Source organism: Dendrobates tinctorius, unplaced genomic scaffold (genome assembly GCF_039654945.1).
Source record: "Dendrobates tinctorius isolate UK_male_01 unplaced genomic scaffold, ASM3965494v1 ptg000250l, whole genome shotgun sequence".
In the NCBI taxonomy this organism is placed as follows: Eukaryota; Metazoa; Chordata; class Amphibia; order Anura; family Dendrobatidae; genus Dendrobates; species Dendrobates tinctorius.
In genome coordinates this window covers 46,237,229-46,381,407 of record NW_027361917.1, presented here as the reverse complement: position 1 = coordinate 46,381,407, position 144,179 = coordinate 46,237,229, and the positions used below count along the sequence as shown (strand labels likewise).

General features: G+C 46.1%; 1 protein-coding gene across 1 annotated transcript; it reads right to left on the bottom strand.

Moving 5' to 3' along the window:
* Positions 1-65,310: 65,310 nt before the first annotated feature.
* Positions 65,311-129,654, bottom strand: LOC141063552 (sulfotransferase 6B1-like). The gene is made up of 7 exons (XM_073557667.1): positions 129,350-129,654; positions 125,660-125,769; positions 124,264-124,353; positions 110,490-110,616; positions 106,876-106,970; positions 68,750-68,906; positions 65,311-65,481 (listed from the first exon to the last, which is right to left on the bottom strand). Exons 1-7 carry the CDS (start codon positions 129,546-129,548, stop codon positions 65,351-65,353), a joined length of 909 nt encoding a protein of 302 aa, XP_073413768.1. The 5' UTR covers positions 129,549-129,654; the 3' UTR covers positions 65,311-65,350.
* Positions 129,655-144,179: the final 14,525 nt, after the last annotated feature.

Here is a 144,179-nt window from a genome sequence, read left to right as displayed (position 1 = left end):
ATATTGGGCAAAAAAAACAAAAGTGTTACCATTTTAAAAACTTCACCCATCAACAAATTCCAAACTGCTGTCAGGTAGTTTATTAACCCGTCAGGGGCTTAACAGAAATTAATGCAAAGTGGCATGACAGGAAAAGAAAAATGTTATTTTTACCACCTAAATGCCGCTAACTTCTGAACAGGTCAATACAGCCGGCAGACTCTAAGGCCGTTATTTGGCTGTGAATTGCCATGTCAAACATCAGGACCACAGATTCCTAATCTCAGAGTGGTGATGGGGTTAAAGAGGAGACCCCACAGTCTGTTAAAAATCTAGATGTTATAATCACTATTGACAGCGGCATCTAAGGTGTTAAGCGGCCATTGTCGGTGCCAACACTGAGTGACTGATACAGCAGGGTGTCAGCCATAGTCTACAGTTGACACCTGAGGCATTTTTACCCATCAGGGAATGCTGTTAACTAGAGTTGAGCGACTTTTGGTTTTTTAGGGTCGAGTTTCGTTTCGTGAAACCCGACTTTTCCAAAAGTCGGGTCGAGCAAGATCGTCCGATTATAGGGAAAAGTCTGGGTCGTCCCGAAACACGAAACCCAATGTAAGTCAATGGGGAATAAAAGTCGGCAGTGAGAGGAGGACAGGAAACACACCTACAGTGCCCATTTGAATGTCAAAAGCATCAATTCTTCTTACTTAAGCTTGTCAACCTTAATTAACTTCATAATACAAGTTACGCACTGAAAAATGGGGGTTATTTGGCTAAAGTTGTGGGGGGGAGGGCTGGCTGCAGGTTTTCATGTGCCCTGGGCGAAAGAGCGCCCCTTTAACACATACCACAACTCATCATGCTCCGATACGGCAGAGAAATAGCGGTATAGTACAATGAAAAATACTTCACTTTTTACATCTCATGACGAGGCCCATCTATTTTTCCATACAGAATCATTGGTCCCATATAATGTTTGAAACAGTATATGATGAGCTCCATATAATGCTACAGTATATGTTGGTCCCCATGGATGAAGCTCCACTGTCTTATGGGCCCAAATAATGCTCCAAACATAATGGGCCCCATTTCTAATGCTCTAGTGTATAATGGGCCCTGTAAATGCTGCTCCAGTGTCTGATGTCCACCTTTGGAATGTTCCAGTGTATGGTGGGCCCCATCTATCATTCTCCAGAGTATAGTGCTCCCCAAAAATTGCTGTCCCAACGTTGAAAACAATCAAATAAGTCTCCTCGCTAGGGAATCCCTGTACTTGTCTGGACTCCTCGTCTTCCCCATCTTCCATCTCACTGCACAGTATTTCAACTTTGCAAGTGCTGTGATCCTGAGAAAGCGGGGGGGCCCACTCGTTGGCGACGGCACTGGCACAGGGCCCCTGATAGTACGGTGGTGTGTCTGATGGCGGGTGGGCCGAACCTGCACTTTCATCTGCAGCTTCCTCTTTGTCACCGTGTAAGATGGAACTGTATATGGGAAGGGTAACCTGAGTTTCATCAGGGTCAGATTCAGGTCGTGTAGCGTGCGAGGGGAATGTAGTGGTCTGGGTCAATGTACCAGCAGATTCATCGAGCAGTGGCTGGGCATCAGTGCACTTGTGTTGCCCCCAGGAGTACGGTCGCCACAGTGGCATTACCTTCTTCCTAGGGAGTGTGATGTCATGCTTGGGAGCAACGAACGATCTCTCTAGCAGGTTAACTGATTGGGCGGCGTTATTCCCACGAGTCATGACCCTCCAAACAGCGTTCATGAAGGCAAAGTGTTTGTTTTACGTGGGCAGTATGGTTGCAAAGCTGAACCTTAAAGGAATGTCCAGAAGGGCACCACCAGGAGTGGAGCCTACGGTTAAATTCGACTCCACCTGGGAAACCTCAACCATGCCAGCTACAGAACAGATGCACACATTGCAAGCTTAATTCCGTTAACGAACGAGACTCCGTCATGCCCCGCAGTCCGAGTCCGGCTTACTAGAGGGACACGTGAGGCTCTGGCACATGATTGGCCAATAACTGGTGTGTCATGCCCTTACATGTCCGTGGCTGCATGTGCGCTACACTGAAAAGGCCAGCGTTTGTCGCTTACAGGTGCAGATAACCCGCTGAACAACGTTAGTGATGGGGATCACTGATTACAATTATTACCCGCGAACAATGATTTCCCAGTAAGTGCAGGTCAACCGCAGTTCTGGAATTAAGCCTAACCGTCATTCCTGAAAAAATGAAAAACATACGCGTGCAAACCACAGGTGCTGTAGCTTGCTTAACAGCTCGCCAGCCGTTCTCACGCCCAGTATGGATTACACGTGATTGCACAAAGGTGAGAAAGGGTACCGTATCCCCAGATAACATGTATGGATAGCGTACACATTCAAAATATATGTCTATACATCAGGAGGCAGGCTCAGACGGTGTTAGGCCCAGTATGGATTGCACGTGATTGCACAAAGGTTAGAAAGGGTACCGTATCCCCAGATAACATGTATGGATAGCGTACACATTCAAAATATATGTCTATACATCAGGAGGCAGGCTCAGACGGTGTTAGGCCCAGTATGGATTGCACGTGATTGCATAAAGGTTAGAAAGGGTACCGTATCCCCGGATAACATGTATGGATAGCGTACACATTCAAAATATATGTCTATACATCAGGAGGCAGGCTCAGACGGTGTTAGGCCCAGTATGGATTGCACGTGATTGCACAAAGGTTAGAAAGGGTACCGTTTCCCCGGATAACATGTATGGATAGCGTACACATTCAAAATATATGTCTATACATCAGGAGGCAGGCTCAGACGGTGTTAGGCCCAGTATGGATTGCACGTGATTGCACAAAGGTTAGAAAGGGTACCGTATCACCAGATAACATGTATGGATAGCGTACACATTCAAAATATATGTCTATACATCAGGAGGCAGGCTCAGACGGTGTTAGGCCCAGTATGGATTGCACGTGATTGCACAAAGGTTAGAAAGGGTACCGTTTCCCCGGATAACATGTATGGATAGCGTACACATTCAAAATATATGTCTATACATCAGGAGGCAGGCTCAGACGGTGTTAGGCCCAGTATGGATTGCACGTGATTGCACAAAGGTTAGAAAGGGTACCGTATCCCCAGATAACATGTATGGATAGCGTACACATTCAAAATATATGTCTATACATCAGGAGGCAGGCTCAGACGGTGTTAGGCCCAGTATGGATTGCACGTGATTGCACAAAGGTTAGAAAGGGTACCGTATCCCCGGATAACATGTATGGATAGCGTACACATTCAAAATATATGTCTATACATCAGGAGGCAGGCTCAGACGGTGTTAGGCCCAGTATGGATTGCACGTGATTGCACAAAGGTTAGAAAGGGTACCGTATCCCCGGATAACATGTATGGATAGCGTGCACATTCAAAATATATGTCTATACATCAGGAGGCAGGCTCAGACGGTGTTAGGCCCAGTATGGATTGCACGTGATTGCACAAAGGTTAGAAAGGGTACCGTATCGCCGGATAACATGTATGGATAGCGTACACATTCAAAATATATGTCTATACATCAGGAGGCAGGCTCAGACGGTGTTAGGCCCAGTATGGATTGCACGTGATTGCACAAAGGTTAGAAAGGGTACCGTATCCCCGGATAACATGTATGGATAGCGTACACATTCAAAATATATGTCTATACATCAGGAGGCAGGCTCAGACGGTGTTAGGCCCAGTATGGATTGCACGTGATTGCACAAAGGTTAGAAAGGGTGCCGTATCCCCGGATAACATGTATGGATAGCGTACACATTCAAAATATATGTCTATACATCAGGAGGCAGGCTCAGACGGTGTTAGGCCCAGTATGGATTGCACGTGATTGCACAAAGGTTAGAAAGGGTACCGTTTCCCCGGATAACATGTATGGATAGCGTACACATTCAAAATATATGTCTATACATCAGGAGGCAGGCTCAGACGGTGTTAGGCCCAGTATGGATTGCACGTGATTGCACAAAGGTTAGAAAGGGTACCGTATCGCCAGATAACATGTATGGATAGCGTACACATTCAAAATATATGTCTATACATCAGGAGGCAGGCTCAGACGGTGTTAGGCCCAGTATGGATTGCACGTGATTGCACAAAGGTTAGAAAGGGTACCGTTTCCCCGGATAACATGTATGGATAGCGTACACATTCAAAATATATGTCTATACATCAGGAGGCAGGCTCAGACGGTGTTAGGCCCAGTATGGATTGCACGTGATTGCACAAAGGTTAGAAAGGGTACCGTATCCCCAGATAACATGTATGGATAGCGTACACATTCAAAATATATGTCTATACATCAGGAGGCAGGCTCAGACGGTGTTAGGCCCAGTATGGATTGCACGTGATTGCACAAAGGTTAGAAAGGGTACCGTATCCCCGGATAACATGTATGGATAGCGTACACATTCAAAATATATGTCTATACATCAGGAGGCAGGCTCAGACGGTGTTAGGCCCAGTATGGATTGCACGTGATTGCACAAAGGTTAGAAAGGGTACCGTATCCCCGGATAACATGTATGGATAGCGTGCACATTCAAAATATATGTCTATACATCAGGAGGCAGGCTCAGACGGTGTTAGGCCCAGTATGGATTGCACGTGATTGCACAAAGGTTAGAAAGGGTACCGTATCGCCGGATAACATGTATGGATAGCGTACACATTCAAAATATATGTCTATACATCAGGAGGCAGGCTCAGACGGTGTTAGGCCCAGTATGGATTGCACGTGATTGCACAAAGGTTAGAAAGGGTACCGTATCCCCGGATAACATGTATGGATAGCGTACACATTCAAAATATATGTCTATACATCAGGAGGCAGGCTCAGACGGTGTCAGGCACAGTATGGATTTGACGGCCCAGACTACACAGCGGAGGAGCAAGGAAGAGGTAAAGATTGCAAATGCTGGGGCCCTGCCCAAGCAAGGGGGGCCCACTCGTGGGCGTCGGTACTGGCACTGGGCCCCTCATAGTACGGCGGTGTGTCTGACGGCGGGTGTGCACCACCACCGTCAGAGACACTTGATTGCACTATGAAGGACCCTGTGCCAGTGCCGGCGCCCAAGAGTCGGCCTACCCACCTGTCCAGGGCAACGGCACTCGCACGGTGTCGTGCGCTTGGTGGTGACCCCGGCCATGGGGGGGGAGGCAGCACAGTTAGGGAGTTTTAGAAAGTGGCATATGTTGATGTTGGACTTTCAGCTGATGCAAAAGGTGAAATAGGTCAAGTCCCAGGAAGAGGTGGACCAAAGCAAGCCATTTTTCTGTCACCCTATGTGTCATCAGGGGAAGGTGGGACAAAATCCTTGGAAACCCATGCGTGGTTCATTTTAATGAAGGTTAGATCATCCACATTTTGGGTTGACAGACGGGTCCTTTTTTCTGTCAGGATTGATCCAGCTGCACTGAAGACTCTTTCCGATAGCACACTTGCAGCTGGGCAAGCGAGCTCCTGTAAGGCATATTGTGCCAATTCAGGCCAGGTGTCCAGTTTAGCGGCCCAATAGTCAAAGGGGAATGACCTGTGTGGGAGAACATCGATATGGGAGGAAAAGTAGTTTGTAACCATAGTTGACAACTGCTGTCTCCTGTCACTTTCCATCGATGCAGTATTACCAGTTGTGTGAGCGGTACTTGAAAAATCAGTCCACAACATTGTCATGAAACCCCTGTCTCCAACGCCACTTCTGCTGTGTGCACCACGAACACCTCTGCCAAGCTGCCCCCGGCCCGTGTGAGAACCATCACCGCTGCTGTGTGCTGGGAATGCCTCAAGCAACCGATTTACCAGAGTTGCTTGTTTATTAGCCAATATTAGGTCAAGGTTCTCCTGTGGCATGATGTTTTGTAATTTGCCTTTATGGTGTGGATCCAGGATGCTGGCCAACCAGTAGTCATCAACGTTCATCATTTTGGCAATGCGGGGGTCCCTTTTTAGGATCTGCAAGGCATAATCTGACATGTGGGCCAATGTTCCCGGTGTCAATGATGCACTGCGAGTGCTGGTTGGAGGAGCACTTTCTGGCAAATCCACATCCCTCCAGTCACGCACAAACCCTGTACCAGACCTTGCCACGCCAACATTTTCACTTGCCCCACGAGATGCATCCTCCTCCCCTAAGTAATCATCCCCATCATCCTCCTCCTCCTCCTCTTCTTCCTCCACCTCGTCCAGGAGAGGTCCCTGAGCAGACAATGGCTGAATGTCATCAAGGATTCCCTCCTCCTCTTCCTCCTCATCAACATTGGCTGCAGAAGCCTGCTCCTTAAGGTGCATCAAAGTTTGCATGAGCAGACGCATGAGTGGGATGCTCATGCTTAGGATGGCGTCGTCTGCACTTACCAGCCGTGTGCATTCCTCAAAACACTGAAGGACTTTACAGAGGTCTTTCAGCTTCGACCACTGCACACCGGTCAACTCCATGTCTGCTCTCAAAGTGCCTGGCCGTGTATCCTCCCACAAATGCTTTATGGCCTGCCTCTGCTCGCACAGCCGCTCCACCATGTGCAGGGTGGAGTTCCACCTTGTTGCAATGTCGATAATGAGGCGGTGGTTGGGAAGGTGGAGCAATCGCTGCAGCTTCTGCATACGAACGGAGTGTACAGGCGACCGGCGGATGTGCGCGCACAGTCTTCGCACCTTCTGGAGCAGGGCTGTTAACTCTGGATAATTTTTGAGGAAGCACTGCACCACCAGGTTCAAGGTGTGAGCCAAGCAAGGTATGTGGCTGAGTTTTGAAAGGGCTATGGCTGCCACAAAATTACGCCCGTTATCACTAACTACCTTGCCTGCCTCAAGATGTACACTGCCCAGCCATGACTCAGTTTGTCGCTGAAAGTACTCGGCCAGCACCTCGGCGGTGTGTCTGTCGCCCAAACACATCATCTGCAACACTGCCTGCTGACGCTTTCCACTAGCTGCTCGATAGGGGGACACCTCGTGTGCAACAGTGGCAGCTGCAGATGGAGTGCTCGTACGACTGCGCTCTGTGGACAAGCTTTCGCTTCTGGAGGAGGAGGAGGAGGGTCGAACGCCTACAGCCAACTGTTTCCTATACCGGGGGCTAGGCAGCACTGTCCCACCACCGCTGTCCCCTGTGGACCCTGCATCCACCACATTAACCCAGTGCGCAGTGATGGACACGCAACGGCCCTGGCCATGCCGACTGGACCATGCATCAGTTGTGAGGTGCATCTTTCCGCTCACTGACTGCTTGAGTGCATGGACAATGCGGTCTTTCACATGATGGTGGAGGGCTGGGATGGCTTTGCGAGAGAAGTGGCGACTGGGTAGGTCATAGCGTGGTACTGCATAGGCCATGAGTTCGCGGAAAGCTGCGCTTTCTACCAACCGAAAGGGCATCATCTCAAACGAGATTAGTTTGGCAATGTGGGCGTTCAAACCCAGTGTACGCGGATGAGAGACTGAGTACTTTCTTGACCTACTCATAGTGTCTGGGAGGGTGAGCTGGACTTGAGAGCTGCATATGGTGGAAGTAGCGGTGGACAGGGCGGACTGAGAGAGGGTTGATGATGGTGATGGAGTTGGTGTTCTTTCTGATGGCCTAGAATCAGTCTTTCGTTGATATAACAGTGGGATTCCCTGACTGCTGTGGCCTTGCAACGACACCTCAACATTTGCTGCTGTGCTAACCGGTGGGCTTACAGTGGGGGAAACAATGTAGCGTTGCTGACTACCTTCGTTGTGATCAGTTGCACATGTGGCACTTGAGGTTTGGTGTTGTGTCCATGCTTGCAAGTGCATGCTGGTTAAATGTCTAAGCATGCAACTGGTATTCAAATTTTTCAGATTTTTCCCTCGGCTAAAGGTCTTTGCGCACTTCTTACAGATAACCTTGGCCTGATCATGAGGATTTTGTTCAAAAAAGTGCCACACTGCACTCTTCCTACTTTGGCAGACATTTTGCGGCCTAGCACACTGTGATCTTTTGACCCTCTGGACAAGCTGTCCAGCAACTCTTTTGATGTTTGGAACCTGTCTTTGGAGTGCTCCGGGCCTGCCAGATAACAGCTGTTGCGATGTCGATGACTGCTGTGGATGCTCCTCATCTGAGCTATTGGAAGCAGCACCCTCTTCCCCCAATGGATGCCAATCTGGGTCAACAACTGGGTCATCCATCACCTCCTCTTCTATGTCATGTGCACCTTCCTCTGTGTCACCGTGTATGGTGGTATAGTGTGCGGGAAGGGGCACCTGAGTCTCATCAGGGTCAGAATCTGGCTCTGTACACTGCGAGGACAATGTAGTGCTCTGAGTGAATGTACCAGCAGAATCATCCATCAGCGGCTGTGCGTCAGTGCACTCCATATCAGGTTCATCTTGGCCTGGGTAATTCACCATTTCACTTGATAATCCAGGCATGGTATGTGAAAACAGCTCCATGGAGTAATCAGTAGTATGGCCTGCGTCATCCTTCAATCTTGGTTGGGGTGAAGGACACAAGGAAAGGTGTGGTTCATGAACATGAGCCTCCAATGACGACTCAGTGCTTTTACTTTTTACAACTGAAGAAGAGGAGGCGATAGAGCTGGAGGCTGAGTCAGCAATGTAAGACAAAACTTTTTCCTGATGCTCTGGCTTTAAAAGCGGTTTGCCAACTCCTAGAAAACTAAGCGTTCGAGGCCTTATGTAGCCAGACGATGACACAGGCTCAACACCTCCTGCATTCGGTCCTATTTTGCTCTTGCCACTACCATCAGATCCACCACCAACACCATCATTACCAGCTGCCAACCCCCGCCCAATTCCACGGCCTCTTCCACCAGCCTTCCTTATTTTTGGTAGAAATGTAGACAAAATCCAACAAACTATATAGTAATGTAAAACAAGGTACAAGGTGTCTATAGGACAGGGGAAATTTTGAATTTCTGCAGACACTTGTGGACACTGGACACTTTTGGATTGTGTGAGGCCCACTGAATATCTGAGCGCTCTGTCACAGGCTCGATGGCACAGCTGTGACCAAAGTGACTAGAGGATAAGGGAGATTTTGAATTTCTGCACACACTTGTGGACACTGGACACTTTTGGATTGTGTGAGGCCCACTGAATATCTGAGCGCTCTGTCACAGGCTCGATGGCACAGCTGTGACCAAAGTGACTAGAGGATAAGGGAGATTTTGAATTTCTGCACACACTTGTGGACACTGGGCACTTATGGATTGTGTGAGGCCCACTGAATATCACAGCGCTATGTCACAGGCAGAAATTGGCTAGTGTATCACAAACTACAAGGTGTATGTAGAATTGGGCAGAATAGGAATCTCCGTAGAGTGCAGGTCTGTAAGAACGGAACATGTCCTCGTTTTATTCTCACAGAGTGACACACTGATAGCTTCACTGTGGCTGTGATAACAGCCATTACACGGTACTGTGTGAGGAGCGTACACCGCTGTATGGTGTGAAAAAATGCACGCTCAGTACCTCAGCAGGACAAAAAAAAAATTGGGATTGCTTTTAAAAAAGCAGTTTGCGGAGCAGTGGGTAAACAGCAATGCAGGAATGTCAGGAAGCCTTAGAAGGCAGCCCAACAACCAACACCACTGATACTCCACTATATAGCCTCCCCTTGCACTGCACACACAGTGACTGGTGTGTTGTACAGGCAAAATCGCTAGCAGCAGAAGCAGTTTTTTTTTCTTCTCAGCAGGACAAAAAAAAAAATTGGGATTGCTTTTAAAAAAGCAGTTTGCGGAGCAGTGGGTAAACAGCAATGCAGGAATGTCAGGAAGCCTTAGAAGGCAGCCCAACAACCAACACCACTGATACACCACTATATAGCCTCCCCTTGCACTGCACACACAGTGACTGGTGTGTTGTACAGGCAAAATCGCTAGCAGCAGAAGCAGTTTTTGGTGTCTTCTTCCCTGCCTAACGCTCTCCCTACAAAATCAGCAGCAGCAGCAGCTCTCCCTATTCTGAGATCAGCATGAGTAACAAGGCGGTCGGCGTGCACGCCCTTTTATACCCCCTGTGATGCCCCCCAAAGCAAGCCAATCACTTGCATGCCCTTCTGAAAGATGGTGGTGACCCGTGCCTATGTCATCACGTTGCCCACAGTGTCCGTGGATCCTGATTGGCTGAAAAAGAGCGCAAAACAAACTTTTGAAACGCGACTTTGGCGCGTAAGTCGCTGACCTCGTGGCCGACCTCATCCTAGGGTCGGGTTTCGTTTCATGAAACCCGACTTTGCCAAAAGTCGGCGACTTTTGAAATTTTTCGACCCGTTTCGCTCAACTCTACTGTTAACTTATATCTCAAGTCAATTTTAAGTCATATTGGTGGTCACTCTGTGGATAAGGGTACGTCCACATGTGATGAGTCTACTGTTGTGCTGGTTTACCACTGACTGAATCCTCAGTGAATTACCTCAGTATGTATTTGTGGCGCCCCTGAGGCTCAGTCGCCACAGAGGTACTGCACCTTCTCCTAAGGTGTGGTGCCCCACCATCCAGGTAAGGTGGGAACTCCTTTCCACACTCCAACACTCGCACCCCACACAACAGGGTAGTTCTGCACAACCACATTGCGGCTCTTTGCTCAGAGGCTAGCAGAGCACCTTTGGTGGTTCCCTGCTTGGAACACTGGATGTGCTTGGAGGTGTGTGGAGTTAAGATACATAAAAGAGTGGGAAAGTGTAGGATGTGAGGTTCAGTCTGACAGAAGGTCGGGCAGGTAGGAAGTCACTCAGACAGGAGTGAGGATCCCTGGAAGAAGGGATGGGGGAAGGAGTGCTGCAGCTGCCTCAGTGATCTGAGCCAGCTGGCACAGGAAAGGAACAGAAGGAGAAAGACGTAGAACTGAAACCTAAGCTTCCATAAGAAAGAGAGACAAGTACGGAACAAAGGAGTAGAGAGAACAGAGAGGACGAGGGTTAGAAGAGGAACCCTGCCTATAGGTTTGCAGCGCAAGGCCGGTGCCTGGTTCCCGAGGTTGTATGGACACTTATGGTTCTGCAGCAGACACCGGTGGAGTAGTTGGCTGTAAATGCACTACTTCCATCTAAGACTTGGGGCACAACAGCAATTGTATAGGGAGCTGGGACTCAGGAGAAGGGAGTCCCCAAAGCAGGCTACAGCTGTCTGTTGTACAAGTAGATTCTTGGGAACATCTGACAGGAGGAACTCCAGCATACCACGGTACTAGAGATCTTCACACTTAAAGGCGCTATAGAGGAGACGTTCAGGAAAGGCACATAAGTTGGCGGAGTGTTGGAGGGGAGCTTTCCATCTTGCCTGGAGGTTGACTGGGTCCCTGACCCGGAGGACACGGCACAGAAGCGGGCACTACTGACTGTGAGTAAAGCATTGGAACTACATGCCCTGGTGTCCTCCATTCCTTCCTGCGTCCGTCTGCCTGACACTGCTACATCCCCTGCGCCGGACACTACACCATCCAAGTGTATCCACATCTACACTGCCCTGGAACAACAGCCCTGCCTGTGGAGGGCTATACCATCATTGCTGCATCACACCATCTGTCCCGGAGGATCTGTTTGCAGTGTCGGCTTAACACCTCTCTTGCCGAACACCACAGGTGGCGTCACGAACTATTCCATTCCATTAACTACATTCCCCCATTACTTGGGCGCCCAGAGCCATGGACCGGGTCACCACTGCTGTGACACATCCCCCCTGACACTGGCCCGGTACCGAGTACCCCACGGCCCTGGGAGGGAGACCCAATTTGGCGTCACAAACAGGATGACGAGACCCGATGCCATCGGGTTCTGTGTGCCTGAGATTTGTTGGACTTTGAACTTTTGAAAATGTGCAGAAGACCCAATTTAATAGACTGTGACATGACAACTGAAAATGGCTGCTGGCGTGGAGAAGGGCGTGAAGAGATGGGAGGTCCTAGGAAAAGACCGCGAAGAGTCTTGGGCCTCCCCTGCCTGAATTACTATGTGACAGCAACATGGCCCACCCCCCCGAGGGGTCCGTATACTGGCTTGGTATGGAGGCGCTGGAAGAAGACACCGCCCCCGGAAGGGGCAGAAGAAGCCAATGGCGGGAAAGGGGCCGAGGCGGGGAGAACGCCAGAATGCCATGATGAAAAGAGAGAAGTCAGAACAGGGGGAGGAGAGGCCACTCACTCCCAGGCCACCCCTGCGGAGACTGCGACCGCTGATACATCCTCTGCAGCGGCCGCCACCACCTTACAACCGATATTGCCATTGGGTGAGTCCCGTCCGAAGGAGATATATGAGGGCTCTGGAGCAGAATGGAGGGCCGGGACCGCGTCTCAATCTGGACCGGGCACTGTTACACCGGCCTCCACCGACAACCCCGGCCGAGACCGGCCTGGCCCCGGCACGGATCCAACTGCGGTCCATTCCATAAGTCACTCCGGGAGTTGCGGCTGCTGCCATCTACCTCCAGGAACCGGAGCCAGAACCGCGGCTGGAAACGCCAGGTATGATTACTGCCCCAGGGTTGACCCTAGCTTTGGGAGCGGAACCCATGGATAGGAATGGCCCAGTTGACCTCCGCCGACGATCCCCGACTGTGGTACCACTGACTGAAGTCCCAATGGACACTGAGGAATCAGATCCCGAGGAATTAGTGACGGCGCCGGCTGAATCACCAACGGCAGCAGCGGTGCTGTCAGCGGATGCGCCATCCCCGCAGGCAATTGATGTTTCAATGGCCCTTTCCATTACCCCGACCAGTCCCTATCTCACCCTGTGGGAGGCAGAATACATGCGTTTAGCAAGAAACCAGAATCAAGATGAAGATACCACATCTGGTAGCAGTTCCCAATTAGCTTCCAGAACCCCAGGAGGGGACCAGCACTAAAAGTTACCTGTTCCAGTAACTCTTGTGACCCAGGAGGGTTTGTTTGCACCAGTTGTGCTTTTTGTTTCATTTTTGACCATCAATGTTGGTTTTGTTTTCCCAGTGTTGCCCTATGTTGTTGGCAGCCTTTCCAATTTGAACTAGCGATCATGAACTTGGAGTGATCCAAAAACTCTTACTTGTAAATAGTTGCACCTCTTTAGGTGCCCTCTCTTGGTTTTACATAAGGACACTTTGCGAAGATGATGTCTACCTCAATGGACACTGCAAGAAATCCTGGCTGGGAGCGGTGTCCAGCACTTAATAATTGTTGAAAGTTTTAATGTGAAGTATTTCATAATGTGTCTTATGATAGCTTTTATATAGAATGAGAAATGTATTGATACAGGAATGAGAGATTTGAATAAAGAGTAGAAAATGTGAATGGTGAACCAGGTATCACAGATGTCACTTGAAAGAAAGTAGAAAATGTGCACTAGAAAGAGAAGAAGAAATGTGTACTAGAGAAAGAAAGATGAAGAATACTGAAGTGATAGCGAGTCACAGATAATATCACTTAGAATTATGTAAAGTAAGAAAAATTGCAGTTTTTGACTTAGAATTGTAGGTAGTTAATTGATAACTGTTTGCAAAGTTCAAGGATGAGTGCCTCTCATATTGGGAAGTATAGTATAAGAAATGTTTATTCAGCATTGCAAAATTTTATATGTTCCTGTACTGTCAACTTTGTTTACCTTGCAGCCCGCGGATGTGCTGTGTTTAAGGGGGGGGTATGTGGCGCCCCTGAGGCTCAGTCGCCACAGAGGTGCTGCACCTTCTCCTAAGGTGTGGTGCCCTACCATCCAGGTAAGGTGGGAACTCCTTTCCACACTCCAACACTCGCACCCCACACAACAGCATAATGATGGGGCTCTTTAGTAAAGAAAAATAAGACTTTTTTGTTTTTCTAGTCCAGGGACAATCCCTTTAAAGAAGCACTCCCATGAAGAGTCAGTGTATTAATATACTCACCTATCACAGTCTGCTCCAGGATCCAGTGCCGTTCTGCTCCTCTTCTCAGTGATGTCACCGTTCTTCAGACTATCGGCTCATTCTATGCTCTATGTGTCTGACGCTCGTTCAGTCGCTCCGTAGGCTTACGTTGTAAAAAACACTTTCAGGTCACACAGAACGCAGTGTGACCCTGAGAGTCTGCAGAGCGGCGACATCATTGAGATGAGGAGCAGAATAGCGCTGGGCACCGGAAAGAGCGGCGGTAGGTGATTGTATTAACCCACACTACATTACATACACATATACACATGTTTAATCAACGAAAACTTCATGGGATGGCTTCTTTAAGTTCTAATGATGGAATGTTAAAAAAGGAGTTTCATTTCATCTGGTCACCCACTAGTAAATTGATTCTGTTAATATAATTACATTTAATTAGGATCTTCGAAAAATAACAGACTATTTATGTTAATCCATTATCTGACTTATTTCTGAAAGACACAGGTTACCTTGATTCATATTAAGCTGTTTCAGCATATAAACCAGAGTGACCTGATGTTAATAAGTTACCAAACTGCTTACATTTCAATGCTCAAAGTTGCCAAACACAATCACAGTGACTACAAGATAAAAAGCAAACACTCTATCAGCTGATATGAATGTAAGTTGTAAAACACATTATTCAATAACTAAGTAATTCATTTAAAATATTTAAAGGTACTGTCACACTAAGGGTACCTTTACAACTAGCGACTCCCCAGCGATCCCAACTAGCGATATGACGCGGTCAGGATCGCTGGTGAATCGCTAGGTGGTCGCTAGTGAGCTGCTACTCAGGCAGATCTCACCAGCGACATCGCTAGGGACGGGGATCGCTACTTACCTGTCAGACGCGGCGATCCTGCGTCCTCCCGCCCGGCTCCACGCGTCGCTCGTCGGCGCCACAGGAAGCCCAGCAGGAAGTGGCCGACGAGGAATGCAAAATTCACACATCTATTTTTACTTTCGTTTTTACTATCTATGTGTCATCCATTTTTTATGTTAAAAAAAGTTTCTATCAACTACACAGCAAAGAAAAGAATATCACTCAGAGGACACATGATGGTCGCAAGAGCTATTTTTTCATCAATGCAATGGCTTACTGCAAATTGGATAACAATAGGGTGTGGCCCAGTTTGTATTTTATTTTTTATAAAATATTAAACTTCTCAATACACATTACAGATGTTGTCTTTTCCTGCAAAGTTCCCTAATTCATACACTAGTCCTTGTTTACTATCTTACTGTGTTGATAATATAGTGCAGAGGTCTCAAAACACGTGGCCCCCGGGCCACATGCAGCCCCTGAGGCAGGAATCTGCGGCCGCGGTGCACCACATGTCTCACTCCCTGAGGCAGGGGGAAGGAGCGCATTCAGGAGCGTGCGATCCGCGATGGCTGTTATGTGTGCACACTCTGCACAGGACCTGGGATGAGGTCACAGGAGGGGGGAGGAGTCAGGGGGTCACATGATCAGGGGCCTCCATGTATGCAAGACTCTGCTGTCTGTGCTGGTTGTCATGGTGCTGGATGAAGTAAAGTTTCTGTGTGGGGTCAGGAGGGGTTTACAGGGTGGATGTAGCAGAGCTGTGTGTGTACGGAGCGGAGCTGTGTGTGGAGCCATGTGTGTATGGAGCAGAGCCGTGTGTACAAGGTGTATGGAGCAGAGCTGTGTGTGTACGAGGTGTGCGGAGCGGAGCCGTGTGTGTACGAGGTGTGCGGAGCGGAACCGTGTGTGTACGAGGTGTGCGGAGCGGAACCGTGTGTGTACGAGGTGTGCGGAGCGGAACCGTGTGTGTACGAGGTGTACGCAGCAGAGCTGTGTGTACAAGGTGTACAGAGCGGAGCCGTGTGTGTACAGAATGGAGCAGAGCCGTGTGTGTACGAGGTGTACGGAGTGAAGTCGTGTGTACGAGGTGTAAGGAGCAGAGCCACATGTGAACAAAGTGTGTGGAGCAGAGCCGCATGTGTACGAGGTGTGCGGAGTGGAACCGTATGTGCACTAGGTGTACAGAGCAGAGCCGCATGTGTACGAGGTGTGTGGAGCAGAGCCGTGTCTGTACGAGGTGTATGGAGCGGAGCCGTGTGTGTACGAGGTGTACGGAGCGGAGCCGTGTGTGTACGAGGTGTACAGAGCGGAGCTGTGTGTGTACGAGGTGTACAGAGCGGAGCTGTGTGTGTACGAGTTGTATTAAGTTTGAAAGGAATGCGGCCCCCCCAGCTAAAATTTTTTTTTTTATGTGCGGCCCATTTACTCTGCCGAGTTTGAGACCCCTGATATAGTGATTAAGTGACTGCGGAAACCAATTAATGTCACTTTGACATCATGTATTGATAGACAAATCACAACGCTCAGGAATGATCAAGAACTATCATGGGAAAAAGATGGTAGCACAAGGAATGGTTGAAAATTGATAATATTGAGTATGGTGAGAAGAACTTGGGACGAAAGAAAGCTAATATTTCCCATAAACTTTTTAACCTCTGTATAAACCTCATAGTAGCTTTGTAATTAGTTTGTTTTACTTATTATGCTCTGATTTTAAATTGCTTACTATTCTCAGAACTCTTCAGTTTTCCTGATAACTAAGGGCAGTATATTTTGGGAGATTGATACAAGATGGCCTCCATACTAGATGTCTTAGGGCAGGGGTGGGGAACCTTTCCACCAGCCACCAAGCAGATTCTAGAGGCTCTTGTCAGCTGCCACCTAGTTAATTCATCCTTACACTGAAAGCATGGTTTAAGCCCTAAAATAAACAGATAGAGCAAGTGAAATAACCATGGTACACTAAAGAATCTATTTTGCATCTTTGATAAATTGCACAAAACTATAATCAAGTGGTAGAAAATAATTAAATAAATATAGCACCTAGATGGGAAAATGGCTGAATATAATCATCAGAATTAGAAACAAGCAGCATATCCAGCAAACTCATTCATATATACTGCAGACTCAAACAACCACATATGATTTTCACATATCCTAGAATGGGAAGAAGCATGCACTCTATAACAATATTCCAGTAAATGCCTATAACCTAGTGCTTACTATACTGGTGGTTAGCATATGCCATCTCTAGGCAGTATTCGATACTGAAGCATTGATTGCACAAGGTCTCAATAATAGTGTGGAGAGCAGTTTGGGACAATCTTCTACCTTTGCATTTTGGAAACAATCGGTTTCCTTCTTCAGGGATTGTCAAATTGTCCATCCCTGCCTTAAAGATACTACCTTTCACATCGGGCCTGCATTTCTGTATCAACCAGTACCTATTGCTCACGAGGAACACACGCATGAACTTTTCGAGCCTGAATCAGATGTGGCAATCCGGCCTCCGGTTTCCACACTTAACTCAATAATAGTCAAAAGTCACCTAGGTTCAAAATGCTTCCTCAGGCAAAACATGTTGTCAATCATTGTGTTGTTGTATCATTATCTCCAGCACAAAACTTATACCCAGACTCTAGAGTCTGTGTGAAATCACAGATACGTCCCTAAAAATAGTCTGTTCAAAAAAACTGGACCCATTTGTAGGTGCTCATGGACTGTTGACAGTTGGAGCACACATTTCAAATGCAATATAGAGGAAAAAATCCGGCACTCCCAAATGTGAGAAAATTGATCTGTTTTTATTCACAAGGTCCACAAGGTTTACATTCAATTATTTGTTGTAACATTTCGGTCACTATCTGGACATTCTTCAGACAATGTAAACACTTAGAATGATTCTGTGAATCACTCAAATGCGTAGGCTAGAGAACGATCAAAAGGCAGTACTGCATAATCAGCAGTGAATCCCGTGCTGGGTGAAAGTAGAGTGCAACAAGAAGTATGATGGTAGGCTGTGGATAAAGGCACCTATCCAAGTGTTTAAATTTGTCTGAAGAAGGTCCAGACAGTGACCGAAACGTTACAACAAATAATTGAATGTAAACCTTGTGAACTATTTATTGTGAATAAAAACAGATCAATTTTTTCGCATTTGGGAGTGCCGGATTTTTTTCTCTACATTGAATCTGGACAGGTATCCTTTTCTGTGTACCACGCACCATCGTTACGGAGTGACGTGTCTTTCTGTTTTGGTTATACATTTCGAATGCAAAGCTTGAAATTAACGAGTGTTTCCAATCATAGTCCCCCAAGATAATGTTGCTTCCCTGCTGGTAGAGTATTATTATGCACAGGTTAAGCATCAAGGACTCTTGATAACTGATGGGGCCCTACAGACAGCAGGATTCTGGGTAATAGGAGCTAAGCAACTCGTAAGTAGAGTCATTATGAAATCTATTGTTTACCGGAAACTCCGTGGTACATGTCAATTCCAAAAATGGCTAACCTTCCAGCAGACCATTTGACTACTGAACTCCCCTCGATGTGTTTGGTCTCTGGTCTGTTACCGAAGGACATACTAGGACAAGCGCTGGGCTCTATTATTCACTTGTTAAAGTATTAGAGCTGTAGACATAGAAGTCGTCGAGCCAATGGACACATCCAGCTTCATAAATACCCTTAGACAATTAATTTCTCTCATAGGACATGTAAAGCATTGCTCGCAGAATTCTCTATTACATCTTTCTGCAACTAGGTCCTTTTAGACCCTATAAATGCTAGAACACTGGCTCCCATATCCAATGATCCTGAAGACACATCTCTGCTTACTCCTTCAATTCTCCTCACACAGAAATTTTATGTAACTATTGCGACTCCCATTGAGTTTGCTACTAAGGACTTGTACAAATCCCAGTGGAGGAAAGTCCAAGTGATGGTGGACCTTTACTGGACCAAATGGAGAAAACAATATCTTTCCACATTACAGACAAGAGACAAATGGCAAGCTAATAGGCTCAACATGGAACCAGGAAATGTTGTACCAGTATAAGAGAAATTAGTAGCCTCTGTGATTAATGACCAAAGTCTTCCCATGCCAATATGGAAAGGTTCAGGAATTTGGAGATCAAGATCCCCAAGCAAAGCGGAAAGCTGTCTCTTACATCTGTTTCTAAACTTGTAACATCATTGAATTTAGTGTCTTGCCAGAGGTGTATCTAGGCTTTCTGGCATCTGGAGCAAGAATTCAGTTTGGCACCCCCCCCAGTACATATGCGATTTCCACACTTAGTCATGTACCGTCGAGCTGCTCTCCCTAATGCTCTCAATGTTCAGTGAAAAAGTGAGAGAAGCAAGAAGAGAAGCTTGTTGTCACAGGACCATAAGTATGAAAATCACATATGAGTGAAGTGTCCATGTGATGACTACTGGAACCTGCAGAGCTGAATCCTGACATTGCAGCTTCTGAAGTCTCACAACGAATGCACTGCACACTTTTAGGATTCTCCCTTACCAGTGGCAAGAGTACACGGTCTTGTCAGCACAAGCATGTGATTTATATACTTCTGGCCACATTCCAACTAGACATGCCCGGCCTCACTCCGTTCATCTTCATTGAGTGAGGCCACACATGTCTAGTCAGCATGTGACCGCATGTATGTAGATTACAGGCACGAGAGAATCCTAACAGTGTTCAGTGAGCACTGTGAGAATTCAGAAGTCTGCAGTCACATAATGACTGCAGACTCAGCACAAACCTGGACAACCCCTTTAATGCTCCTAACATAAATAAAAACATGAAAATAAGTCAGTTTCACAAATAATATTTACATCCAGGTACCTAATAGATGATGTTGTCTCTGGAGTAGTTCTCCTTCTTTTCTTCTTCTTGTCCAGACCCCAGGATGAGTTTTCTCATCCACATCTCGTCTCTGCAGATTGCCATCTTCTCCGGTCTTCCACCGCAAATCTCCACACGATGCCCTTAAAGATTGAAGTGTCATTATAATGCTTCTGAATAAAAATATCTACAGTACACTGAGCCCCTGAATAAATAATTGCCCCTCACTATATTGTCTGCACAAAATTTGACCCCACACTGTGCCTCTTTTGGTACATGCTCTTCGCACTGACCTCTCCTTTCCAGACTGGGATACCTTTTCACACTGCCCTTTTACACTGTGTCCTCCCTATAGGGCTCAGTCTCTATACTGTACTTTTATCACACTCCCCCTCCTTGGTATACTGTCCCATCCTTGCTGTACCCTAACACTGTCCCCCCATGCTACACCCCCACTACTCAGTCTCTATTCTGTGCCCACTCACTTTTCTATCCTTATACTGTCGCCTCACAGTATTCCCCTCCCTCATACTGTCTCCTCTAAAATCCCCCATGTTCACCATACTGTCTCCTCATATATTTACCCCCTCACTCTCTATACTGTCTGCTCACACATACCCCTGACTCTCCATACTGTGTCTGCACACATCCCATCACCCGCACTCCCCATACTGTGTCCACATACATTTTTCCCATTGCTACTCATACTGTGTCCACATACATTTACCCGTTCGCTCCCATACTGTCTGCACCCATCCCCTCACTCGCCATACTGTGTCTGCACCCATCCCCCATACTGTTTCCTCATACATGCCCTCATACATACTCTTCATTTTGTGTCCTCAAATCTCCCCACACACATTAAATCTCCCCATCCACACTCCAAATCCCCCCACAGACATTAAATCCCCCCATCCCCATGCCAAATCCACCCACACGTTAAGTACCTCATCCCCGTGTCAATTCCCCCCACACATTAAGTACACCTCATCCCCACTCCAAATCTCCCCACACTTTAAATAACTCCCATCCCTACTCCAAATCTCCCCCCACACTAAATAACCCCCATCCCTACTCCAAATCTTCCCCAACATTAAATAACCCCCATCCCTACTCCAAATCCCTCACACACATTAAATAACCCCCATCCCCACTCCAAATCTCCCCACACATTAAATAACCCCCATCCCTACTCCAAATCTCCCCACCCACATTAAATATCCCCCATCCCTATGTTAAATCCCTTCCACACATTAAATAACCCCCATCCCCACTACAAATTCCCCCCACATATTAGGTACCCCCATCCCCACTCCAAATCTCTCCACAAATTAAATAACCCCCATCCCCACTCCAAATCCACACACATATTAAATAACCCCCATCCCCACTCCAAATCTCCCCACATATTAAATAACCCCCCATCCCCACTCCAAATCCCCCCACACATTAAATAACTCCCCTATCCCCACTCAATATTCCCACACATTATGTACCCCCCACATCCCCACTCCAAATCTCCCTTCCCCCTCCCTCAATCTTTGGTGGTTTCTTCAGATCCAGAGTGGAGCACACTTACCACCGATGCTCTTCCCTTCTGGGCACCGGCGAGTGACATCAGCAGTGTGATCACATGACCTGATCACGCTGCTGGCATCGCTCTGACCCGGTGATCAGAGCTTTATTTGTACTGGCGTCTATACAGACGCCAGTACGATTGATCCCTGGGAGCCGGTGCATGGCAGCCTATAAAGAGAACGGCCAACTCCCATTCTGGGGGGGCGGCAGAATGCAGGTGCCAGGGGAGACACTGCAGACCGCCGCATTAAGCGGCCCAACTGCGCCCCCTTGCCGGCTGCGCCCGGGGAACATGCCCCGGCTGCCCCCCCAGATACGCCTCTGTGTCTTGCGATTGTGTTACCAACAGCTTCGTCTGTTGACATGATTTCTCATTGCAGTCTGTTTATTTCTGCCTCATTTGCTTCCTGTGCAGACTGAAGTTTGCTCCTTAGGCCTCTGTAGTTTCCCATCAGCCTCTTCACTAGCCTCACCCCTTCCTTTTTGCAGCAGCCATCATGGCACCTTGGAAGCTGATACGCAAAATGTATCTCTAGATTTTCAGCCCGTCTGGTTGTTTACTTCAACATAGCACAGTTGGTGAGTTATTATGTTTCCATTTTCACGCTCATGACATTGTCTGTTGCAGCTGCTCTGTTCTTCGCGATGTTTCACTGAGTAGTCGCTTCTGCCTTTATAGCTATCTCCGTCATTTGCCATATTATGTAATTACATTGTGTGTGCCCTGTACCATTCGTAATGCTATGTACCTCAGATATGCTGTATGCTTTGTACTGAGTATTTTCATTTGTTTTTGTAGTTTTACACTGATCTTATCAATAAAAGTTGTAAAGGACCCCTTGCATCTATCTCAATGCATTGATAGGAAAGAGTTTAACTGTCAACAAATTCATTCTGAACATAGTGAGAGTGTCAGAACAGAGGTGGCACGGGAGGAAGAGCAGCAGGAGGAACAGGAACCATTCACACTTTTATCAGGCCTGTCGTCCATACATGGCTCAGAGGTTTCAGTACCAACAGCGGCCAGGTACACATCTATCTAGCCAGGGTGTCATGATCTCAGTGCGGGTTTGACTCGCACACGTGGGGTTAATGTATGGAAGCAGTACTGATGACTGGCATTTCTGGGGTTAAAGGTTGTGATCCCAGTGCAGGCTTACCTGCACACCTGGGGCTATGATTGTGGCCTCTCCCTGGTTCTGGGGGAGGCTTCTTATAGCCTCAGGACGCTCCCATCCCTGTCAGTTATACTTTCGCCCTTGGCATTGTGTGGTGACCCCTGAGTGTGTTTGTGCTGTGTTCTGGTTACTTGATTCTCTGTGTATGACTCGGTCTGTTTCCTGGATATCGCTTTAGATTCTGCCTGGTACCTCCTATGTCTGTTTGGTTTTGATCTCTGCTTGGCCCTGATTATCCGCTCTGTCTCATCCCTGGTACTGTACTGTGATCCTGTGTATGACCTTTGGCTTTGTCTGACCTCCCGTCTGTTTATCCCTCCTGTACCTCGTTTAGCACTGCTTCTGTACTCAGGACACGCGCACTGGCTCTATGAGCAAGTGTAGTGCGGTGTCTATGACACAGGGGACAGTTTTGGAGAAGGAGGAGTAGGAAGAATTGTGTTCACAGCAGCACTCAATGCAGCTCATGGCATCACTGGAGTGTGGCTGTGGAGATACCCGGGACTCAGACCATATACTTCCCACCAAGGGCAGCTTGTCGTTGCCTTTGTGCAGACTGGCACACATGAGCAATGACCGACAAGTTGCCCGGATTGTTACCAGCACTGATTACTGGGTGGCCACCCTGCTCAATCGCTGTTACAAGGACAATTTACCATTATTACTTCCATCACTTCGGCAGGACCACAAAATGTGTGAATACAAGCAATCGATGATAGAGGCACTACTGACTGTGTCCCACATGACAGCGGGGACTCAATGCAGAAGAGAAGGAAGTCATCAACACAGCTGGGGAACCACCACCACCTCGGAAGGCAGGGTTAGAATGGCCAAAATGTGGAAAATTTGATACGGCCAGCATTACCAGGAGGCAGCATTATAACAACACAGTGGAAGAGTATAAAGTATGTCCAGGAGTCTCCACATACTAACTAATGGGTGTGCCTCTTTTAACCTTTGGGTCTCCAAATTGGACACATGGCATCAGCTTGCCCTTTTTGCCTTGGAGATGCTGGCCCTGCATCAAGTGTACTGTTGGAAAATTTGTTTAGCACGGCAGGGGGTGTGATCCCAGACAGGTGGGTCGCCCTCCCAGGGCTGGTGGGGTACTCGGAGCCGGGCCCGTTGGTTTTAATGGGAGATGTCACGGCAGCTGTGACCTGGTCCGTGGCCCTAGGCGCCCATTGTAACAGGGGAATGTCGAGCTTGTGGTTGATGACTAAAGTTTGTGAATAAATGAGTCATGACGGCACCTGTGGTGTTCGGCAAGGAAGATGTTAAGCCGACACTACAGACAGATCCTCTGGGACAGATGGTGTGTTGCAGCAATGATGATGTGGCCCTCCACAGGTAGGGCAGTAGTCCCAGGGCAGTGTAGATGAAGAGATAGGGGAGAGACTTGAATGGTGCAGTGTTAGGCACAAAGATGTAGCAGAGCTGAGTGTGTTGGCGCAGGAATTAGTGGAGGACACCAGGGCATGTAGTTCCAAAGCTTTACTAACAGTCTGTTGTGCACACAGGTGCCCACATCCGTGCCATGTCCTCCAGGTCAGGAGCTCAGCCAACTTCCAGGCAAGATGAAGTACTCCTTTCCAACCCTCCACCAACATATGCCTTTTCTGAACGTCTCCCTTTTGCACCTATAGTGAAGTACTCACAGTACTGAGTTACACTGGAGTTCCTCCTGTCAGATGTTCCTATGAACTCTACTTGTATGGCAGACAGCTGTAGCCTGCTTTGGGGACTCCTTGTTACCTAGTCCCGGCTCACTCACATTGCTGTTGTGCCCTCAAATCTTGTGTGGGAATAAAGTGGTGACAACTTCTATTCCTCTGGCATCTGCTGCAGGACCATTAGTATCCATGCAACCTCGGGGACCAGACCCCGGCCTTGCGCTGTGAACTTGGGAAGGGTTCTGCTCTAACCCTAATCCTTAGTCCTCCTCTCCTTACTTTCTGTACTAATCCTTCTTTCTTATGGAGAGAGTCAGGCTTTCCATCAATGTCCCTTTCCTGTGCCAGCGGACCCAGGTCACTGAGGTCGGCTGCAGCACTTCCTTCATCCATCCCACTCAGGGGATCTTCTCTCCTTCACTGACTCTGTCAGACTGACTAAATCCTAAACTTTTCCCGCTCTTTTGGTGCTAACTAAACTCCACCCACCTCCCAGCACGCTTCGTGTTCCAAGCAGGGAGCCACCAAAGGGTGCTTTGCTACACTACTGTGTTGTGTGGGATGTAGGTGTTGGAGCATGGTCAGGTGTCTCCACCTTACCTGGATGGTGGGGTACCACACCTCAGTAGGAGGTGCAGTACCTCTGTGGCGACTGAACCCTCCGGGGCACCACATTCCCCCCTGTTAAACACAGCACGTCCGCGGGCTGCAAGTGAATCAAAGTTAGACAAAACATAAGGAACATACAAAAATTTTTGAATGCTTAATAAACAATTCTTATCTAAACTTCCCAATATGGGAGGCAGTCACTCTTGAACATTGCAAACAATTTAACTATCTATGTTGAAATATAATACCTAATTTAAAGTGCTATTGGCAGTAAACTCACTACCAGTTCAAGTATTATCATTAACACATTTCTTTCACCTTTTTACTGTTACTTCTAGACCCTAGGTGACAACCGCTGATGCCTGGTTCATCACCTGCAATTTCAAATCTTTATCCAAATTTTTCATCTTTATTCAAACATTAGCATGAGTCTAAACTCTGTAAAACATTCACTATTATTCCGATTCCTAGATCTCACTACCAACTATATCCAATATAAAATCTGTTCTATTACCATTAATGTCTTTATTGAACACTATCATTATTTACTTTTTCTATCAAAATGCTAAACATTATTATTTAAGTGCAATGAGGTAAAGTAGACACTGATCCAGCCAAGATGTCTTGAAATGTCTCTATTAAAGCAGGTCTATGTAAAACCAAGAGAAAGCACCTTAAGAGGTGCAACTATTTACAGGTCAGTTCTGGATCATTCATTGTCCATGATCTCCACAGTTCAAATGTAAATGCTGCCAACGCAACTGGGCAAAACTGGGATCAAAAAGAAAAACAACATGATGAACACAATAAAAAAAAAAAAGAAAAATGAAAAAGGCATAACAGTGCCTATACACTCCTGGGTAACAGTTAGTTCCAAAATAATGTTACTGTTTAGTGATGGTCCCCTCCTGGGGTGGTGGAAGCGGGTCGCTTGGGCTGCTTCCAGGGGAGAACTGAAGGACATCCTCTTCTTGCTGATGGTCCACAAATTGCAGGTATTCCTTCTCCCAAGGAGTGAGGTTGGTGGCTGCCTGTGTAGATGGAATGGCAGCGGGAGTAACTGCTGCCTGTGAGGATAGCATTCCAGCTGCTGCTGGTGGTATCTCTGCTGCCAGTGATTCTGCAGGAGTTGCAGCTGGTACCAATGGATGTTGTTCCCCAGTTTCAGGTGGTACCACAGTTAGCAGTGCTGCTGCCGGTTGCTGCTGGCAAGGTGCAATTTGGGTGCTGCTACTCGATATCCGAGCAATTACGGGCCCATTTCTGTCCATGGGAGAAGTCCCTAATACCAGGATCATGGCAGGGGCAGTGATCCTACCTGGTGATTCCCTGTGATGTTTGGGCTCCTGCGCGGGTACAGGAGGGGGAATGATGGCAGCCGCAACCTCCGGGGCTGCCTGATGAGCGGCTGGCAGCTGTGTCAAAGCTGTTGCCGGATCGGCGCCTGCCAAAGCCTCCGGGGTGGACCTACGCGGCTGCGCCAGGTCCAAGTAAGGCCTCAGCCCCTGCTCTACGGCTTGCTCCGGGACTCTCATGTACCTCCTCCTGGCAGGCCGCATCCAGTGACAGTATCGTCTTGGAGGTGGAGGTGCGCGCTGTAGATGGTATCGCAGCGGCCGTATGCTCCGCAGGGGCTGCCTGGGAGCAAGTAGTTTCTCTCCATTGCGTTCTCCTGGACTCCGTCCTTCTTTCATCAGGGCGATCTGGCGTTCTCCCTCCTTCCTGGCCTCTCTTCCCGCCACCGGCTCTCGCTCCTCCTTCTGTGGGTGGCGTCTTCTTCCTACTCCTCCATACCAAGCCAGTATCCGAAGCCCTCGGGGGTGGGCCATGTTGCAGTTGCATAGAAGTTCAGGCAGGGGAGGCCCAGGACAGTTTGCGGCCTTTTCTTAGGACCACCCAAGTTGTCACGCCATTCTTCACCGTGCCTGCCGCCATTTTGAGAGTCCATTTTACAGTCTATTAATTTGGTTATTCTGCACATTCTCAGAAATATTTAAGTCCAATAAATCTCAGGCACACAGGACCCGGTGGCACCGGGCTTCGTCATCCTGTTTGCGACGCCAAGTTGGGTCGCCCTCCCAGGGCTGGTGGGGTACTCTGAGCCAGGCCTGTTGGTTTCAATGGGATATGTCACGGCAGCTGTAACCCGGTCCGTGGCCCTGGGTGCCCATTGTAACAGGGGAATGTCGAGCTTGTGGTTGATGACTAAAGTTTGTGAATAAATGAGTCCTGACGGCACCTGTGGTGTTCGGCAAGGAAGATGTTAAGCTGACGCTGCAGGCAGATCCTCTGGGACAGATGGTGTGTTGCAGCAATGATGGTGTGGCCCTCCACAGGTAGGGCAGTAGTCCCAGGGCAGTGTAGATGAAGAGATAGGGGAGAGACGTGAATGGTGCAGTGTTAGGCACAAAGATGTAGCAGGGCTGAGTGTGTTGGCGCAGGAATAAGCGGAGGACACCAGGGCATGTAGTTCCAAAGCTTTACTCACAGTCTGTTGTGCACACAGGTGCCCACATCCGTGCCATGTCCTCCAGGTCAGGAGCTCAGCCAACTTCCAGGCAAGATGAAGTACTCCTTTCCAACCCTCTGCCAACATATGCCTTTTCTGAACGTCTCCCTTTTGCTCCTATAGTGAAGTACTCACAGTACTGAGTTACACTGGAGTTCCTCCTGTCAGATGTTCCTATGAACTCTACTTGTATGGCAGACAGCTGTAGCCTGCTTCGGGGACTCCTTGCTACCTAGTCCCGGCTCACTCACATTGCTGTTGTGCCCCCAAGTCTTGTGTGGGAATAAAGTGGTGACAACTTCTATTCCTCCGGTGTCTACTGCAGGACCATTAGTATTCATACAACCTCGGGGACCGGACCCCGGCCTTGCGCTGTGAACTTGGGAAGGGTTCTGCTCTAACCCTAATCCTTAGTCCTCCTCTCCTTACGTTCTGTACTAATCCTTCTTTCTTATGGAGAGATCAGGCTTTCCATCAATGTCCCTTTCCTGTGCCAGCGGACCCAGGTCACTGAGGTCGGCTGCAGCACTTCCTTCATCCATCCCACTCAGGGGATCTTCTCTCCTCCACTGGCTCTGTCAGACTGACTAAATCCTAAACTCTTCCCACTCTTTTGGTGCTAACTAAACTCCACCCGCCTCCCAGCACGCTTCGTGTTCCAAGCTGGGAGCCACCAAAGGGTGCTTTGCTACACTACTGTGTTGTGTGGGATGCAGGTGTTGGAGCGTGGTCAGGTGTCTCCACCTTACCTGGGTGGTGGGGTACCACACCTCAGGAGAAGGTGCAGTACCTCTGTGGCGACTGAACCCTCCGGGGCGCCACATAGGCGCATCCAACTGTTCACAACCAACATGGGAAAGCTAATATTCATTAAAATTAACCAGGCATGGATCCCACAGGACTTATCCATATCTGTGGTTGACTAGGCAACTATACCAGCCGCACCCAGTCATTGTTTTATTTTATTTGCCATTTGTTTAATTTTGGAGTCTCCCGAAATGAAAAAACAAAAACAAAAAAACACACAAAAGCAGTGTTGGCTACCTCCTCCTCCACCATGTCCATCTCCTCTAACTATTCCACCTCCTTCTTCACTAGGTTGTCTGTCTCCTGGCTCTACATTGTTTGTTTTTTTTCATTCTGTATTCTTTTAAGTCAGTTCCCTGAAAAAAACAAAATGATTAAAAAAAACACAAAAATGGTGTTGGATACCTCCTCCCCTGACTTTGCTACCTTCACAGTCACAACAATCTCTGCCTCTTCCACCACGTCCTCCACTTGAACCTCTGCCTCCTGGCTCAAGATGACAATTTTTTTGGTGCTAAAAACAGAATTGACAACACCTCCAAAAACCATACATTGATCTAATGCCTCTAGGCAAAAATGTATATATATAACTGAACATGAGGTTCTTAGTTTCACATTCTGATTAGACTATATGAAGCTCACTGCCATGTCACGGTGAATCTCTCAGTGGTTCATAACTTTTATTGCCTTAAAGGAGCGGCGTCATATGCTAACCTTCTGCAGCAGTCTGATACTCCATATATGCTGCTGTTTGTGTGGAATGGACATGAGATTACCTAGCTAGAGCTCAATCCAGAAGATGCCTTCCCGGGGCGCAGTCCAAGTACTTGGGTCCAAGAGCACCAACACTGACTTCAGACAATGAGGTGTCAGGTAGAGCAGATGTTTTGAGAGGTGGAACAACCTGGCCAGCCCCAACAATGAGCGAACAGCTCCAGCCTGGAGACTGTGTGCTAGTGTAGGCTAAGTGGCCAAAGAATAAGCTTGATCACCGCTGGGAAGCAGAGCACTACCGAGTAGTAAGGAAGAGTCACCTGGGTAATCCAATCTTTGAGATCTGGCCTAAGGGCAAAGAGGGAGCCCCACCTCGAGTGTTACACTGGAATATGCTCCGACCTTGTTCTTCTTAAGCAGAGGGGTCTACCGAAATGAGGTCCCTGGGAGAACTGTCTGATACCACCCAAAAAGATGCCCTCGTTGATGAGGATTACTGGATCACTGTGCCTTTGAGATCACTGGAATTGCCAATACCGCTCTTGAAGGGGACAGAGAATGAACCAGTGGATGCACTACAGTCCCTGGTGACTAGACCGCTGAATGCTACAGAAGCACTTCCACAAGAGGAACTCTGAGGGATTGAACATGCTAACAATGGCATTTTCCACAACCAATACGCCCAGGATGAATTAGTTTGTAAACAGATACAGCAGAAAACCCAGGAGTGTGCTCATCTGTTGGCTGAAATTGGGCTACCCTTGGAAAGACTTCAGAACCCCAGAAATCGCACTCGCCCGAGGACTGGCAAGTAGTGATGAGCAAGTATACTTGTTGCTCTGGTTTCCCCGAGCATGTTCGGGTGGTCTCCTATTATTTGGAAGTGCTCGGAGATTTAGTTTCTGTCGCCGCAGGTGCATGATTTGCAGCTACTTGACTGCATGAATACATGTGGGGATTGTCTGTTTGTTAGGGAATTCCCACATGTATTCAGGCTGTCAAGTAGCCACAAATCATGCAACAGAAGCTAAATCTCCAAGCACTTCCAAATACTTGGAGATCACACGAGAATGCTCGGGAAAGCCCAAGCAGCGAGCATGCTCTCTCATCACTACAGGTGAGCTAAAAGAGAGGAGGAATGTAAGAGGAGGTAACAGTACTCCTGAAGAATGCCGGCACTATGTACCTTTGGTGTGGGAAGGCTGCCATCTACTGTCCAGAACGGACCATGCAAATTTAACTAGAACAGGTAGAGTTGCGGGGGGGACAAGTTCAATTATGAGACTCAGTCAGATGCCATCGATGACAAAGTTCCCGAATATAATAGGTCTGCGCCAAAACTGAAGTGAGTTTTGGAGTCGAGAGAGAGAGGTGCAGACATGTACAAGAGAAGACGCTGCAGCCGGAGTGACAGGTCTTGCATACTGGACCCAGACAGCATCAAGTCAGTTCCAGAGCCCTGACTACAACAGCTAACACCAGAGGAACCAATGTACGCTGATTAAGACCAAGAGCCCAGACTGTCAGTCAAGGTCCTAATCCCAAACATCTTCCAGTCAAAATCCAGAGCCCAGCTCTTCTCCCCAGACCTGAAAGACACCCACCAAGGGTCCAGCACAGAAGATCTGCCCGTAAGAGGACACCTACGGTGGTGGAAGAAGACACGAATGAGCCGGGCCGTCGCTTCCAGCACTGACGTGTGGTACAATGGTTGGCCTGGGCTATGACAACAGATAGCGTTGAGGTCAGTTGGAACGAAGGAGGCTTAACGAGCTTTGATAGGCTTTGTCAGGACTTGCGGCTGATATAGAAGAGTTAATGGTTTGCTTTTATATCCCTTTAATTGCCTTTAAGACTTCAATTGCCTTTTGCCTATTATTGCTAGAATTATTCTTATGTAGACCATTAGTCTCTGTTTTGAAGGAAACTATACTTGTTATCATATTTGGTCTCAATAGTCAGTAACAACATGTTCTGGGTACATTGTAAACATGTTGTAACCCTGATGGTGATGGTGGGGGCCACATGAGCTCCATCGAATTATATATTGTTGTAAATGGTATAAAAGATTGCCTTGTATTTCATTACGTCAGATAAAGAGATTTGACCACGGCTCGTGTGTGTTGAGTCTCTTTGTCTCCAAGCGCTTGTGAATTAAGGGCGAAAACTCCTAATCCGGCCTCACTGGTGATCTGGCATATCTGACGCTTGGTCAGAACAAAAAGCAGCTACAACAGTTTTTGATGCCCAACGGGGACTGTGGAAACCAGCCTATTCGGAATTCGTATGTGGGAGTTTCCTGGGAGGTTGAATATTCAAAATCCAGGCTGCAGCAGGTGAGAACATTTATTCTTACACTGATTTTGCGTTTGCAACCTCTCTAAGGATGTCTACATATCTCTGGGTAAGGCTGTACAACACGGTTCAAAAGAACCCACATAACCAGTGAGCGGTGAGTATGTCCGTATTAGAGTTGAATAATAGAGTAATAAGATAATAATTGTCATCTGTATTATCTGTCAATCTGTTCTGGCAATATACTAATACACTAACTGGTGTACTATGTAGCACAGAGCCTGGGATAGACTCTGTGCAGTGTGATTTTGGATTGGCAGTAAATCATATGAGGCTGTATTTTGTATAAGGCTGGGGTTTTTATTTGTTTTTGTCTTTGTTGATTCTTGTTGTTTAAGAAGTTGGCTTTGGTGTTTTCAGAGTGTCAGTGGACACTGCTGTAGGTTAAGGAGTCAAATCCAAAGTGCAAGATAGGCAGGCTGTGTGAATCCTTGTATGTATGTCTATGAGAACCTCTGAATGAGATGAGAGAGCAGTAATTGAGTATAAGGGATTTTTGCTATCTTCTCTTTGTAAAATCAAATGACCACTGAAAAGTGAAAGAAGGAAAAAAAAAAATCCCTGAATGAGCACATATGAATGAATCATCACACATCATTTTTGTGTCAAGAGATTGTTACCTTTCATTATACAATTATCTGCTCTTACAGTGAAATCCTGTGATTTTGAGGGTTTTTGTAGAAATTGATTTTGATTAAGTCTAAAGAGCTACGACATTCTGTTACTTTATGAAGGACACTACATTCTGATGGGAGGGGGAATGATGCCGCTGCGCGGTTTCCTCTCGTCTTATGTCTGCTGCGCTCAAGATTCTCTGTGGTTCTGAAATGCTCGCTATTAGATTTGTGCATTTTAAAGCAACAGTACTTAATTGAAGTGGAATGAAATTTTGTAAGTTGAAGTTGAAAGTAAAATATGGTGCCTAATTTAGAAGGAAATTGTAAGTGATTGTTTGGTCATGAATGTGTTTGAACCGGCTTCTAGTTGTGTGATTGATTTGTATAGCAAATTGTGGATCAACAAAGGAGGTAGCCGACTGTATGGCTGATAAAGTAGGTTAGAGACCTATCACACCTGGGCCTTCTTACTTTAGTCAGAGGGTTTTTTGTTGTGGGTGAGAGGCGAAGGCAAGGAGCCTTCTTGATACACCTTGGCAGGCTCACTCTGACTTGCTATGTGTGGGCTGTAAGACAGAGGTCCAGATACACAGAAGGGCATTTCAGAAGAAAGATGAGCTGTCTAAGTTGAAGCAGCCTTCCCACAATCCATGGAGCTGGGCTGGAAGGAAAAAGGCCTATTATTATTCTAGCCAGCTGATCTAACTGGTGAGAGGCAGAGAGCCTTCTCGTTACATCCTGTAGGTCTACCGGGTGAGAGGCAAGGAGTCTTCCCGCTACACCTTGGCAGGCTCACTCTGACTTGCAATGTGTGGGCTGTAAGACAGAGGTCCAGACACACAGAAGGGCATTTTCAGAAGAAAGATGAGCTGTCGGCAGAGGAAGGTTGAAGCCATGGGCAACTTTTTTCTGTGTACAGTCGGTGCCCCCAATGGGATCCGAGACAGCTATGCAAATTGAAAAAGACAGAAGAAAGGAAGCAGTAAAACAAGTGGGACCAATACTGAAAAAGGCAAAAATACCAGAGTGTGAATGTTTGGATGTACAAAAAGGCACAGACAAGGGAAGAAAATAGCAAGTGAATAAATGATGTCTGAGAATGTGCAGCAGTATGGAAGGTGTATTATGAATGTTTTGACAAAATTTAACCAGAGACCCAGACAAAACAGATGGACTTGTAAACACTGTGATCAGACTCAGACAAACCCAAACTGAATAGCTACTTGTGTGACCTGTGCTACTGACCTAAGCGAGTTGCACCAAATCCTGTCCAGACAAGATCATATGTAGTGACATAATAGTGTGGTTAGTGGGTAGTTGGGACATTGACCTTTGAGGAGTAAGCTGACAGTAGACATCAGACGACCAACCACATCAGGACCTAGAAGGGCGACTAGAATAATAAAGATGCAGGTGTATTATCCCTGGAGCCCCTCTGACCAGCTGGCTTTGTTGAAGCAGTTGCCTGACCCTGAAGACCAACCATTCCCGTTTTACAGACACATAAAGGAAGTACAGCAGACATATAAGTGTACCTGGGCAGACCTAGAGAGGTTGATGCGTTTAAAGGCAGGTGACGCACTAGGACATATAATTAAGACACAAACAGATGTGGCAAAGAATCAGGCTTGGGGCATGGATGATAAATCTGCACGATCTGGGGAGACGTACTGTGAGTCACTAAAACAGTGGGCTACTATGGAACAATCAGAGCAGTCTGTACTCCTGACTAACGTGACACAGCAAAGAGGAGAGAGTGTAGAGATGCACTTTGGACGGTTACAGCTGAAATGGGCAGACATGGGGTACTTTGGCATAAACCCACTTGATGTTAGAATACTGGTGAATGCATTCATTGACAGTATGAACAAAGACTTACGAGACGCAGTACAGCCAGCCAGACCTGAATGGAGATATGAAGATCCGAAAGACCTCCTTAAGGTCGCTAAAGTAGTTCAGCAAACAAGGATGATAAGACAACCTGTCATGTATGCTGGAACACAAGGAAAACAGGAGACGTAATAAGGGACCAAGGGACCTAGAAACAGTGAGGTGCTGGAATTGTGGTACTTACAAAACTTATTGTTAGTGACAATACCCCTATGAATTTACTGTCATGATTAAATTGAAGAGGAAAAAATAAATAAAAAATAAAAGGAACCACTCCTCCTTGTTTAAAGCAATACCCCTTGAGCCTAGCCAAATCAATGGCCCCAAGCAGAGATATTAAAGAGTATGTTAAGGCAGGGGTTCTAGTGCAAAGATCTTCCCCCTGCAACACCCCTTTGTATCCCATTAGGGAAAAAGGACTCAAGGGTTTGCTGACACTTACAGAAAGGTTCATGACTTAAGGGCTATTAATGATGTTACAGAAAGTGTGATCTCAATCGTCCCTAATCCACACATGTAGGGAAGGTGACCTGACGGACGGACTTGTTAGTAGGAAGAAAGGACGCGTTGCACACTTTTGACGGATGTCAGTTATGACAGAAGGGAGACAGCTAGAAAAGTGTAGATGGAATGCAGTACCTTGGGTTGACCACAAAATGGCAGGGGAGAGTGTAAGTTCAGGACTTGACAGCAGCTTAGGGCTTTAGAAACCTTTGGTCATGGGGGGAGGAGTTACAGGGAATTGGGAAAGTTATAAATTTGACAGGAGGGTTCCAGAAAGTTCAAGTCCCCGGGAGGAGCTCAAGAGAAGAGGAGCCTGTGGCAAAGTGGGTGTTGTGAGGAAAGCTTAACCAGGGGACAGAGGAGAGAGAAAGTCAGGGGGGTGGTCCTGACACGAAGTACTGCAGTACAGATGAGGCCCCGGAGGAAAACATACCAAAATAACGACGACCTCTGATCAGTAAAACTGCTGTTGGTGTACAGGCCTAAGGCGGCAACAATGACCGAGCTGGCGGGAACGTCACTGAGTTAAAAAGAAGAACGGTGTGTGTATCAACGTCTCAAGTGAAAAGTACGGTGTGTGTACCGGGGCCTGGAAACGGAGAGCCGGGGAAGAATTGCGGTGTATTGCTGGGGCCGTCAGACAGACGGCTAGAAATAAACTTGGACCTGTTGCACCCGAAACCTGCCTCCACTTTGTGTCTGTGACGTCTTTGCACGATAAGAGAGGGACCACCCCCCCAGTCCGGCCCTCAACCCTACACACACAAAACTGTCACAGATCCCAGTGATGTCAAAATGTTTTACAGTCATTGATTTAGCAAGTGCATTTTTCTCTGTACCCCTGCACCCTGACTGTCAGTATCTTTTTCCTTACTCATAAAGGTAAACAATATTGTTGGACAGTCCTCCCGCAAAGGGGGAAATAAATCCCCTGCCATCTATTCAACAGGGATGGCAGGGATCCTTGAGTAGTGGCAATCACCTCATCCACTGATTGTACTATTACAGTACGTGGATGACATTTTGCTGTTCTGCCTGGACCAGAGGTCCTGCAGGGAAGCCACAGGTTCCTTGCTATGTTTTTTTTAGCAGAAAAGGGTTGCAAGGTCTCACGTGACAAATTACAGTATTGCAAACAAAAGGTGACATTTTTGGGACATTGTATTGCTGAAGGTACCAGACACCTGACTGAAGACAGGAAACAGGCAATTCAAAATCTCCCTCTACACAGGTCACATCAGCATCTACGCACTTTCCTAGGCTTAGTGACCTACTGTAGGCCTTGGATAAGGCCTGCTTCACAAATGTTGCAACCACTTTATGACTGTTTGTCATCAGACCCCTATGATCTCACTCCTTTGACAATTTATTCCCCACATGACATCCATTCCATACTCGTACAAGTTCAACCAAAACATCTGTCTATGGCTCCGACTTGCATGTGCTCTACTAATTCCTGAGTATGTCACCCTCAAAAGATGTAACATTCTGAATCCAGCCACCCTCCTGCCTGTGGATTCAGAAAAGGGGGAATTGGTGACCATATTAGCAAGTGAGGAAGAATACTTTGACATGACGCATGAACATGACTGCATAGAACTGTTCCTAATGCAGATTTTGAGTTTTTGTTTGTAGATGGCTCCAGATACCACCAGGATGGACGATTCTACACTGGATATGCAGTAGTATCCTCACATGAGGTAATCCGAGCTGAACCACTCCCTCCTCAAATGTCGGCACAGGAGGCAGAGTTGAAGGCACTCACTGAGGCATGTAGAGCCGCTACAGGTAAAGTCGCTAATATTTACACAAATTCGTAGCCCATTAAAAATGAAGAGCTGGTGAAACAATTAATGGAGGCATTGATGTTACCAGTCCAGGTTGGCATTGTCAGGGTAAAAGCACACGAAAAAAAAAAAGGTGACTCCGTGGAGGTAGAGGGCAACAGAAGGGTGGACAAGGCTGCTAACGTAGCAGCAAGGCGGCCTAGAGAGCAGTGGACAGTGACGGGGAGTCAGCGTATTCCAGCCAGACTGAGCCTAGATGTCCTGAAATCTCTCCAGCAACAGGCTGCCCAAACAGAGAAGGTACACCGGGGGAGACTGGGAGCTGAGCTCAAACGGAGTATGGGAGAATAAGGATAAGTTGTGCCTACCGAAGTCCTTGTTCCCAATCATGGCACAAGCAACACGTGGCCCCACTCACACCTCAAAAAGTGACATATGTGCCATGGTGGATGCCTTCTGGATCGCTCCTGGTTTCAGTTACGCAGCCGCGAAACTTGTACAATCATGCCTCATCTGTGCACAGCACAACCCAGGTAAAACAGTAAAAGTCCCTAAGAAAGCGACACCTAGGCCTCTCTACCCATTTCAGAGACTGCAGATTGACGACATACAGCTACCAAGGTAGGAGTGTATGCAAATATCCTAATATGTGTAGATCTCTTCTCTGGTTGGCCGGAAGCCTATCCGGTAAAATGTGCAAATGATAAAACAACTGCAGACAACCTGATGAAAGAACTGATCTGCAGGTATGGTGTCCCTAGAAACCATAAGAAAGTGATAGGGGCACACACTTCATGGGAGAAATAATGAGAGAAGCCATGCAGGCCCTGGGTGTACAGCAAGCATTTCATACACCATATAGGCCACAAAGTAGTGGGAAGGTGGAAAGACTAAATGGGACACTTAAACTGAAAATTCAAAAGGCCATAGCAGACACAGGAAAGAGCTGGGTAGAGTGCTTGCCTCTTGCACTCTTTCCAGTCAGACACATTCCAAATAGAAAGACAGGCTTGTCTCCCTTTGAAGTCCTGTTTGGTAGTGCACCAAAGACTGGTCTGTACTTCCCACAGGTGCTACAAAGGCAACACGGTTCTATGACAGCCTACGTCCAGGCCTTGCAGGAAAGACTTAATGTGGTGCATAAACGTGTTTTCTTCCATTCCAGATCCTAATGCCAGTGCAGATGTGCATCAGCTGAATCCAGGTGATTGGGTGGTTTTACGCAGACACGTGAGAAGGAGCCTGGACCCACGATTTGACGGCCCCTTCCAAGTCCAGCTGACCACATCCACCTCAGTAAAACTTGAGGGAAAGCCCACCTGGATCCACGCCAGTCACTGCAAGAAGGTCCTGTCAACAGTAGAATGACTGTACTCCTCATCACCTTGCTGGTAGTGACAGGGTTACTGCACTCTACAGAGACACAGGACAAACTCTTAAATGCTGACTGGGACAACAAACTTATTCGGCATCATGCTCTTCTATTAAAGGACATGGAAGGACAGAAACCGAAAGACTGTTGGATCTGTACACACAGCCCAGTATCTGCGAGGACTATGCCGTACTTAGCCTTACCTCTGGAGCCATGGGAGGTATTAACCCCACACTGCATACATAATGAGACTTTGACTCAATCTAGGTTTTGGGGAAAAAGATGTGCCCCGTGATATATCTGCCTCGTTGGCTATAATCGGATGGGCTGCTAATCCCTGGTTTCAGTTTAATATAACGCGGCCTAAGGTACAAGTGTGGTGGCGGGAATATGATTCAGATGTCGGAAATATGGTCGCCAGGAGAAGGACCGAAATCCCTCACTCAGACCCCATTCCCAATGATGGACTGTGGTTCAGTCTTCAACACACTGGAGCAAATATCTGTGGTGAGGACAATAATTGCTTCCGTATGTACACTCATGATCAAACACAGGTTAATGAGACTGTGTACCAGGATGGTGTTGAAGGCTGTAAAGCATCTATGGGTAAAATAATAAGGAAAGAAAGGGGTAAATGCACATCTGGTATAAGTGGAAAACAAATGAATAATACTTGTGCCCATAAGCCTATGTCAGGACTTTTGAGTTTATACCAATGTATACAGACCCCTGTGTTATGAATGGGTCACCGGGGAGAAAAAAAGCAGAACAAGCTAAGTCACAGAAAACCAGAGAGGGTGGTAACTATGCAGATTGCAGATCCCTGATCTTACCACAACAACTAGCAGTAGCCGTGGAACGTGCCTACGATGTTCCTAGACGCCTCGTCACGGCCGGATAACTAAATAAGCCTAAAGCAAGAAAAGGGAAAACTAACTGCCCCAGAGCAGACCCCAAAGGAATAGATAGCCCCCACACATGTATTGACGGTGAAACAAGATGAAGGCACAAACACAGGCAGGAAAATAGGCTGAGCAAATGACGGGGCCCAAACTAACTAGACAGGAAAGGAAAAGAAAGACAATGTCTGCAACCTGCAAAAAACCCTACAAAAATCATGTCCAACACTTATGATAGCAAAATTAACCCTGAAGTCACTAGACTTCTCCCACTATATCAGCACTCTGAAATATTCTGAGACAGAGCAAAAAGAGACCGAACTAGTAAGGGACAAAAAGCCAATTGGCAAGATACTGATAAATAAGAAATTCAGCACAGCCCCCAGCAGGGGCTGGCTGAACACACCAAAAAACTGAATAGACCAACAAAAGCAAGTGTGAACATTAGCAGAAAAACTTAGCTTTCGATGACTGGAAAAGAGCTGAAAACCAAGAGCTGACAAGCCAGAAGGAATCACCAGCAACTGAATAGGGCGTCGGCTGTCTTAAATCCAATCTGAGACTCCTGAGATCCAATCGTCATCCTAATTCTCAGGTGGCAGATCTCCACCGATCAAATCAGCCTCTCTACCTCCTATTACCACCAGAGGGAGTCTGGAAGGAGAACTCACAACTGTGAACCAGAGAATGAACTCACAACAGTACCCCCCCTTGAGGAGGGGTCACCGAACCCTCATCCACGCCACCAGGCCGATCAGGATGGGCCCGGTGAAAAGCACGAACCAATCTATTGGCATGAATATCGGAAGCACAGACCCAAGAATTATCCTCCTGACTAGAGTTGAGCGACTTTTGGTTTTTTAGGGTCGAGTTTCGTTTCGTGAAACCCGACTTTTCCAAAAGTCGGGTCGAGCAAGATCGTCCGATTATAGGGAAAAGTCGGGGTCGTCCCGAAACACGAAACCCAATGTAAGTCAATGGGGAAAAAAAGTCGGCAGTGAGAGGAGGACAGGAAACACACCTACAGTGCCCATTTGAATGCCAAAAGCATCAATTCTTCTTACTTAAGCTTGTCAACCTTAATTAACTTCATAATACAAGTTACGCACTGAAAAATGGGGGTTATTTGGCTAAAGTTGTGGGGGGGAGGGCTGGCTGCAGGTTTTCATGTGCCCTGGGCGAAAGAGCGCCCCTTTAACACATACCACAACTCATCATGCTCCGATACGGCAGAGAAATAGCGGTATAGTACAATGAAAAATACCTCACTTTTTACATCTCATGACGAGGCCCATCTATTTCTCCATACAGAATCATTGGTCCCATATAATGTTTGAAACAGTATATGATGAGCTCCACATAATGCTACAGTATATGTTGGTCCCCATGGATGAAGCTCCACTGTCTTATGGGCCCAAATAATGCTCCAAACATAATGGGCCCCATTTCTAATGCTCTAGTGTATAATGGGCCCTGTAAATGCTGCTCCGGTGTCTGATGTCCACCTTTGGAATGTTCCAGTGTATGGTGGGCCCCATCTATCATTCTCCAGAGTATAGTGCTCCCCAAAAATTGCTGTCCCAACATTGAAAACAATCAAATAAGTCTCCTCGCTAGGGAATCCCTGTACTTGTCTGGACTCCTCGTCGTCCCCATCTTCCATCTCACTGCACAGTATTTCAACTTTGCAAGTGCTGTGATCCTGAGCAAGCAGGGGGGGGCCCACTCGTTGGCGACGGCACTGGCACAGGGCCCCTGATAGTATGGTGGTGTGTCTGATGGCGGGTGGGCCGAACCTGCACTTTCATCTGCAGCTTCCTCTTTGTCACCGTGTAAGATGGAACTGTATATGGGAAGGGTAAACTGAGTTTCATCAGGGTCAGATTCAGGTCGTGTAGCGTGCGAGGGGAATGTAGTGGTCTGGATCAATGTACCAGCAGATTCATCGAGCAGTGGCTGGGCATCAGTGCACTTGTGTCGCCCCCAGGAGTACGGTCGCCACAGTGGCATTACCTTCTTCCTAGGGAGTGTGATGTCATGCTTGGGAGCAACGAACGATCTCTCTAGCAGGTTAACTGATTGGGCGGCGTTATTCCCACGAGTCATGACCCTCCAAACAGCGTTCATGAAGGCAAAGTGTTTGTTTTACGTGGGCAGTATGGTTGCAAAGCTGAACCTTAAAGGAATGTCCAGAAGGGCACCACCAGGAGTGGAGCCTACGGTTAAATTCGACTCCACCTGGGAAACCTCAACCATGCCAGCTACAGAACAGATGCACACATTGCAAGCTTAATTCCGTTAATGAACGAGACTCCGTCATGCCCCGCGGTCCGAGTCCGGCTTACTAGAGGGACACGTGAGGCTCTGGCACATGAGATTGGTCAATAACTGGTGTGTCATGCCCTTACATGTCCGTGGCTGCATGTGCGCTACACTGAAAAGGCCAGCGTTTGTCGCTTACAGGTGCAGATAACCAGCTGAACAACGTTAGTGACGGGGATCACTGATTACAATTATTACCCGCGAACAATGATTTCCCAGTAAGTGCAGGTCAACCGCAGTTCCGGAATTAGGCCTAACCGTCATTCCTGAAAAAATGAAAAACTTACGTGTGCAAACCACAGGTGCTGTAGCTTGCTTAACAGCTCGCCAGACGTTCTCACGCCCAGTATGGATTACACGTGATTGCACAAAGGTGAGAAAGGGTACCGTATCCCCAGATAACATGTATGGATAGCGTACACATTCAAAATATATGTCTATACATCAGGAGGCAGGCTCAGATGGTGTTAGGCACAGTATGGATTGCACGTGATTGCACAAAGGTTAGAAAGGGTACCGTATCCCCGGATAACATGTATGGATAGCGTACACATTCAAAATATATGTCTATACATCAGGAGGCAGGCTCAGACGGTGTTAGGCCCAGTATGGATTGCACGTCATTGCACAAAGGTTAGAAAGGGTACCGTATCCCCGGATAACATGTATGGATAGCGTACACATTCAAAATATATGTCTATACATCAAGAGGCAGACTCAGACGGTGTTAGGCCCAGTATGGATTGCACAAAGGTTAGAAAGGGTACCGTATCCCCGGATAACATGTATGGATAGCGTACACATTCAAAATATATGTCTATACATCAGGAGGCAGGCTCAGACTGTGTTAGGCCCAGTATGGATTGCACGTGATTGCACAAAGGTTAGAAAGGGTACCGTATCCCTGGATAACATGTATGGATAGCGTACACATTCAAAATATATGTCTATACATCAGGAGGCAGGCTCAGACGGTGTTAGGCCCAGTATGGATTGCACGTGATTGCACAAAGGTTAGAAAGGGTACCGTATCCCCGGATAACATGTATGGATAGCGTACACATTCAAAATATATGTCTATACATCAGGAGGCAGGCTCAGACGGTGTCAGGCACAGTATGGATTTGACAGCCCAGACTACACAGCGGAGGAGCAGGGAGAGGTAAAGATTGCAAATGCTGGGGCCCTGCCCAAGAAAGGGGGGCCCACTCGTGGGCGTCGGTACTGGCACTGGGCCCCTCATAGTACGGCGGTGTGTCTGACAGCGGGTGTGCACCACCACCGTCAGAGACACTTGATTGCACTATGAAGGACCCTGTGCCAGTGCCCGCGCCCAAGAGTCGGCCTACCCACCTGTCCAGGGCAACGGCACTCGCACGGTGTCGTGCGCTAGGTGGTGACCCCGGCCATGGGGGGGGAGGCAGCACAGTTAGGGAGTTTTAGAAAGTGGCATATGTTGATGTTGGACATTCAGCTGATGCAAAAGGTGAAATAGGTCAAGTCCCAGGAAGAGGTGGACCAAAGCAAGCCATTTTTCTGTCACCCTATGTGTCATCAGGGGAAGGTGGGACAAAATCCTTGGAAACCCATGCGTGGTTCATTTTAATGAAGGTTAGATCATCCACATTTTGGGTTGACAGACGGGTCCTTTTTTCTGTCAGGATTGATCCAGCTGCACTGAAGACTCTTTCCGATAGCACACTTGCAGCTGGGCAAGCGAGCTCCTGTAAGGCATATTGTGCCAATTCAGGCCAGGTGTCCAGTTTAGCGGCCCAATAGTCAAAGGGGAATGACCTGTGTGGGAGAACATCGATATGGGAGGAAAAGTAGTTTGTAACCATAGTTGACAACTGCTGTCTCCTGTCACTTTCCATCGATGCAGTATTACCAGTTGTGTGAGCGGTACTTGAAAAATCAGTCCACAACATTGTCATGAAACCCCTGTCTCCAACGCCACTTCTGCTGTGTGCACCACGAACACCTCTGCCAAGCTGCCCCCGGCCCGTACGGCTCGTGTGAGAACCATCACCGCTGCTGTGTGCTGGGAATGCCTCAAGCAACCGATTTACCAGAGTTGCTTTTTTATTAGCCAATATTAGGTCAAGGTTCTCCTGTGGCATGATGTTTTGTAACTTGCCTTTATAGCGTGGATCCAGGATGCTGGCCAACCAGTAGTCGTCATCGTTCATCATTTTGGCAATGCGGGGGTCCCTTTTTAGGATCTGCAAGGCATAATCTGACATGTGGGCCAATGTTCCCGGTGTCAATGATGCACTGCGAGTGCTGGTTGGAGGAGCACTTTCTGGCAAATCCACATCCCTCCAGTCACGCACAAACCCTGTACCAGACCTTGCCACGCCAACATTTTCACTTGCCCCACGAGATGCATCCTCCTCCCCTAAGTAATCATCCCCATCATCCTCCTCCTCCTCCTCCTCTTCTTCCTCCACCTCGTCCAGGAGAGGTCCCTGAGCAGACAATGGCTGAATGTCATCAAGGATTCCCTCCTCCTCTTCCTCCTCATCAACATTGGCTGCAGAAGCCTGCTCCTTAAGGTGCGTCAAAGTTTGCATGAGCAGACGCATAAGTGGGATGCTCATGCTTAGGATGGCGTCGTCTGCACTTACCAGCCGTGTGCATTCCTCAAAACACTGAAGGACTTTACAGAGGTCTTTCAGCTTCGACCACTGCACACCGGTCAACTCCATGTCTGCTCTCAAAGTGCCTGGCCGTGTATCCTCCCACAAATGCATTATGGCCTGCCTCTGCTCGCACAGCCGCTCCACCATGTGCAGGGTGGAGTTCCACCTTGTTGCAATGTCGATAATGAGGCGGTGGTTGGGAAGGTGGAGCAATCGCTGCAGCTTCTGCATACGAACGGAGTGTACAGGCGACCGGCGGATGTGCGCGCACAGTCTTCGCACCTTCTGGAGCAGGGCTGTTAACTCTGGATAATTTTTGAGGAAGCACTGCACCACCAGGTTCAAGGTGTGAGCCAAGCAAGGTATGTGGCTGAGTTTTGAAAGGGCTATGGCTGCCACAAAATTACGCCCGTTATCACTAACTACCTTGCCTGCCTCAAGATGTACACTGCCCAGCCATGACTCAGTTTGTCGCTGAAAGTACTCGGCCAGCACCTCGGCGGTGTGTCTGTCGCCCAAACACATCATCTGCAACACTGCCTGCTGACGCTTTCCACTAGCTGCTCGATAGGGGGACACCTCGTGTGTAACAGTGGCAGCTGCAGATGGAGTGCTCGTACGACTGCGCTCTGTGGACGAGCTTTCGCTTCTGGAGGAGGAGGAGGAGGAGGGTCGAACGCCTACAGCCAACTGTTTCCTATACCGTGGGCTAGGCAGCACTGTCCCACCACCGCTGTCCCCTGTGTACCCTGCATCCACCACATTAACCCAGTGCGCAGTGATGGAAACGTAACGGCCCTGGCCATGCCGACTGGACCATGCATCAGTTGTGAGGTGCACCTTTCCGCTCACTGACTGCTTGAGTGCATGGACAATGCGGTCTTTCACATGATGGTGGAGGGCTGGGATGGCTTTGCGAGAGAAGAAGTGGCGACTGGGTAGGTCATAGCGTGGTAGTGCATAGGCCATGAGTTCGTGGAAAGCTGCGCTTTCCACCAACCGAAAGGGCATCATCTCAAACGAGATTAGTTTCGCAATGTGGGCGTTCAAACCCAGTGTACGCGGATGAGAGACTGAGTACTTTCTTGACCTACTCAGTGTCTGGGAGGGTGAGCTGGACTTGAGAGCTGCATATGGTGGAAGTAGCGGTGGACAGGGCGGACTGAGAGAGGGTTGATGATGGTGATGGAGTTGGTGTTCTTTCTGATAGCCTAGAATCAGTCTTTCGTTGATATAACAGTGGTATTCCCTGACTGCTGTGGCCTTGCAACGACACCTCAACATTTGCTGCTGTGCTAACCGGTGGGCTTACAGTGGGGGAAACAATGTAGCGTTGCTGACTACCTTCTTTGTGATCAGTTGCACATGTGGTACTTGAGGTTTGGTGTTGTGTCCACGCTTGCAAGTGCATGCTGGTTAAATGTCTAAGCATGCAACTGGTATTCAAATTTTTCAGATTTTTCCCTCGGCTAAAGGTCTTTGCGCACTTCTTACAGATAACCTTGGCCTGATCATGAGGATTTTGTTCAAAAAAGTGCCACACTGCACTCTTCCTACTTTGGCAGACATTTTGCGGCCTAGCACGCTGTGATCTTTTGACCCTCTGGACAAGCTGTCCAGCAACTCTTTTGATGTTTGGAACCTGTCTTTGGAGTGCTCCGGGCCTGCCAGATAACAGCTGTTGCGATGTCGATGTCTGCTGTGGATGCTCCTCATCTGAGCTATTGGAAGCAGCACCCTCTTCCCCCAATGGATGCCAATCTGGGTCAACAACTGGGTCATCCATCACCTCCTCTTCTATGTCATGTGCACCTTCCTCTGTGTCACCGTGTATGGTGGTATAGTGTGCGGGAAGGGGCACCTGAGTCTCATCAGGGTCAGAATCTGGCTCTGTACACTGCGAGGACAATGTAGTGCTCTGAGTGAATGTACCAGCAGAATCATCCATCAGCGGCTGTGCATCAGTGCACTCCATGTCAGATTCATCTTGGCCTGGGTAATTCACCATTTCACTTGATAATCCAGGCATGGTATGTGAAAACAGCTCCATGGAGTAATCAGTAGTATGGCCTGCGTCATCCTTCAATCTTGGTTGGGGTGAAGGACACAAGGAAAGGTGTGGTTCATGAACATGAGCCTCCAATGACGACTCAGTGCTTTTACTTTTTACAACTGAAGAAGAGGAGGCGATAGAGCTGGAGGCTGAGTCAGCAATGTAAGACAAAACTTTTTCCTGATGCTCTGCCTTTAAAAGCGGTTTGCCAACTCCTAGAAAACTAAGCGTTCGAGGCCTTATGTAGCCAGACGATGATGCAGGCTCAACACCTCCTGCATTCGGTCCTATTTTGCTCTTGCCACTACCATCAGATCCACCACCAACACCATCATTACCAGCTGCCAACCCCCGCCCAATTCCACGGCCTCTTCCACCAGCCTTCCTCATTTTTGGTAGAAATGTAGACAAAATCCAACAAACTATATAGTAATGTAAAACAAGGTACAAGGTGTCTATAGGACAGGGGATATTTTGCATTTCTGCAGACACTTGTGGACACTGGACACTTTTGGATTGTGTGAGGCCCACTGAATATCTGAGCGCTCTGTCACAGGCTCGATGGCACAGCTGTGACCAAAGTGACTAGAGGATAAGGGAGATTTTGAATTTCTGCACACACTTGTGGACACTGGACACTTTTGGATTGTGTGAGGCCCACTGCATATCTGAGCGCTCTGTCACAGGCTCGATGGCACAGCTGTGACCAAAGTGACTAGAGGATAAGGGAGATTTTGAATTTCTGCACACACTTGTGGACACTGGACACTTTTGGATTGTGTGAGGCCCACTGCATATCTGAGCGCTCTGTCACAGGCTCGATGGCACAGCTGTGACCAAAGTGACTAGAGGATAAGGGAGATTTTGAATTTCTGCACACACTTGTGGACACTGGACACTTATGGATTGTGTGTGGCCCACTGAATATCACAGCGCTATGTCACAGGCAGAAATTGGCTAGTGTATCACAAACTACAAGGTGTATGTAGAATTGGGCAGAATAGGAATCTCCCTAGAGTGCAGGTCTGTAAGAACGGAACATGTCCTCGTTTTATTCTCACAGAGTGACACACTGATAGCTTCACTGTGGCTGTGATAACAGCCATTACACGGTACTGTGTGAGGAGCGTACACCGCTGTATGGTGTGAAAAAATGCACGCTCAGTACCTCAGCAGGACAAAAAAAAAAAATTGGGATTGCTTTTAAAAAAGCAGTTTGCGGAGCAGTGGGTAAACAGCAATGCAGGAATGTCAGGAAGCCTTAGAAGGCAGCCCAACAACCAACACCACTGATACACCACTATATTACCTCCCCTTGCACTGCACACACAGTGACTGGTGTGTTGTACAGGCAAAATCGCTAGCAGCAGAAGCAGTTTTTTTTTCTTCTCAGCAGGACAAAAAAAAAAAAAAATTGGGATTGCTTTTAAAAAAGCAGTTTGCGGAGCAGTGGGTAAACAGCAATGCAGGAATGTCAGGAAGCCTTAGAAGGCAGCCCAACAACCAACACCACTGATACACCACTATATAGCCTCCCCTTGCACTGCACACACAGTGACTGATGTGTTGTACAGGCAAAATCGCTAGCAGCAGAAGCAGTTTTTTTTTCTTCTCAGCAGGGCAAAAAAAAAAAAATTGGGATTGCTTTTAAAAAAGCAGTTTGCGGAGCAGTGGGTAAACAGCAATGCAGGAATGTCAGGAAGCCTTAGAAGGCAGCCCAACAACCAACACCACTGATACACCACTATATAGCCTCCCCTTGCACTGCACACACAGTGACTGATGTGTTGTACAGGCAAAATCGCTAGCAGCAGAAGCAGTTTTTTTTTCTTCTCAGCAGGACAAAAAAAAAAATTGGGATTGCTTTTAAAAAAGCAGTTTGCGGAGCAGTGGGTAAACAGCAATGCAGGAATGTCAGGAAGCCTTAGAAGGCAGCCCAACAACCAACACCACTGATACACCACTATATAGTCTCCCCTTGCACTGCACACACAGTGACTGATGTGTTGTACAGGCAAAATCGCTAGCAGCAGAAGCAGTTTTTTTTTCTTCTCAGCAGGACAAAAAAAAAAAATTGGGATTGCTTTTAAAAAAGCAGTTTGCGGAGCAGTGGGTAAACAGCAATGCAGGAATGTCAGGAAGCCTTAGAAGGCAGCCCAACAACCAACACCACTGATACACCACTATATAGCCTCCCCTTGCACTGCACACACAGTGACTGGTGTGTTGTATAGGCAAAATCGCTAGCAGCAGAAGCAGTTTTTTTTTCTTCTCAGCAGGACAAAAAAAAAAAAAAATTGGGATTGCTTTTAAAAAAGCAGTTTGCGGAGCAGTGGGTAAACAGCAATGCAGGAATGTCAGGAAGCCTTAGAAGGCAGCCCAACAACCAACAACACTGATACACCACTATATAGCCTTCCCTTGCACTGCACACACAGTGACTGGTGTGTTGTACAGGCAAAATCGCTAGCAGCAGAAGCAGTTTTTGGTGTCTTCTTCCCTGCCTAACGCTCTCCCTACAAAATCAGCAGCAGCAGCAGCTCTCCCTATTCTGAGATCAGCATGAGTAACATGGCGGTCGGCGTGCGCGCCCTTTTATACCCCCTGTGACGCCCCCCAAAGCAAGCCAATCACTTGCATGCCCTTCTGAAAGATGGTGGTGACCCGTGCCTATGTCATCACGTTGCCCACAGTGTCCGTGGATCCTGATTGGCTGAAAAAGAGCGCAAAACAAACTTTTGAAACGCGACTTTGGCGCATAAGTCGCCGACCTCGTGGCCGACCTCATCCTAGGGTCGGGTTTCGTTTCATGAAACCCGATTTTGCCAAAAGTCGGTGACTTTTGAAATTTTTCGACCCGTTTCGCTCAGCTCTACTCCTGACCATAACCCTTCCATTTGACCAAATACTGGAGTCTCCGTCTAACCAAACGAGAATCCAATATTTTCTCTACCTGATATTCCACATTGCCTTCAACAAACACAGGGTCAGGAGGTGCTGCCATAGGAACCACTGGCTCAACAAACCTCTTCAACAGAGATTTGTGAAATACGTTATGGATCTTGAACGTAACTGGAAGAGCCAATCGAAACGAAACAGGATTAAGAATTTCCAAAATCTTATAAGGACCAATAAATCTTGGCTTAAATTTAGGAGATACAACCTTCATAGGAATATTCTTAGACGACAACCAAACCATATCACCCACTTTAAACCGGGGACCAATGGTCCTTTGCCGGTTGGAAAAAAATCGCTTGGCCTTTTCCTGAGAGAGTGACAACTTATCCACCACTTGGTCCCATATGTGCTGCACTCTCTTAACCATAGTGTCCACACCTGGGCAGGATGAAGATTCCACTTGCCCTGAAGAGAATCGAGGGTGAAACCCAAAGTTACAGAAAAAGGGTGACATCAAAGTGGCAGAACTAGCTCTATTGTTCAGTGCGAATTCAGCCAAGGGCAAAAATGAGACCCAATCATCCTGATCAGCAGATATAAAACATCTCAAATAAGACTCCAAGGTCTGGTTTGTTCTCTCAGTCTGTCCATTGGTCTGGGGATGAAACGCGGAGGAGAAGGATAACTGAATTCCCAGATTGGAACAAAAGGCTTTCCAGAATCTGGAAACAAATTGGACTCCTCTGTTGTACACAATGTTCTCAGGAATCCCATGTAACCGAACCACCTGTTGTAAAAACAAGGGCACCAACTCAGCGGAAGATGGCAACTTTGGGAGTGGTACAAGATGGACCATCTTTGAAAATCTATCACAAATCACCCAGATAACAGTCATTCTCTGAGAGACAGGAAGATCAGAAATAAAATCCATTGAGATATGGGTCCATGGCCTCTTGGGCACCGGCAAGGGCATCAGCAACCCACTAGAACGAGAACAGGGTTTAGACCGAGAACAAGTCCCACAGGACTGTACAAAATTCCTTACGTCACGAGATAAGGCAGGCCACCAAAAGGACTGACTCACCAAATCTCTGGTACCAAAAATACCTGGATGACCAGCCAATGTGGAGCAATGAATTTCAGACATCACTCTCTTTCTCCACTGGTCAGGAACATACAATTTTCCCATAGGGCAACGCTCAGGTTTATCCTCCTGAAATTCCTCCAGGGCGCATCTCAAATCGGGCGAAATTCCAGAGAGAACTCCCCCCTCACCTAGGATGGTAGTAGCCTCGGTCACACTAAGAGAATCGGTGAACAAACTCCTAGAAAGGGCATCTGCCTTAACATTCTTAGTTCCCGGAAGAAAAGAGACCACAAAATTAAAACGCGTGAATAACAATGCCCATCTAGCCTGTCTAGGATTCAAGCGTTTGGCTGACTCCAGATAAATCAAATTCTTGTGATCGGTGAGGACCACAACTTGATGTCTAGCTCCCTCCAACCAATGTCTCCACTCCTCAAATGCCCACTTCATGGCCAGCAATTCCCGATTCCCCACGTCATAGTTGCGTTCAGATGGGGACAACTTTCGAGAAAAGAAGGCACAGGGATTCATCTTAGAAGTCACAGGGTCTTTTTGGGAGAAAACAGCTCCTGCACCAATCTCAGAAGCATCAACCTCCACCTGAAATGGAAGTGAGACATCAGGTTGCCGTAAAACTGGAGCTGAAGTAAATTTCTGCTTAAGCTCCTGAAATGCTGAGATAGCTTCAGGAGACCAATTCAGCACATCAGTGCCCTTCTTGGTCAGATCAGTCATTGGTTTGACAATACCAGAAAAAATAGGTATTAGACCTACCGGTAATGATGTTTCCAGGAGTCCTTCCTGACAGCACCATGGAGGACGTCCTCCTCCTCCTTACAGGGACAGGAAAGCACACGAGAGGTTAAAAGGCCATGTACCACCCCCTTTCCCTCAGTGATTTGACAAGTACCACAAGGTGGATGATGCTAGAAACAGTTTAATGAAACAATCATATTACAGCATATGACATAACATAATACAACATAGTATAACATAACAGGGAGGGAACTACCCGTGCTGTCAGGAAGGACTCCTGGAAACATCATTACCGGTAGGTCTAATACCTATTTTCCAGGACGTCCACCTGACAGCACCATGGAGAGTACCAAAGCACCTCCTCAGGGTGGGATTACTGCCTGGAGAACTTTTCTCCCAAATGCGGTTTGTTGGCCAGCTAACACATCTAGTTTGTAGTGTTTGCAGAATGTATTAAGACTAGCCCAGGTTGCCGCTCGACAAATTTGATCAACTGACGCCCCCGCCCGTTCGGCCCATGAGGGCGATACCGCCCTCGTAGAGTGGGCTTTTAAGGAATCAGGCGGGCTGGCGCCTTCAGCCTGGTAGGCATCCGAGATTACTGAGGTAATCCAACGCGCGATGGACGCCTTAGAGGTCTTCTTCCCTTTATTCCTACCTCCAAAGAGAACGAACAGGTTCGGGTCGACACGCCAACTATTGGTGGCCTCTAGGTATTCTATAACTGCGCGCCTCACGTCTAGCGAGTGGAGCCGCCGCTCCTTCTCATTTCGGGGATTATCGCAGAAAGAGGGTAACACTACCTCCTGGTTCAGATTTCTTGTAGAGGCTACCTTCGGGGTAAATGCCGGGTCTAACCTTAGGATTATACTGTCCTCTCTTATCTGGAGGTATGGATCCTTAGTGGATAGGGCCTGGATCTCCCCTATTCTTTTGGCCGTGGTAATGGCTACTAGAAAGGCCGTTTTACGAGTGAGAGCAGGGATGGCTATCTTCTCACTAAGGGCGAACGTGTCCGAGCAGAGGAACCGAAGCACCAGGCCCAGGTCCCAAGGCGGGGTGAGCTGCCTAATCGTGGGGCGCAGGTGCTATGTGGCTTTTATAAACCTTATCACCCAGGGATGTGCAGCTAACTGATAATCGAAGAAGGCGCTCAAAGCTGAAACCTGGACTTTTAGAGTGCTGGGCTTGAGGCCTTTATTAAAACCTGCCTGCAGGAACCCTAGTATGTTAGGGAGATCAGGGGTGCCTGCCACGAGCTCGGACCTGCCACCCTCCAGACAGAATCTTTTCCATATCTTCCGATAAATTGCCGACGTCACCGGCTTCCTGCTGGCCTGTAGGGTGGATATGACCTGCTCCGACAATCCTTTTGCCTTCAGGATGTCCCTCTCAGGATCCAAGCCGATAAATGGAGTCTTGCTGGGTCCGGGTGGTGGATCGGGCCCTGGTGGATGATGTTCTCCCACAGGGGCAGTTCGACTGGATCTTCTACTGCCATGGCTCCCAGAAGGGAAAACCAGCTTCTCCTCGGCCAGTATGGCACTATCAATATCACTCTTGCGTGGTCCTCGCGTATCTTCCTGAGCACTGCCGGTATGAGGGCCAGTGGTGGGAACGCATAAGAGAGGGATTCTCCCCAAGTCTGACTCAGGGCGTCTACGCCTTCTGGATGGTCCATCGGATTTAGGGAGTAGAATCTGGGAACCTTCGAGTTCTTCCGGCTTGCGAAGAGATCTATACTGGGGGTCCCCCAGCGCTGACAAAGCTGGTCGAAGATTTCTACGTTCAATTCCCACTCTGTCGGGTGGACCTGTTGTCTGCTCAGGTAGTCTGCCACTTCGTTTTGGGAACCCTCTAGATGTACCGCGGTCACGGATCGAACTGTACGTTCTGCCCACGTGAATATCTTTTCCGCCAGTGCCTGTAGTGGTTGATGTCTGGTTCCTCCCTGGTGTTTCAGGAATGCCACTGTTGTTGTATTGTCGGATAAAATGCGGACATGACGACTCTTTAGTACCGACCGGTTTCTCCGCAACGCTTCCCAGACCGCGAAGAGTTCCTTGAAATTGGAGGATCTGGCCTTGATGCTTGCTGGCCACTTCCCCTGGAAGATCTTCCCTTCTATGTGGGCTCCCCATCCCCACGCACTTGCGTCTGTGGTGACTACCACGTATGGAGAGGTTGTCCAATGCACGCCCACCTGAAGGTTCCTGGACTGTAACCACCAGCGAAGGGACTCCTTTACTCGTCCTGAGAGCCTTAGGGGTTTGTCTAGCGACGCCTGACTCCTGTCCCACCTCGCGAGAATTTCTCTTTGTAACAACCGCGAGTGGAATTGGGCCCAACGGACGCACTGGATGCAGGCCGTCATGAGGCCCAGGACCTCCATTGCTTCCCTTATGGAGCATTGACGCTTCAACAGGCCTCTGGTTCTGGCCTGAATGGACTTCTGCTTCTGCTCGGGTAGCCAGGATATTCTGTCGGCTGAGTCTAGGAGGACTCCCAGGAATACCTTTCTGGTGTCTGGTGTGAGGTCCGACTTCTCCCAGTTGATCACCCAGCCCAGGAACTCCATCACAGTAGTTGTTCGGATCCTGTCTCGGATGAGCGCTTCTTTGGATCTTGCCACCAGTAAGAAGTCGTCCAGGTACGGAACAATCACAATACCCTGATCTCTCAGGTAGGCCACCACCTCTACCACCAGTTTCGTAAAGATCCTGGGAGCTGAGGCCAACCCGAATGGAAGACCCTGGAACTGGAAATGGCAGGTCCGGGCTGGTGAGCTGATCGCGAACCTTAGTAGGCCTTGGGATGAGGGATGGATAGGAACCTGATAGTATGCCTTTTTTAGGTCTAGGGTGCACATAACTGCGTCCCTGTCTATTAGAGGAATTGCGGATCGGATTGATTCCATCCGGAACCTCCTGTATCTGACCCAAGTATTTAGTGGCTTCAGGTTTATGATGGTGCGGGCCTCGCCGGATTTCTTTGTGATTGCAAACAGGGAAGAGTAGTGCCCTTTCCCTCTTTCTGACGGTGAAACTGGTATTATGACCCCTGAGTCTAACATGTCCTGAAGATCCGACCACATTGCGGAGTCCTCCCGGACGACAGTGGGGGCAATATATCTGTCGGGGGGAGGAGAATAGAGCTCTATCCTGTAACCTTCCTTGATGGTTCTGAGGACCCACTGATTGTTGGTGACTCGTGACCAGTTTGCTGCAAAGTGGCGAAGTCTCCCCCCAATGCCTATGGCGTCATTGTCTCCTCGATCTAGATGTCGATGCAAAGGGGGGACCTCTGTTCCTCCCACTTTGGCTGAAGGAGCTTTTGTAGGAGCTTCTATTAGACCTCGCCCGACCCCTAAACTCCGACTGTCCTCTGAAGAAGGAGCCTCTCCGAAAGGACTGGGGCCGCCTGGGCTTTTCTTCCGGGAATCCCTTATTCTTATCGGACACCAGCTCAAGGATATTATCAAGGGCTGGACCAAACACCCTCAGGCCCGAGAAAGGGATGGCACATAGCTTTGCTTTAGAAGGGTTATTCCCCGACCAGGATCTAAGCCAGACTGCTCTCCGGGCCGCATTACAGAGGGAGCTGTTTCTGGCCGCAAACCTTACTGATTCCGCCGACGTATCCGACAGGAACGCCGTGGCTGATTTCAAGAGAGGAAGAGATGCTAGTATCTCTGACCTCGGGGTCTTGTTGGTTAGGTGTTCCTCCAACTGCCCCAACCACAGGAACATAGACCTGGCCACCGAGGTGGCTGCTATGTTGGCTCTAATCAGGGCCGCCGACGTCTCCCATGCTCTTTTTAACAAGACGTCCGCCTTTCTATCCATCGGGTCTCGAAGACCGGATGAGTCCTCGGATGGGATAGCCGTCTTCTTAGTAACCTTGGCGACTGGGACGTCGATTTTAGGGACTTCTTCCCACGCCCGAGTTTCCTCGGGATCGAAGGGCAGTCTATTTTTAAAGTCTCGGGAGAGTGTCAACCGACGCTCTGCTTCCTTCCACTCCTCCAGGATCATTGCTTTGATGTGCTCGCTTACAGGGAACACCACCTGTTAGCGGGACACCAGTCCTCCAAACATTAAGTCCTGTCTGGACTGTGGCTTAGGGACTTCTTCCATCTGCATGGTATTTCTGACCGTGTGTACCAGCTCGTCCGTATCCTCCAGTCTGAATAGGTACTTCCTGCTCTGATCCTGACTATCCCCCAGGATCTCGCCTTCTTCCTCCTGGTCTGAGTCCCGGAAATCGGATTCCTCGCTAGGGCTCGCTTCTGATACTGGGACTGGTTCCCACCTTGGACGCTTGCGACTTGGCCCAGGGCTGGGGGATCGACGCCGGGTTGTAGAGGCCTGAATCTCTTCCCTTATCAGCGACCTCATTTCGGAAAGTAGAGATGGCTGTTCCTCGCCTATGACCCTGGAGGTACAGGGACCGCAAAGGGTCTTGCTGTAGGTGTCTGGCAGCTTTACTCTGCACACCGGACATCTGACTGATTTGGAGGTGGCTTTTGCCGGGTCCTTCCCCGAGGGGGACTCTGCCGGGGTTCCCTTTTCCTAATAACATAAGGAGCACCTATTCAGATCTGGGCTGTGGGGATGGGTGGGGAGGGTGGTCTGCGCTATGCGCACTTACCCCTCCACCAGCTGCAGCGTCGCCTTCCATCCTGCTCCTGGCGACCAATGCAGTCACACAGCCTGGCACGACCTGTGATGACTCTGGAGAGCGCTGTGGTCCAGGAGCGCGCGCGCCCTGGATTTGAAACCGGCGTCTGACGTCACCGGATGTGACGCTGGTAAGCCGCGCCTCCACTTCCTGCCGGGCTTCTGCGCGCGACCGCGCTCGGTTCCCCGGTCCCGCCACCTGCAGGGAGCCGCCTCCCCGCCTGCTATGGCGTTCCGGCCTCCAGTGCTTCCAGCCGGCGGCGCCGTCCTGTGGGTACTCGGCCCGCCGCGGGGCCCGGCCCGCCTGGCCTGCAGCCCCGATGGCGCCCACTTCTGTCGGTGCCCGCTCGGCCAGCCGCCTGCGGGGAGCCGACCCGTCCTGGAGCCGAGAGCCCCCCCACCGGGAGGAATGGCTCCCTCCAGGAGCGTCGTCCTGCTCCTGGCCTTTGGAGCCGAGGGACTCCCCACCGGGGAGTTTCGGCCCCGGGACCTCTTGACAGGGGAAGGATTGGACTGGCCGCACGATCCCCTGAGCCCCTCCGGTAAGCTCTCGCGTGTCCCTCCGTGCAGGGACAGGAAAACACTGAGGGAAAGGGGGTGGTACATGGCCTTTTAACCTCTCGTGTGCTTTCCTGTCCCTGTAAGGAGGAGGAGGACGTCCTCCATGGTGCTGTCAGGTGGACGTCCTGGAAATTACCTATAAATTTACGATAGAAATTAGCAAAACCCAAAAACCTCTCGAGGGCCTTCAAAGAAGTAGGCTGAACCCAATCATAAATGGCCTGTACCTTTGCCGGGTCCATTTCAATAGTCGATGGAGATAAGATAAATCCCAAAAATGAAATCCTCTGTACACCAAAGAGGCATTTCGATCCCTTAACAAACAGGGAATTCTCCCTCAAAATCCGGAACACAGTCCGGATGTGTTCCACATGAGAATCCCAATCACTAGAAAAGATCAAAATATCATCCAGATAGATGATCAAAAACTTATCCACAAGGTCACGGAAAATATCATTCATAAAGGACTGGAAGACAGAAGGGGCATTAGTGAGCCCAAAAGGCATCACCAGGTACTCAAAATGTCCCTCCGGAGTATTAAACGCCGTCTTCCATTCATCCCCGTGCTTGATGCAAATAAGATTATACGCCCCCCTGAGGTCAAGCTTAGTAAACCAGCTGGCACTCTTAACTCTGGAGAATAAATCAGACATCAGAGGTAATGGGTACTGATATTTAACCGTCATCTTGTTAAGGGAACGATAATCAATACACGGTCTTAATGAACCATCTTTTTTGGCCACAAAATAAAGAAAACAGCACCTAAAGGTGACGAGGATGGTCTAATATGACCCTTCTCCAATGACTCCTTAATATAGGATCGCATAGCATCATGTTCGGGTACTGATAAGTTGAAAAGCCGACCCTTGGGAAATTTACGCCCAGGCATCAACTCAATTGCACAGTCATAACTCCTATGAGGAGGCAAAGACGCAGACTTGCTCTCACTAAATACATCAGAAAAATCGGCTAGATAATCAGGAATGAGACTGAGGAGAGGTGGAGAAAACAGGAGCGTCCCTAAGAACACACTGACAACCCCAACTCACCACTGTGACGTCTGCCTGCGGTCTGGACTGCAGCCAGACAGCACCCCGAGAAACACTGATACCCTTTACCCCTATACAGGGATCTGGATTTATAGTAGAGCCCAGGAGGCGCTGTCTGAATAGGAGCAATGACCAGAGCAGGACGGTCGCCAGAAAGGTGTTCCAATACAAGACACAGAGGCAATGATATCCGAGACTAAACCAGTCAGGCAGAAATGGTATAAAGACAGTAGACAGTAGCAGAGTCAGATTCCAGACCGAAGCCAGAGTCATAAACCGGGAGGGCAGCAGAAGTACAAAGTCGATAGGCAGAAGCAGAGTCAGAATCCAGGCCGAAGTAAGAGTCATAAACCAGGAGGGCAGCAGAGGTACAGAATCGTTAGGCAGAAGCAGAGTCAGAAGTCCAGGCAAAAGTCAGAGTCAGTCAAACAGCAATTCACACAGTAAGACGCAGGGGAACCAAGAATATATCCGGCGGCTTGCAAGCCCAGTCCCAAGGTATTTGAGGGATCAGGTCATCCCTCACAGGCTCCCGGGCTGATGTCATCAGGACCGCCCCCAGGACCAGACCTGATGACGATGCACCAACCCTTTCATGACTGACAGAGGAGCGGAGTCTGTGTCCACTAGACGCCTGCGCAGAAGCCCTTTCACTGTTGCCGCCATTACTCGGGCGCGAGCCACGGCGCCTCCTAGTGGCTGAGGGCGGAACAGCAGGCCCTGAATTCGACGATGACATGTCAGTCCAGTGCCTCCTGGTAGCCGAGGCCTGGACAGCAGGCCCTGAGCCCGAGGGCGGCGTGACAGTCCGTCGCCTCCTAGTGGCTGAGGGCGGAACAGCAGGCCCCGAGTCTGACGGCGACGTGACAGTACCCCCCTCTCCAGGAGGGGCCTCCGGACCCTCAAAACCCGGTTTGTCAGGGTGAAGAAGATGAAATCTCCTAATTAATGCCTTGGCATGGACGTTCCCCGCAGGAACCCAGGACCTTTCCTCTGGGCCGTAGCCCTTCCAGTGTACCAGATACTGTACTGAGCCCCTCACAAGGCGGGAGTCAAGGATACCCAGGACTTCATACTAGAGAGCTCCCCCGACCGAAACAGGAGGAGGAGGGGACTGAACAGGGTGAATGGGAGAACGATAAGGTTTGAGGAGAGACCTGTGGAATACGTTAGGCAATTTGAATGACTGTGGAAGTTTTAAGCGGAAGGCTACTGGGTTAACCACCTCGATAATTTCGTATGGGCCGATGAACCTGGGACCTAGCCTGTCTAACCTGAGCCCCTTTCAAATTTGAATTAACCTCAGACCAAATCGTCTTTAGCCGATGTATATTTTGCTCAACCCCAGGGAGCTCCGACATCCTGGCCGAAAACGACCCAAAGCGCGGATGTAGTCCAAGGTTACAAAAGAAAGGGGTAGTTTTAATGGAGTCTTGATATCGATTATTGAGGGCGAACTCAGCCAATGGCAGATGTTCCACCCAATCGGTCTGATGTCCTGACACATAACAGCGGAGGTATTGTTCCAGAGCTTGGTTAGTACGCTCAGTTTGACCATTAGTTTCGGGATGGTATGCCGAGGAAAAGGACAACTCCACACCAATGCATCTACAGAATGCCCTCCAGAACTTCGAGACAAACTGAGTACCCCTGTTGGACACAATATTTGTCGGAATGCCGTGCAGACGTACAATGTGCAGGATGAACAACTTACTTAAAGTCTCAGAGTTAGGCAACCCAGACAGGGGAATAAAATGGCCCTGCTTGCTGAACCTGTCTACCACCACCCAGATACAAGTTTTCCCATCTGATGGCGGCAGGTCTGTAATGAAATCCATGGAGACGTGGGTCCATGGACTCTCAGGGGTGGGCAAGGACTGAAGCCAGCCGGCAGGGTGACTATGGAGGGACTTGGCGCGGGCACAGACTTCACACGCTGAAACATAGTCCTTACAGTCCTTGACCACCGTCGGCCACCAAAAGTTCCTAGTTACCAACCTGGTGGTATTATTGAGACCCGGATGACCTGCCAGGACAGAGTCGTGTGATTCTTTTAGAACCTGCAGACGAAGGTTAGCCGGAACAAACAATTTTTTGGGGGGCGTAGTGTCAGGAACTTGCTCTGAAGACCTACGGATCTCCTCCAGAAGGTCCAAAGACACTGCCGACACGACGATTCCATTAGCCAATATTGGGACTGGTTCACAGTCCTCGGTCTGTGTGGGGCAGAAACTGCGAGAGAGGGCATCTGCCCTCACATTTTTAGTCCCGGGGCGGAAGGTGATTATAAAATCAAACCTGGAGAAAAACAAGGCCCACCTAGCCTGCCTGGGATTTAGTCTTTTAGCTGACTCTAGGTAGGTTAGGTTTTTGTGGTCTGTAATAACAGTGACCTTGTGTTTGGCACCTTCGAGGAAGTGGCGCCATTCCTCGAAGGCCCATTTGATCGCCAGTAATTCCCGATTACCGATGTCATAGTTTCTCTCCGTGGCAGAGAATTTGCGGGAGAAAAACGCACATGGGCGAAGCTGAGTGAGGGATGCAATGCCTTGCGAGAGCACTGCTCCCACTCCGACTTCGGAGGCATCTACTTCTACAATAAAGGGGTGGTCCAAGTTTGGTTGAATCAACACCGGGTTGGCCACGAAGCACTCCTTTAGTGTAGAAAACGCTCGGGTTGCCTCAGGATTCCAATTAGTCACGTCCGCCCCTTTTCGGGTAAGGTCCGTGAGTGGCTTGGCAATCTCAGAGAAACCCCTGATAAACTTGCGGTAATAATTCGCAAATCCCAAAAACCGCTGCAGCGCTTTCAGCGATTTGGGTTGCACCCAATCCTTAATGGGTTGAATCTTGGCAGGGTCCATGCGAAACCCCTTGCCTGAGACCATGTATCCTAAGAAGTGTACCTCTTCGGCAAAAAAAAACCACATTTTTCTAATTTCGCAAACAAAGAGTTTTTTCGCAGTCTCTGCAATACCGAACAGACATGTTGAGCATGTGTCACAGGGTCAGCCGAATAAATCAAAATGTCATCAAGATACACGACGACATACACCCCACAAATGTCCCTGAAAATGTCATTGACAAAGTGTTGAAATACGGCAGGTGCGTTACTGAGTCCGAACGGCATTACAAGGTACTCAAAGTGACCAAGAGGTGTATTAAAGGCCGTTTTCCATTCGTCACCGCTTCTTATGCGGACCAGATTATATGCCCCCCGGAGGTTAAGCTTAGTAAACCAGCGGGCTCCCAGTAGCTGATTAAACAGATCAGGAATGAGTGGGAGCGGGTACTGATTTTTTACAGTAATTGCGTTCAGCTCACGATAATCAATGCATGGTCTGAGTCCACCATCTTTTTTTTCTACAAAGAAAAACCCAGCTCCTACAGGTGAGGTGGAAGGTCTAATAAAGCCTTTACGTAGGCTGTCTGCTATGTAGTCATTCATGGCTACACGCTCCGGACCAGAGAGGTTGAATATTCTCCCCTTAGGGAGATGGGCACCAGGGACCAAGTCTATAGGACAGTCGTACTCTCTATGAGGAGGTAGTTTCTCAGACTCCACTATGGAGAAGACATCTTCATAATCTCTGAATGCATATGGAATGGAGGGGTTTTTAATTTTAATTTGGTTCACTGTCAGTGACATACAGTGATTCTGACACCGTGGACTCCAGCGCACGATATCACCTATGCGCCAGTCAATAACTGGATTATGCTGGTGCAACCATGGCATGCCTAACACAACTGGATCTGATAAATTGTGTATAACAAAAAATGACATTTGTTCGTTATGTAATGTCCCCACTGACATAGAAATTTCGGCAGTAATGAATTCCACGCCTCCCTGGTCTATAGATGTACCATTAATTGTAATAGTCTGAATAGGCGCTTTAAGCCTTAGCAGAGGTACACCCAGACTCTTAGCAAATAAAAAATCCATAAGGTTGCCGGCAGCACCACAATCCACATAAGCCTTCACACACAGACGTTTCTTAGCAAAAGAAAGGGGAAACTGGTAACAACAGTTTGGCCGCTTTTGCGGGCAATACCTGACCCCCAGCGCTGTCCAGGGGGTGATGCTCCAGGAATGTGGATTTCCAACAGCCAGCATTTTCTTTGAAGCTTCCAGGCTGCAGCATGCTTGAGCCTGAGAGTGACCTTCCAGGCTGTGCAATGTAACAGGTGTTTGGGCCAAGAATCAGCTCAGTCAGGAGGAAGAAAAAAAAAAGGTAAGGAAAACTGCTTTTATATGTGTTAAGTATAGACACAAGAGCAGTTTTATTTTTTTGGGCCGGATATAATGTGACGTCTGCCTGCGGTCTGGACTGCAGCCAGACAGCACCCCGAGAAACACTGATACCCTTTACCCCTATACAGGGATCTGGATTTATAGTAGAGCCCAGGAGGCGCTGTCTGAATAGGAGCAATGACCAGAGCAGGACGGTCGCCAGAAAGGTGTTCCAATACAAGACACAGAGGCAATGATATCCGAGACTAAACCAGTCAGGCAGAAATGGTATAAAGACAGTAGACAGTAGCAGAGTCAGATTCCAGGCCAAAGCCAGAGTCATAAACCGGGAGGGCAGCAGAAGTACAAAGTCGTTAGGCAGAAGCAGAGTCAGAATCCAGGCCGAAGTAAGAGTCATAAACCAGGAGGGCAGCAGAGGTACAGAATCGTCAGGCAAAAGTCAGAGTCAGTCAAACAGCAATTCACACAGTAAGACGCAGGGGAACCAAGAATATATCCGGCGGCTTGCAAGCCCAGTCCCAAGGTATTTGAGGGATCAGGTCATCCCTCACAGGCTCCCAGGCTGATGATGTCATCAGGACCGCCCCCAGGACCAGACCTGATGACGATGCACCAACCCTTTCATGACTGACAGAGGAGCGGAGTCTGTGTCCACTAGACGCCTGCGCAGAAGCCCTTTCACTGTTGCCGCCATTACTCGGGCGCGAGCCACGGCACCTCCTAGTGGCTGAGGGCGGAACAGCAGGCCCTGAATTCGACGATGACATGTCAGTCCAGCGCCTCCTGGTAGCCGAGGCCTGGACAGCAGGCCCTGAGCCCGAGGGCGGCGTGACAGTCCGTCGCCTCCTAGTGGCTGAGGGCGGAACAGCAGGCCCCGAGTCTGATGGCGACGTTTCAACCACAGACTCAGATTTCCAATCCAAAACTGGATTATGAGTTTGCAGCCAAGGAAAACCCAGAACAATAGTATCATGCAGATTATGCAGCACCAAAAATTTACAATTTTCTTGGTGGTCTGGGGCAACTCGCATTGTCACCTGGGTCCAAAACTGGGGTTTATTCTCCGCCAAAGGAGTAGCATCAATACCCCTCAAAGGAATAGGCGTCCGCAGCGGCGTCATGGAAAAACCACAACGTTTAGCAAAGTCCAAATCCATCAGATTCAACGCTGCTCCTGAATCCACAAAAGCCTTCGTGGAAAACGTGGATAAGGAGCAGATCAGAGTAATTGCCAAAAGAAACTTAGGTTGTATACTGCCCACAGCAAAGTGTGTGCAAAACGTTTCTCTCGTTTTGGGTAGACAGAAATAATATGAGAGGCGTCTCCACAGAAAAAACACAGCTTATTACGCCTTCTAAACTCCTGACGTTGCGCCCTAGACAAAACCCCATCACATTGCATAGGTTCAGACATTTGTTCAAATGGCGGCAGCGCCTCCCGTGTAGTTTTACGTTCACGTAAACGCCGATCAACTTGAATGGCTAAGGACATAGAATCATCCAGACCAGAGGGAACAGGAAATCCCACCATAACATCTTTTACAGTCTCTGATAAACCTTTCCGAAAGAGAGCTGCTAATGCACTATCATTCCATGTAGTAAGGGCCGCCCACTTTCGGAATTTTTGACAGTATAACTCTGCAGAATCCTGACCCTGGTTTAATGCCAACAGGGTTCTCTCAGCTTGATCAACAGCATTAGGTTCATCATACAACAATCCCAAGGCTTGAAAAAATGCATCCACATTAGTCAGAATAGGATTTTCAGGTGTCAGAGAAAAAGCCCAATCCTGGGGATTGCCGCGCAGCAAGGAGATGACAATTTTAACCTGCTGCACAGAGCTCCCCGATGAGTTAGGCTTCAAGGCCAGAAATAATTTCCAATTATTCTTAAAATTCAGAAATTTAGACCGATCCCCAGAAAACACATCAGGAGTAGGGATCTTAGGTTCAGCAGCATGTGACTGAATGAGATAGATGGAAATTCCCTGAACTTCAGCAGCCTGCTGCTCCACACGATCAGACAATTGCTTAATCTCCATTAGGAAAAAGAAAAAAAAAATCCTCCTACGGCCCCAGAGAAAAAAGAGGAAAAAAATATATAAAGAAAAAAAAATTCTGACCCTTTTTTTTTTTTCTTTTAACAACTTTTTCCTGCTTTTGAGTACCCTAGAATCTGTGGTATGGCTGGTGATTCTGTTATGAATGGGTCACCGAGGAGAAAAAAAGCAGAACAAGCTAAGTCACAGAAAACCAGAGAGGTTGGTAACTATGCAGATTGCAGATCCCTGATCTTACCACAACAACTAGCAGTAGCTGTGGAGCATGCCTACGATGTTCCTAGACGCCTCGTCACGGCTGGAAGACTAAAGCCTAAAGCAAGAAAAGGGAAAACTAACTGCTCCAGAGCAGACCCCAAAGGAATAGATAGCCCCCACACATATATTGACGGTGAAACAAGATGAAGGCACAAACACAGGCAGGAAAAATAGGCTGAGCAAATGACGGGGCCCAAACTAACTAGACAGGAAAGGAAAGACACTGTCTGCAACCTGCAAAAAACCCTACAAAAATCATGTCCAACACTTCTGATAGCAAAATTAACCCTGAAGTCACTAGACTTCTCCCACTATATCAGCACTCTGAAATATTCTGAGACAGAGCAAAAAGAGACCAAACTAGTAAGGGACAAAAAGCCAATTGGCAAAATACTGATAAATAAGAGTGGAAATTCAGCACAGCCCCCAGCAGGGGCTGGCTGAACACACCAGAAAACTGAATAGACCAACAAAAGCAAGTGTGAACATTAGCAGCAAAACTTAGCTTTAGATGACTGGAACAGAGCTGAAGACCAAGAGCTGACAAGCCAGAAGGAATCACCAGCAACTGTATAGGGCGTCGGCTGTCTTAAATCCAATCTGAGACTCCTGAGATCCAATCGTCATCCTTATTCTCAGGTGGCAGATCTCCACCGATCAAATCAGCCTCTCTACCTCCTATTAGCACCAGAGGGAGTCTGGAAGGAGAACTCACAACTGGTGAACCAGAGAATGAACTCACAACACCCCTGGTCACGTTTGTGTTCTCCCCGAAGGAGTATTCTTGGTTTGCGGACATCGTGCCTACAGGTGGGTGAGCCCGGACATAAGAGGAGTTTGCACTCTTGCCAAACTAACACCAGCCACTTTCATAGTTCCTCATAGTAAAATAGACACTGCAGCAGTTCCAATTCATACTTTGTATAGAAGGGCTGCAGACAATAAGCCCCATCCAAATGGTAGGCCGCATCTAGTAGAAATGGGGATAACTAATAAAATATTCAGTAGTATGCTAATATACCCCTTTATAACACAAATGTGGGATAAATTAGTGGAAGTTACCGACTACCTGGATGATCAGATTTTCCAGATTCTTGAAGTTCTTAATTAAACTAATACAATACAGAGACAATTAATCATAGTTACTAACCAACATACTATAGTACTAGATTACCTGACAGCAAAAAAAGGAGGAATGTATCAGATAATTGGTCCCACCTGTTGTAATTATATCGACCCTGCTGGCAATCTCCAGATCAGGGCCAGTAGACAAAATAGGTGAACTTAGAGACCAATGGTTAAAACAACACAGTGCAAACATAGGCTCCTGGTGGGGTAATACATTCTCTTTTCTAAATCCAGCAAATTGGTTTAATGGCCTTGCATGATGGATTTTTGGCATTGTACAGATTTGTATGCAAATTTTGTTGTTTTGCTTATTGTTTTATGTAGCCGTAAAAGCGCTAATATATGTATTACTTAAGCTACTGAATAATGTATGTGTGAAAAAAGAATCTAAAACTGAACCTTCTGTAGTGTATCATAGACCCCAGGTAGCCATTGCTGATGGGGAAAGTGAGTGTCCACACTGAGGGTGGATGGGCGAAGCAGGTCGGAAGCCCCCTTATGGGTACTAGACCCATGAGACAGTAGCTCCTTTGTGGACATCAGCTGACCCTGTGGTAAAGGTTATACCATTTACAAAAGGGGGAAATTGATATAGAAGAGTTAATGATTTGCTTTTATATCTCTTTAATTGCCTTTAAGACTTCAATTGCCTTTTGCCTATTATTGCTAGAATTATTCTTATGTAGATCATTAGTCTCTGTTTTCAAGGAAACTATACTTGTTATCATATTTGTTCTTAATAGTCAGTAACAACATGTTCTGGGTACATTGTAAACATGTTGTAACCCTGAAGGTGATGGTGGGGGCCACATGAGCTCCATCGAATTACATATTGTTGTAAATGGTATAAAAGATTGCCTTGTATTTCATTACGTCAGATAAAGTGATTTGACCACGGCTCGTGTGTGTTGAGTCTCTTTGTCTCCAAGCGCTTGTGAATTAAGGGCGAAAACTCCCAATCCGGCCTCACTGGTGATCTGGCATATCTGATGCTTGGTCAGAACAAAAAGCAGCTACAACACGGCCTAGAGGGAAAACCCGATGATCCCCCACTAGGGCCATTGTTATGGGATGAGCCGACGTATCAACTCCTACAGTAACAGGTGTACCACCTTCGTTAGAGGGACACATGCATAATTCCCAGGAGACTTCTCTGTCATTCAAATTGAACTCTAAGATTTATTATATGTTCCATATTGTATAATTTACTTGTTATTCCTCTGTTTATACTGTTTAACTGTTTCCTAACTACTGCAAGCTCCTCGTGTCCATCTGCACATTGCATCCGCTTACCTGCTTTACAGGACAGTCATGCAGACAACTGTGCTTTCATTATGGATACATATGGGTCCCAGTGTACCATTTGGATATGATAGTACATTTCCCAACTATATGACAGTAGTAAGCAGTATACCATAGGGGTTCTGAAAATTGAATACTTGGCACCATAAACATGATACCAAAGAGATGAGCATCTAAATGTATAAAAAGGCAGTATAAAGGAGCCAGATGAATATAAAACATTTATTGTACCACGTTACAGTTTCACCATTTACAGTGGACACTATACTTCAGCATTTCTCCAAGTTTGGTTCCCGCTAAACACTCTTCAAATTTTACATCCATTTCTTGGCTTTGAGCTTCAGAGAAATGATTTTTCCAGTCTCCAACATCACCTGGAAAAAATAATGAATGGTCAGTGATTGTCACATTCATGAGTCCTCTGGATTCTTTCTACAAACGTCAAAAGTGTCCTTTGTTAAGAAAAGTAAATTTAGGGACACAGCAATATTGCTCACCTTCCATTTATACAGAATATTACAGATGTTGGATTAACGCCCCATAAAGCAAATATTAGCACAAAATGGATGTTTAATGTGAACACCCTGGGAAAATCTAAGGAATTAACCTCTTGTGAAAAAAAAGGAACAAGTTTGTTATGCCCAGGTTGATTTTTACCCACTCTGAAAAAGCATGGTATCAAATAAGTGATCCCAGGGATATCAAAAGGTGTATTGTTCACTAGATCAACAATGATTCCACTAATAAGAGAACACAATAGATTTTTTAGGTATTTTTATTGATCCACTGGGTCTCCAGGTTGTTTGCCAAATATTCTATTACTGAGGAGATATTATAACACTAGTTCCTAGCTTTTCTATATGCGGTACCCGTACCCGAGGGGACTACATGCACATTCACAACTAATGTTGTGAGTTTAATGTGAAGCATGATATATGAACCTAAATTGATTGTTCTTTGATGTCTTTTATTTAAAGAGGATTTGTCACCATGTCAAAAGTGGCCAGTTTTTCCTTTTATTTTATTACTACTGCTAACTCGAGTATTCCACTTTTTTTTCCTTTTAACCTGCCATAATGTTCCAGAGATATGGGTGTCACTAATAGGCTGTATAGACTGTATGCCAGACACTTTGCACTACATTTATCTGTGTGCCCTAAGTGAGCCTAGCTCATGTGCATTTATAATACTAGGGAGCCATCCCCTTCATGAATGATAGGTGTGCGAGTGGTTGTTTCATCAGTGCTGCCTCTTCCTTTATCTTGGGGCTGCTGCATACTACGTTGCATCAATATTGTGTCCTGTTGGTAAATACTGCTAATTTTTTTTTTTTTTTTTAAATTCCATGTCCTTCTCATTGCAGAGTTTTTATGTGGGAATAATTTTCTAGGTCTTTATCAAGGAGCGTTGCTCTAAGAGGAATTTAGCAAAGCAGCCTAAAGACATGCAACTTTGGTAAAGACTATAAAAAATAGCATTAAATTAAAAGGCTTATATCTATGGAACCATATGGCGGATTTAAAAAAAAAAATTAAGAGCTCTTACTAATCTGTGTAAAAAATGGACGAGTGCAATCCGATAAAAAAAAAAATCAGATTGCACTTGGACTAATGTTATTCAATGATTCACTGTTCATCTGTGATTTTTTTCTCAGCTCAGATCGGACTGAGAAAAAAAATCGCAGCATGGTGCGAGTGGCCAATGCAAGTCAATGGGTGCGAGAAAAAAAATTACAGGGCACACGGACCATGTATGCGCCAAGTGATTTTTACGCACCCATCTCACAGGAAACCCGAATGCGTGAGAAAGTAGTCTTTTTTGGGTGGGTTCCACATTTTAATAGCCTGTAAAGGCTAAGTAGACAACAGGTGGCTAATATTAATAGCCTGGGAAGCTCTATGTTTATTACCCCCTTCCCTGGCTCTAAACATCAGCAACCAGCTCTCTGCTTTCCCTCAGCTGGTTATTAGAAAACAGTTTTCACACGTACCGGAGACACGTACACACGTAGACCCATTCAAATGAATAGGTCTATGCACATGTGATTGTGTTTCCACAGACCGTGTGTCTGTGGGCAAAACAAGCTGACATGCCCGTTTTTTGCCGCCATCATGGACGTCAAAACGTCTCACACACATGCACATGGAGAACACACGTTGATATCCTCTGTGTTACACAGACAGCCGACGGGGAAGAAGCGCTACTGTAAGTGCTGTTCCCCGGTGGCTGGTCCTGAAGCCGGCTGTCATTCTCCCCTGCTCTGCCAGCGAGCAGAGGAGAATGATGAGTGCTATATTAAAGTCCGAATGATAGTAGGGACTGTTACCCACATCATCTGACACCTTTTGTCGCTAATAACAGTGACAGTAGGTGTGGATGATTGGGGTATTCCACAAACCCCACCTGCTGTCATTCGGACTTTAATAAAACGCTCTTCATTCTACTCTGCTCATCGGCAAATCAAGGGAGAATGAAGACAGCTGGCTTCACCACCAGCCACCGGGGAACAGCGCTTACAGTAGCGCTTTTTCCCTGGTGGCTGTCTGTGTGGTTCTGATGCGACATACGGATGGCACACGTGTGCCACACGTAGTACACACACGGACATCTCCAGTACTGTTTTTTCTGGTACCGGAAATATACGGACTTGTGAAAGAGGCCTAAGATTGTTTTATTAGTTACTAAACTAGCTTGAAATGACAGAGAATTACTGTAGGTAAAAGCTGATGTTAAAAACGCATTGCATATGGATTGCACACACATGTCCTATGGCTGTCATACGAATGCTAGGTGAGAAAAATTGCACTGTACTTGCATGACACTCGCATGGCAATTGTCCGACTTTTCAGGAACAACATTGGACCGATTTTCTAAACGCAGTTGAGTATGAGCCCTAAGACCAAAACCGGTCACTTTTGACCTGGTGAAAGGTCCTCATTAAGTAGCAGGTATAAGGCTTACAATTATTAAGAAACACTGTTCAAATGGATTGCACCAAGTTCCCATATCATTCATAAAATCAAACAGGCACCGTTCCAATGGTGACTGCACTTGCATTACTGGGGTTCACGTGAGTTTGTTATGACATGTGAGCCCAGTGCCCAATCAGCACTGGCATCACTGTCCCCACCTTTGGACGTATAAGTGGTATAGGTGTCAAGAGGTAGTGAGAGCTGCAGCTGGCCGTTCACTTCCTCTTGATCACTAATATGTCTGAAGGAGGAGACCGCGACGCCAGCGTTGATTAGGCACAGAGCTCATGTCTCATAGCATCCTCAAGTGAACTTCGGGAATGCAAGAGTTGACTCCACTGAAAAAGCGCCTGGCACGGAAAGTGAGTAGAAGTGATTTATTTTCATCACTGGGGCAAACATTCAGATCCAGTAGGCGTTGCTCTAGTAGTGGACAACCCCTTTAAAAAAAAGCTGGGGCTATAGAACTTTTTATCCTCCAATCATTATGTTTGTGTCAGTTATCTATTTAATATGCTTTTGTTTCTTATGTAAAACCATTTATTGCTTTCATATATCAAACAGCAGCATTAAAAACATTAGACTTTTGTTGCTGGACAGTGAAATAATGTAATTACTACTAATAAATTCTAGTTATTGCATATGGTACAAATGTAGATACAATTTTCACCTTTTCTAAAAACAATCTGTCCAAAAGCACCATGTGTTTTCCCAGAATTATCTTTCATAGCCTTGAACGTTCCTTTTTCAGCAACTTGCTTCACTTGTTCTTCAGTAATTGGGATTCCTAAGAATTCAGATATCTTCTTCACTGATCCTTCCAGGTCCTAGGAGGACAGTAGATTTGGGTTACTACCAGATAAACCAATCTTATCCTGTTCTCTATTATTTCTTCTGCAGGCACATGATCAGTTGTTAACCCGGTTAATTTACTTTGACCTTTATGCAAACACCAGGCATCATCTCACTGCTTCCTGTCTGTATCATCATTCATTTTCAGCGCTGCAGACGATAACTACCGGTGACTAGAATTGTATCTGTTTTATGTGTAAACAACATGGTCACCGATTCAAAAATGACAAGCCATTAAAGCATATAAGGCTGGTTTTACACTTACTGTGTTTTATCGACCCGTTTTTGTGGCCCCAATGCATTTCTATGGGGCCGCAAAAATTAGTAGGAGGGCCGTACTGCATATGGCCGTGAGGGCCGTATATACAGCTGTGAAAAAATATCTAACTTGCTCGATATTTTTCACGGCTTAAGGACACGGCTGCAATGCATTTCAATGGTACCGCAAAAACAACGTTAAGTTGTTTTTGCAGTACACCGTATTTGTAGATCGCCATATTTTTCCCTATTTGTTATAACAGGGAAAAATGGCGATCCGAGAAGAAAAAGCAAGAGAGGCCTGTAAAAATGAGCAGCAAAAAACCCGGCATGTGTAAAAGTAGCCTTGAATGGAAAACTCCATGATGCGATTTAACTGTTAATCCAATTAAAATATTAATGTGCAGATGGTTAGTAAAGTAAGTTTTAATGTGGTCTGTTGTAGACATATTTTTTTCCAGATTTTACAAGCTTGTATGTAAACTAACATTTGTCCTATATCTGTTTTTTTTTGTTTCACACCATGTCAACAACATTGACAAAAAGGTATCTAAAAGCAAATCTGTTGAAATGACATCATGACGAATGGTGTAACTAGAGTCCGATGGGCCCCAGTGCAAAATTTAGATCTGAATCCAAGGATGCACATCCAGTAGAAGTTTAAAAAAAAAAACACACAAAAATTGAGCTTGATTTAAGTTTGTATTGCAGCACATAAATGCATGTTCACTTTGGCCATAAAGCATATAAAACCTCCAAGAAGCAATATAAACATAAACCCTACTGTAACTAAATAAGTATTCAGTAGAAGTTTGCACTGGCATTGGTGGTCCGTCTACCCGCACGGGCCTGGTCATGGTCGAGACTTCTGCAACCACAACCGTTAAGTCACTGATCATGAGCATTTTGCCGTGGCAGTTTCAAGCATTGTGCATCCTTTTTGTGCCCAGTTAAATATCTACATATTCCCTATGTATGCAATGTAGCAGTTATATGAAACAATCTTAATGTTAACCTGTAGACTCCATATCACAAAAATATATAAATTGTCCTAAAAGTATAGAAAGGGTTCCTTCATAGTCCAATTTTGTGGCATTTTAAAACTCATATAAAGAAAACGCCTACAATAGCATATGTTACCTAAAGGAAAAATACTTATGTCACAGCAGCTCACCTAACTGATACTGATTATTAAGCTCTTTAATGCACAGCCTTAGTAATATCCACATGTACATTACCATAAAAATGGATGTTACCCAGTAGTAACCAACAGCTCATTTAAAAACACAGGACACATACAGACCTTTCATATTTTTTAAAAATAAACGTTATAAAAATTCTCTTAGTCAATTGTGATCAGGCTGACCATTCTGAGAACACTGACTCAAACTAACTGTGTCGCTCTCAGTGGTAACATCATCCTGCTATGACTGAGACAAGTGATGTGCCACATACAGTATACCATAATCGTCCTCCACCTCTTCCCAACACTTGCCAAATGCAAAGAATGCCAATTGTAACTAGCATTCGTTAGCAATACTGCTAGGCCAGCTGGAATCAGCAGTGGTCAGGGGCTGGCTCGAAATTTTTAGCCTGGATATCACTCACAGTGGCCCACAAGTTGTGGTGGCCCGTCTTTAACCTGCTTATCGTTGCATGATGCATTAAAGCAGGAGAGATAACAGGCTTTGAAAATAACTTTGACTAGTACATAGGTATAGGAACAGAAATGACCATAAAGCATAGATAACGGAGCAGAATCAAGTTGACTACATAGAAACAAGAACATAACCAAGGTAACTACATAGATATGTGAACTGATCCAATTTCCTGCATAGATACAGAAACAGAACTGAGATTGCTAAATAGATACAGAAACAGAAACTTGCCTGCTGCATAGATACAGGAGAAGAATCAAGCTTACTTGCAGAAACATAACTATGCTAACCATATACACCTCATTCCAAATTCTTATGCAAATGCTATTTTTCTCTTAAAATTCTCAATAGGGTTGAGGTCAGGGGAGAATGGTGGCCACATCATGATTTTCTTTCCTATTTTACCCGTAGCAGCCAATGAGTTAGAGGTATTCATTGCAGCATGAGATGATGCGCTGTCATGCATGAAGATGATTTAATCTGACCGTAAAATACACACACTTCACTAATTATCTCACTGACATATCAGCAAGGCCAGACGTATGCTGATGAGAGTAACCTTTTCACCGCCGGTCACAGCTGTTGGGTCACACGCTGTCATCTATGTGACAGTGTGGAAACAGCATTGTGACTGGTATTAATGTGTAAGGTTACCGCCAATCAGAGCAGGTGTTTTCTGCGCTGTCACACAAATGACAGCATGGGAACTGCTGAATGCTTGGGCTCCACTTTCATTTGAATGAGGTCTGGGTTTGAGTTCGAATACCTGGAACCAAACTTTTTTATAAAGTTTGTCCGAACCCGATGGACCCGAACATCCATGGGTCAGTCCATCCCTACTCAGTATGATAACCTGAGAAGAATGTAAGCTTAATGCCAAAACTAGAGCAAAAGCTAGACACAAACTGAACCCCTCTATCAGAAATAATGTTTTTAGGAACATTATGCAGTTAAACAACATGGGAGATAAACAAAGTTGTTAAAATTTTAGCCAAAAGCAATTTTGGTAGAGGAACCAAGTGAACCATTTTGCTAAAATTGTCAACCACCACCTACATCACAGTATTAACACAAGAGTTAGGCAAAACATGACAAAATCTATACATAAGTGGGTCCAAGGTCTAAACTGAACCTCATTAGGCAAAAGAAACCCTGCCTGGGCGTGGCAAGAGGCTTTAGACCTGGCACAAATCTTGCACTTATGGACATACTCATCCACATCTTTTCGAGCACTCTGCCATCAAAAGGACCTGGAAACAGCTCTCCAGGTGGCACAGGAACCAGGATGTCCAAGCAACACCATGTCATGTACTTTGTTAAGAAGATCAGTGCTAAGCGAGGGAGGCACAAAAAACTTGCTGGGTTGCAAGCCCACCAATTCCCCATACCATGCCCCCATAATTCTTCACTAAGAATTTTGACTGGATTTTTGTCCTTCAACATCCCTCATAAAAATACTGTATGTGACAAGGCTTCCGCTTTAACATTCTTAGTACCAAGGAGATATTTAACATAAATGAAACCAAAAAAAGAGAGCCCATCAGGCCTGTCTAGTATTCAGGCACTTAGCAGCATTAACAGTAACATTTTTGTGATTAGTAATGACTATGCCTAGCCCCAAACAATGTCTTCATTTCTCGAAAGCTCTCTTAACCACCAAAAGTTCCCAACTGCCTATATCATAGTTTGACTGTTATCTATATGTTGACTTTTGAATTTACGTGGTCAAGAAAACAGACTTTTGCTTGTGTTAGCCTGTAATATTGACTTGTAAGTTGGAATGTGATGTAACATATTGAGCTCTTATCCTTGATGACTAGTGATGTTTACTGATATGCTAATTATGCATTGTCTAGACCAGATAGTTTGTTGACTTTTAAAACAGAGGAGGAAAATACTGTATATGCAAATAGACTAATGTTGTGAATTCGCTTTCTGGCCTACCTCTGGTTACTAGTGAAGGTAGAGGAGTTGGTTATATTGACAGAGGGGGTCTCGAGTTCTCTTTCCGAGCTCCCTCTGGTGGTTACTGGAGGTAATGAGCTGATCTAATTAACAGAGGCCTGCCACCTGATAATGAGGAGGATGACTGGAGAGAGGGAGTTTCTGACTGGATTTAAGACAGCCGACTCCCTCTATCCCTGCTGGTGATTTTTCCTGCCTCTTGAGGCCTTACTTTCCAGCTCAGTCCCTGCAATTGTTCACATTTGATCTGGTTTTGTCTATTTCAGTTTTGTGTGTTCAGCCAGCTCTGGCTGGGGCTGTGCTAAATTTCCATCCTTATGTTACTGCTCGTGCCAGGTTGTGTTTGTCCCTTATTAGATTGGCCTCTTTTTGCTCTGCTTTCAGAATATACCAGAGTGCTGATATAGTGGGCGAAGTCTAGTGACTTCAGTATTTTTCTATCAGATGTGTTGGGCATTTTTTGCAGGTTTTTTGCGTGATTGCAGACAGAGTCTTTCCTTTCCTGTCCTGTCTAGTTAGTGTAGGCCCCATCGTTTGCTCAGTCTATTTTCCTACCTGCGTTTGTGTTTTCATCTTGTTTCACCGACAATATATGTTTGGGGGCTATCTATTCCTTTGGGGTCTGCTCTGGGGCAGTTTAGATTTCCCCTTTCTTGCCTTAGGCTTATTTAGTTCTCCGGCTGAGTTGAGGTGTCTAGGATCATCGTAGGTACGCTCCACGGCTACTGCTAGTTGTGTGGATAGGATCAGGGGTCTGCAATATGCTTAGTTACCAACCTCTCTGGTTTTCTGTGGCATAGCTTGGTCTTGCTTTCCTCCTCGGTGACCCAATCATAACAGACTACATAAATCTATGCAAATAGATAACATAGTCAAACAATGGGACTTGTTTGTCACCATTATCAGTGATGCTGTTTTGAAGGACATTTGTTAAACATAAAAAGAGGTGATATGCCTCTCAGAGGCAGACAGACATTCAATCAACCATACAAATATCTAGGGACTCTACAGGACTGCAGCCAAGACATCATGGCTCACAGTGTTAGGCGTCAGATTCCTGCCCCTGCACAGGAGGAATCTCCAGCCTTGCCTTCTGTGGTCTCCCATTCAGTCACAGCCGCAGAGGAGCCTGCTCAGCAAAGACATGGTTCCCAGCATCTTGCGCAGGCTAGTGCTGTCAGGTTGGTTGCTGCTGCCACCTCTGGGTCAGCTTTGGCAATCCGCACTAGCCAGCAGCGAACAGCTCCAGAGGCCAAGTCCTTTTTGCAGCCTTCTGAGCATGCCTGTGGGACGACCTCTCTTTGGAGGTTGGGGGTCACACACTCAGGTCCTTCTCCAGCTCGGATTGGACCATCAGGAAGGTCCCGGAAGGACGCTGCTATAAAAGGTTCGCATGGCTTCTCGGCCATGCACTAGTATAGTCTGTAGTCTGAAAAATAAGAAAAACAAGTTAGATTATACTCGGCAGGGGCGGGTGCTGTGGGTGTCGCGGTCTGGTCCGTGTCCTCCCATCTTCATACGATGCCGTCCTCCTTCTTACTTCTGCTGCGGCTCTGGCGCAGGCGTACTTTATCTGCCCTGTTGAGGGCAGAGTAAAGAACTTCAGTGCGCAGGCGCCGGGAAAGGTCAAAGAGGTCGGCGCATGCGCACTGCAGTACTTTATCCTGGAATAAAAAAGTAAAAAAAATGTATTGCAAAAATTGCATGAAGGTAGTAATAATAGTAATAATAAGGGTATTTAGTTAACATAATTTTGATCAAAATAATGTAGAAGCCATCCCGCCATGTCACGGCAACCCTTGTGGGACAGTCCTAACTCTTGTATTTAAAACCTTTCCACTTGTCAAGTGACGTAAATGTGAACAAGGACAGAGGGACTGAACCACCAGTAATAGTATAGGCCAGACAGGATGGATTTTCCAACTCAGAAACAGGGCGGTCACACCCTTATATGCACAGAATGCACAATGAAACAAATGAGAAACTGGGTCTGAGCAGAAAAAGTAAATTAATGTGCATGCAAAATGTAATTGCATATGAACACATGACCTTTACACTGAGAAAACCAAAACACAAAACAAATATCCTGGAATAAAAAAGTAAAAAAATGTATTGCAAAAATTGCATGAAGGTAGTAATAATAAGGGTATTTAGTTAACATAATTTTGATCAAAATAATGTAGAAGCCATCCAGCCAAGTCACTTTTTTATTCAAGGATATTTGTTTTGTGTTTTGGTTTTCTCAGTGTAAAGGTCATGTGTTCATATGCAATTACATTTTGCATGCACATTAATTTACTTTTTCTGCTCAGACCCAGTTTCTCATTTGTTTCATTGTGCATTCTGTGCATATAAGGGTGTGACCGCCCTATTTTTTTACTTTTTTATTCCAGGATATTTGTTTTGTGTTTTGGTTTTCTCAGTGTAAAGGTCATGTGTTCATATGCAATTACATTTTGCATGCACATTAATTTACTTTTTCTGCTCAGACCCAGTTTCTCATTTGTTTCATTGTGCATTCTGTGCATATAAGGGTGTGACCGCCCTGTTTCTGAGTTGGAAAATCCATCCTGTCTGGCCTATACTATTACTGGTGGTTCAGTCCCTCTGTCCTTGTTCACATTTACGTCACTTGACAAGTGGAAAGGTTTTAAATACAAGAGTTAGGACTGTCCCACAAGGGTTGCCGTGACGTGGCGGGATGGCTTCTACATTATTTTGATCAAAATTATGTTAACTAAATACCCTTATTATTACTATTATTACTACCTTCATGCAATTTTTGCAATACATTTTTTTACTTTTTTATTCCAGGATATTTGTTTTGTGTTTTGGTTTTCTCAGTGTAAAGGTCATGTGTTCATATGCAATTACATTTTGCATGCACATTAATTTACTTTTTCTGCTCAGACCCAGTTTCTCATTTGTTTCATTGTGCATTCTGTGCATATAAGGGTGTGACCGCCCTGTTTCTGAGTTGGAAAATCCATCCTGTCTGGCCTATACTATTACTGGTGGTTCAGTCCCTCTGTCCTTGTTCACATTTACGTCACTTGACAAGTGGAAAGGTTTTAAATACAAGAGTTAGGACTGTCCCACAAGGGTTGCCGTGACATGGCGGGATGGCTTCTACATTATTTTGATCAAAATTATGTTAACTAAATACCCTTATTATTACTATTATTACTACCTTCATGCAATTTTTGCAATACATTTTTTTACTTTTTTATTCCAGGATATTTGTTTTGTGTTTTGGTTTTCTCAGTGTAAAGGTCATGTGTTCATATGCAATTACATTTTGCATGCACATTAATTTACTTTTTCTGCTCAGACCCAGTTTCTCATTTGTTTCATTGTGCATTCTGTGCATATAAGGGTGTGACCGCCCTGTTTCTGAGTTGGAAAATCAATCCTGTCTAGCCTATACTATTACTGGTGGTTCAGTCCCTCTGTCCTTGTTCACATTTACATCACTTGACAAGTGGAAAGGTTTTAAATACAAGAGTTAGGACTGTCCCACAAGGGTTGCCGTGACGTGGCGGGATGGCTTCTACATTATTTTGATCAAAATTATGTTAACTAAATACCCTTATTATTACTATTATTACTACCTTCATGCAATTTTTGCAATACATTTTTTTACTTTTTTATTCCAGGATATTTGTTTTGTGTTTTGGTTTTCTCAGTGTAAAGGTCATGTGTTCATATGCAATTACATTTTGCATGCACATTAATTTACTTTTTCTGCTCAGACCCAGTTTCTTACTGCAGTACTTTACTCTGCCCTCAACAGGGCAGATAACGTATGCCACAACAGAAGTAAGAAGGAGGATGGCATCGTATGAAGATTGGAGGCACCGGACCACGACACCCATCGGACCGGACCGGACCCCCGGGTGAGTATAATCTAACTTGTTTTTCTTATCTTTCAGGTTACATTGGGGGGCTTATCTACAGCATTACAGAATGCTGTAGATAAGCCACTGATCGCGGTGCCTGCAGCTGATAGGGCTAAAATGGGATGACAGACTCCCTGTCATGTCTTTTACACAATAAAAACAATTTTACAGAAAAAATAATTATTTTTGCATCACTGTATTCTGAAACCTATAGTTTTTTAAAATTTTTCCACTGATGGAGCTGTATGGTTGCTAGTTTTTACGGGACAAGATGGTATTTTCGCCTACACCATTTTTATTTTTACATTCAATTTTTTTATTAAACTTGAATCCACTATTTGTTCAGTGGTATGATGAAAAAGCATAGTTTTTTCCCTCATTTTTTTTTTTTTTTTTTTTTTTACGGTGTTCACTGAAGAGGTTAAAGATTGTGACCGCTTTATAGATCGGTCCTTTCTGGACACGGCGATACCAAATATGTGTACTTTTTGATCATTTTTGTTTTTACATGAAAAATACATATTTTAGGGTATAATTTTTCTTATTTTGTAATTTTTTTTAACTTTTTTATATTTTTTTTAAATTAGTCACTATGGAACTTTAACTTTTATCAGTCTGATCGCTTGTTTAATGTATTGCAATACACCAGCGTTGCAATGCTTCATACCTGTCAGTTTTGTACTGACAGAAGCCTCTTAGACCATGCTTTGAGCATAGTCTAACAGGTTTTATGTAGCTTTGTGATTCGTATATCATCATGATGACACTGGGTCACCATGACAACAATCCGGCCCTCATGATGACGCCAATCAGATGGGAGAGGGAGCCCCCTCCCTCTCCCAGCCTCTTAACTTTTGCTGTAGATATTGATTGCAGCCTTTAGGGGGTTAAACAGCCAGGAGCAGTGTGGGGACCACTCCTGGCTGTAGGATACGGGTGTTAGCTGTCATGTTAGCTGAACATACAGCGGCGATCACGCGGTCACAGCTTTTGTGCCGCGCATTATACCATGATGTACCTATACATCATTGGTCGGGAACTCCTTCCCTTTCATTATATATGGGTATGTCAAATGTTGTAAAGGGGTTAAATACATAAACAGCAGCAATTGAGGCGAGGCTGTTCGCTGCTGATACAGGCAGATGACGGTTAAATATCATAACCAGAATTTGAATAGTATTGATTTATTTTACTCATTTATACAGCGCCATTAATTCCACAACACTTTACAGACATTATTGGCACTTTCCCCCACATGGGGCTCACAATCTAAATTCCCTATCAGTATGTCTTTGAAATGTGGGAGGAAACCCACACAAACACGGGGCGAACATACAAACTCCTTGCAGATGTTTGAACCCATGACCCCAGCGCTGCAAGGCTGCAGTGCTAAACATTGAGCCACCGTGGTGGCGCACGCTCAGCTCCTGTCCCGCTCCATATAAGCATAACCTCATGGTAGTTACGTCAAGGTGCATGAAGGGTTTAAATTTCACTTATCTGTTCCTAAACATGGAAAAACAAATGGAATTCCCTAACACAGATGTGAATCAGCGATTTTACATTTAGTAAATATACCCTAAACATACACATTTTTTTCATATACACCACAATTCTCTATTGCATACATGTACATCCTACAAACAGACATATAATTCAATGTACAATTCCAGATACACAGATATGTTCTGTGAGGTAGCGCTGTCATTCAAGTAGGGGATCACTCGATCAGCAGCCACAAAATCAGATCCGGCACAGGTTTTCCATAAACCAGTATAGTCCATGCGGTTTATTTAGCAGCATAAACCCACAGAAGCAACATAAACTTCATATAACAGCATAGCGTCCATGACAGAGTTCAGCTCTGTAATCCCTGTGGTCACACAGGTTATATATGCGCAGACTTTCTAGCCTCGGTTATCTCACCCACGTCAGGGTCACTCATGGTTCCTTTAGCATACTGCAGACGTCCATTCCCTTAGGGAACTCCCAGGCACGTGCAGCCATTAACACAGCGTTCACTTGCTGTCAGAAGGCAGCCCCATCTCACTCAGACGGGACCTTCCACACTGGACCAACCAGGTCGCAGCATTCACCCCATGTGACCTACCCTGGCCACCTTATATGGTCAGTAGCCACGCCCACCGGGTCACATGTCTATGACCTCATCACAGGTCCTTCACACACACACACACATATACACGTTACAATAGCGTTAATAAACACACCCCCTGGGTGGGTTTGCAGGTAACTAGTCCCTGACACATTGAACCAGCACCTCCGCAGTATCCCTGCTGATTAACACACACATAAATCTCCATCTCAATACCACCCACCTTGAGATACATAACGGTCATTCAGTATCTTGCCATTCATCCACTCTCCTGGGACATCCATACAGCGCCCCCTAGTGTACACAGTGGTTACTACACCACAGTACACATACAAGTACACATTCGCAGACACGTATATACCCAAAACATATGTACAGGTGCTTCTCACAAAATTAGAATATCATCAAAATGTTAATTTATTTCAGTTCTTCAGCACAAAAAATGGGAAACTCATTTATTATTATTTGATAGCAGCCTTCAGTTAGTCTGCATTGTTGGGTCTGGTGTCTCTCATCTTCCTCTTCTCTATGGGGTTAAGGTCAGGTGAGTTTGCTGGCCAATCAAACACAGAGATACTGTTGTTTTTAAACCAGGTATTGATACTTTTGGCAGTGTGGACAGATGCCAAGTCTTGCTAGAGAATTAAATTTCCATCTCTAAAAAGCTTTTCAGCAGAGGGGAGCATTTCATTCCTAGTAGGCGGCTGCCCTGACTTTGGTCTTGATAAAACACAGAGGACCTACACGAGCAGATGACATGGTTCCGCAAAACATCACTGATTGTGGATACTTCACACTAGACCTCAATCAGCTTGGATTGTGTGCCTCTGCACTCTTCCTTTCATGTGAAATCAACACCTTGAGCCACTGAGCAACAGTCCAGTTCTTTTTGCCCTTGGCCCAGGTAAGACGCTTCTGGCATTGTCTATTGGTCATGAGTGTGTCTCCTCCACTGCAATACATTCTAATGGTACAACTCCACATTTTTGCTAGCTGTCTCATTTGTTGTGTTATCCGCTGCAATATATTCTAGTGTTACAACTCCACATTTCTGCTAGCTGTCTCATCCGCTGTAATATATTCTAATGGTCCAACTCTACTTTTCCATTGCCTCACCTGCTGCAATAGATTTTAATGAACTCTGCTTACTGAATATTTGCTATAATTCATCTGTTGCATTGTACTCATTACTCACAGCTGTATATCCATGCTTGGGGGTCACTGAGATGTTATGTTGGGATAGGTGTTATAACATAGAGATGGAGCCAGGACTTGTGTCTTTGATCATCTATCCACACTTGGGTGTGTAGTGCAGCTGTTGCTAATTTATCAGAAACCAGCTCCCACAATCCCTCGCTCCAGACCCTGTAGTGTAGCCTATAAATTTAGAAGCATTATAAGGGGTGCACGCAGTGTGGGGCTGCACACCACCTTGCAGCAAAGCATCACAAAAGCAAAGCATCAAGAAAAAGCAGTTAATCCTTGGCAGTTAAGGCAGGAGTCAGGTAACCCACACTTTGCTCTCCCTTTTAACCATGTGCTTTATTTCTATCCTCCTGTGTTCCCTTGACATCCACATTCACCACCCCATCACCACTCATACACATCAGCCCCTCTATACTTCCCTCTCCCATGTACAGCTCCCATGTACTTCTCACCTTTCTGAAAAACGTCAGCCCATCTTGCCCAAACACATCACACAAAAAAACTTCTCACAATTCCAAAAACTACTTGCTCTTTATCTTCCTACTCCTACTGATTTCAGGGGACATCTCCCCCAACCCTGGTCCACCATCCCCCAACCTCAACACCTACCCTACCTCACATCGAAACCTTAGGAACCTATTTAATATTTGTTGCACTCCTTCATCTCCTTCTTTTAACTGTACCCTCTGGAATTCACGGTCTGTATGTAACAAACTTCCTTTCCTGCACAACTATTGAAAGACCAACTCTCTTAATCTGTTGGCCCTCACTGAAACCTGGATTCAGGATTCTGACACTGTCTCCCCTGCTGCCATTTCCCATGGTGGCTTACAATTCTTCCATTCCCCGAGACCCACAAACAGACCTGGTGGTGGAGTCGGCATACTCCTGTCCCCACAATGCACCTTCCAGGTCATCCCCCGGATCCATCACTCTCAGTCCTTTCTTTTAAGGTCCACGCCATCAGACTCTTCTGTCCCCTCTCCCTCAGAGTAGTTCTCATAGATCGGCCCCCAGGCTCACCCACCCAATTCCTTGACCATTTCTCAGCCTGGCTGCCGCACTTCTTGGCCTCAGAACTACCAACCCTTATCCTGGAAGACTTCAACATCCCAATTAACAGCCCCAGTTCCACATCTGCAACCCAGCTTCTATCACTAATCACTTCTCTCAGTCTCTCACAGCTCTCAACCTCTGAGACACACAAGGACGGTAACACTCTTGACCTGGTCTTTGTCCGGCTCTGTTCGATCTCCTACCTAGATAGCTCACTGCTTCCTCTCTCTTATCACAACATTCTCTCCTTCACACTCATAATTCCTCGCCCACCCCAGCACATGCCTACCTACCACACTTTCAGAAATCTACATGCCATTAACCCTCATACACTTTCAGACTCCCTACAATCATCATTGTCCCCAGTCTCCTCTTTTTCCTGTCCTGATCTGGCTGTACACCACTACAATGACACTCTCAGAAGCACCCTTGACCAAGTAGTGCCCCTCACCCTCAGAACTTCCAAGCACAGAGTAAAACAGCCCTGGCTCACATCGCAAACTCGATTTCTCCAGTGATGCTCTAGGAGTGCTGAACGCTTATGGAGGAAAACTCGCAAACCAGAAGACTTCACTCACTTCAAATTTATGTTAAGAACTTATAACTCTGCCCTCCACTTTTCCAAACAGACATGCTATGCCACCCTGATCTCCTCATTATTCAACAACGCCAAGAAACTTTTTGACACTTTTCACTGCCTCTTCAGGCCAACAGCACAAGCCCCTATCACAGACATTTGTGCTGATCACCTGGCCTCCCACTTTATAGAGAAAATAGATAGTATCTGTCAGGAAATCCTCTCTCAGCCACCAAGTGCAGTGACTCCCATCCCTCCCTGCATTTCCTCTGGCTCACTCTCCACATTTGATCCCATCACAGAAGAAGAAGTCTCCAGGCTACTCTCTTCTTCTCGTCCGACTACATGCACTACTGACCCCATTCCCTCACATCTACAGTCTCTCTCTGCAGCCTCTCTCTCCAGTCATCACAACTCACCTAACTACAATCTTAATCTCTCACTCTCCTCTGGCATTTTCCCATCCTCCTTCAAACACTCTATCAATACTCCATTATTAAAGAAACCCGCCCTTGACTCATCCTGCACAAACAACTACAGACCAGTCTCCAATCTCTAAACTAATTAGCAAAGCCACTAAAGAAGACTCCAAGTCTCCAAAAATTCAAATTACACAGCAGACAAAAAGGCAGCAGCACTTACCTGCCCAGTGTCACGTGGACCCGTCCTGTGTGACGCGACCAGCAGGCCGGTAACTAGAACAACAGGACGCAGCACGTGATACTGTCCTGTGTGACACGGCTCGCAGGCCGGTATCTAAAACAACAAGACAAAGCGAAGGGAAACAGTTACAACGGTGGGCCCTGCGATAGGGAAAGGGGACATGGAGACCTCCTGCACTCTCCTGAGTCAGTGTCTCTAACGCTCCTAACGTTCCCTATGCCGGTTCCGCACCGGGCGCCGATCAGGAACCTGTCACCCTAGCACACCCTACACCTATCCCTTACTAGGGAGCTGGGTGGCGCAGGCACTGGCCCCACAGCTGTACTAATACACACTAAGGGAAAAACACAAACAGGGAAACACCACTTAGCTTTACTCTGTTGCACTTGCTCCTGGCAACAGAGTTCACCACCAGCATGCAGCTCTCCTCCTGAATCGCTGCCACCAAGCTCTGTCAGAGCTACAAGGAAATCCCCTATGACTCCTTTCACACCAGGCTAAGACAGTGCTGCAAGGAACGCACTCCAGCTCCTTCCTCCACCAAGGATGGTTGAAATGAACACTATCACCAACACTGATTACAACACCTGTGACTCTTTTATAGCAGAGCCAGCAATCACACCTGCATTATAATCATGTGCACTTAACTAAAGAAACTAGAGTGTAATGACGCTCACCACCACTGGGGGCAAACTTAGAACAAATGACACCACAGTGCAATAATCCTAATGGCCACCGGGGCAAAAACTAACCTTAAGCACAGCTTAGGAAAAAGAAAGGTTACCTGTGCTTTTTATATGTCATGAGCCAACATGGATCATGACACCCAGATCTTAGAACAAAATGCACTATAGGGTTCAGCCAGCGCATAAAGCAAGATGTTAGCAACACAGGTGCAAAATACCAGAATAACAGCCACTCTCCACCTCCCATTCCTGGAGGGGGTGACTGCCTAGTGTGCAAATGCACAATAAAGGCCCGCATAGGGTGTTGTTCACACAAAGGTACTGCATAGTGTCTGGTTTACCGCCTATTGGTCATGCCCCTACTTTTCGATTAGGCGGGCTGTGTGAACACCCCTCATGCGAGACAAGATGTGTTTGGGCTTGGCTGCACCCCGAAAAATATAGTGCAAAAAAAACACAAAAATAGTGAGGTATTAGCTGATATTTTGGCCAAAATACGTGAGCTCGTAACCCGCGCCAAGGGCCCCCACGCTTACGAGTCCCTACACGAAACTAATTAGCAAAGCCACTAAAGAAGACTCAGTCTCCAAAAATTCAATTTAAACAGTAGACAAAAGTGGCTGTTATTCTGGTATTTTGCACCTGTGTTGCTAACATCTTGCTTTATGGACTGACTGCACCCCGTAGTGCATTTTGTTCTAAGATCTGGGCAGGTAAGTGTTGCTACCTTTTTGTCTGCTGTTTAAATCAGTGTCCAATCTTCCCTTCATCTCTAAACTCTTGGAGCGCCTTGTCTACTTCCACCTTATCCGTTACCTCTCCACTCATTCCCTCCTAGACCCTTCACAGTCCAGCTTCCGCCCCTACATTCGACAGAATCTGCACTCAAAGTGACCAATGACCTTCTGACAGCAAAATGTAATGGTGACCACTCTCTGCTCATTCTCCTCGACCTTTCTGCAGCTTTCGACACTATTAACCACCGTATTCTACTCTCTAGGCTCCAGTCACTAGGCATTAAGGACACTGCCATCTCCTGGTTCTTTTCCTATCTTTTTTTTTTTTTATAAACTGTCTTTATTGAACAATAGACAAAGAGTACAAAAGTTGTACAAGAACATCAGAAAAGATCTGACAGATTTTCACCGTACTTTGAGCACTAGACAGTGTATTATAACTATAACCAACTTCCCCACCCCCACCCGGGCACACATCCATATCTTCATAAAGTGACATCAATCAAGCCTAACAGGAGTTCTGCTTTCAATTTACTCTCTCATGTACCAGTCTGTAAATTGGAAGCAACCATGAATCGCCTGGCGTATCGACAATGTCTGGGTATTAATAAAAGAAGACCAAGTAAGGAAAAAACATTTAGTGTATTTCTATTTATTCAAAATGGATTTTATCCAGTCCATCTTAAGAAGATAGGTTACCTTCTTAGTAAATGAAAACTGAAAGAGGGAGTATTACCCTGTGCCCATAGATGTAAAATACTTTTGTGGGTAGCAGACGCCCAAGCAAATAAAATACGTTTCTGCTGAACAGAAAGCCTCACCAACTGATCTTGTGGAAGAATATTGAATATGGCCCACTCCGGAGAAAGAGAGTAGATACACCAAAGGTATTAGTGAGATGTTCCGAGAGTGTATCCCAAATCTCCCATATTTTTGGACAGTCCCATAAACAATGAAAAATATCCGCAGGAGAATGTAAGCATTTAGGGCAGGGAAAATAACCTGAGGGGTACATTTTAGATTTAATCTCTGGGGAGATATATGCTCTTTGGAATATCATGAGAGTCATGATCGTGCAGCCATCATACAGTAACACAGAGTTAATACGTAATGTGGCTTTCAAGAGGTCTTTTACCTGACAGTCGGTTAGTTGAGATACCCATCTCCCTGGGCCCGGTGAAGAGTCTGACCACTGTATGGAAGGTTTTATTGGTTTGTATAGAAGACTCAAAGAATAATTCCCCATGTGAGCTTTGATGGAGATTAAGTTTAGAGGGTGTGCTCTAAAATAATCCGGTATATCCCGCAGTATCGAACCCACATAATGGCTAATTTGGGTGATAGTAAAATTATCTCCTCCCAGGATTGGGTATTTAAAGACAGTGAGAGGACATTGGTTTGTTTTGACATGTTAGCAGACAATCAGTCGACAACCATTATTCCCAAGCACACGATAGATGGTAGGTGGCCTGCCCTGTAGAAAAGAGGGGTTGCCTCGAAACGGAATAAACACTGAGATATGGGGGTCCAGTCCACTAATTTGTCTATCATGACGCCATCCCAAAATTACTGACCATAGTAGGGGGTTATCCGTAATTTCCATTGGGACCTCAGCTTGACATAGGCGAAGCAGAGCAGGAAGACTAAAAGGTCTACACATCGCCTCATCTATTGGGGTATTTGTAAAGCGGGCAAAGGCATAGATCCAGTCCAAGAAATGACAGAAGACAGCCGCAATACCATATAGGCGTATATTAGGGAGATTAAGGCTACCTAAGGATTTAAATTGTTGCAACTTAAAAATACTAATTCTATAGCCCACCTTGAGCCCCAAATAAATTGACGGAAGATTTTTGTCAAAAGCCTATCATCGGCTTTAGATAATAGAACCGGCAGTGTCGGTAAGGGAAAGTTTTTTGGGGAAAGAAATCATTTTAATCAGGAGGGCCCTGCCTGCAAAAGAAAATTTAAGAGAATTCCAGGATTGTATTTCCTGTATAACCACAGAAATGAGGGGTCGAACATACAATTTATAAATGTCATGGGGGTTTGAGGGCAAACATACCCCAAGATAACGCAAGGAATCTCTCCTCCACTGAAAGGGGAAAGGGAACGACCTCCATTTCTGAGCAGCTTTGAAGATAGCCAAAGCATGAGATTTGTCATAATTTATGCGAAATCCCGAAACTGCTCCAAACTCATTAAAGGCATCCATTATAGAAGGAATGGATTCCTTAGGATTGGCTATCATGAGCAAAATATCATCAGCAAATGCCAATGTTTTAAGCGTGTGGTGGCCGATCCCAATACCCCGAAAGGAAGGGATCATCTACAGGTATCTTAGTAAAGGATCCAGGGCAATATTAAATAAACAGAGGTGACAGGGGACATCCCTGCCTCGTAAACCTGAAGATTGAAAAAGAGGTTGATAGAATACCATTAATCCAAATTGAAGATTGGAGGTTGGTGTAGATTGTCCTTACAAAGTTAAAGAAGGTAAAGCCAAACAATCTATACTTAAGGGGTCGAATGAGGTGAAACCAGAACACTCGATCAAAAGCTTTATCAGCATCAAGGCTGACCAGTATATGCTGCTTGCTGCTTGGCAACTATGTGTAATGGCAGCCAATGCTGTCCTGATATTATAAGTGATAGACCTACCATGGACAAAACCTGTTTGTGATGGGGTGAGGTTACCAGGAAGAATGGACTGAAGTCTATTAGCCATGATTTTAGTAAGCAATTTAAAATCAACGTTTAGAAGGGAGATTGGGCAGTACGAGACAGGAAGAAGCGGGTCCTTGCCTGGCTTTAGCAGCAAAGATAAACAAGCCTCATTGAATCGATCATGCATATAACATGAGTCAATAATATGATTAAAAAGAGAAGTTAGATGGGTAATAAGTAAAGGTTGTAAAATTTTATAAAATTCCACTGAGAACCCATCCGGGCCGGGTGCTTTAAGTATTTTTGAAGACTTGATAACTGATCCCACCTCCCCAGGAGAAATTGGCTGATTTAAAGCTTCCCTTTGGGAAACGGAAAGTTTTAGCAGATCAACCCTATGTAAACATTTGTATCTATCCTCTTGGGAGTCTAGGGATGGGTCATAAAGATCTGCGTAAAAATATCTAAAAAACGCACAGATAAGGCTAGTTTCACACTTGCTTTTTTTTGCAGCGCGTTTTTCCCGCAAAAAAACGCATTGAAAAAACGCATACAACTGCTGCGTTTTTTTCAAGCATTTTTATGAGCATGCATGAAAAAAAGCAGCGTTTTTATGCGTTTGTATGCGTTTTTAGTGCGTTTTTACCGCGTTTGCGTTTTTTCCAAACATTAGGTGGCCCCTCACACTAACCCAAACCATGACTTTACTAACCCTAACCCTAACCCTGACCCTAACCCTAACCCTAACCCTAAACCCCCTTAACTAACCCTAACTCTAACCCAAACCCCTAAATTCCATTGTCTAAACTAATGGTAAAAAAAAACGCATGTGCAAAAAAACGCATACATAAGCATGCCAATGCGCACATATGCTCACCATAGACTTATAATGGGTGTCTTGCTGTAAAAAAACGCATTGCGCGCGCATGCGTTTTTTTGAGGCAAGTCGGACGCCCAAAAAATGCAACAGGTTGCATTTTGTGCGCCCGAGCGCATACCGCAAAAAAACGCATGCGTGGAAAAACGCGTACAAACACATGTGTATGCGCACATAAGCGCATCCCATGCAAAGTATAGGAAAAAAAAACGCATGCGCTATTTAGCGCTAAAATACCGCGAAAAAAACCGCAAATGTGAAACCAGCCTTAGAGTTGGGTCATGAGTAATAGAGCCATCTGGTAATGTAATATTAGAGACTCTAGTGGCCGCTTTGAATGGCTTTGTTAGGGACGCCAAAAAACAGCCCAGTTTATTACCCCACTGAAAGTATCAGTTGCGTTGGTGAGCTAACTGATTGTGTGCCTGTTCATGCAATAGGGTGTTCAAGTTTTGTTTAGCCTCTCTGAAGGAGGGTGTATTATGTAACTTAAAATCCCTATATGCCGGCGTAAGCTGGTACAAGAGAGGCCGCAAGGAGAACAACAATTTCTTTTTTTTGAGACACAAAGGATATAACATGTCCTCTAAGCACAACCTTAGCAGTGGCCCAAAATAGGTTGATATCGTCGAAGTGTTCTAAGTTATCCTCCGTGAAAGTCTCCCCCCAACCAGTTATATAGCATTTGAAGAAATGCCAACGAAGAGAAACAGTTTTACTAGTGGGGAGTTCCAACATAAGTAAAACCAGAGAATGGTCTGAAGTAACCGATGGGAATATATCAACTGTTTTTAAGAAGGGAAGAAGGGAGACAGAGGTTAACCAGTAATCAATACGAATATGAACATCATGTAACTCTAGAATAAAAGGTGTATTCTTTCTCCGTAGGGTGGCAGCATCTCCAAACATCAACTAGATCAAGCCTATCTAGTAGGGTAGAAAGTGCTCCAGATGAAGAATGAGATGCAGGCATAGGTGTAGATCTATCAAGGAAGACATGAAGGGTATTTAAATCTCCACCCAATAATATATTAGTGGGATGCCAGCCATGAACAATTTCCACAAGTCTAGCAAAAAAAGAAGGATTGGCAGTGTTGGGCGCATAAATGTTTATGAGGCAGTATTCCTGCTTTAACTAGTACAGTAAATATCGTCCCGCATTACCTCTTACCACATATTGTATAGAGTATTCGAGATCTTTATGAGACATAATGGCCACCCCGCGCTTTTTCCATGAAAAGGAAGCCTCCAAGCACTCTAAATAATGTATATTATGGAGCGCTGGGTGACCCCTGCAAAGCCAGTGAGTTTCCTGTAGAAAGACGATATGCGGGCATAGGCGGGTGATATGGTCTAACACCTTCCTACACTTTACAGGAAAATTTAGACCAGCTAAATTCCAGGAAAGAAACTTGAGAGAGTCTATATTGATATGAGAAGCTACATCATTGAATGTAGCAATTGTCATGACCCTGGCCAGGATGGTTCGGCTTCCTTCCTTGTCAGGTCAGGGTTAACTTTAATTCGCCTCTCTTTGGTTCTGGGGCGGCTATTTAATGCTGGCAGTTCCTGGGTCTGGTGTCGGTGATACTTCCGTATACTCGGCTAGTGGTTGCTGACCCAGGTTACTTCCGTAATTGTTGTGCCTCTGTGCTTGTGTGCCTTGCTGTGTATGGCCCGGTTCGTCCTCTGACTTTCCACTCTGTATCCTGCTTTGTACTGTCCTGTCTCTCCTGGTTAGCTGAACCCCTTGGCTTGTCTCTGTTTCCCCTTGTCTTATCCCTAGGTACAGTACTACGCTCTTGTTTGGCTTGACCCTCGGCTTTCCCTGTGTTATCTTTGCCTTGCACTCTGTGCATTTAGTTGCCTTCCCTGCATTCATGTGCGGTGGCTCCGCCCCCTGGTCATGTGACAGCTCAGTGCCAGGTCCTGTGCGCTGCTCACTGCTTAGTCTCAGGTCCTTGTGCACAGCATGACTTGTTCCTGCACTCCCTGCGCTCGTGCACGTGCCCCCTAATAGTGCCCCCTAGGCAGCGCCAGTGACACCACCGTTGTCATCACATTATCACCGACCATATACAATTTTTCATGGGGGGCTTGTGTGTTTGTTATGGCCCCGCTGTGTGCTCTGACAGATCAGGTATCTAACCTGACTAAGATGAAGCAGAGCCTCTCTGTAGAGCAAAGACCATTGGTTGCTTCACACCAACGGGTACAGGGGAAGTTGTCAGATACAGTTAATACTGTTCAGGGTGCCTCTTCCTTGGCTGGCAATGGGGAGGGTACTGTGTCTGATGTTTCCCTATCCACTCGTGAATCCGCTGTCAAACTTCCGGATATCTTTTCTGGGGATAAGAAAAAATTCCGGGTTGTGGAGAAACGGGGTTAGTGGGTGCTCTCGTCCTCTGGCCCAGCTGTCTTTAGCAAGACTGCATGGACCAGGGCTCATACCACTGAATGCCCACTCTATCTCCTTGTGGGCAGAACATTACACAGACAACACAGGGTTAGGGTAAAACAGTGTGGCCAAGCTTTATTGAACCACAACACCCAGTAGCAAACAGAACAATTCCAGCAATTTCCCCAAGATGGTGCATATTACAAGGTCTCTCCCCTCCGCTGACTCAGCGGGATGCTAGTGGATGTTATGACAGAGATCCCAGGGTCGCTATTCCACCTGTGATAACACACAGAGAGGAGGTCACGACAAGCGTAGGGAGATAACCGAGAGCAGTCCTGTGTTCTTTCAGCCGGGTCTGACATACCCTCAGCTGGGATCCTGAAGAGTTTCTTGTCCCTTGGGTGTTTAGCAGAATGTCCGGCTAGTAGCTCTATGTGATGAGATGAGACACTGTCTCTCTGTCTCAGGGTCTTTATATACCCAAGCAGGTAAGCTATTTTTAGAATTACCCAGTGTCCTTCAGTACACCCTCACAGCCGTTCCCTATCTACATTCAAAGTCAACAAACTGATTCCAGAATATAAACAAACATCAGATCAGCACACTGTTAGGAGTGGCGGAAGGCACTAAATAAAAATATAATTAAAGTGCCTTCGCCACTCGAGGTCCACCGTGCGGAAGCTGGAAAAACCGCAGCTAAGTGAAGGCAGAGCAATCTGGCGGCAGTGTGCAAAGGCTTAAACTGCACCCAATTGCACTAAGCAAGCTCTGTTACAATCACAGAGGCTGCAAGCAAAAACCAAACACAGAAACGCTGAGTCTGTTTAAGGTCACAGAAACTCAGCGATGCACACGCGATATTTATGGTCACAGGAGTAGCCTTAGACAGCAGGACTACTCCGTCAAGACCTACCGTAGAGACACGTGTGCGTGGCGTCGCAACTGCGAACGCCCTGCAGGACTGCAATCGCAGTGCGGCGATAATTGCGCAGCTGGCAAAGCGCCGCTATCAAGCCGGTGCAATGCAGATGCTAAGCTGCTGAGATAGATGGAGCAAATGCGCGCTGGCGCTAGCGCTGCTACTGGCAGAACTCAAACACTCACACAGACGTAGTATCAGAGGAATGGGGGTTTCAAATGAGTCATTCACCAGTCCAAGCATCCATCAACAAACATACAGGAGCAAGTATGAATATACTAGGCGGAACAGCCATGCGCACTTTTTATAGCGAACGGGACCTTCCGGAAATCGCCAAGGCTCCAGGAAGAGCCAATGGGATTCGACACAGGACCTGAGCACCTGACTCCCAAACTCCAATGGGAGTTCGTCCCGTGAGCATGCTCAGATGAGGGAACAAAGGACTTAGCCTCTGGAGAGAGTTGCCACAGGGCAATCTCCTCTGCAATCTCGTCTGCAGCAGGGAAAGCGCAGGAGACTGCAGAATGTGAGGATCTAGATTTCAGCAAAGGAGAGGCAGAAATCTGACTCCTAACATTACCCCCCTCCTAGGGCCCCCTCCTCCCTGAGCCCTCTGGACCATCAACCTGTGCCCTGTAGTGGCATAGGGCACAAACTCGTCCAAAGGCGAGCTTGGTGTCCTGGTAGGTGAGACGGTAAACCGGGATACCTGGACGGCATCAGTGGAGGCAAGGTCACCAGGTTTCAGAAGAGACACCTGGGAAATGGTGGGAGCGGCCGATGCAACAGAGCGTCGCCGTGAGTCGGCGGCCTTCACCACCCTCTGCCTAGGAAGGCTATCCTGAGCACATGAGGTGCATGCCTGAATAAATCTTTTGATGTCCCGTGCCCTGTGCGGCCACCAATACGCACCAGCCAATAGCTTCATGGTTTGCATATAGCCCCGATGGTTGTGCGCATTGCACGCGTGTGCCCAGGCGAGAACCTGAGTCCTAAGATGAGGAGGGACAAAGGTCTCGACGACCGGTTCAGATTCCAAGCATTGCGGGGAGCTGGCTTCCTGAGAAGCAGCACACACATGGTAACAACCGCAAAAGGACTCTTGGGTCGGACCTGTATCAAAACCGGTGCAAGACACCTCCATGGGCTCTGGGGGTAGAACCTCTGGCTCAGGCAGCTCAAGAGGTTCAAAAAATTTGGGAGCCGAGCTAGCTCTCCACTTGGAGTGAGCACGCTCCATACCGCGCTCCGAAAAACGGAGGTCGATACACGAGGAGACAGAAATTAGCTCCTCCAGGCTGGTGGGGATCTCTCTAGTTGAGAGAGCATCCTTGACATGCTCCACTAGCCCACGCCAAAAAGCGGGGATAAGGGCCTTGTCGGACCACTCCAGCTCGGACGCCAGTGTTCGAAAACGGACGGCATACTGGCTAACCGAGAGCGACCCCTGAGTCAGTGCGAGTAACTGCAGAGACGTGTCATGCGTGATCCGTGGGCCGAGGAAAACCTGCTTGATGGCCATTAACAGGTGCCCTGCGGTCCGTATCTCAGGATCACCGCACTCCCACAAAGGCGTAGCCCATTCCAGAGCCTTGCCCGACAGTAGGGATATAACAAATGCCACCTTGGCCCGTTCTGTGGGGAATTGCGCAGCCAGCAGCTCCAGGTGGATTGAGCACTGGCTGATGAAACCCCTACAGGAGGCGCCATCCCCGGAGAACTTATCGGGTAACAGGAGGCGGGTGACTGTCGGTGCTAGGGTGGACACGGACATACGGCCTACCGCATCAGTTATAGCTTGTACAGCAGCATCCGTAGCCTGTGCAGCGGCGAGAGCCTTCTCGAGGGTGAGTAACCGGTTCTCAAGCTGCCGTATGCACTGCATAAGTTGCTGCTGATCTGCCATCACTAGCCAGATCCTGGCGCTAGTATAATGTTAGGAATGGTGGAAGGCACTAAATAAAAATATAATTAAAGCGCCTTCGCCACTCGGGGTCCAGCATGCGGAAGCTGGAAAGACCGCAGCTAAGTGAAGGCAGAGCAATCTGGTGGCAGTGTGCAAAGGGTTAAACTGCACCCAATTGTACTAAGCAAGCTCTGTTACAATCACAGAGGCTGCAAGCAAAAACCAAACACAGAAACGCTGAGTCTGTTTAAGGTCACAGAAACTCAGCGATGCACACGCGGTATTTATGGTCACAGGAGTAGCCTTAGACAGCAGGACTACTCCGTCAAGACCTACCGTAGAGACACGTGTGCGTGGCGTCGCAACTGCGAACGCCCTGCAGGACTGTAATCACAGTGCGGCGATAATTGCGCCGCTGGCAAAATGCCGCTATCACACTGGCGCAATGCAGACGCTAAGCTCCTGAGATAGATGGAGCAAATGCGCGCGGGCGCTAGCGCTGCTACTGGCAGAACTCAAACACTCACACAGATGTAGTATCAGAGGAATGGGGGTTTCAAATGAGTCATTCACCAGTCCAAGCATCCATCAACAAACATACAGCAGCAAGTATGAATATACTAGCGCATGGCGGAACAGCCATGCGCGCTTTTTATAGCGAACGGGACCTTCCGGAAATCTCCAAGCCTCCAGGAAGAGCCAATGGGATTCGACACAGGACCTGAGCACCTGACTCCCGAACTCCAATGGGAGTTCTTCCCATGAGCATGCTCAGATTAGGGAACAAAGGACTTAAGCTCTGGAGAGAGTTGCCGCAGGGTAATACTGTCATGATCCAGTGTTGGATCTGGCGGTATTAAAAGCACAAAGTGAACTTTTTTTACTTTGGTTGAGTTCAAAGGTGTTTTGACTGTCCCCGGTGGTGGTTAGCGGTATCACAACATAGGTTTAGGTTAATGTTCACTTAATTAGGGATCAGGTGTGACTCCCTATAAAGGTGTGCTTAGGGGGTTCACTCACCGCTGGTGATATTTCCTTCTGAGTTGTTGGAGAGCCTGGTGGAAGGATGGAGCGGGATAGGAGTCCTGCACAGTCAGCCAGAGAGGATGAGTGTCTGCAGGAAGGACTGGCATGGCTTGGTGGAGTCGCAGTTTGTGGTGTCGGCGGGAAGTGCGGGCATGGCTTGGAGGAGTGGCGACTTGGAAGAGAGTTGCACTCAGCATGCTCTACTTGGTTGCTGAGAACTGGACTCGAGCATGCTTGGCTTCTTGGCAGAGGCTGGACTCATCTTGGGACTCTGTGTACTGGACTGCTGCAAGTGGTGATGGACTCTGCTCCCAGGCTGCACGATGGTGACTGATCCAGTTATGGTGATGGATCAGGGTGGAGGAGAAGATGCACGCAGGTGGTGGGCTCTGTTGCTAGGAGCGCACGCAACAGAGCAAAGATAAGTGGTGTTTCCCCTGTATTGTCTCTTTCCTCATGTGTGTTGTTAGTGCAGTGGTGGGATTAGTCTCCGCACCGACCTATTCCCTAGTGAGGGTTTAGGCTCAGGGCGAGCAAGGGCGTTAAGGTATGCGTGCGGCGACAGGTGCAGAGCCTGTTTAGGGAATGTGAGGAGTGTAGGGACACTGGCTCAGGGGAGTGCAGGAGGTCTCCATTTCCCCATTCCCCATCACAGGGCCCACCATTGTTAAAGTTTCCCAGGTTCCCCCCTTATTGTTTAAATGCGCCTTACTGGAGGCGGTGTTTCCAGAAATATATTTATGACGTGTAATACCTAAATTCGCCAGGTGGAGGCGGCGTATCCACCTGCACGTTCTATTATTTAAATTCGCCCCACTGGAGGCGGTGTATCCAGGGTCACGTGTGTTATGGGTCCGCCTTGCGGAAACATCTGCGTCCTGACACACGTGATCATGACATTATCACCAGCCCTTTACTTTTTTTTCTGGTGAGCTTTGGCCATGTGGAGACCTGTGGTAATTGCTGCCGGGCCTCACTGAGGTGCAGTGAGGAGCGGCAAGGTGTGTTTAAGCCGCTGCAGCAGCAGTTATCAGGGTCTGGGGCCTCTGCTCAGATAACCAGAGAAACAAAAATGGCGGCTGCGGTCTGGCAAAAGCCCCTAGAGTCGCTGCTGGGGAGCGGGACTTGCTCTTACAGGGGACGCACCCAGGCAGGTGGGAGGAATGGTGCCCCACGGAGCTGCCTGGTATTCCCCGAGGTGAAGGGGTACGTCCCTGTAGTGAGCAGATTGGTGAATAGTCCGCGGGGCTCATGCCAAATCTTCGATGCCGCCCCTCCTGGTCGTGTGGAGGCGACCAGCGAGTATATATATATATTTTCCTCCATATTCCTGCGGCTATGGTACTAAAACCCCCTAGAGTCGCTGCTGGGGAGCAGGACTGGTTCATGCAGGCGGGCGCACCCAGGCAGGTGGGAGGAATGGTGCCCCACGGAGCTGCCTGGTATTCCCTGAGGTGAAGGGGTACGCCCCTGTGGTGAGCTGACTGGTGTGATAGTCCGCGGGGTTTTACGCCAAATCTTCATACCATCGAAGAAGCCGCCCTCCTGGTTGTGTGGAGGCGACCATCGAGAGTATATTTCCTCCATTTCCCGGTCCCCTTCTCCTCCTGGTGTGTGCAGCAGATGTGCTGCGGGGGAGTAGGGACAAATTTCTACCCTCGCCATTAACCAACCCTAAGAGGCGCAGTCCTCATGGTGAAAGGGTTGGAGGGTGGTGTCCCTTGGTGAATAGTGGGGGTGTGAGTGTGGTGACACAGGGGGACGCCTCGGTCAAGTCCAGAGTGAGTTCACCAAAAAATGACAAATGTATGTGTGCAATAAACGTTCAGGTCCGGACCTGTGTGTGAACGAGCATGTATGGGTGCCACCAAAAAACATCTTGTGGAAATTTGTTGTGGAGTCTGATCAGCTCTTAGCATACATACACATACATAATCTCGTTCCCCAGGTCGGCGCTGTGGAGATGAGTGGTGCCTCCAAAATGAACATGTATTGTCAATACCAGCGGTGTTTGTCATGAACCTGGAGTGTCAGGTAATGGTGGGGTGAACTCAGGATCTGGGCATCCCCGCTGTAGGTGTTTCCCTAATGAGGGGTGGTCTTGAGGGTCCAGAGGCCCCTCATTAAGGAGGGGGTACTGTCATGATCCAGTGTTGGATCTGGCGGTATTAAAAGCACAAAGTGAACTTTTTTTACTTTGGTTGAGTTCAAAGGTGTTTTGACTGTCCCCGGTGGTGGTTAGCGGTATCGCACCATAGGTTTAGGTTAATGTTCACTTAATTAGGGATCAGGTGTGACTCCCTATAAAGGTGTGCTTAGGGGGTTCACTCACCGCTGGTGATATTTCCTTCTGAGTTGTTGGAGAGCCTGGTGGAAGGATGGAGCGGGATAGGAGTCCTGCGCAGTCAGCCAGAGAGGATGAGTGCCAGCTAATGGTGTCTGCAGGAAGGACTGGCATGGCTTGGTGGAGTCGCAGTTTGTGGTGTCGGCGGGAAGTGCGGGCATGGCTTGGAGGAGTGGCGACTTGGAAGAGAGTTGCACTCAGCATGCTCTACTTGGTTGCTGAGAACTGGACTCGAGCATGCTTGGATTCTTGGCAGAGGCTGGACTCATCTTGGGACTCTGTGTACTGGACTGCTGCAAGTGGTGATGGACTCTGCTCCCAGGCTGCACGATGGTGACTGATCCAGTTATGGTGATGGATCAGGGTGGAGGAGAAGATGCACGCAGGTGGTGGGCTCTGTTGCTAGGAGCGCACGCAACAGAGCAAAGATAAGTGGTGTTTCCCCTGTATTGTCTCTTTCCTCATGTGTGTTGTTAGTGCAGTGGTGGGATTAGTCTCCGCACCGACCTATTCCCTAGTGAGGGTTTAGGCTCAGGGCGAGCAAGGGCGTTAAGGTACGCGTGCGGCGACAGGTGCGGAGCCTGTTTAGGGAATGTGAGGAGTGTAGGGACACTGGCTCAGGGGAGTGCAGGAGGTCTCCATTTCCCCATCGCAGGGCCCACCATTGTTAAAGTTTCCCAGGTTCCCCCCTTATTATTTAAATGCGCCTTACTGGAGGCGGTGTTTCCAGAAATATATTTATAACGTGTAATACCTAAATTCGCCAGGTGGAGGCGGCGTATCCACCTGCACGTTCTATTATTTAAATTCGCCCCACTGGAGGCGGTGTATCCAGGGTCACGTGTGTTATGGGTCCGCCTTGCGGAAACATCTGCGTCCTGACACACGTGATCATGACAAATCTCCTCTGCAGCAGGAAAAGCGCAGGAGACTGCAGAATGTGAGGATGTAGATTTCAGCAAAGGAGAGGCATAAATCTGACTCCTAACACACACACTATGTTACATGGTATATCATTGTGCAAGTCAGTCTTTCTTGACCCACCAGAATCCACACTTAAATCCACAAGCCAAATATACAGACAAAAAGTCAATTCCTCCAGGCCTGGTAAAACATAGCTGTCTGGGCAATTAAGATATACTCTGGTTTCTTCACACGGGTGTTTAAGAAAAGTTGTAAATTACTTTTTTCTCTGCGCCCTCGCTCCTCGGGTAGTGAGAGTCAAATGGTGGGGACAGTTATTTCCCTGTTACGTGAGGGGCCGCAATCCTGGGCTTTCTCCCTTTCCCCTACCTCCCCTGAGAGAATGTCTGTTGATCGGTTCTTGGAGGCCTTGGGTCTTATGATGAACCTGATCATGTGAGACTGGCAGAAGACACAATTATGAGTCTCACCCAGGGAAAGCGCTCTGCTGAGTGGTACTGTTCCAAGTACAGGCGGTGGGCATCTGAGGTTTCCTGGAATGACTCGGCACTCAGGAGGCTATTCCAACGGGGTCTCTCTGAGCATCTGAAGGATGCTTTGGCCCTGCATCCACCACCTGATTCACTGGAGGAGGCCATGAACCAGGCCGTCTGTATGGACAGCAGACTGAGTGAAAGAGGTGTCGTGCAACGAGATGTTCCTCTGTTGCCAGTGAAACCAAAGTCTTTGTCATTAGTTGAGCCCATGGAGGTGGGGGCTGTCTCCATGAGGGAGAAGAAGAGGAGTTGTCACAGAGAGAAAAAACTCTTTCTATTGTGGAGCACCCGGACATTGAATAAAGGGCTGTCCCTCTTGCCCCCCAGATTCCAAGGTCTTGGGAAACGACCAGGTCTGGGTAACTGCCGAGGAGGTTACCCAGACCCAAAGGTACTTTTTTCCTCAGCCTTCAAACTATTGTTGAAAGTGGAAGTTGGTGTAAACAATTGTTTTTTTTCCCTCTTCTGCTTTTGTGGATTGTGGGTCGTCATCAAACTTGATTGACTCGAGGCTTGTGGCCCACTGTGAGATAGTGAGAGTTAGATTGGACAAACCCATATGAGTGGTGGCTATTGACTCAACCCCGTTCACCAAAGATGGGATCCGTTCTGTTACTAAACAATTTGTCCTTAAGGTGGGGTCTGTGCATCTGGAGCATATAGCTTGTTACGGTCTGGACAATCTCCCTGCTGGTTTGGTTTTGGGGTTTCCTTGGCTGCAATGTCACAATCCAGTCATTGCCTTGGAATCCCGGGAGATTGTTAAATGGGGATCTAACTGTAAAAACAAATGTCTGAATTCTGTGTCTATGTTGTCTGTCGGTCTGGAGGGTAATCCGGAGTATTTGAAGGACTTCGAGAACGTGTTCTCCGAAAGTCAGGCTGAGGGGTTACCACTGCACCGTCCTTTTGATTGTGCCATTGACCTGGTTCCTGGGGCTAAGTTGCCTAAAGCCCGATTATTTAACTTGTCTGGTCCGGAGCGGATTGCTATGAAGGAGTACATATCTGAGAGTCTCCGCAAAGGGCATATCCATCACTCCGTGTCTCCTGTTGCTGCAGGGTTTTTTTTGTAAAAAAAAAAAAAAAAAAAAGACGGTGGTCTCCGCCCATGCCTTGACTTTTGGGAACTGAACAAGATTACTATAAGAAACACATATCCCCTCTCACTCATTCCTCATTTGTGTAAGCAATTATTGGGGGCCAAATGGTTTTCTAAACTGGACTTGCGGGGGGCATATAACGTCATCAGGGTGCAGGAGGGGGATGAGTGGAAGACTGCATTTCTCATCTCAGAGGGGCTGTTCGAAAATTTAGTAATGCCATTCGATCTAACCAATGCCCCTGCGGTTTTCTGAAACGTCATCAATTATGTGTTCTCTGATTTTATTGGGCGGTTTGTGGTGATATACTTAGATGATATTCTGGTTTATTCACTTGATAAGATGACCCATATGTGTCTGCTTAAGGCGGTTCTCCAAAGACTCAGGAAGAACCGACTTTTCGCTAAGCTAGAGAACTGTCCAAGAACTGTCTTTCTTGGGGATCATTGTTTCTAGTGAGGGGTTTCGTATGGATCCAAAAAAGGTGTAGACTATTGTAGATTGGGTTCAGCCCCAGGACCTGAATGGCCTTCAGCGCTTTTTAGGATTCGCCAATTACTATTGGAGGTTTATTAAAGCGTTCTCTCAGGTGGTCAAGCCCCTCACCTGCCTGACACAGAAGGGGGCTGATGTTAAGAATTGGTTTGCCTTAGCGGTAGCGGTGTCTCACTCTTAAAGAATGCTTTTTGACTGCCCCGGTTCTGGCTCAACCTGATCCATCAGAACCTTTTGTGGTGGAGGTTGAAGCCTCGGAGGTGGGAGTGGTATTGTCTCAAGGGCTTGCCGCCTTGACCAATCTGAGACCATGCGCCTTCTTCTCCAAGAAGTTCTCCCCAGCGGAAAGAAATTATGATGTGGGTAATCGGGAACTTCTTGCGATCAAGTTGACTTTCGAAGAATGGAGGCACTTTTTGGAGGGGGAGGTACATCCAATTACTGTAGTTACTGAGTCTGCTAAAAGGTTGCCCCCTAGGCAAGCTAGATGGTCACTTTTTTCCCGGTTCCAGTTCTTGATAACCTTTCATCCGGGATCTAAAAATGTGAAGGCCGGTGCCTTGTCCCGCAGTCTAGATCCAGTTTCTCCTCCCGAGTCTCCATCCTCCATTCTTCAACCTGGGGTGGTGGTGGCTGATGTGTCTGCAGGTTTGAAATGGGAGAATCAGGAAGCCCAGTCTCAGGCCCCTCCGTACAAGCCGGTGGGAAAATTGTTTGTTCCAATTCAGCTTCGACTCAGAGTCCTCCAGGAGTTTCATGATTCAGTGCTCAGTGGACATCCGGGGATTTCGGCCACTCGTGAGGCCATTGCAAGGGTTTTTTGGTGGGCCTCGCTTACTTCTCATGTGAGGAAATTTGTATCTGCTTGTGAAGCTTGCACTAAGAGCTCTCATAACCGGCCTGCCGGGGAATTGGTGCCTTTGCCAGTTACTGATATTGGATTTTATCACCAATCTTCCTCCCTCCAAGGGTAATACTGTCATCTGGGTGGTGGTGGACAGGTTTTTGAAGCAAGCACACTTTGTACCCTTAGCGGCATTACCTTCTGCCTAGACCTTGTCCAGGTTGTTCGTTCAACATGTGGTTCGTTTGCATGGTGTGCCCTTGAATGTAGTGTCTGATCGTGGTGTGCAGTTTGTGTCCAAGTTTTGGAGGGCGCTTTGTAAGAGCTTGGAGGTTGAGTTGTCCTTTTCGTCTGCATACCATCTGGAGACCAATGGTCAGAGCGAACGGACCAATCAGTACTTAGAACAAATTTTTGCACTGTCTTGCCACCTCCAGTCAAGAGGACTGGTCCGATGCTTTGCCATTAGCAGAATTTGCGTTCAACAACTACGTTAACCACTCTACAGGTACCTCCCTTTTCTATTGTAATTACATGTTTAATCCACACTTTGAGGAATTTTATTGTCTGGACTCCGGTTGCCCGGGGGCTAAAATTGCCATACAGCAGTTGAGGAAATTATGGCGGGAGGTCCAGAAGAATATTGGGGAGGCTCAGAAGAAGTTTAAGCTTTTTGTGGACAAAAGACGAACTGTGGGACCCACCTTTCAGATTGTGTAAAAAGTGTGGCTGTTGACCAGAAACATTAAGCTTAAGGTTCCTTTGGCAAAATTGGGTCCTAAGTTTATTGGCCCTTATGAGATCACGTAGGTGATTAACCCAGTAGCATTTTGTTTGCGCCTTCCAGCATCTTTTAAGATCCCCAATGTATTCCACAGAGCCCTGCTGAAGCCATTGGGGGCTGTGGAAGAAGCATCATTGGGTCCCCCACCACCGGTATTGGTGGATAGTCAGGAAGAGTACGAGGTTGAGCTCATCATGGATTCCCGGTTGGTTGTCGCTCCCTCCAGTATCTTGTGTACTGGAAGGGGTATGGTCCTGAGGATCGATCCTGGGTTCCTGCCCGATTGATGCATGCTGACCGTCTGGTGCTCGCCTTTCATGTCTGGTTTCCTGGGAAATCTGGAGGTCTGGTGGCCCCCCCCGTTGAGAGGGGGGTACTGTCATGACCCTGGTCCTGTGCTCTGCTTACTGCTTAGTCTCAGGTCCTTGTGCACAGCGTGCCTTGTTCCTGCACTCCCTGCGCTCGTGCACATGCCCCCTCATAACGTCCCCTAGGCAGCACCAGTGACACCACCGGTGTCATCACAGCCATGTTATCCTATCCCACATGGAGGCCAGGAGCTAGAGATAAAAAGAAAAGAATATTTAGGCAAAGGTTTGTCCCAGCGAGCAAACCCTAATACCCAAAGTAACCAAAAAGACAGAGTACAGAGTGTGCCCGGGGAATTAAAACCCACCCCCCACTCCAATCCCCTAACAAACTGAAAAATAACATCTAAACCAGATTAGTAACCATCAGGTTAAATTATACCAACTAATAGAAACTGCTAGGAAGAAATTTTACCAGATAACAACAAACATTGTGCACATTAGTACAATAAGATCTCATCACCACCTAGGTCCCAATATTCAAAGATAATAAAACATTTGACCAGAAAACAAAGTTACTTAACCGTAGAAGGTGCCCAGGAGGAACGCTCCATTTCCTCCATGGCTGTATCAGGATCAACAAAAACACCTGTTTTCCGTGAAGCACTACCCGAAGGTGTGCAAGGTATAGAGGGGCAAAACATGTACCCCTGTCATGTAACAGTCTAGAGACTGGTGAAAAAGCCCGGCGCTTGGCCACTACCAAAGCGGAGAAGTCCTGAAGCATAAGAAAGAAGTAACCCTCATATTTCAGCGAGAAAGCGGCTCTAAATGCGCGGAGCAGTTGCATTTTGTCCTGATAATTGAGCAGCTTGTTAATAACATGGCATGGGCAAGCTTTTGGATCAGAACATTCAGGTCCAGTCCTGTGGGCTCGCTCCACTACCATGGAGTCAGGCAGATACGGCAAATTGAGTGCCAGCGGGAACCAGGAGGAAGTGAAGTGACGAAGGTCTTTCACTGACTCAGGGAAGCCAATGATCTAGAGATTGTTTTGTCGACTCCGATTCTCCAAGTCATCGAGTTTTCCCTGGAGCTGCTCTAATGCATGGTCCCTGTCTTTTACCTGAGCAGAGTAAGATTTTATAGTATCCTCCAAATCCGAAATTTACTGCTCTGCCGCTGAGATTAGTGTGGTCAGTCAGCTGGGATGTGATTGTTTCCAGTGACGATTGGAAAGACTGAAGTCGGCATGAGTTTCATCGTGATAGAAGCGGCAATGGCTTGCAGAGATTCCTCGGACATATCGGTATTAGAGTCTGGTGTTCTATGAGGTGATTTAGCAGCCTGAGCTCTGGTTTTCACATATTTAGAGATAGTAGGGTTCACAAATGTATCCATGGGTGATGATGAAAGGTGTATAGTCACAAGATAAGCATGTAACAGAAGGGGGGATACCACAGCCAGGGTTTAGCTGAAAAAAACTTACATAACAGTAGATAGGATCAAATAGAAAATAGGCACCAATATGTCCCAGTTAAGGCCGGGGTCAACCGCAATACGGAAGGCGAGCCCAATAGAAGGGGGGGCTTTATTCGTTATCTATCCAAGCATGTAGGGGCAGGCGCTGTTAGAAAAAGGCAAAAATCACTGCGTAATGTTGATCTCCATAAATAGCAGGTAGAAAGTTCACATCAGTAGTGGGCTATGTGTTTGAAGGGAAAATTTATTTGAGTTTGATGCTGAAATACTATGGAGTTCACTGGAGCAACTATAATGCTGAATCTGATATGCAGTTACTCTGGGTAGTCGCTAAATGGCAGCAGAGTACTGTGGCTGTATTAGGCATTAAGACACCAGCCACTCATCGGGCTCACTGCATCTTCACTACTGCTGTGTGTGCCATGTGCAAAGCAGCAGCAGCCTCAGCCCTGCTCCTTCCCTTCAAGATGGCGCCGTAGAAGAAGCCGACTAGGTGGGACACCCGAACAGCACACCAGCGTCGTGGCTGCAGCAGAGAGGAGCGACTTGGACGGAGGGGACCCCCTAATCAGGGTGGAGGGCCTAGGACATGAACCCCCTAGCAGGTAAGATGAGGATGAGTAACGTGCTTTGTGGAAGCACCGCAGGAGACCAGAAACGGTGGGTAGCCTACAGTCCAGATGCAGCCGGTGCCAGAAAAACATCCGGGCCTGCGTCCAGCAAGGGTAGGGGTGCCTGGGGACTGTGTAGGGTGGCTGCAGTTCACAGTAGACTCACTGCCGACTGGCCGGGGAGCCTGTCCTGCTTGATCTGTCACCTGAAGCCAGGGAGAGGACAGCGCCAGGCCCCAATCGCATGCCCAGAGTCCTGCACTCCCAGCTCACCAGTGGTTCATTAAGGTCGGTATGACTGGCCCAAAGTCTTCTCCAGGTATTCCAGAGGTCTAGTCTGGCCCTGGAAGGCTTAAGGCCAACAGGTATAATGCAAAAATATAAAGTTTTATAGTCTCAGATGGAGCTCATGTGAAGAGCGTCCTCTCCCCTAGGCTGCCAGGCCACGCCCCCTCTTCCTATCTTTCTAACCGCTCTTTCAGTGTTTTGTTCGCTGGCTCCACTTCATCTCCTCTTCCTCTCACTGTTGGGGTATGTCAGGACTCAGTCCTTGGCCCCATTCTCTTCTCTCTCTACACGGCCCCAATTAGACAGACCATCAGCAGATTTGGCTTTCAGTTCCATCTTTATGCTGATAACACAACTATACATGTCATCCCTTGACCTTACCCCGCTGCACTACAGAACGCCAGTGACTGTCTGCCTGCATTCTCCAACATTATGTGCGATCTCTATATGAAACTCAACCTCTCCAAAACTGAACTTCTTCTGATCCCACATCTACTAACCTCCCCAACTCTGATATTTCCCTCTCCGTGGGTGGCACCATAATAACACTCCGGCAGCAGGCGTGCTGTCTGGGTGTTATGTTTGACACCAATCTCTTCTTCACCTTCTATATAAAATCTCTTGCTCGCTCTTGCCACTTACACCTAAAGAACATCTCTACATCTCTAGAATCTGCCGTTTTCTCACAATGGAAACAAAAAAACCCTCACTATCGCCTTGATTCACTCCCACCTGGACTACTGTAACACTCTATTAATTGGCCTCTCCCTCACTCGACTTTCCCCTCACCAATCCGTCCTTAATGCAGCAATCGGGGTAATCCTTCTGGCTAATCGGTACTCAGACGTGTCCGCTCTTCGCCAGTCCTTACATTGGCTGCCCATTCATTATAGGATCCAATTCAAAGTACTTGTTCTCACCCACAAAGCTCTCCACAATGCGGCACCCCCTTACAACTCCTCTCTCATTTCTGTCTATCGGCCTAGCTGATCGCTGCGCTTTGCAAATGACTTTCGACTAACCTTTGCACTAATCCGTTCCTCCTGCTCTCGACTCCAAGACTTCTCCCGCGCTCTACCCCAAGAAATTAGGATCATTCACAACTTGCACAGTTTTAGCCGTTCCCTCAAAACACATTTGTTCAGAGCGGCCTATCACATTCCCTAATCAAAGTCATTCTATGTGTAAGTGTGTGTAGCCCATTCACTATCTCTATTTATCCCCCACTCCCTCAAGATGGCTGGACCATCATTGTAAATACACACCTGTACTTTGTATCCCCCCCACCTGATTGTAGATTGTAAGCTCTCACGAGCAGGGTCGTCTTATTTTCATCTTATTTTGCTTTAATTATTGTATTGTTAACGTTGTTACTTATGACTGCTGTGTTTGAAACTGTTAAACTGTAAAGCGCTGCGCAATATGTTGGCGCTATATAAATAAAGATTGTTATTATTATTATTTTGAGTGGCTTGACACAAGGAATGTAGCCTATGTCCTGGATACGTCTGTGTGTGGTGACTCTTGAAGCAATGACTCTAGCAGCAGTCCACTCCTTGTGAATCTCCCCCAAATTTTTGAATGGCCTTTTCTTAACAATCCTTTCAAGGCTGCGGTTATCCCGGTTGCTTGTGCACCTTTTTCTTCCACACTTTTTCCTTCTAATCAACTTTCCATTAATATGCTTGGATACAGCACTCTGTGAACAGCCAGCTTCTTTAGCAATGACCTTTTGTGGCTTACCCTCCTTGTGGTGTGTGACAATGACTGCCTTCTGGACATCTGTCAAGTCAGCAGTCTTCCCCATGATTGTGGAGCCTACTGAACAGACTAAGGGAACTTTTTTTTGCATGTGTTTTTTGTTAATTTTTCTAATTTACAGAGATAATGACTTTTGAGTTTTCATTGGCTGTAAGTCATAATCATCAACATTAACAGAAATAAACACTTGAAATACATCACTCTATTTGTAATTACTTTATATAATATATGAGTTTCACTTTTTGCTTTGAAAAACTGAAATAAATTAACTTTTTGATAATATTCTAATTTTGTGAGAAGCACCTGTATATACAGACATGCATAAAGATACAGTACATACATAGCTGTATACTCATACAAACATATACATACAGTTGAAATAATAAGTATTTGATTCACTGACGATTTTGCAGGTTTTCTCACCTACAAAGAATGGAGAGGTCTGTAATTTTTATCGTAGGTACACTTCAACTGTGAGCGACAGAATCCAAAAATTAAAAAAGCAGAAAATCACATTGTATGATTTCTAAATAATTAAATTGCATTTTATTGCATGAAATAAATATTTGACCACCTACCAACCAGCATGAATTCTGTTTCTCACAGACCTATTATTTTTTCTATAAGATGCCCCCCTACTCATAGACTGCATTAATTGCACCTGTTTGAACTCATTACCTGTATAAAAGACACCTGTCCACACACTCAATAATACTCCAACCTTTCCATCATGGCCAGGACCAAAGGGCTGTCTAAGGGCATGAGGGACACAGTTGTAGACCTGTACAAGGCTAGGATGGACTACAGTACAATAGGCAAGCAGCTTGGTGAGAAGGCAACAACTGTTGGTACAATTATTAGAAAATGGAAGAAACACAAGATGAATGTCAATCTTCCTCAGTCTGGAACTACATGTAACATCTCGCCTGAAAGATCTGGAGAAGATCTGTATGGAGGAGTGGTCCAAGATTACTGCTGCAGTGTGAGCAAACTTGGTCAAGAACTATAGGAAACTTCTGACCTCAGTAATTGCAAGCAAAGGTTTCTGTATCAAATATTAAGTTCTGTTTTTCTATTGTATCAAATGCTTACTTTATGCAATAAAGTGCTAATTAATTTTTAAAAATTATACAATATGATTTTTCTGGACTTTTTTTAAGATTGTTTCTCTCTCAGAGGAAATGTACCTACAATAAAAATTACAGACCTCTCAATTCTTTGTGGGTGGGAAAACTTGCAAAATCGGCAGTGTATCAAATATTTAGTTTCCCCACTATATACGAAGACATGTACACACATACATACCTGTACACAGGCATATATATACATACACAATTAAACATATAAAAAGCACACATTTGTTATATAGATTTGAACACCTGATGAAGCTTGCATATTTCCTATGAAAATCATGTCAGAATAGTTGTATAATATTTTTTAAAGGTTTGTCTCGTTTGATATTAAAATGAGCCGAACTCATAAAATAAGACATTTAATATCAGAATTAGCCATGTATTTTCAAAGTAAGTAGGTCAGTGCATCAATAGTGCAAAGAGATCAGTTTATTTATGAATGCGGTTTGTCTTGTCAAATCTGGTGAGAGATCCATTTAAGGACAAATGAGAACAATCACGCAAGTCTGGTTCCCATCTGTTACCAGCTAGCGAAGCGGAATGGCTCAGCATTTTGAATGTAGTTTAAAACCTTGGGGACAAATTCATACTGCTCAAAAAAATAAAGGGAACACATCCTAGTACATTGTGTTGGTTAAGTGTTCCCTTTATTTTTTTGAGCAGTATATAATTAGACATATAGCTAGTCATCATTTAGAAGAGTGAAAGCTGACTTACTTCTTTCATATCTTCAAATGTCATCAACAAAACTGTATCTTCATCAAGATGTTTGTTCCAAGCAACTGCATGATCAAAATAGGATCCCCACACAACTAAAATAATCAAAAGTTAAGCAATTAGTCTGAAATTCAGAATAAATGTCTAGATTTGTGAAATGAGAAATCATAGAAACGTGACAAAAATGGATGAAGTTTTTCTATAGTTGTCCAAAATTAAGATATTCTTCCATTTTATTCAATAACATTGACATGTAAAAAGATTATATATTCACAACTACAGAAGACAATTATTATTATTTATGCTTAGAGCAGCATTGATTCCATGGTGCTGTACATGAGAGGGTTACATACAAATATAAATTACAGTGAACAAACTAACAATGACAGACTGGGAGAGGGGAGAGGACCCTGCCCTTGCGGGTTTACATTCTACTGGATAAGGGGGAAGGAGACAGTAGGTTGGGGAGTTGAGACAGCTCCAGTGGTAGTGAGGTGGCATCAGGGTTATTGCAGGCTTGCTTAACCCCTTCATGACCAAGCCTATATTGACGTTAATGACCTGGCCACTTTTTGCAATTCTGACCAGTGTCCCTTTTATGAGGTAATAACTCTGGAATGCTTCAACGGATCCTAGCGATTCTGAGACTGTTTTTTTTTGTGACATATTGGGTTTCATGTTAGTAGTAAATTTAGGTCGATAAGTTTTGTGTTTATTTGTGAAAAAATCAGAAATTTGGTGAAAATTTCGCAATTTTCAAATTTTGCATTTTTTTTCTGTTAAACCAGAGAGTTATGTGACACAAAACAGTTACTAAATAACATTTCCCACATGTCTACTTTACATCAGCACAATTTTGGAAACAATTTTTTTTTGTTAGGAAGTTATAAGGGTTAAAAGTTGACCAGTGATTTCTCATTTTTACGAAAAAATTTACAAAACAATTTTTTTAGGGACCACCTCACATTTGAAGTCACTTTGAGGGGTCTATATGGCAGAAAATACCCAAAAGTGACACCATTCTAAAAACTGCACCCCTCAAGCTACTCAAAACTACATTCAAGAAGATTATTAACCATTCAGGTGCTTTACAGGAACTAAAGCAATGTGGAATGTTTAGCATCAATTTTTCCATTTTCACATGGGCAACAGGATAAAATGGATCCTAAAATTTGTTGGGCAATTTCTCCTGAGTACCCCGATACCTCATATGTGGTCATAAACCACTGTTTGGGTGCACGGCAGAGCTCAGAAGGTAAAGAGCGCCATTTGACTTTTTAAATGGAAAATATGCTGGAATATTTAGCGGTTGCCATGTTGCATTTGGAGAGCCCCTGTGTGCCTAAACATTGGAGCTCCCCAACAAGTGACCCCATTTTGGAAACTAGACCCCCCAAAGAACTTATTTAGATGCATAGTGATCACTTCGAACCCCCAGGTGCTTCACAAATTGATCCGTGAAAAAAAAAGTCCTTTTTTTTCACACAAATTTTCTTTTAGCCTCAGTTTTTTCATTTTCACATGGGCAACAGGATAAAACGGATCCTAAAATTTGTTGGGCAATTTCTCCTGAGTACACCGATACCTCATATGTGGTCATAAACCACTATTTGGGCAAACGGCAAGGGTCCGGAACGGAAGGAGGGCTATTTGACTTATTGAATGGAAAATTAGCGCCAATCATTATCGGACACCATGTCGTGTTTGGAGAGCCCCTGTGTGCCTAAACAGTGAAAACTCCCCACAAGTGACACCATTTTGGAAATTAGACCCATTATGGAACTTATCTAGATGTGTAGTGAGCACTTTGAACCCCCAAGTGCTTCACGCAGAGCAGTGAAAATAAAAAAATCATTTCTTTTCCTCAATGATTTTTTAGCACATTATTTTTTATTTTCACATGGCTAACAGGAGAAATTGGACCCTAAAAGTTGTTGTCCAGTTTGTCCTGAGTACGCTGGTACCCCATATGTGGGGGGGGAACCACTGTTTGGGTGCATGGCAGGGCTCGGAAGGGAAGGAGCGTCATGTGACTTTTTGAAATGAAAATTATCTCTAATTGTTAGCGGATACCATGTCGTGTTTGGAGAGCCCCTGTGTGCCTAAACTTTGGAGCTCCCCACAAATGACCCCATTTTGGAAAATAGACCCCCTAAGGAACTTATCTAGATTCATAGTGAGCACTTTGAATCCCCAGGTGCTTCACAGAAGTTTATAATGCAGAGCCGTGAAAATAAAAAATAATTTTTTTTCCTAAAAAAAAAGATATTTAGCCCCCAATTTTTTTATTTTCCCAAGGGTAACAGGAGAAATTAGACCCCCAAAGTTGTTGTGCAATTTTTCCTGAGTACACTGATACCCCATATCTGGGGGTAAACCACTGTTTGGGCTCACGTCGGGGCTTGGAAGGTAGGGAGCACCGTTTGACTTTTTGAACGCAAAATTGGCTGGAATCAATGGTGGCACCATGTCTCGTTTGGAGACCCCCTGATGTGCCTAAACAGTGGAAACCCCTCAATTCTAACTCCAACCCTAACCCCAACACACCCCTAACCACAACCCTAACCAACATATCCCTAACCCTAATCCCAGCCCTAACCACAACCCTAAGCCCAACACACCCCTAGCTCTAATCCCAGCCCTAACCTTAACCCTAACCACAAGCCTAACCCTAATCCCAACCCTAACCACAACACATCCCTAGCCCCAATCTTAACCCTAATTCCAACCCTAACCCTAATTCCACCCTAACCCTAATTCCACCCTAACCCTAATTCCACCCTAACCCTAATTCCACCCTAACCCTAATTCCAACCCTAACCCTAATTCCACAAAACCGCTAACCCTAATTCCAACCCTAACCCTAACCCTATTTCCAACCCTAACCCTAATGGAAAAATAAAAATATTTTCTTTATTTTATTATTTGTGCCTACCTATGGGGGTGATAAACGGGAGGTTTATTTACTTTTTATTTCATTTTGATCACTGTGAGAGTTTATCACAGTGATCAAAATGAATGAATGGAATCTGAAGCCACAGATTCTGGCAGGCACACTGCGCATGTGCCCGCCATTTTCAAAGATGGTGGCGCCCATGATCCAGGGCCGCGGGACACCAGGAGCGACAGCGGCACTCGGAAGGTACCGGGGGGTGGGAGGGGAGGTGATCGGAAGGCGGGGGGAGCAAGCTCTCAGTTCGTTATGTGGATGACGCATCACATCAATCAAAGCAGAATGACGAGATTAGGAGCAAAGAGGAGGGACGTACGCCGCAGCAAATACGCCCATGGGACCAGACCACTCTTATTTATATACAGTGCTGGAGCATATCAAACGGTATTTTTGGGGGCATACAGGGGGAGTCAGGAGCTCACAGATACATTTGTGGAATGCAGCACAGGAGCAGTTACTGGTGACAGGTTCCCTTTAACTTTTCTTTTTCATTAATCCTATACCTCTTGTACTATCCACTGTTTGGTACATTTCATTAATGGACTTTGTTTTGTCCCTTTTTCCTGACTATTACATTATCCTTGTTGTAACATCTGTTTATTGTAAAAAATGTCAAAGCACAAAAATATATTGGTAAAAAGTTAAACTTTTAATGCAGTACCTTTACCAGCCATGAAATCTGGGAAAAAATCATCCCAGCTATTGTAGCAGGGAAGCATTGGGTTGTTATTGTAGAAGTGAAAAAGTGACACGGCAGTATCTTTTGGATTTCGAAACACCACCAGCATCTGTACAATACAAAATAACAATGAAAATATAAGAGGTTAGAATTGTTATATTTTGGTCATTGGAATGCAGGTAACAGACAATTCACTACACCAGGAAAGAAAGGTGATATATACAGTCATGGCTGAAAGTGTTGGCACCCTTGAAATTGTTCCATAAAATGAAATAGTTCTCCCAGAAAATTATTGCAATTAAATGTTTTGTTATACACATGTTTAGTTTTTGTGTGTATGTTGAAACAACACTAAAAACAGATAAAAAAAAAGGCAAATTGGACATCATTTTGCGCTAAACCCCAACAATTGTTGGCACCTTTCCAAAATTGTGGGTAAACAAATATGTTTCAAGCATGTGATGCTCATTGAAACTCACCTGTGGCAAGTAACAGGTGAGGCAATATGAAAATCACACCTCAAACCAGATAAAAAGGGGAGAAGTTGACTCAATCTTTGCATTGTGTATCTGTGTGTGCCACACTAAGCATTAAGGACAGAAAGAGGAGAACATAAGTGTCTGAGGACTTGAGAGCCCGAATTATTGAAAAATATCAAGAATCTCAAGGTTACAAGTCCATTTACAGAAATCTTGATGTTCCTTTGACCAAGGTGTGCAACATAATCAAGAAGTTTTCAACCCATGGCACTATAGCTAATCTCCGTGAATGCAAACATCAGAGAAAAATTGATCAAAGGTTGAAACTCAGGATATTCCAGATGATTGATAAGCGGCTCCAATCAAGGCCCAAAGAAATTCATGCTTTCATGCAGACTCAGGGTGCATCAATGTCAGCACGAGCTAGCCATCGATATTTGAATGAAATTAAACACTATTGCAGGAGACCCAGGAGGACCCCACTGCTGACACAGAGACATAAAAAAGCTAGACTGCAGTTTGTCAAAATATACATGAGTAAGGCTAAGTTCACACTTGCGTATGGCTGGTCTGCGGATAGCTGCGTATGTCCTCCCTTAAGCTCCACCTACGCTCCGCCTACTTCCACATGCCTCTTGCGTTGTTCTGCGTACCTATCTTTAACATTGGGTATGCAGGGACATGTGTTGTATGCGGATGCGTCCGCATGCGGTGTTTTGACGTGCCCGCCAACCGCACGGGAATGCAACAAGTTGCATTTCTGTGCATTCGGTGGCCATGTCAAAATGCCGCATGTGGACACATCCACATACAACGTGTGATGGTTACGTGTGACTGGACACACCGCCTCCAGCAGGGCGAATTTCTCTGACACACGTGACCCTGGATACACCACTTCCAGTAGGCGAATTTAAATAATATAACGTGCAGCCGCATACACCGCCTCCAGCAGGCGAATTTCAGTATTACACGTGAATCTGGATACCCCACCTCCAGCAGGGCGAATTTAAATAATAAAGGGAAACCGATACAATGGAGGGCCCTGCGATAGGGAACAGGGACGTGGAGACCTCCTGCACTCCCCTGAGTCAGTGTCTCTACACTCCTGACAGTCCCTATGTAGGTTCCGCACCTGGTGCCAAGCAGGCTACCTAAAAACCCTAGCTCGCCCTGCACCTAGCCCTTTCTAGTGAAATGGATGGTGCAGAAACTAATCCCACCACTGCACTGAAACACACAAAAGGAAAGGTACAAACAGGGATAACACCACTTAGCTTTGCTCTGTTGCTCATGAAGTTCATGAATCACACCTGTTAGTGATTTCCGTGCAATAACGCTAACCACCATCGGGGGCAAGCTACAACTAAAAACACCACTGTGTAATGACCCTAATGGCCACCGGGGGCAAAACTAACTTTAAGCAACCAGCTTAAAGAAAAAAAAGGTCACAAGTGCTTTTATCTGTCATAATCCAGCATGGATCATGACACAACGCATGTCCCTGCATACTCAATGTTAAAGCTAGGTAAGCAGGATGCATGCGGAAGTAGGTGGAGCATAGGCGGAGCTTAAGGGAGGATGTACGCAGCCATCCACAGGCCAGCCATATGCAAGTGTGAACTTAGCCTAAAGGCCCCGTCACACATAGCGATCTTGCTAGTGAGATCGCTGCTGAGTCACAATTTCTGTGACACAACAGCGATCAGCTACTGGCCCCCCTGCCGGTATCGCTGATCACTGCAGGAAAGGCCAGGACTTTTTTTTGGACACTGGTCTCCCGCTGGCCACCACACATCGCTGCGTATGACAGGCGGGAGACCAGCGATCTGCTGGTAACTAATGTACACATTGGGTATCCAAGGGATGTGCGTCCCTTAGATACCCGATGTGTATGTTAGTTACCAGCGCGCTGATGCAGGGAGCTGGTAACTAACATACACATCGGGTATCTAGGGACGCACGTCCCTTGGATACCCGATGTGTACGTTAGTTACCAGCTTCCTGCATCAGCGCGCTGGTTACTAACGTGCACAGTGACGCCGCGCGCTCGGCGTCGCTGTGCTGATCGCTGGTGAAGCTGTCTGTTTGACAGCTCACCAGCGATCACATAGCGATTCACCAGCAATCCTGACACATTGATATCGTTGTCAGGATCGCTGGTGAGTCGCTATGTGTGACTCCAGCCTAAGCCAAAATCCTTCTGGGAAGCATCTTGTGGCCAGATAACATCAAGATAGATCTTTTTGGTAAAACACATAGTTCTACTGTTTATCAAAAACAAGTGTGCAAGGAATCATGAAATCTCAAGAATACCAAAGGATTTTGGGTCGCAACGTAGTGCCTAGTGTCAGAAAGCTGGGTTTACGTCCTCAGGTCATGGGTCTTCCAGCATGACAATGACCCCAAACATACTTCAAGAAAGACTAAGAAATGAATAGAAACAAAGGGCTGGAGAGTTCTGAAGTGGTCAGCAAAGAGTCTACATCTAAATCTCAGCTACCACTTGTGGAGAGATCTTGAACGTGCTGTTGCAAGATGGCGCCTTCAAATATGAGAGACCTGGAGCAGTTTGCAAAAGAATAGTGGTCCAAATTCTTGTTGAGAGTTGTAAGAAGCTTGTTTATGATTGTAGAAAGTGATTGATTGCAGCTATCTATTCTAAGGGACTTGCAACCAAATATTAAGTTGAGAGTCCCAACATCTTTGTCTGGCCCATTTTGAGGGTTTTGTGTGAAATTATGTCCAATTTGCCTTTTTTTCTCTGTTTTTTTGTGTTGTTCCAATACACACAAAGGAAATAAACATGTGTATAACAAAACATGTGTAATTGCAACAATTTTCTGGGAGAAATGCTTCTTTTTCTGAAACAATTTCAAGAGTGCCAACACATTTGGCCATGACTGTATGTTGTAAAAATAAAATCATGTACAAAAAAAATCTCTGTATTTTTTCTGACAAAAACCTGACATTGAGGAACCACCAAAGATGCAGTTTGTTTTTCAGGTTCTCATCTTTCAGAAGACTAGAAGACCACCTTTTAGTATAATGTCAATAAAGGATTTTGTGATGCTAACTAGATCTTGGGCTGTACTTTGGACAAATACATTGATATATAATCATAAATTATTTATCCAAAAAGGTCACACTGTAATTGCCCACTATACAATAAATAAATAACTAGTGCTTAACCCCTTGATCTCTGTATATTTTTTAATTTAATGACCAGACACTTTTAGTCATTTTCTATGTTAAAGAGGACCTTTCACCAAATTTCTCATATTCAACTGGACACACAATGTAACAGTAACTGCAGAGTGGAATACACATTTTTTTTTTATTTCACCTATATATTGTGACGATAACAATCAAAAGTATTTGGCACCTAATGAGTTATCTTTTAAAGTCCTTGTGGATGTTATCATACAGTTTTCACTTGGGGCGGAAATACTCAAAGAAAAAGAAGATCACAACACCTGTGTCTCTTTGTATTAAGACTTCAGTGCCTTCAAAACTCTGAACTGCTCAATGCACCTTAAACCCCCGCTGCCTGTCTGTAATCTCCTGGACTTCTCCTGCTTGTCTGCGGTATCCAGCATCCCAGCTGTCTGTCTGTGGTCTCCTGGACATTTACTGCTCGACTGCAGATTTCAACATCCTAGCTGCCTTGATGTGGTCTCCTCTGGAATGTCTCCCACTTTCCTGTGGTTTCCTGCATCCCAGCAGTCTGTCCGTGGTCTCCTGGACATCTCCCACTTGCCTGCGGTTTCCAGCATCCCAGCTGCCTCTCTGTGGTCTCCAGTCTCTCAGCTGTCCATGTCCCGTGTGCCTCACTCATCTGCTGCACCAATGCCCATGGCCTGTGTGTCCACCTGAACTTTGGGCTTGGAGGATCCATCTCATCAGTTGAGATTTTTGGCCATGGGCCCTTTAATTCTTCAGAGACATAAGCGGACACCTGGGGTCTTTTAGAATGTCCGCGTTCTAGTTGGCTGACATACTTGTTATTGCTCTCCCACCTGACACGCCAATTTTGCTGACAGTGGAGCTTCTGATTGGCTGACCGCAGTGCACACGCTTTGAGCATGCACACTCCGTGACTGTCAATAAAATTGACCAATTGGTTTTCAGTTTAGACTTTGTGGTGACCAATAGGATTGCTTAAAGTGTAAGAGAAGAGGTAGTTGGTGGGGCCGCTGTGAAGGACTTGGGAAGATGGCTTTTAAACACTGAGCACCTCGTGTCAGAGACACTGGGATGGAAGAAGAAGAAGGGAGTGCTGCTTGGATCCTGGAGACAGCAGAACCTGTGCCAGCATACATCCTGTACTGGGGGAGGCAGTGCTTCTGCGTTAGAACTACAACTCCCAGCTTGCCTTGACAGCATGTTGTGCTGGGTCTTGTGTTGTGGCCTCTGGTGCTGACCACATGGATGCTGCTGCCATCTGGAGGGTTGGGGTGTGCCACTATGCACTCTGGGTTGTGATGGAAGATAAAACAGGCGGGATAAAGGAACAAATACAAAATAATAATATATAAAAAATGATTAAAAAAAGAAACAATAATACTATAAAATTGCCTTTATTAAAAAATGGCCCAACAAAATGGTGCAAAATTGATGATAATTTAAAAGGCACACATAGAATATGTATACATGGTATCATATAATATATAATAAGTTATATATTAAAGCTTTCCCATTAACCATGATACACTGGCTACATTAATGACAGGTAAATATATTGCCATACAATAAACAAGCCACAATAAAAAAGTTGTGCAATTGTGCAAAACAATAAAGTAATCACTGTGAGTAATTAGAATGTGATGGTGAATACACAGTGAATGACCATTAGTGTTATTCACTGTAAAAAACTTTTTCATTAAAATAACAATGTGACGGTGATTAAACAGTGAATGACCATCAGTGAAAAACAATACAATAAGAAGGCCAATATACCTGATGAGCCAGAGATAGAATAAAGTGCCGGTATAACGCAGGAGAGTTATATATACAGCTCTGGCAAAAATTAAGAAACCACTTTCAAATGTTCAGTTTGTCTGATTTCTCTCTTTATAGGTATATTTTTAGGTAAAATGTAAATTGTTCTTTTAGTCTATAAACTTATGACAACATTTCTCCAAATTTCCAATCAATAAATTTTGTATTTTTTCTGACAAAGAAAAATGGTCAAAATAAAAAAAACACCGCTTTCAGACCTCAAATAATGCGACGAAAACGAGTTCATAATCCTTTAGAAACAACAATACTATTGTTTTAACTCAAGAAGAGTTCATAAATCAATATTTTGTGGAATAACCATGATTTTTAATCACAGCTTTCATGTGTCTTGCCATGCTTGCCACCTGTCTTTCACAATGCTTCTGGTGCAAAAATTTAAGCAGTTCCAAGGAGCAACATCTGAGCTCTCTGTCCAGAAAGGCACAATACTGGGAACAACTAAGATAATGCACAGAACCCTCAAGCTCCCAGGCCTCTGGTAGAGGATCCGAGAATGAAAAAGGGAACAACAAAGACCAAGAAGGAAGTGTGTGTATATATATATACACTCACTGGCCACTTTATTAGGTACACCATGCTAGTAAGGGGTTGGACCCCCTTTTGCCTTCAGAACTGCCTCAATTCTTCGTGGCAGAGATTCAACAAGGTGCTGGAAGCATTCCTCAGAGATTTTGGACCATATTGACATGATGGCATCACACAGTTGGCGCAGATTTGTCGGCTGCACATCCCTGATGCGAATCTCCCGTTCCACCACATCCCAAAGATGCTCTATTGGATTGAGATCTGGTGACTGAGGAGGCCATTTGAGTACAGTAAACTCATTGTCATGTTCAAGAAACCAATCTGAGATGATTCGAGCTTTATGACATGGCGCATTATCCTGCTGAAAGTAGCCATCAGATGTTGGGTACATTGTGGTCATAAAGGGATGGACATGGTCAGCAACAATACTCAGGTAGGCTGTGGCGTTGCAACGATGCTCAATTGGTACCAAGGGGCCCAAAGAGTGCCCAGAAAAAATTCCCCACACCATGACACCACCACCATCAGTCTGAACCGTTGATACAAGGCAGGATGGATCCATGCTTTCATGTTGTTTACGCCAAATTCTGACCCTACCATCCGAATGTCGCAGCAGAAATCGAGACTCATCAGACCAGGCAACGTTTTTCCAATCTTCTACTGTCCAATTTCGATGAGCTTGTGCAAATTGTAGCCTCAGTTTCCTGTTCTTAGCTGAGAGGAGTGGTACCCAGTGTGGTCTTCTGCTGCTGTAGCCCATCTGCCTCAAAGTTCGACGCACTGTGCATTCAGAGATGCTCTTCTGCCTAACTTGGTTGTAACGGGTGGCAATTTGAGTCACTGTTGCCTTTCTATCAGCTCGAACCAGTCTGCCCATTCTCCTCTGACCTCTGGCATCAACATGGCATTTCCGGCCACAGAACTGCCGCTCACTGGATTTTTTTTCTTTTTCGGACCATTCTCTGTAAACCCTAGAGATGGTTGTGCGTGAAAATCCCAGTAGATCAGCAGTTTCTGAAATACTCAGACCAGCCCTTCTGGCACCAACAATCATGCCACGTTCAAAGGCACTCAAATCACCTTTCTTCCCCATACTGATGCTCGGTTTGAACTGCAGGAGATTGTCTTGACCATGTCTACATGCCTAAATGCACTGAGTTGCCGCCATGTGATTGGCTGATTAGAAATTAAGTCTTAACACACAGTTGGACAGGTGTACCTAATAAAGTGGCCAGTGAGTGTATATATATATATATATATATATATATATATATATATATATATATATATATATATATAGTGATAAAACACTCCGGGATCGCCTTTGCTGGGGTCAAAGGTCACGTGCGTTCAGCATGAAACTCAGGCGCAGAGCTGGGATTCGTGTATAACTGACCCTGGGTCAGGTTTATTAACGGTGAAAGCAATGCAAAAGGAAATAAAACATAAAACAAATCCTTGCCTGTCCGGCACTAACTAAACAATGGACAACCTAACTACCAACTGGCGGGCTTCTCCCGTCCAGCCAAACCACAGTTGCAGTGGGCACTGCTTCCACTCACGTGTGTCTCTCACACAGACAGGCTCTCTGTGTTCCCAGGCTGAGACCCTCACACAACCACCTTGCATCCTTTTATATCCACCTCCCATTATCCATTAGTAAGCAGGTGCGATACTGACCAGACTAGGCCACATAGGAAAGGAATCTGGGCGAGATATACCTGCCCTCATCCACTATTCCCACATGATTCTCACATATCCCCCCCTTCTGCTCAGACCACTCCGGTCGAGCAATGACACCCGCCAAACAGTGCACTCGGGACAGGGCATCTGCATTTCCCATCTGTACCCCTGGGCGGTGCTCCCCTGTAAAAGTGTAGGCCTGCAGGGCAAGGAACCACCGGGTCACCCGGCTATTCCGTTCCTTGTTCAAGTGCATCCACTTGAGAGGGGCATGGTCAGTGATCAGCCTGAACTTTCGGCCCACCAGGTAATATTTGAGGGCCTCTAGAGCCCACTTAATGGCGAGGCACTCTTTTTCTACGACTGCATACCTTTGCTCGTTTTTATTCAGCTTCCTGCTGAGATAGAGGACTGGGTGTTCCACTCCGTCCCTCACTTGTGAGAGTACAGCCCCGATACCGGTATCAGAGGCATCCGTTTGTACCACAAACTCACTGCGGAAGTCCGGAGTCACCAGTACGGGCTGAGAGCAAAGTGCCCGTTTTAGGCTATGGAAGGCTTCTTCAGCCGCTAAGCTCCATTTAATCATGACGGAGTCTTTCCCTTTTGTAAGATCCGTCAGGGGGGTAGCGATGGCTGCAAAATTGGGTATGAACCGGCGATAATAACCGGCGATCCCCAGGAAGGCTTGCACCTGCTTCTTGTTGACAGGTTGTGGCCAGTCCTGAACCGCCTGAATCTTATCAACCTGGGGTTTAACAACACCCCTCCCAATTACATACCCCAAATACCGGGCTTCTTCTAGCCCGATGTGACATTTCTTGGGGTTCGCGGTTAGACCTGCCTCCCACAGGTCGTCAATCACAGCTTGTACTTTCTGGAGATGAGTCTGCCAGTCCAAGCTGTAAATGACAATGTCGTCCAAATAGGCCGAAGCGTACTGCCTATGTGGCCTCAGGACTCGATCCATTAGTCTCTGGAAGGTCGCCGGTGCTCCGTGCAGTCCAAACGGCATATACACATACTGAAATAGACCTTCTGGGGTAGCAAATGCTGTCTTTTCTCTGGCAGCCTCCATCAGAGGGATCTGCCAATACCCCTTTGTTAGGTCTAGGGTCGTAATATACCGGGCTTTTCCTAACCGATCTATTAACTCGTCGACCCGGGGCATGGGGTAGGCATCAAATTTTGAGACCGCATTCAGTTTCCTGAAGTCATTGCAGAACCGGATGGTGCCGTCCGGTTTAGGAATTAGCACAATCGGGCTGGACCAAGCACTGTGCGATTCCTCAATGACACCTAACTCTAACATGGCCTTCACTTCTCGGGAAACGGCTTCACGGCGCGCTTCCGGGATTCGGTAGGGCTTGACGTGAACTGTGACACCAGGTTCCGTTACGATGTCATGTTTTATTAGCGTAGTCTGCCCGGGTTTTTCTGAGAAAAACTTTGGGTTGTGAAGTAGAAACTGCCTGACCTCAGTCTTTTGCCGCTCCGAGAGAGTCTCTGCAACCCGTACCTCCGGTACGGTATGCGAGCAGACAGGACGGGCCAGCTCCGCTGACAAGACAGACCGATCCTTCCAGGGCTTTATCAGATTTACATGATAGATCTGTTCAGGTTTCCGTTTACCTGCCTGGTATACTTTGTAGTTTACTTCACCAACTCTTTCCTTGATCTCAAAGGGGCCCTGCCACTTTGCCAGGAACTTGCTGTCCACCGTGGGGACCAGGATCAACACCCTATCTCCGGGTGCAAACGTACGGATCTTGGCGCCCCTATCATAGATTCGTTTTTGGGCTCCTTGAGCCTGTATCATGTGTTCTTTGACGATAGGCATAACAGCCGCAATACGGTCCTGCATTTGTGTGACGTGATCTATCACCGTTTTAAACGGAGTGACCTGACCCTCCCAGGTTTCTCTTGCAACGTCTAACAGTCCGCGAGGACGTCGGGCATACAATAACTCGAAAGGCGAGAATCCCGTGGAAGACTGGGGTACTTCCCTGATGGCAAAAAGCAAATACGGAAGTAAATAGTCCCAGTTCTTCCCATCCTTGTCTATCACCTTTCTCAGCATCTGCTTCAGTGTTTTATTGAACCGTTCGACCAACCCGTCTGTTTGAGGGTGATACACGGATGTGCGTAACGGTTCAATTTGTAACAATCGGCAGAGCTCCTTCATTACCCTGGACATAAAGGGGGTCCCCTGGTCGGTGAGTATCTGTTTTGGTATACCGACCCGACTAAACACATGCACCAGTTCCTTGGCAATCGTCTTGGTGGCCGTGTTACGCAAAGGGATGGCCTCCGGGTAACGAGTGGCATAATCCAAGATGACCAGGATATGTTGGTGTCCACGTGCAGACCGTGGAAGGGGCCCAACTAAATCCATCCCAATCCTCTCAAACGGGACTTCAATAATAGGTAGGGGTACCAAAGGGCTACAGAACCGGGGCTTAGGTGCAGAGGCTTGGCAGTCAGGACAAGACTCACAATATACTCGAATATCGTGATGCATGCCTGGCCAAACAAAACAGTGTAATATCCTTTCGGTGGTTTTCTGGACTCCCAGGTGACCTCCCATCACATGTCCGTGGGCCAGGTCCAGCACCTGCCGCCGGTAGGGTTTTGGCACGACTAATAGTTGCACCGTATCTTTCCCCTTTTTCTCTATCTGATAGAGTAAATCATTCTCCAGAACCATGTAAGGATATGCCAGCCTAGAGCCAGGTTCAACGGGTACCCCGTTTATCACTTTTACATTTGTCCTAGCCTGAGAGAGGGTAGGATCCTTTATTTGCTCGCTTTGGAAGTCATCTTTCTGAACTTCTAAATCCGGCAAACGGGGAGGTGGACGGCTGTCGGCCTCCTCCTCTTCCCCGGTCTCCTCCGTATCACCCGCCATGACTGAAAATGGAAACTGCAGGTCATTTCCCGCAGACTCTTCCCCCGAGTCTTCCGGGGAGACCTCTTCCAGGGGTTCGGGACCCCCACGCGCCCTGGGAGAAGAATCATGTACACGATTACCCAAGGGCATCAACTGATTCTCCCACAATTGCCAGAAGTGGGGAAAATCCCGGCCCAGGATAACATCATGCAATAACGCCGGGACGAGTCCCACTTTATGTTGCACAGACCCATAGGAAGTAGTAATGCATATGACCGTGGTGAGGTACGAACAGGTGTCTCCATGCACACACGTTACAGAAAATTTGTCTGATGGTCCAGTCGGGGCTGACACCAGACTGGCCTTCACCAGAGTCACCACACTTCCCGAGTCTAACAATGCCACCACATTTTTGCCATCAACAGTTAAATCACACAAGTGTTTTTCCGCATCCTTTTGACCGGCATTCACACTCACTACCCGTGCAACCATAGACATGCGGTTTTTAGAGTCTGTGACGTCGCACTGCATGGGTTCAGTAGTGACCGGACAGTTCGCAGCAATATGTCCCATCTCTTGGCAGCGGAAACACCTAACGGGCCCCTTGCTTAGACCATAGTTCGTTACTCTCGGCCTCGCAGTGCGGGTAGTCCCATTTTCCTCCCCCACTGTCTTAGGGATTTTTCCATCTCCCCTACTCCCTGGAACAGTCTTACTGGTTCCACGTGGAGATGATGAAGAACAAGGTGGGGTAACGTCGTCTCGGAGTCCTTCCGCCACAGAGTAACGTTCAACCAGATCCACCAGTTGATCTGCCGTCGTAGGATTTCCATGGCTTACCCACTTCCTCAGGGCTGGCGGTAGAGCTCTCAGGTACTTGTCCATGACGACTCTCTGAATTATCTCTGGCGCTGTCAGCACCTCGGGTTGTAGCCACTTCTTCGTCACGTGGATCAGGTCGAACATCTGTGACCGCGGTGGTTTATCCGGCTGATAAGTCCATTGATGCACTCTCTGTGCACGGACAGCGGTCGTCACTCCCAGCCGGGCCAAGATCTCGGCTTTCAGTTTGTCAAAGTCCTGCGCAGCTGCAGGCTCTAAGTCATAATATGCCTTTTGGGCCTCACCGGAAAGAAACGGGGCAATCAGACCGGCCCATCGTGCCTTCGGCCATTTTTCTCGTACCGCCGTCCGTTCAAACGTGGTCAGGTATGCCTCGACGTCATCTTCGGTCGTCATCTTCTGCCAGTACCGACTCACGTGAATCACTCTCGACTCGGCTTCCAGGTTAACCTCATGTAGGCTTGCCAGGCGCTGCACCACCTGCTGGAGAAGCGAACGATCGGTAGCTGTCATGTCCACCAACTCCTTCAGCTGGGCCATCATCACCCGATTAGCTTCTTGCTGGACGGCGGTGGACTGTACCAGCGCTTTCACCACGTCCTCCATGCTCATGCTTGCAACGTGATGCCCGCGTTCTCCACCACAATGTGATAAAACACTCCGGGATCGCCTTTGCTGGGGTCAAAGGTCACGTGCGTTCAGCATGAAACTCAGGCGCAGAGCTGGGATTCGTGTATAACTGACCCTGGGTCAGGTTTATTAATGGTGAAAGCAATGCAAAAGGAAATAAAACATAAAACAAATACTTGCCTGTCCGGCACTAACTAAACAATGGACAACCTAACTACCAACTGGCGGGCTTCTCCCGTCCAGCCAAACCACAGTTGCAGTGGGCACTGCTTCCACTCACGTGTGTCTCTCACACAGACAGGCTCTCTGTGTTCCCAGGCTGAGACCCTCACACAACCACCTTGCATCCTTTTATATCCACCTCCCATTATCCATTAGTAAGCAGGTGCGATACTGACCAGACTAGGCCACATAGGAAAGGAATCTGGGCGAGATATACCTGCCCTCATCCACTATTCCCACATGATTCTCACAATATATATATATATATTAGGCTCCGTCTTTTATAATTGCTTATACATTTTGTCAATATACACACGTGGTCAAAATTGTTGGTACCCCTCGTTTAATGACAGAAAAGCCCACAATGGTGACAGAAATAACTTGAATCTGACAAAAGTAATAAGTCAAAAATCTATGAAAATGAACAAATGAAAGTCAGACATTGCTTTTCAACCGTGCTTCCACAGAATTTAAAAAAAAATTAAATTCATGAAATAGGCCTGGAGAGAAATGATGGTACCCCTGAAAATAATGTGACAAAAGGGACATGTTAAATTGCGGTGTGTCCACTAATTAGCATCACAGGTGTCTACAATCTTGGAATCAGTGAGTGGGCCTGTATAGAGGGCTACAGATACTCACTGTAATGTTTGGTGACATGGTGTGTATCACACTCAACATGGACCAGAGGAAGCAAAGGAAAGAGTTGTCTCAGGAGATTAGAAAGAAAATTATGCAACTGTATATATATGTATATATAACTGTATGTATATATCTTTGTAATTACCCAGTGTATTGTCCTATGTCCTATTGCTTTTTATGAAAAGTGATACAATAAACCTAAAGCCCCATATACCTTTCAGATGAGTTGGCTGAATGTTTGGCTGGCCGCTATCTTGCCTGACTCTCATACACTGTAATACTCGCTCTGCTGAGTACTCCTATGTTCCCTGACAAAGCCGCTACCAGACATCTCTGGCAGAGGCTTATCTCACAGAAAACAAAAACAATCAACTGTTGGAAATTTGACCTGCTGGATCCATATCTTCCCTGAAATCATCTGTCAGGGGTCTCCATACACATTTAATCTGTTCATATTTGCGAGTTCAGACGACAATAGTCTATTGTGTATGGGGGCTTAAGACCTTGGATACCAATCTGCATTTGCCCTACATAATTGTCTGTAGACATATACAAGATACAATAGTTGTTAATTGTTGCTATGATTTTTTTTTCTTCATTTATCAATGATCATTAATAATTGCTCTAAGCATATTCATGGCATTTTTGCAGTGATTTTTGCAATACTGTGGTGCATGTTATCATTTATTTAAGCTTCATGTGCAGATAAATTTTCAATTCACACAATTTTGCAATACCAATATATGTACAATATGTTGCTGAAACAAATGTGGCAGCATACAGTACATAATTTTTATTATAACAGATTGGAGACTAAGTTTACCTTTATTTTCTTGTAAAAAAATGGTTGAGGTATGTTGTCATAATGCAAGTGTGATCCTAAGACTCGTGGTGAAGATTCTACTTTCAGCTTCTGAAAAAAATAAATAATTAATTTTCCTTAAAGAATAATCACAATTTTAATCTTTATTTCATAAATTAATAGAGCACATGAAAACAGAAGGGTTGGGCTCCAGAAGGGTTGGGCATTAGCAGCAATCATGCTAAGTTGCAGTGCACAGTCTCTAGCCTTTCATTCTGCACCTACTTCTGATGAACTAGTAGACTCCTCCACCACATAGACATAGCAAAAGACTGTTTATGACTGATACCTAATGGTTACGATACAAATTAGACTTTCTTGGACTGATCCCACCAATTTCAGAAGTACAGCAAATTTTCCCTTCACCAGGGGCAAAGATTGAGTTTGACAAACTACCCCCCAAATCTTAAACTTACTACCTTCAGCCATATGCTGTCTGAGTGGCTGTAGCATTATTAACCATGAAGAGACTGTGGTGACAATTTAGAAAAGCAGTTGAAGCAGTAGCTCCCTGGCCTGGCATTGTCACACTTATTAGTAATTTATTGTGTAGTGGATTGGGTGTTGGATGGCTGCTCCATCAGCTGCTTTCCTCAATGTGAGCTTCCATCAGTAAGGCTGGTTTCACGCATCCATGAAACAAAAACTGTGCTCCGATCAGAAGAGTTGGTCTCACGGCCAGATCTGCTACTCAGAGCTAAATTCCTCAAATATGGCTATGAGAAAATTATTTCAGGTCAGGAGACTCGGCAGTCAAGTTGGGGATTGCAAATCGAGCACATGCTATATTAAAACAGCCTAAGTGCAAATTCGTATGTGGGGTAATTTCCCACTGAAGAATCTGCCACAAATTTTTTAAGAAGGATTTGTAAATTTTGATATGGATTTGGATGCAGATTGGAACTAGATTAGAACTTGCGGCCGCACATGAGCACCATATGTCCCCTAAGAAAGGAGCTTCCTCTAGACATCACAATTACTTCAGAGTTGGTGACACATGGAGAGATCCATTGAAAACTACCTAAAATATCTAGATTAGGCACAATATTTCTGGCTGCACTGCCACTAATATAGGTCCACAGTTGTCTCACAAGTGATTGTGATTTGCTTTACAGAAAGCGTCCTAATGTAGTTTGTATCACTATTTCTTCACTATGAAGCTGCTGTCGGTGAACAGAACGGTTGTCTAAGATAATGTTAACATCAGTTCAATTACTGCGGGGCAAAGAAAAGGGCTATACATATAGTATGTTATAAAGGGAAATAAACTTTTTTTCTACATATAGTATATTTTTCAATGCCCCTTTAAATATGCATGTACTGTACCAACAAAATGTAATTTACAGTTTGCACATACCTCAAATTTATCGGGCGCTTTAAATTCAATCAATGGGATAAGAGCTGAAGGATCCTTTTTGTAAGCAGCATAAACAATGGCATGTAATAGTGATATAGTCCAATTGGATCCTATGAATAATGTGACAATTCGTTATGTGTACACATTGACACATTACAGATATATCTGAACTTCTTGCAAATTAAAATTTCAGTTTTGAAATGACCTATCTATCCCTAATGTTATTAATGTTTGATCAGGTGTCACTATGGACGTGACATCAATGAGCCCAAGTGACTCCACAAGCCTTAAAAGGACTGACACTGTGCAATGGCAGGGAAGATGATTGAGCAAAGCAAATATCTCAAATCTCTCCTATTCAACGACTGGATGCATAAACGCTTGTAATGCTACATGTTTTATAGCCAAATGGTAAAAATATGTGATTTCTGCATTAAAGCCTTTGTGTGAAGCTCATTTGCCCATTGTATTAGTGATGGAATCGAAGAATTTTTAAATTTAACAATAAAGAAATATTAAGAGATTGTTGCTTGAATCATATATTTTTACTAAGTTAAAAACAATTCTATTATAGGGATCTCAGCAAAGCTCAAATCTTTGTGATGTCCTCACTGGAGTGAGTTACGTAGTGGAAACGGCCTCCTATGCCCCATGTCTTCTTACTGTGCACGGTGACACGGTCACTTTTTTTTTTATCTGGTGTAGTGTAGAGGTTGGGGAAAAATTGGGGAATGTGCTCTAGATAATGGTGTTATTTTCCGCAGAGATGAGTCCTGGCTGGAAGAAGTGATGGCGGTGTGTGTTGGATGAAGATGAAAAGCGAAGATGAAGTACTTCAACTAGAGACGTCACCGGTGAGTCAGTGTGTTACCTGTACACTGACACAATTCACTGTACACTATATACAGAGCTCCTGTGTAGAATGTCACTGGTGATCAATGTATTATCTGTACGCTGACACTATATACAGAGCTCCAGTGTATAATGTCACTGGTGTTCACTGTATAACCTGTACACTGACACTATATACAGAGGTCCTGTGTATAATGTCACTGGTGATCACTGTATTACCTGTACACTGACACTATATACAGAGCTCCTGTATATAATGTCACTGGTGGTCACTGTAATACCTGTACACTGACACTATACAGAGCTCCTGTGTATAATGTCAAAGGTGATCACTGTATTACCTGTACACTGACACGATATACAGAGCTCCTGTGTATAATGTCACTGGTGATCACTGTATTACCTGTACACTGACACTATATACAGAGCTCCTGTGTATGTCACTGGTGATCACTGTATTACTTGTACACTGACAATATATACAGATCTCCGATGTATGTAATCAGTCATCACTGTATTATATGTGTACAAGGACACTAAACATTGTGTACTATATACAAAGCTCCTGTGCATAATGGCCTTATGGTAAAATTAGTATTTATTAATGGTCAGTTTTGTAGTATTCGGTCACTATGTGGTTGTAACATGTGGTCCGGCCATGATGTGGCCATAGTTATCCCTTCTATGTGGTATTATTTGGTCACTATATGGTCTGGTAATGATGTGGGGGGATTAGTCCTTTGTATATGGTATTATAGGTCACTATGTGGTGGTAATATGTGGTCCGGCCATGGTGTGACCGTATTTGTGCCTTGTATGTGGTAGTATTCGGTCACTATATGGTGGTAATATGTGGTCTGGTCATGGTGTGATGGTATTTGTCACTTGTATGTGGTGTTATTGTTCATTTTAAAAATTGTATGTGACACATTCCCTTAAAGAAACATAAATAAAAATATACTTAAAAAGAGTATTTTAACAAATATTTAATAGGTTAGAGTACAGTAGGGCCTGGCCAAAAGAGTCTACTTAGTTGTGGTGGCGGCTTAAAAAAAAATCTTTTAGCCAAAACAAAAGCTGCTGGCTATGTATGTGACATGGTGTTAGATGGAAACTGTGTGATTCGAGAGGGTGTTTTGCAAATGTGGAGTTTTTCTATGAGTGGGCTATGGGAAAGTGTAAGGTTGCAGGTGGAGATGGGGAGGAGCCTGGGTGGAGTATCAAGGGGCCCCAAAAATCCTGGTGGTAGCCCTGATTAGCGAAGTAGCTTTCCTAGTAATACTCATTTCCCGATTATTGGTCGGTCTATACTGCTGATCACCAACTAATGAGCAAAACACTAGTTCATCTCGTGAGATGATTTGCACAGAACAATTGTATTAACAATCATTTTGTGTGTTTTGAACTTTGTAAACATTTCCAATCATGGTCTTAACAACCACTGGTCATTTAAAGGCAGCGGTTAACACATCTAAATTTCCCCTTACATATTGACACAACTGATTTTCTGCAGCTAATCTAATATATAAAGCTCAAGTGTGTGTATGTATGTATGTCTGGGATTGGCATCTGCACCGTCGCAGCTACAGCCACAAAATTTGGCACAGTCACACGTCTGGACCCCAAGAGTGTCCTAGGCTATGTTGTGAGGCGAAATTTTAACCCTGCGCGTTCCAATTCACCAAACAATTTTGCCCCTATCTACATAATGGGGAAAAAGTGTGTGTGTATCAAGCCCCGCCCCTCATTATGATGTCATAATGGTTGCCATGGCGATGCTGATGTCATAGGTTGCAAGCCCCGCCACTCATTATGATGTCATAATGGTTGACTATGGGATGGAGGATGTGTGATGGGTATATGGGCACTGGACTATGGGATGGAGGATATGTATGACGGGTATATGGGCACGGGACTATGGGATGGAGGATGTGTGATGGGTATATGGGCACTGGACTATGGGATGAGGATATGTATGATGGGTATATGGGCACGGGACTATGGGATGGTGGATATGTATGATGGGTATATGGGCACGGGACTGTGGGATGGAGGATATGTATGATGGGTATATGGGCATGGGACTATGAGATGAAGGATGTGTGATGAGTATATGGACACTCGACTATGGGATGGCGAATATGTATAATGGGTATATGGGCATGGGACTATGGGATGGAGGATGTGTGATGGGTATATGGGCATGGGACTATGGGATGGAGGATGTGTGATGGGTATATGGGCACTCGACTATGGGATGGAGTATATGTATGATGGGTATATGGGCACGGGCCTATGGGATCGTGGATATGTATGATGGGTATATGGGCACGGGACCATGGGATGGAGGATAATTATAATTTTTCTATAACTAACCACAGTTAGTTACTATGCCCGGGCAGCGCCGGGCTTTTCAGCTAGTTTGATGTAATAATGAAACTATTCTGTGTCAGATGATAATTGCCATCAATATACAATGCGTCTCTGTTTACATGGTATTCACTTATCTTGGAGCAGGGCTGCCTATGTACTGGGTTTACACCCTATAAATGCAGATAAAAATTAACTGACAGAAAAAATCTACAAAATGATGAGGAATTGAAACACAACATGTTACAAACATAAAACTTTTTATTTACACAATCATTAAACCTTATAGACATAAAGCTGGAAATTTCCATTTAGGTTATACTATAAAATAAAATTGAATGTAGCAAAACTGAAGTATAGTAATACTAATCCAGCCCCCAATAATATAACTACTGTTTATATTATTATTTGCTATGCTATAAGTTATTTATGATTCACCCGTCACCTCAAATTCTTATTAGAACTTACCACATTTGGGATACGCTACCATCATCAAATCCTCTTCTCGTGCTTCAAATGTTTCAATAGTCTTAAAAGTATCAACATCACACGTCATGGTCGGATACATTACTCCATTGTATGTAAATATCAGGTCCTCCTTTGGCGTGTTCTTGGCTATGTCAAATGCTTTTTGTAAATTTTTAACTAATTCTAAATTTTCCTCCATTGTGATGTGACTTAGGGCTGCTAAAAGCAATCTTATGTTGTTAAACTCCTTTGCTGACAGGCAACAGGAATGATCTAAAGAGGGCAGGCATACAAAAGGAAGTGTCTCATGTTGCTGCAGCTATTAACCTCTTGCGGTCTGACATGTAATCTTAATCCTATGTTTAGAGTGAATGTATTATTGATGTACTGGTTTAACCAGAATCATGTCATTAAAGTATATCAAACAATGAAATATAATGCATCAGTAGACATGCTATGACTTGACAATGTAAATTATGCCTTTATGCTACCAGTCAGTAGACATCACGGCCAGAAAATCTCCAGAAAGTGAATATCTGTCCCCTGGATCATGAGAAAGGAGATACATATAGGACTGGATGGCATTATTGCACTCTAGAATACAGTGCAAGTCATGCAGACATTGGAATAGCTATACAGTGGCATGTAAAACCTTGGGCACCCCTGGTCAAAATTACTGTTATTGTGAACAGTTAAACAAGTTTAACATTAAATGATGTCTATAAGGGCTGAACTTAAAGCTGACACATTTCCTTTGTATTTTAGCCAAAAAAAAAAAAAAATATATATATATATATATATATATATATATATATATTGTGATGCAGTGACCCATGCTGCAGCTAGGGGGCGCTGTATGGGCTCCCCAGGACATGCATGCAGGCGTTTCCTTTATGGTGATGGGGAAACAGTGACCGGCATGGTGGTAGATGGCCGATATGTATCACAGAGGTGGGTGGCCCTGTGATGGAAGCCTGGGCATGTTTTGCTTAGCAGATCTACTCCTGAAGGTTTTTTGTTATACGTTGGGAGGCTTCAAGTGACTAGGAGAGATGGGTGGGTCCCATCACCTACATTCCCACCTGAAGGGGGTGTGTCTGAAAACCCAAGATGAAGCCTGTGTGTGTGGCTGTGTGTTTGAGGACCTGCAGTGAGGTCATGACCATGTGACCATCCCATGTGATCCATACCTCACCTGTGGGTGTGGTTACGGCTATATAATGTGGCCAGGGTTGGTTACATGGGTAAGAGTGTATGGACCTGATTGGTTCGTGTGTAAGATCCTGGAAGGCCTATGTGTTGTAAGGTGTGCTACCTTCTTGAAGAGCACATGGTAAGGTTTTGGACCTGGTGGCCTGTGTGTTGGATGGTTCAAAGTGGGGACAGATGTCCTGAACAGCACATGGAGAGGCCGTGTTTGCAGAGTCTGTGAAGGCACTGCGTTTGGGGGACCTACCTTCCGTCTGAGAATCTGGACTGTTGGTAGTGCACTGGACACAAGGACAGTGATCCCAGTTTGGCAGCTTCATCGGGAACCAGGACTCACAGGAGGTCAATCTGTGGAGCAGGAGCTCCAGGAAGGTGGCTGAGTGTGGGGAAATGTATGCGCTGACAAAGGTCAGTTAATGAACTGTGCGGTCACCCACGGGAACTTGACGGATTGTGTACCAGGGTATTTAGTGACCGTAACTTAATGTCATGTTTCAGTGTGTAATATACTGTTCATGGTACTGTTTATGACTGCACAATAAACCGCATAGCCTGTTTAAATGTAAAGTGTTCCTGTGTGCCTTAAATCTCGCAGCCAAGTGAGTGTTCCCCAAACTCGTGCAGTGAGCGCTGGACTACACTATATATATATATATATATATATATATATATATATATATATATATATATATATATATATATATTTTTTTTTTTTTTTTTTTTTTTCTTTTTTCTTTTTCATCTTTTACATTTTAAAAATTACAAAATGGAAAATGAGCTGATGCAAACGTTTGGGCACCCTTCATGGTTAGTACCTAGTAGCACCCCATTTTACAAATTTTACAAGTATCACAGCTTGTAAACACATTGTGTAGCCAACCAAGGGTCTTTCAAGTCTTGTTTGAGAGATTTTCATCAATTATTCTTTGGAAAATTCTTCCAGTTCTGTGAGATTCCTGGGTTGTCTTGCATGCACTGCTATTTTGAGGTCTTGCAACAGATTTTCAATGATGTTCAGATCAGGGGACTGTGAAGGCCCTCGGAAAACCTTCAGCTTGTGCCTTCTGAGGTAGTCTACTGTGGATTTTGATGTGTGCTTATGATCATAATCTATTTGTAGGAGCCATCCTCTTTTCAACTTCAGCTTTATTACAGATATCGTTAGGTTTGCATCAAGATTTTGTTGAAATTTCATTGAATCCATTCTTCCCTCTAAATGTGACATTTTCACTGTGCCATTGGCTGCAACACAAAGTATGATTGATCCACCCTTATGCTTAATGGTTGTCAAGATGTTCTTTGGTCATTATAGCCAAAGAGTTCTATTTTAACCTTATCTTTCCATAGGACTTGTTTCCAAAAGCATCAGGCCAATTTAGATGCTTGTTACATACTTCTGATACTGAATTTAATAGTGAGGATGCAGGAGAGGTTTTATTCTGATGACTCTTCCATGAAGACCATATTCATGCAAGTGTCTCTGAACAGTAAAAGAATGTAACACAACTCCAGACTCTGCTAAATCTTTCTGAAGGTCTTTTGAAGTCAAGTGGGGTTTCTGATTTGCAATCTTACAAGCAGCTCTCACTGAAATTTAGCTTGGTCTCCCAGACCTTATCTTGATCTCCACTGTTACCACCTAGATGTACACCTTTTGGCTTCTGAATTGATGGATGGACTTAATTTCATATTCTTCCAACTGTAATGAGACAACCATCTATGAGCTGGATGATGTTGTTTCTCCTTTCTTGGGAAATCGTCTTCATGACTGCTCCTTTATTCAAACTAATGACCTTTCACTTTGGAATCAACCTAACAAATACACTGAGCTATTAGGGAATGTGAGAACAAGTTGTATTTTGTAGTACTCAGGAAGAATTTATGCTTCCCACCACCAGGAGAAAAACAGTAATAATGCAGTAAAGTCAAGGATCTGCATAACTAGTTATATACTAATAGTTGCAAATCAAATTTATGTATGAGATAGCCAAGGTGATTGTCTATAAAATTATAGCAGTACTGGATGGTGAGATTTGGAGCCTGAAAGTAAAAAGTTCAAAACATTGATACTAGTGATGAGCGAACGTGCTTGCTACTACTGTTACTCATCCGAGTATAACGGTACTCGGTGTACTCGGCGAGCACCGAGCATTTCCTGGATTACTTGGCGGGAACTCGGGTCTCCACCCAACTTTTGTGGCGGACTTCACGATGCAGGGATTGTCTGCCAGGTAATGAAACACCGCAGCTATCTTTGTTGTGGTTGTGCAGTGATTGACTGGCTGCACAGCATCATCAGGGGTATAAGAGACCGGATGTCGCCCTGCTTGGTGCATTCAGCTTCAGATTTAGATAGTGTAGGGAGAGTTGCTGCTGAGAGAGGGTCAGATTTGGGGATTTATTAGTCAGTGTGGGGTCTACCATTGAATCCCACCAAGGACAACATCTGCAAGGAGTTTGTATGTTCTCCCCGTGTTTGCGTGGGTTTCCTCCGGGCACTCCGGTTTCCTCCCACACTCCAAAGACATACTGACAGGGAATTTAGATTGTGAGCCCCATCAGGGACAGTGATGAAAATATGTGCAAACTGTAAAGAGCTGCGGAATATGTTAGCGCTATATAAAAATAAAGATTATTATTATTACCATCCTAAACAACTCAAATCCAGCTAAACCAACAGTCCTTCTAAGGACTAATTCCGGAGCATATAGGTTCCAGTGTTAGGTAGGCAGAGTAGTGTATGTCGCTCTATACACATCAATGCAAGGCCTGCAGGCACTGTATGTGTGTATATACTGTACATATCATTGCATACATCAAGAGGGTCCATTCCCTTCCTGTGTTCTGGTGCTGCTGCTGCTACCTGTGGGATATTTTTTTTTCTCCATTTGCTTTTTGACAGTGCACAATACAGCCAGATCCTTTTCCTAGCACAGCATGAAAATCCAGCAATTTTAAAGGGGTCCCAAAATTCCCTTTTGAGTGCACAGAGAAATATTTAATTTTTATGTGGTACGGTTGAGTAGATTTTTTTTGAGTGTCTTACACAATTTCTTGACACTATTTTGCTGACCCCCCATCCAAAAAAAAGGCCACATATTCTACAGTGTGGTATATCTGTGACATGCCTCATCCATCCGTCTGCTAAAAATTCTGGTCTTTTTAGCCCTAAATTAAATTTTTTTTGCTGTTTGTCACTGTACTTATATAAAGCACTATGTAGCCAAAAATAAAGAAAATACAGCCCACACATATGTCGTAGTGGTATCTCCGTGCCAGCTGATATCTGTGCGTGCTCAAAGTTTGGCCAGTTTAGGCCGGTTTTCTTTTTTTGCCCTGGGTGTCACTGTACTTTTATACAGCACCATTTAGCCAAAAAATAAAAAAATAAAAAAGCAGGGCACATATTTTACAGTGGGGAATATCTGTGACATGCCTCATACATCCGTGTCCCAAAAATTGTGGTATTGTTCCTTTTTTTTGCAGTCTGTCACTCTTGCTATAGCCAGCACTCTTTTGCATAAAATAAAAACACATATTTTACAGTGGGTTATGTTGGTTAAAAAAATTCTGTTTCAAGTTGTTATGGCTGCTTCATGACTGTGTTAAATGCTCCCACTACTACCACCATCATCATATCTTCAGCCTAGAGGCAGTCACTGCGCAGATAGAAAGTCTGAGTAGAAGAGGGTGAACGCTTAGGCGGTGTTGTACTCTGTCTCTCTATTATGAATGCTAAATCTTCTTGATGAAATCATGCCTGGAAGAGCAAGAGCACGTGGAAGATCACGGGGACAGGACTCGCAACTACTGAAGCCTGATGTTCCTGGGCAGGATTCTGAGAAGCTCTCACCTACTAATACTGAACTGGTTGGACGATGACGTCAAAAAGGAGCCCATGCATTTTCTATAACTGAAGCTAGAGATTTTAACATTTCTGCTGCATTTCAAGAGATGTCAGCTGGAGAGCATGGTAGTCGGAGATGTGACTTCTACACCACCACACGAGCTGCCGCCTGTCCACCACCTGAGGTGCTGCACCCCCCTCCTTCTGTATCTTTCCTATTCTCCCGCAGAATGAAAGTCCACAAGGACAAGGTCCTCTCCCCTCTGTACCAGTCTGTCATTGTAATTTTTTTCTCTGTAAACGATATCGATTACTTTGTATGTAACCCCTTGTCATGTACAGCACCATGGAATTAATGGCACTATATAAATAAATAAATAAATAACAATAATACTATATGGGTGTTTCCACGAGACAATCCATCAAACATGTTATTGAAGGAATTTTTTTTTTCTGACAACTCTGTTCAGCTGTGCACAAACTATGTAAACTTGGTAGCTAGACCCCAGGTTATATACAAGTCATAAACCTGGAAAGGATGTACCTTAACATATTTCCCAGCAAAATCCGTTTTGGTAGTTTTTTTGGTGCACCGTTAAAAATGGCATTAATCTCTGACATTGTTTAAAGCTGTGAACTAGGAGTCAGGTGATCCCCATAATGTCCCCGTGTCATTTGAGCAGTGTTTCCATCATTTTCAGACGTTTTTAGATTTTTTTTTAGGGGGGATCACGGTAAAAATGCTCAGGTCTCCCATAGACTTACATTGGGCTCATTGTTCTGTCTGAGTACCCAAGTATTCCTATTTGCTCGACCCGAGCGACGAGCACCCAGGCATTTTAGTGCTCGCTCATCACTAATTGTTACCCTTTTGCTCTTCACTGTATGTATATTTTGCCTAAAATACAAATGAATTGTGTCATCTTTAACGTTAGGCCTTTTAGAGATAATTTCATCTTCAACTTGCTTTACTGTTCACAATAACAGTAATTTTGACCAAGAGTGCAAAAACTTTTACATGTCACATGAAGTGGGGCAAATGTAAAAGCCTAAGAGTGCTCAAAGGTTCTTCTGCTAAGTAAAAAGGCTCCAATCTTAAAATTATAAATGTTAATAATATTTATGTACACAACACCTAAAATTTGTATAATGCAAGTTATGCAGTTATATTTCGTTTTCACAATCTGAGTATTTATTGAAAATTCCTAGATCCAAGGTCTCAAACATGCAACCCGCGGCTTGCATGAGGTCACCAAAGCAATTTTTGTGGTGCGCAGCCAGGTTTTTGTGGAGGCCATCGTACTGTATATAAGGAGCTTTGGAAGCCATCATAACATATGTAGGGAGCTGTGGTGCCATTATACTATGTGTAAGGGGCTGTGGGGGCCATAATAGGTTTAGGGGGGGCTAATGGGCTATTATTCTGTGTATAGAGGAAGTGCAGCGCAATCATGCTGTATCTAGAGGAGTCGTGAGGACATCAAACTGTACAAAGGGGAGCTGTGGGGCCATAATACTGTATATATAGGACTTATTGGACCATCATTATGAATATTAGGGGATTATGGGATCGCAGTATGCTAGGCATCACATTGTTGCACCATTTACTTGTATGACAAAACAAACTTTGACCGCACTACGTCTGTTGTACCAGGCAGACCCAGGCTAAATTTAAAAATGCAGCTTCCGCCCTAAAGATATTTTTCTTAGAGGCCCCAGGCTCAATTTTAGTTTGAGAGCCCTGGTCTAGATAGTGCTACATAAGCTAAAAATAAAGGTAGAAGAAACCCCTCTCCTGTTATGGAGTTATAGCTCTAATCTAAAAAGATACTTTCTAGCAGGTAAATTGATGTTCATTCATTTAAAGCAATTTGACACTGTAAAATGAACCAAAACACACAGACTCTTATTTATTATTTGCGTTTTTTCGTAAGTCTCTTTTCTTCTTTGTCTTGTGGCCTTTGTTGCCATTTTTTGAGCCAAATTCATCAAAATGACCGACTTGGATTTATGAATGTTGCGCAAAATCAAACGTGTTCTTTTTTCTTGTCTTTTATCATTTTTGCATCTTCATAATCCTTTAACCCCTTTTACGACCTTGGACATATCTTTATTTAACCCCTTCAGTGTACATTGTAAAAAAAAAAACAAGACTAAACATGATGCTTTATTATCATAGTGCTGAACAAAAAGTGGAATAATACATGATAAAAAATGCAAATTTAAATAAAGAGATGAATGTAAACAAAAATGGTATAGCTGAAAACATCATCTTGTCCCGCAAAAAACAAGCCGCAATACAGCTCCATCAGAAGAAAAATAATAAAATAAAAAAGAAAAATAATAAAAATAAAAAGTTTTAGCTCTTAGAATAAACTGATGCAAAGATAATTATTTCTTCTGTAAAGTAGTTTTCATTGTGCAAAAGCACCAAAGCACAAAAAAAATATCTAAAGTTCAGTTCATAGAGGGATGAAAGAACGTCAATCAAATCTAACAGTCGGCGGTATATTTTGAATGAAGCCCGCAGCTTGCAATGCACGTGATGCTGGTGAACGTACAGCAGCGTTTGGGCACCGCTGCCGGGTAGAGGGTAATGGTGTGTGGAAGAGCGCTAAATAAACATGACTTATTGCCCACTGATATTAACTGAAAAAGTACCTACTGTTGCCGACAACTGTCGGTGTGATAGGTACAGAATGTAGGACTCACGTGAAGAGAGCAGTGATGGTAAGAAACCCAAAGTAAAGTAAGGATTACCTTATAGCTAACACTAATTAGCTATATGGATGGTGATATTGGTTATGTACACCATCCAGTGTATTGCTCAAATAAATAATGTTTACCTTTATCATTTTAACTGATTGGGTAACTGCAATAGTTACATGCATAGAAAGAATGTGGTCTGCAATCACCGAGCGATATATTGAATGCTGCAGTTCAGTCGTAGGAGGATGAGAGTAAGGCAATCAAGCTTGGCAATAGGCGGTAAATTTTGAATAAAGTCCGCAGCTTCTGGTGCCAGTGAGCGTGCAGCAGCGTTCGGGCACCTGCCGCTGAATAGAGGACGGAACTTGCATTGTCCCGTACTCTAAACAGAGAGGGGTATGGTGTGTAGAGTAGTGCTAAATAAACATGGCTTGTTGCCAAATGACATTAACTGGAAAAGTACCTACTATTGCCGATGTCTGTCGGTGTGATAGGTGTAGAATGGAGGAGTCACGTTTATTTAGCACTCTTCCACACACCGTACTCCTCTCTGTTTAGAGTACAGAACACCACAAGCTCCATCCTCTACCTGGCGGCCGGTGCCCAAATACTGCTGTACGTTCACCGGCACCACGGCAAGCTGCAGGCTTCATTCAAAATATACCGCTGACTGTTAGATTTGATTGACGTTTTCTCATCCTCCTACGACTGAATTGCGGCATACAGTGTATTGCCCAGTGATTGCAGACAACATCCCTTTTATGCATGCCCCCAATCAGCTATAACGATTAAGGTAAAAATCCTATTTTAGCAATACACTGGATGTGGGGCTGGCAGAATGCACCAAATAATAAAGATGGTATTTATGTGCGTTCGCAGTCCGGGGTCCACCGTGCATAGGTGTTAACTGCTGCTTGGTAATGGCGGACGTGATATGTCGGTATAATAAAGGGACACACGGGGTTATCCTCACCCAGTGTGTACAGAGGCGGACTCTGTTACCTCACAGAGCCGCACAACCACCAAATAATAAATGCCGTAGCCTGTTTGTACTCACAGAGCTCGGCAGTGTGAGCACTAGCATATAGTCACAGGACTCTGCCCCTGAGACACTGGGTTAGAGTGCCTCTAGACACGCTAGTGCTCGGCACCGCAATTGCGGTGCCAGCTAAGTATTACACGTGCAAGTATGCACAGTGCCACTCAGGCAGACGCCACTAATCGCCCAGGATTGGGCCAGATAAGCGCAGGTTGCGCAAGGCATTGCACAGGCGTGGCTGTCACTTGCCGCAGTACGATAGTGCCCTGCAGTGGGCGACACCATCGGACGCTAGTGTGCAGAAGGCTGGACTGCACTGTGGCGTATACAGTAGCCACTGACAGGCGCTGACTCTAACTGCTGAACCCTAGCGACAAACACAACCAAGGGTAGGGGTTTCATAATGAGTCAGTCACCAGATACATGCATCCATCATCATACACTCCATAACAATTTGAGTCTATACTAGCGCATGGCCATGCGGCTCTTTTATAGCAGCGTCGTTCCCGGGACCTTCCTGAGCCTCCTGATGGTCCAATCCGAGCTAGAGAAGGACCTGAGCATGTGCCCTGGACCAGAGGTGGCAGCAACCAAACCTACAGAGCTGGTCTGAGCAGAGCGCCTGGATCGACGAGTCTGCTGAGCAGCCTCCTCTGCGGCCGGAGGGGAATGGGAGACTGCCGAATACAAGGCTCGGGATTCCTGCTGTGCAGCGACAGGAACCCAACGCCTAACATTACCCCCTCTCCTAGGTTCCCCTCCCCTCTGAGCCTCTCTACGCTCAAATGCCGCAATGAGGAGCGAAGCGTGGATGTTCACCACTGGCTTCCAGGTCCGAGAATCTGGACCATGACCCTTCCAGTCCACCAAATAAAACTTTTTACCACGCACCACCCTACATTTCATGATGGCATTGACCTCAAACTCATCTGAAGACAGGTCTGATGTCCCGGCAGATGACTCGGAGAACCAGGACACGTGAACGGGCTTAAGGAGGGACACATGGAAGGTGTCAGAGATAGCCAAGTGTGGTGGCAGGGCCAGATGGTAGACAACAGGGGTGATCTGCTCAAGGACCCTGAAGGGGCCAATGTAGCGAGGTGCGAATTTTGTGGACTCGACCCGCAGCCTGATGTTACGGGCAGAGAGCCACACTAAGTCACCAGGAACAAAGGTCGGAGCTGTCGGCGGAGGCCCTCATTCTCTCCTTGGAGGCCTGGATAGCATCCTGAGTGCGATCCCAAATGTCTCGTGCCTCCACCGCTCAGTCTGTCACCCTGGAATCGGTGGACAACACGGGCATGGGCACAGGGACACGTGGATGCTGGCCGTAATTTAGGAGGAATGGGGTCTGGCCGGTGGAACGTTGTTCAAAGCGAACTCCGCCCACGGCAGCAAGGATGCCCAGTCATCCTGCCTGGCCGAGAGAAAAAGACCTACCAACCCATTCGTCTCGGCATGATAGGCCGAGGAGAGATTTAGCTCAATGCTGAGCAGGCTACAGAGCTCTCTCCAGAACCGAGACGCAAACTGGGGGGCCCGGTCACTGACAATCTTGTCCTGCATGCCGTGCAGGTGGAAAACGTGCTTAACAAACAATGCTGCCAGGTCCCGTGCAGAAGGTAACCGAGAAAGAGGTACCAGGTGCACCATCTTGGAGAAGTGGTCGGTGACCACCCAAATGACCGTGCTGCCACTGGACTTAGGCAGTCCCACCACAAAGTCCATACCGACCATCTCCCAGGGCCTGTCCGCTGCCGGCAGAGGGTAAGGTAGCCCAGCGGGTCGCTGCCGTGAGGACCTATTCTGGGCGCAAGAGACGCACCCCTGAATATAGTCCCTGACATCATGGGCCATATGTGGCCACCAGGACGTCCTCGCCAGAAGCTCAGAGGTCCATTTTTTCCCGAAATGTCCACCCACCCTGGACGAATGAGCCCAAGAGAGGATCTCCAGTTGCAGACGGGCAGGGACAAATGTCTTGCCTGGAGGTACTGACTCAAGCGCAACTGGAGCTATGGTCCTCAGGCTCTCGGATGGGACGATCAGCCGAGGCTCCTCCTCCGATGACACCACGGAGCGGGAGAGAGCATTGGCCCTGACGTTCTTCTCACCGGATAGGAAATGCAGGGTGAAATGGAACCGGGAGAAGAACAAGGACCATCTGGCCTGGCGAGAATTTAGCCGCTGGGCTGTTTGTAAATAAACCAAGTTCTTGTGGTCGGTGAATACCTGGAAAGGGTGGCGAGCACCCTCCAGAAGATGTCTCCACTCCAAAAAGGCCAATTTAATCGCTAGCAACCCCTTGTCCCCGATGAAATAATTCCTCTCTGCCGGTGTGAAGGTCTTGGAGAAGAAGAAGCATGGGTGCTTCCAACCTTGCGAGTCCTTCTGGAACGGGACCGCTCCAGCACCGACGGAAGAGGCATCCACCTCCAGAATAAAAGGTTTATCCACAACCGGGGCGATGCAGAATGGGAGCACTAGCAAAATGGGACTTAATAGAGGAGAAGACCTTGGAAACAGGTTCCAACCACAACTTGGGGTTTGCACCCTTCTTGGTGAGGGCTACCAAGGGGGCTACCAAAGTCAAGAAGTGGGGGATGAATTGGCATTAGTAATTTATGAACCCCATAAAGTGCTGCACCACTTTGAGAGAATTGGGTTCCTGCCAATCCATCACTGCCTGTAGCTTGGCAGGATCAATGGCCAATCCCTGGGCGGAGATGATATATCCCTGGAAAGGCAAGGACTCCTGCTCAAACACACACTTCTCCAACTTGGCATAGAGGGAGTTTGCCCACAGGAGGTCGAAAACTTTGCAAACATCACTCTGATGGGAGTCAATATCTGGAGAGTAGATGAAGATATCATCCAGATAGACTACTACCGAGGTGGTAAGCATATCCAGGAAGATATCGTTCACAAAGTCTTGGAAGATGGCCGGGGCATTACAGAGCCTGAAGGTGCATCACCAGGTATTCATAGTGACCATCCCTGGTGTTAAATACAGTCTTCCATTCGTCCCCCTTACAGATGCGAATCAGGTTGTAAGCCCCCCGCAGATCAAGTTTGGTAAACACTCTTGCTCCCCATAGCCTATCAAACAGCTCCGATATCAGGGGCAGAGGATACTTATTCTTAACGGTGATGGCTTTAAGACCCCTGTAATCGATGCAGGGATGTAGTTCCCCACTCTTCTTTTGGACAAAGAAGAATCTCGCCCCCGCTGATGACACTGACTTCCTAATGAATCCTCTTGCCAGATTCTCCCTGATGTATTGAGACATGGCCTCTGTCTCCGGGAGAGATAAGGAGTAGACTCGACCCCGGGGAGGCTCAGCACCATGCAAGAGGTCAATAGGACAGTCATAGGGGCGATGCGGTGGAAGGGTCTCCGTCTCCTTTTTGGAGAACACGCCTGCATACTGTCGATAGAGTTTGGGGAGCGAGGAAAGATCTGCAGGGACCTCGGTGGAGGCAACCTGGATGCACTCCCTCAGACATCTACCCTCACATGACTTACTCAAACCAAGAATTCTCCTCAAGGACCACTCTATATGGGGAGAATGATACTGCAACCAGGGAACCCCTAGAAGGACCTGTTCGATATCCTCGGGCATGACGAGGAGGGATATCGTCTCCTGATGAGATGGAGACACTGAGAGTATCAGTGGAGCGGTTTGGTGGGTAATCTGTGAGGGCAGAGTCGTGCCGTTCACTACTCTGAGGGTGACTGGCTTAGACATCATAACCAGTGGTATTGCGTGCCGTTGAACGAAGGCAGATGACATAAAATTGCCCTTCGCTCCGGAATCCACGCAAACCTCCACCGCCAAGGTGGAAGAACCAAACTCAAGTGTCCCCTTAAGGGACAACTTGGAGGAAAACGCCGCGGATTCTAGTGCCCCGCCTCCTACGGCCACTAGGCACGAGCGTTTTCCCAGCCGCTGTGGGCACCGGTTGGCAAGGTGACCGAACTGCCGGCAACCATGACAGATCACAGGAGCTCAAGCGGACCGGGGTCTGGATCCCTCACGGGAAGCCCCCTGACGCTCAGATGCCCGATCGGGAGGTTCCAGTTGTTTAGCAAAACTAGGTGCCAACCTAAACCTCTGCCTACACTGGGACCGCTCCAACCTTCGCTCGGCAAAGCGAAGGTCTATACGGGTGGAGACGGTGATAAGCTCCTCCAGTGTAGCTTGAATCTCCTTGGTGGCCAGAGCGTCCTTCACATGGTCAGCCAAACCTCTCCAGAATGCCAGTATGAGGACCTTATCTGGCCACTCTAACTCCGAAGCCAGCGTCCGGAACTCGACGGCAAATTGGCTGACCATGGACGAGCCCTGTGACAATGCCAGCAGTTGGAACGCGGTTTCATGGGTGGCTCGCTGTCCCAGGAAGACCTGCTTCAGAGTACCCAAGAACTGCGAGGCACTCTGCACCACATGATCACCCCACTCCCACAGCGGTGTGGCCCACTCCAAAGCCCTGCCCGACAAGAGGGAAATAATAAACCCCACCTTAGCCCGCTCGGAGGGGAATCGTGCTGCCCGCAACTCCAGCTGTATAGAGCACAGGCTCACAAAACCCCTACAAGAAGCACTATCACCCGAGAACTTCTCAGGCAGCGGGAGCCGGGACAAAGTCGGGGCAGGGATGGCAGTAGTCACACTGGAGACAGCCTCCGTTGCTGCCTGAACAGTGACCGCAGTAACATCCGTAGCTGAGGCTGAAGGCTTGAGAGCCGCCAACCTGCCCTGCAGCTGCCGGATGTACTGCAGCAGTCGCTGTTTGTCCGCCATTACTAGCCAGACCCTGGCGCTAGTATAATGTTAGGGGCTGGCGGAACGCACCAAATAATAAAGATGGTATTTAGGTGCGGTATAATAAAGGGATACATGGGGTTAACCTCACCCAGTGTGTACAGAGGCGGACTCTGTTACCTCACAGAGCCGCACAACCACCAAATAATAAATGCCGTAGCCTTTTTGTACTCACAGAGCTCGGCAGTGTGAGCACTAGCGTATAGTCACAGGACTCTGCCCCTGAGACACTGAGTAAGAGTCTCTCTAGACACGCTAGTGCTTGGCAGGTGTGCACTGTGCCGCTCAGGCGGACACCGCTAATCGCCCAGTATTGGGCCAGATAAGCGCAGGTTGCGCAAGATGTTGCACAGGCGTGGCTGTCACTTGCCGCGGTATGATAGTGCCCTGCAGTGGGCGACACCATCGGACGCTAGTGTGCAGAAGGCTGGACTGCACTGTGGCATATACAGTAGTCACTGACAGGCGCTGACTCTAACCGCTAAACTCTAGCAACAAACACAATCAAGGGTAGGGGTTTTATAATGAGTCAGTCACCAGATACATGCATCCATCATCATACACTCCATAACAATTTGAGTCTATACTAGCACAGGGCCATGCGGCCATGTGGCTATGTGGCTCTTTTATAGCAGCGTCCTTCCGGGACCTTCCTGACCCTCCTGATGGTCCAATCTGAGCTGGAGAAGGACCTGAGCATGTGACCTCCGATCTCCAATGAGAGATCATCCCACGGGCATGCTCAGTTGACCAAAAGGAGGACTTAGTCCCTGGAGTAGCTCGTTGCTGACCAACATGCGTTACTATAGCTGGACCAGAGGTATCAACAGCAACCAAACCTACAGAGCTGGTCTGAGCAGAGCGCCTGGATCGACGAGTCTGCTGAGCAGGCTCATCTGTGGCTGGAGGGGAATGGGAGACTGCTGAATGTAAGGCTCGGGATACCTGCTGTGCAGCGACATGAACCCGATGCCTAACAGGATGACCAATATCACCATCAATATATTGAATTAGTGTTAGATACAAGGTAATCTTTACTTTTTGAACAACCATTTACCTACTGGTCAACATATATTATTTTGTAGAACCCACAATTACCTCCTGTTAGCAGCATTATACACCATCCTTGTAACACTGTTTCTACGTTCTAGATTCACCCAAACACTGCCGATTGTCATTATTACCGCCCAACCTTCTCTA

Excerpts from the sequence above, each read along its gene's own strand:
- LOC141063552 (XM_073557667.1), bottom strand. The coding sequence starts at position 129,548 with ATGGAGGAAAATTTAGAATTAGTTAAAAATTTACAAAAAGCATTTGAC. Across the intron at positions 124,354-125,659 it reads AAGCGCCCGATAAATTTGAG|AAGCTGAAAGTAGAATCTTC; the intron begins GTATGTGCAAAC and ends TATTTTTTTCAG. Across the intron at positions 106,971-110,489 it reads AGATTTCATGGCTGGTAAAG|TTGTGTGGGGATCCTATTTT; the intron begins GTACTGCATTAA and ends TGATTATTTTAG.